Source organism: Xenopus laevis, chromosome 7L (assembly GCF_017654675.1).
Source record: "Xenopus laevis strain J_2021 chromosome 7L, Xenopus_laevis_v10.1, whole genome shotgun sequence".
NCBI lineage: Eukaryota > Metazoa > Chordata > Amphibia > Anura > Pipidae > Xenopus > Xenopus laevis.
Genome location: NC_054383.1, coordinates 85,851,157 through 85,995,335, shown reverse-complemented (window position 1 = coordinate 85,995,335; position 144,179 = coordinate 85,851,157). Strand labels below are relative to the sequence as shown.

At 38.5% G+C, this 144,179-nt stretch overlaps 1 protein-coding gene across 1 annotated transcript; it reads right to left on the bottom strand.

Annotated features, from left to right (window-relative positions):
* Nucleotides 1–35,073: 35,073 nt before the first annotated feature.
* sik2.L (salt inducible kinase 2 L homeolog) lies at nt 35,074–139,356 on the bottom strand. The gene is made up of 15 exons (XM_018225910.2): nt 138,618–139,356; nt 108,864–108,980; nt 106,215–106,278; nt 72,966–73,127; nt 62,624–62,748; nt 60,352–60,475; nt 54,364–54,584; nt 52,981–53,133; nt 47,279–47,443; nt 42,211–42,454; nt 41,350–41,625; nt 40,727–40,884; nt 40,266–40,379; nt 38,367–38,458; nt 35,074–37,782 (listed from the first exon to the last, which is right to left on the bottom strand). Exons 1-15 carry the CDS (start codon nt 138,750–138,752, stop codon nt 37,227–37,229), a joined length of 2,706 nt encoding a protein of 901 aa, XP_018081399.1. The 5' UTR covers nt 138,753–139,356; the 3' UTR covers nt 35,074–37,226.
* Between the last annotated feature and the right edge of the window lie 4,823 nt (nt 139,357–144,179).

Below are 144,179 nucleotides of genomic sequence, written 5' to 3'. Positions count from 1 at the left end.
TCTGACTCTGCCTATAGTAAAGGGATTGCAGTTGGATAGGGAATCAGATTTAGATTTATTTTCACTGATTGTTCCACTGTATGATATCAGGATCATGTCTGGGTTTTCCATCCTATCTCCTAATCTATCTCCTTATCTACCATAACTGCGTCCACATGATGTCACATTTTCTTTTCTTCAACTTTCCTGGGATTCTAACATCTTATCTGCCTCTGTGGATCTTTGAGTATTACCCTGTGGATCATTTGTCTTTGACAAATAAACTTGTTCTGTTTTGTTGCTGCAAGAACCTCCTGTTGTCCTTATTTTTACTTGTAAGTACAGTAGCCTATGTGAGTTGTAGTTCTACTACATCCATTCCTTCATATATTCCACATAACGAAGGCCCTGCCTGTTGTGTTAGAGTCCAATGTAACCCATGTTCTAGGGCTTTAGTTGGACTTTAATCCTATAGTTAGTTAGCCAAAAATGTAATGTATAAAGGCTGGAGTGACTGGATATCTAAAATAATAGCCAGAACACTACTTCCTGCTTTTCAGCTCTCTTGGTTTACACTGACTGGTTACTCTGGTTACCAGGCAGTAACCAATGAGAGACTTGAGTGGGGGCACATGGGTCATATCTGTTGCTTTTGAATCTGAGCTGAATGCTGAGGATCAATTACAAACTCACTGAACAGAAATGTACCATGTGGCCCCCCTTCAAGTCGCTGACTAACTTAGAGTTATAGAGCTGAAAAGCAGGAACTAGTGTCCTGGCTATTATGTTACACATCCAGTCACTCACTAACTAACTATATAATAAACATTTTTTATTTTGCACAGCCTATCTATTTACCCAGTTTTTATTTTCACACTGAACTGTTCCTTTAATGTTTGGAGATCCAAATTACGGAAATATCCCTTATCTGGAAAACCCAAAGTCCTGAGCATTCCGGATAACAGGTCCCATACCTATATTCCTTTAGGCCTATAACACCCAGGGTTTTTAAACTGGAAAACAGTCTGAAAGCATCCAAACATTGCTAACCTCCTTATCTCTGCTTGCCATAAATATGTATTGGAAATGTGCTGCATAAGACAGACAAACCACGACCCAGAAACATTAAATTCTTAAGCAGCACTTTCCCATCTCTACAGGATTACTCATATTAGTGATGAAATTTTGTGACCTCACAATAAGAACATTTTTCTTGTGTGTACCAATGTGCAGTATTTTTAAACTTCTTACTGGAATCTCTGCAATAACAAAAAATACCAAACAGTTCTTAATAAAAATATTCTGCACAATTTTTACGTAATACTGTGTAACTATGAATATTATATTGCAAGATTCAAATTTTATTTCCTGATTTGCAAATATGTATTCCACTTGCAAGTTATATACTTGTCATTCATATTTGGCAGCAGGTGGAGGGTTGTGACTTTTCTATATCTAGGAGGGGGAAGCTTACTACCCTTATTTGTATTTAAATCTAATTCCCCAGATATTGGCTACAATTCTTTTCAGATGTCAACTTTGACTTCTCTTGAGTTCATAATGAAGCTGTGTTAAAAATAAAATCATCTTGAGTCTAAATGGCTTACAGACAGTGTAAAAATGATTGATGAGTTACAGCAAGATCTGTGTGTGGGGGGGGTATGGGGGGAAGAGGCGATGCCAGAAGATTTCATTTGCACAGAACAGGCAGTCGAGGCCAAAAAAATGAATGAGGTCATTAAATTTAAATTTCGAAAATACAAAGAGTGTTTGGGGATTCATTTGCAGAGCTGTGAAAACATTTATGGGAGGTTAAGGCTAGATCTCTGTACAGCAGGGAACAATAATTGTTCTAGTGCAAGAACTTAGCAGACATTAAGATGGAAAAGAGAGGTTAACTCCTTTTAACTCTTTATGTTTTACATTATAGTCGATTGTTGGAGAAATGAAGGAGACAATCTTATTGGACATAAAAAGCATAAATCACTTTACGTTCTTTCAATTCATCATTTAGCCAATTCAAGGCTTGATACACAAAAGTACATAACTCTTCAATCTTGAGGTGGCCATAGACACACAGATAACATCATACAAAACAAATTTTCGTACGATATTCGGTGCGTGTATGGTGGGAAATGAGCCGACCGATATTGGCAGAAGACTTGGATAACGGTCGACTCGTCATTCGGGCTGGACGGAAGATTTTGATTAGGAGCCTTTGAAGGTACTCAAACATCAGCCATTGTTAGTGCTAAATCGTCAAATACAGGTAGAATTCTATTGTTTCTACTTGTATATCTACCTGTTTATCTGACAATTCAGCTCTAAACGTGTGTTTTGAAATGAACCATCTTTCCTGGAAACATCTTTTCCAAGAAACATTGTAATTGTTACGTCTATGGCCAGTGTCGGACTGGCCCACCGGGATACCAGGAAAACTCCCGATGGGCCCTGGTGTCAGTGGCAGTCATGCTGCTAAACTTTTGGTCTATTTCATGGCCATTCCCTATTTCTATTAGAACAAAGAGGCTAAATAGATGGAATAATTGATTATAGTATAAAGAGCACAGATTAGGAGAATAGAGGTTGATTGAGGAGATGAAGAATATTAGTACTGAGAGTGGGCCCCTGGTCTAAGGATTTATGGTGGGCCCCTGGTCTAAGGTTTTTGGGTGGGCCCCTGGTGTCCCAGTCCGACACAGTCTATGGCCACCTTTAGGCACACAACCAGAAAGGGCAACCACAGGGTATTCCATGGGCGGTTTGGTGCCAGGCCCCTGGTGTTTGCACTGTCCTCTTTATACACATTGACCACCGTTAGATCAAGGGGATTCCTACCCTGCTGAATATTATTTTATTTGTTTTCAGTTAATGGTTCACATACCTGTATCATCTCAAGTACTGAATGACATCAATAAGCACTAAATCATGTATCCATTTTAGTATTTTGCACTTGAGCATAGGATAGTAACTGAAAACCTAAATCTAAGCAGTAGTAATAACACATTTCTATTAAACATCCACGACAGCTTGCTGTATATAGAGATCTGTGCATTTGCCCTTTAGGAAATGCAAAACATTTATAAAACACAAACATTCTCCAGAGGAGGAAACTAACTGACTCACACATATGGAGAGAGAATCATTTCCCAATGATGTGACTTTGAAAGCAATTGCTAGATTACGAGTAATGAGTGTTTGCATGTCACAGGGTTTGTGTTTCCCAATTACTGTGGGAGCAATACAATGCGGATCCCCTGGTAGGGAACAGGGGAAAAGGTTACGGTAAGGGGCAGTTGCTATTGTCATTACTTAAATGTTATCTTCTAGGAGATTTGCTGACATACCAAGTGCTCCTTGGATACTCATTTTAAATGACTTATAATAAGCACCGTTCTTGTATAACAATAGAGACCCAACATTCCCCGTACCAGCCACTAGCTTTGTTGGCTCAGTAATTAGACTGAATCATTCATGGATCTCTCTGACAACAATGAATGCAGCATCAGTGACGCATGAGCTCTCCACCTTGGAGATAAAGGTGTCCTTTTAGGCTATGCATTAATGATGCCTTTCCGACAGAAGCATCCTTAGGGGATGCAGGATTTAAAGATGCTTTTTCATGCTGGATTTAAAGGCAAAGCATCAATTGTTCATATATTCAGCAACATTCAGCACAATTCAGCTCATCTGATCTTGAAGGCAGCTATCGGTTGCCTGTGTAATATAATAACAGACATACCGTTTCTCAAAGGTCTAGTAACCCATAGCAACCAATCAATTTATTTTTATTTCTTACAGTTTTCGTTTTAATACAGCAGATCGATGAATGCCATCTGCTAATTTATTAAAATTGCAGGAAACAGTTACTGCATTCAAATTCATTCCATCAAATTCTTATTAAAACATCTATAGTTTTTATTATTTTTGTATTGAATATGAGCTGTTGTGGGAAGGAGAGTAATTTATAATAAGGCATGTTACGAGCTGTAGTCTTAAAGCGATATCGCTTAATAAAACTCTTCCCCAGCTCTCCAGGGTGCTCCAAAGAGAATCCCACCTGATCTGTGTAATTCTGACTCCATGTTCTTTAACTGCAGTTGGAAGCATTAAGCCCAGTTTTCTAGCACTGAACAAGTGTGCCCTTTATCTCTATGATTAAATAACAGTGTAATCTAATTAATCCAAAATGACATAATAATCCCTGTATGTAAGATAACAGAGACATAGTGCTGATTATTCTTTGGTGAATTCTCTTGCATTGATAAAAAAGTTTTTGGTCAGTAGATTACTCATTGGTGACTTGATTTCCATGACTCGATTACGTTTTTTTTTTTTTTTTAGCAATTTCTATGGAAAACTAGGGGGCTCAGTGGGACATCTTCAGGAGTTGGGTTTAGTGTCCGTTTAAGAAAGATAGAAAAAGGTGCTGTGTTACCCTCAAGAAATTGCCTTACCTGTGGGTGACAAAGCACTTAAAATACCTTTTCCATTCAGGTGAACTGAAATCAGCCCATGTAAAACAATTTATTTGCAGTGAACCAGCATACTCACTTGAAATTGCAGAAGAAAGCCTTTTCCCATGATTACTTGATTGAAATGTTTTGGCAATGGAGATTTACAATCACTTATATACAAGGATATTTTTTGATGTGATGATGAAAAATCTGTCAATTTTTGCAAAGCAGCTCCAGGACACACAGCTCTGAATGATGCACAAAGTAAATGGCAGGAGGGGGGTCGCCTATTGTGTCCCCCACCCACCTCTGTTAACTGGAGAGCTGCATAAGGCAGGCAGCATTCAATTTAGGGTGCAATCTCTGTTCTCTGACATGGAGCACATGTTCAACTGGGGTGGTTTCTTTTGCACACTGTGTGGGGTATTGAAAATGACCCCTTATGTTTCTATGAGAGAAAGTGGAAACACATGTACAGTGAAACCTCGATTTTAAGTCCCCTGATTTTAAGTTTTCCCGCATTTTACATTTTTTATTTGTGGTCCCACCAATTTATAATGCATTTCAATGGGTGCATTTCCCTGATTTTAAGTAATGTTTTCCTGGATTTTACATCAAAATTTTATCCTGATGTTCCCAAAAACTGCTTTTTTTCCTCTATGAATGTTATTATTTATGAAATAGAGGTTTAAAATACTAACCAGATGTATATTTTGCCACGGTTCTGCCTGTAAATAGTCAATTCCAATGAGTCTGCCCCTTATAAAGTCCTGCACCAATCACTTTTGCTTTAGGTTGTGTATGTGCCAGAGAGGTTGTGTGGTGTAACATTAACGCTGCAATGCTTAACCCTTGTTATTAATACAGTAAATATTGTATCTCAAAGTAAAATGTCTCCTGTGCTTATATCCTTTCAGTACTTGAATAAAAAGTTACACATTTCCTTGATTTTACAAAGATGTTTTCTGGTCCCCTGAAAAACGTAAAATTCTACTGTAATTAAATTAAAATAATTTAAAAAAAAACATGTATATAAACCAGTGCAAGTGACTCCCACAAACAATGAAGTGTTTAAAACCGTGTTCCCTAAAAACTTTAAAAAAACGCTCCTCCCTGGGTGTGTGGACATTTAAGAAGAGCAACAGGTGTTAAAAATGGGTGTGTATCACATTTATGAAAGAATCCCTGGTACAAGTAAAAGGAAAAATAACATTGCAAACAGGGGGCAGATCAGTATCTAAAAAGTGTTGTAGGCCAGAGAATATATGAGAGTAGAAATCGGAAGAAAAAGGGGAAGAAGATAATTGGAAGGTGGAGGAGACAAACCAAGAGCAAGAAGATAAAGAGGAAGGGCAAACTATTACAAAGGAGACAGGGAACATGAGTGAAGAGGACATTGGACATTGGAAGGTTGACCAATGAATAAATAAAGGTTTTAATAAAAAAAAAACACTAAAATTCTGCTGTTAAATTTGGAGGAAGGTTCACATTGCCTCCTGACAAAAGCACCACAGGAAAAAGGGGTCTCAAGCTTAGAGCCAGCACGAGGTAGGTAAGGTGAAAAGTAATAGTAATATCAAGTCACTTCCCACTTATAGTGCAATTATCATCAGTGACGGGATGATATCAAAGCTCCTGGCTAGCCAGGCCTATTATAATGGTAGCTAAGGCAAGGCTAAAAATGCTAGCTGTGCCAGCAGAACTTCACAAGAACTAGAACTGAATTTCAATAGAAAAATAATATACATGAAGATGGAGAGCTCAACCCAGTGTATAGCTTACATATATCTTATAGCTTAAGATATCTGGAGGAGGGTCTGGAAAAGTTGCCCTTTGTGCATATGTATATGGACTAAATCAATCACCATTGCACTGCTCAATTTATTGATGTGCTACTGAATTTTTTTCATGGAAAATAATATACCTAATAACTGAATTTAAGAAATACAAATTGTATTACATTCAATTAAGAATGGAACTCATTATTTTCTCAAATATAGAGGTCTTAAATATATAGGTGGCTCCTATTTCCTTAGGAAATTAATCTGCAGTCTCTTTCAAGCAATTATTGCAAATGTTACTCCACTAAGTGGAAACTGAAGTGATAATACATATATCAATCAGCCATATGCTTTCTCAGATAATAGTCATCTGATACTATACTACTATAGTCGGGTTTCTAGAGCAAACACACCAGTTTTACCAGTGCAGGATAACACTACATCATACTGTTATTTTTAGGTTACTGTTCCATTAATTTTTTGGTGTCTTTTGCTGCTCCTTTAAAAAAATAATTATGAAGAACCCAAATAACTATCTGCGATCATTTCTTTAAAACAACTTCATTTTTAGGTGTTTCTGTTCCTTTAAAATGTAAAATAGCAAGAATGTGTGTTTATGTTAGATACACTACTATATAAATAAGCTGTTGTGTAGCCATGGGGACAGCCATTCAAACTGAATAGGGCAATATGACACGTTGCTACATAGCAAAAAACTAATAAGGGCTGTAGAATACATTGGATTTAGCTTGTACACAGGAAGAAACGTCTCTCTATGGGACAAGAATTTAACCTTGTTTATATAAAATAGGACATTTGTTGCCTAGAAATAGTTTATATATAGGTCTTCATCAAAACATTCCAACTCTAAATTTAAAAAAATTACTTTAAGATGCTAATGGCCCTTTGAAGAGGATGCAGATCCATAAAAACACTCCTACAACAGTTCTCTAAAATAGGACATCCAAACCTAATTACAAATGCAAAAGGAATTTTAATTCTTCTACCAGCACTGGATTAACCATCTTATTGTTATCTAAAATACTGGATTACTTTAGTTTGTCAATATTACTCTATAACCCAACATCATATGGGAAGATAAGCTGCAGTTTAGCTGCTCTGTGCTAGAAAAGCTGTGTAAAATGCTTCCAGCTCCAGCTGCACAGATTTCAGGAAGACAGATACACAGATCGGAAAATGTTTCATTTATTGGTTCTTTAAAATTCATTGGGCTGCTGGCCATGGAGAGCTGAAGAAAGGTTTTTCTGAACAAGTGATCTGTTACTTTGAGACGACTGAGCTAATGTTGATGGACTACCCCTTGATAATATGGTACTGATACTTCATATCCAACAAAATTTGTTTATGAAAAAAAATGTGGTTAGGTGTGGTTAAGTAACAGTATTTACATCCCTGGCAAAGGTATACTACAAGCCTCAGCACATTTAATATATTGGAACATGTTTTGTGTTGGTTTAGTAGTATATACAATATTAATATATATTCTTTTCTTGTAGGGCTTTTAGAATGCTCTTACAAAAGAATTAGGACTTTCCTCATCACAGGGTCCTATTTATGAGGTATAGATTCAAGTACAAAATATATTTTATATTCTGTACCAATTGTTAGATATTTCTGTATATATCAACAATGTCCAAGCTGCTGCCCAACAGCTTACTGACAGCGGCCGAGTAGACTCTACATCCCCCCATTTATATTTCCCTGACTTCTCAACCTTTGGCTTCCTGTGGGCACAAGAGTTGGGAGAGAGAGTTCATCACATAGCTGGTACCTACTCACCAAAGGAAATAATGTAATACACGGTGAGAAGCACAAAGTGTAAAAAAAGAATCATACATGACTAATGAAAAAATCCCTTTATAGAGCAGATATGCATCCAGTTCTAAATTAAGGGTTTTATTTCTCAGATTTGCTGCCAGGCAGTTAAATAATCGAATGTAATGTTTTTAATAAGCAAGAAAAAACATTATTTTTATTACCAAAGTGTAGATCCGTGTCTGTGGTCCTTGTGTTAAGTGAAAGCTTTAGATCCTCCCACACAAAATCCTGACACGTCAACACTTCTGGCAAGGTGCCAAGGTTATTGTGAAAGCACCCGCGTGAAATAAGCTATTTTCTCCACAGAGTGTAGGGGAATACGGAATGGCACTGACGTTCCTTACACATTGGTAGGAGAATTCCTATAAGACTGTTAGAAACTCAGATGAAGGTCATACTGGAACTGAGCACATAAGCTGAACAAAGTCTTGTCTGTGAGAACAAATGTATGAATATCTGTATTTCATTTTTACCAACAAGATAAAGTATATATATTTTATATATACGAATAACGAAGGAGTTAACCATCTCGCTCTGCGGGTATGATGTGTTCTCATTTATGAGAAATCAGTAGTTTATTAGGAAAGGGGATCCCATGGTTTAGCCACTTTAAATTCCACTCTATGTAGGGGTGTATGTGCTGGAGGCAGCATCAGAAGGGGGGCCAGGGCCCACCGGGGCTGCCTTTTCAAGAGCCCACACAACTCCATCTGCCCCAACCACAAACCCCCCCATTCGTACCTTATTCATTTTGTGGCCTCAATTCGGTGCCAGGGGGTAGGGTTGCCAACTGCCTGGTATTTTACCGGCCTGTTCGGTAAAAATGATGGTTGATCCCAATGTTATTAATAGGGAAAAAAGATAAATATATAGGAAGGCTGGTATTTTTTTCCAGAAATGGTGGCAACCCTACCAGGGGGAAAGGATGGGGGCAGTGCCCATAGTTTAAGCTGGGGAGTGGGCCAGGGTCAGTGGGGCCCTACTAGGTTTTTTCCCAGTGTCCTGTTGGCCCAGTCTGACTCTGGCTGGAGGGCATATGGTAAGTGTCTGTAAGCAGTAGCAAGGCAAGTAAAGATATGAAGTCAGCAAAATAGCAATCCATGAATAAGGGCCTCTAGACAGTTGTGTAGCACACTACTGGGTGTGTCATAGACAGTATGACTCTGAGCAAGTAAGAGCTGTTTTGGGCACAGTAGTAAGAGATTCCCTCCAGTTACACTGCCTGACTGTAGGAACTCAGCTAGGGCCTAGGGAAAGTGAATGAAATCCCTTGAGGCACACTGTGGGGATCCTGATACATTGGAGGCAGGCACAAATATACTTTATGAAAGCTTTATCTTCAAGGGCATAGCTGCAGAAAGGCAACACAACTAGCAGTGCTGGAACAGCTGGAAAGCACTAACTCTATGTGTTACGTAGTGCTACAATTCTGTGGTACCCATAAAGCTCAAACATTTGCAGGTGGCCAGTGATTTCAAGTACCTGGCAGGTCATCCGTGTGTCCCCCTTCAGAGGAAGAAGACCACTGTAATTTGTAATTTGTGGGTGCCAACAATGAAGCTAGAAGTCTGGTAATAATGCATTGTATGTAAAAAAAACATGGCAATTAGCACCAATATTTATATATTTGTACATAGTGCTTGTATAGTAAATAAGCCCTATGGGATGACACAAGTACTTTAACTCCCAGCTTAGGTCCCTGTTTTAAAATGACTAGATCTAGTCTGACATTAGGGTCACCTGTCAGTCAAAAGCTTCTTTTCTCTCTAATCCTGATTAGTCAGTACAGCAGGTCAGACAGTAAAAGCGCTGCTGACAGACAATGTCTAGCTAAAAATATGTTAACATATAACCCAGAGAGATCTGGAGACAAAATGAATACAAGCAGGAAGATGAACAAGAAAGGAAAGCTGATTTAATTCCATATTAAAAGATAAAATCCCTAAATCATGAGAAGAGGGCTTTAGTTTCATATATTTTATTTAGATTGTTAACTGCTTGATTTACTATTATGGACTTCCTTAAGGACTCATTGAGGCATAAGTAATACTGAAGATTTGCAAATAGGGGAAGCAGCTATGTCTTCATTGCACTGATCAACAACTCCCTGGGTCCCAAAGGTTTTTAAACATTAACTCTCTTCACTACTATAAGATTCCAACAAATTGCTGAGCAACTTTTCATTTAGTATTTATTTTACAAGTTTTTCTAATTATTAGCTTTCTTATTCTGCCTTTTTCTAGGCTGCAATTAAAAATGCTATCTAGTTGTCTGGGCCACTGACTCTGGCAACCAAAAAACAGATTGGGAAGGTTCATTCTTATTTTTAGCTGCTTCTCGTTCTTTTCTGTCCCTTTCCTGTTGGTCTTCAATTTCACTGCTGCTTTATCCTAGGGTAAATAAGCCCTAGCAACCAGATAGCAGTTAAAATTCCAGGCCTGAGGTTTGCAGAACAAAAATGGTAAATATGGCAAAAACCATAAAAAAGACTAATTGCATAGTGTCTTGTACCCTCAGCCTGGCTGCATTATTCTAAATATTACCTTTAACTTCTTATTGAACAGTAATGTATTGCTCTGCTGTTGCCATTTTGATACTCAATTTGCCTAGTTACAAATCATGGCAGGTACAGTTCTGTCTTGTTGTACTACATGGTCATTACGCCATGCTACAGACTGGAGCAACAATAAAGGTGCTAACTGTAAGATGTCATCAACAGACACCCATATCATCTAGTACAATAATATACTAATAAAATGGCACTTTCATATAAAAAGGTTTCTCTATTGAAAATAAATTAAATTAAAATGCCCAAAATTAGATGCCCAAAGTTCATCACCATGGCAATGTAAGGAAGTGGAGCTGACTATGAAAGTGAGGTGCTTTTCAATCACAGGAAGCAAATCATCTCCTGTATTCAGCATGTGTTGCCATGACACCATCTTTAGACAGATAAGCCATACATAAGCATATGAAATGATTTGCATAAGCAATGAAGGCTATTTGAAGATATAATGAAATGATGGCGATTTAATTTGCATAGCAATACTGAGGCCAATTTTAGTTAAACAACAAAACACATGCAATAAACTCACTACCCAAATGGATAAAAGCATGATGCCATATTAACTCTGAATGGGGAAGATGAGGTATGAAAATAGCAAAATATCAGTAACCAGCATGTGCTGTGTCTCACTAACTATAATAATATGAATTTAAATCTGGCACAAAATGAACCAGTTGCTTGAAAATGAGTTAAGAGCAACGTATTAAAGATACAAGAGGAAGGAGGGCCCATAGAGTTTATAATCTAAGTGGGAGAGTAATTTACAGGCACAGGTGAATATTAAGTGTTGCAGGTTACAGTGGGTGACACTACAATTAGGGTTGCCACCTTTTCCAGAAAAAAATACCGGCCTTCCTATATATTTATCTTTTTCCCCTATTAATTTACCTGGCCGGTATTTGGCAACCCTAGCTACAATAAGTGCCAGTGTCCAGTTCAGGTGTTAGGTGAGTGCACCCAGAGGCACCCATGAACTAATCAGATGACAAAGATCATAAAAAAAGATAACCCTGTAACACAACTTTGCGTTTAAGCCAGGAAAATCCAAGGGAAAGGGGGTATACTTACCAAATAACATTATTGCAACAAAAATGGGAGCAGCATGTACTAACACCAGTTAGGGCTAGAATCTAAAGGTAAACCTTATCTTCTATCCAAATATCACATACCTATACCACATCCTGCGTGTGAATCTGTTCAGTACCCAGGAGTCTCATATAATGAAACATCATGGTGATGTTCTTTACAATGGTAATCTAAAACAGCAGAATCTGTTCCAGTTTTAATGTCATTTTTATGCTTAGAGAAAAGAGAAGTAATTTACAAATGCCCAGGACGCAAGTACAAGAGTCCTAAACTGCACAAAATCTCAAGCCTTAGTGGTCTTTCACTTAGCGTGATTCTGGGGAAATACATTAAGAACTGACCACACTCTTCTTCTTAAGGTTTTGCACTCTAGTAGGTACAGGGTGGCAAAAAAAAATAGATTGGTAGAAAAACTAATGATAGTAAGCAGCCATACTCCTGTGTAAAGGCTGATAAAAGCTGCCGACAAATCGAGTTGGCAACTTATTGGTCCATGTGTGGGGCCATCCGACGGGCTTCCCCGATCGACATCTGGCCGAAAGTTGTTGATTGGGCAGGGTAAAAAATCCTCTCGGATTGTGGCAGCGTCTGTTCATTGATGTGGTCCCGCGATTCGACCGCCTGTATTGCCTCCATTCTGACGCCAGGGCCCATGATCGGATCATCCCAATATCGCCCACCTCAATGTGGGCATATCGGGGAGAGATCCGCTCGCTTGGCGACCCGTAAATCCTGTCTCTAGTAAGCATTGCTAGGGGTTGTGCCTCATTTCTCAATTCTCTTGCTGTTTAGTTGCTATCTGACTGCAGCCACAGTGACGCATTCACTCCTTTGTGCGAGGCTGGCTGGCAAGTCTCATTATCATTATACATTTCTGTGAGTCAGCCAGTGCATTCAGTTCACTCTGTCACAACAAAGGGGTTCATTTTGGTAATTACAGTGTACATAAGATTGTTCATTAAAGATATTATGCTGATCATATGAAAATCTAGAGTCTAGAGCACCCTGCATTCATTTTGGGAAAAAAATACCCCCCCAAACACATAAGATCCGTGTTGTTTTAAACCTATTTATCTCCAATGTTAGTAAACATGCCCATCTGCCTGTTAATTGGCTCATGTGACCTAAGACATATAGTTTGTTTGGTATGTTTGTGTGCACAGTGAATCTTACGATCCCAGGGTGCGGCCCTTATTTTATAAAATGGCAATTTTCTATTTATGATTACCCAATGGCACATACTGCTAGAAAAGTATATTATTATGAAAATGGTTTATTTACATGAAGCAGGGTTTTACATATGAGCTGTTTTATGCAATATCTTTTTATAGAGACCTACATTGTTTGGGGGGTTTTCCTTTAAAATCATGTGACTTTTTATCACAAAACAAAACAAGGAAGTAAAATCATTTTTTTTAATGATTCAGGTAGCTTTTCACAAAACGTGTCAGGAATAGGGATGCAACTAATTGGATTCGGCCAAACCCCCGAATCTTTTGCGAAAGATTCAGCCGAATATCGAACCAAAGCGAATCCTAATTTGCATATGCAAATTAGGGGTGGGAAGGGTAAAACATTTCTTACTTCCTTGTTTTGTGACACGTAATTTTCCTCCCCGCCCCTAATTTGCATATGCAAATTAGGCTTTGGTTTGGCCGGGCAGATGGATTTGGCCCAATCGGAATCCTGTTGAAAAAGGCCGAATCCTGAACCGAATCCTGGGTTCAGTGCATCCCTAGTTTGGTATGCAGATTGTTCACCTGTTGCAATAAATAACCTCTTATCTTATCTGGAGTGCTGCCTGATCTATGTGCTGAGTGGATAAAAACATTTTTAGCTGCACACTGCTCTTTTTTCCCTCCCCCACCCTGATTTGCATATGCAAATTAGGGTTCAGATTCGTTTTGGTATTCAGCCGAATCTTTCATGAAGGATTCAGGGGTTTGGCCAAATCCATAATAGTGGATTTGGTGCATCCCTAGTTCCTGCAAATGTTGGAAGCTTTAAAGGAATTGTTCAGTGTAAAAGTAAAAACTGGGTAAATAGACTACTTCCTGCTTTGCAGCTCTCTTATTGGTTACCAGTCAGTAACCAATCAGTGACTTGAGGGGGGCTACATGGGTCATAACTGTTTGCTTTTGAATCTGACCTGCATGCTAAGGACCTATTGCAAAATCCCTGAACACTGAACTGGGGAAACTACTCGGATGAGTGGTGACACGTTTTGAAGAAAAACTCTAAATGTCCAGTTGCCTTTGACTTAGTTCTAATAGATACTGTAGATCATAACCTGGATAAATGATGATAAATGAGAATCTTCATAGACCATGCGGCCTCCCTTAAAGTCGCTGACTAACTCAGAGTTAGAGAGCTGAAAAGCAGGAAGTAGTGTTCTGTTCTGTTTGGTCACTCCAGTTTTCATTTTGACACTGAACTGTTCTCTTCAGTTTTCCTAGCACTAAGTACAGTATGTTCTATATCCCCATGTTTCAGTACAGTCTAATAAAATGAAGCCAAAAATGGCACAATAATCTCTGTATGTAAGATTACAGCAAAATGACCAATATTGTAGTAATTATTGTCAACATCTATAGAGAACTAGGGGGCGATGTGGGTTTAGTGTGTATATGTAGTTGAATTCAAGACACCTCAGGATAATAAAAGCACAAAGAAAGTTTAGCAGTTATGGTCATTACAATGCAGAGGAAAAGTCACACAGTTTCTTGTGGTCTCACAAAATGGAGTTCAGCAATGAGGAGCCAATTGGGGGATGTAATAAAAGTCGATAAGGGAAAAAATACTCGCAATGCGAAAAGTTATGCCTCTGTGCAAACAAATTTTCCTTTGCGCAAATTTCATTTAGCTTTAACGACCACTTCCGACAGTGGAAGAAGGTTTGTGGATTTTATAGTTTGCGCCAATGCGCAGTTAATGTAATAAAACTTCTTCATGAAAAAGTTGTTATGTTTGCTCCAAAAGATTACGACACGTCTTAAAAGTAATGCTCAATGAAAATTCACAATGCGCAATGAAGATTCACAATGCAATAAAGGGTATTACATTGCGAAATGCAAAATGTTATTCTTATCTGTGCAAATTGTTAATGAGTCATAGCAGGGCTGTAATAGGGCTGAAGCAGGGATTGTGATTGGTTCGCTTGTATGCATGAGTTCTACTGAACTGTGACTCATCATAGCACAGAAACTAAAATGTATAAATGATGAAATTTCAAATAAGGTAAAGAATATCTCAGTGCCCCAATTTTCCTACACTTGCTTGGCAATCTTAATGGCTTCCACAGTATCAAATATATTCACACTCTCTTGTCCCTTTGACTTTGGCACCCAGAATGTCTCTTTCCATTATCGCTTCTGGGGCAAAAGATACAAATGACATTCCTGTAAGCAGAAAATGTACACCACATTTACAGATTTCCTGTCTTCCATGAGTGCCCAAATCAATGCAAATTGCATTCCGTTCTCAACTCTAACCCACTGCACAGCATCAATATCACCTAATGAAGAGTTTTCTCTGCAGGTATTGCTTTTCTAATCTGTTTGAAGTTCCCAATGGAGGAAGTAGGAGAATAACAAAAAAGCCCAATATGGAAAGGATAAGTAAAATCACATTACTTTAGTGAGACACGAACCTGCCAAAGTAGTGTTGCTGCTTTAAAGTAAGTGTTGCTTTACTATAACTTTCAGCATCCCAAAGCATATTATGAAGGGTTAAATGAGAACTAAAGCTTAACTAAAGAAGTAGCTTGAAATGTTGTACATTATGTTTTAGGCTTCTGCACCAGCCAAAGACAACCACAGCTCTTTAGCAGTAAAGATCTGTGTCTCCAAAGATGCCCAAGTAGCTCCCCCATCTTCTTTTCTGCTGATTCACTGCACATGCTCTGATTTTCTAGTAGTTACTAAGCTTAGGGACTGACTCAAAATATATAGTTCACATAGAATGCAAATATCGTAATATAAGGCTGATTAGTAATTAATATAAATAATTACTACATGGCAGCACAGAAACCAGTGCAACTGGCATCAGAATTAAATAATCAGCCCTGTAGCATCAGGTCATATTACAGACAAACTTAATTTTCTGCTTGATAATTTGCAACAGCCCCTAAGCTTAGCTTCTCAGCAGCTGCTCAGAGCCCACTGAGCATGGGAGTGTCATAGACACTTTCCAAGATGGTGACCCCCTGTGACAGGTTTGAAATCCTGGACCTTTGTTGCTTTCAAGAAGCAGACCTCATTCCAACCACTGTGAACTGATTGAAGTTTTTAGTAGGAGTAGGGTGCAATTAGCCAGCAAAGATTTTTAAATTATGACTGTGCCTTAGCATTAGGGTGTAAAAGGGACACCTGATTATTTTATGGGCTGTGATGCTGGAAGAAAGCAATAGCTTATAGCAGTGATCCCATGGCTCAGAGCAACATGTTGTTCTCCAACTATGGGGTGCCGTTTGTCCCAAATACATTCTGTATACAAAACTATCCCTAATACACAGAATGAATGTCTCTCATGTTATATAAGTATTTGTGACCATACACAGAGAAAAAAAATATACAAAAGACTTATTTCTATTAAAGAATGAAAACAAAATCTGGTTAGTGCACAAAAGGATGTCATTATATCACAAACTCCATTCTGTACAGTTTAACAAGCAATCTGTCTCACAAATGTATAACCTCCATGTAACGGACGCACTTATGTGCAAAGTTACTTACAGAATGAATTATGTAAAAACAAAGTTGGACATAATATATAATAGTGTAACTAACTAGTGCTTGTCAAGCTAGATTTGACTGACAAAATAGATATCTGTGACAGAAAGCAAGATTTTATAGTACAGGATCCATTCTTTCCACAAAATGAATGAAAAGTTTTGTTTCACAAAACAGATAAAATAACCATTCTGTGAAGCAACACTGTCAGTTACATTCCTGAACCAATAAGAACAAAGCTTATTGCCATATACAAACAAGATGAGAAGTGGCCAGCTCTGCTCCACAAGGCTAAGGCAAAGTATCTGGCCTACTATAGTTTTGTATATGATAGTTAGACTCCAATGTCTCCTCCTAGCTGTAATCTTGCACCAATTAGCTTGTAGTAGTCTCTTAATAATGTGCTTAGCTATAGTTCAACTACTACATAATAACTTTAGCCATAGACTTGGGACTGATCATGTGCACATGTGGGGCTCATTTATCAACACTGGGCAAATTTGCCCATGGGCAGTTACCTATAACAATGAATGCAGCAATCTGATTGGTTGCCATGGGTTACTGCCCATGGGCAAATGTGCCCAGTGTTGATAAATGACCCCCACTGTGTTTAGCATGATGTGTAGGTTATATGAGCAGCCACTCCTGAGTACTGTGTGTAAACAAAAGGCTTCAGGACTTCAACTTCACCTCCTTTCGTGAATTCGGGTCTTTTCGCCGCTTCAGGACTTCAGCTTCGTCTTTTTGGCACTTCCGCATTCTGTAATATGCGAAATGGCCGCATGGCTTGGGCGCTCGTAAAGTTATTATGTAGTAGTTGAACTATAGCTAAGCACATTATTAAGAGACTACTACAAGCTAATTGGTGCAAGATTACAGCTAGGAGGAGACATTGGAGTCTAACTATCATATACAAAACTTATAACTGACTCTGAGAGTCAGGCAAAGCAGCCAGACAAGCACAGTAACTTCTGGTACATTTAATACAACATTGCAGGTGGGTGTGGCCTGTCCCATAATTACTCTCATCTTAGACAGGAAGAGGAACAGGAGTGAGTCATAAGATAATGGCAAAACAGCATATTTTTTTCTCTGTGTATGGTCACAAATACTTATATACCATGAGAGACATTCATTCTGTTTATTAGGGATAGTTTTGTATACAGAATGTATTTGGGACAAACGGCACCCCATATCCAACCACTTGGATTTTGCTCCCAGTGATCTTAAAGGAGGTGCTTTATTTGATTTTCTGGCTTGAAGGAAAGCTTTAGTTGCATAAAAACCATGCTTACAGCCAAACATAGCCTCTGGTAGACTGCCAGTCCATATGGGAGCTAATAATAGCCAATCACAGCCCATATCTGGCACCCCCAGGACTTTTAGCATGCTTTTATGTTGCTTCCCAACCTTTGTTTACACTTTAATGCAGGGGTCCCCCAACCACCGGGCCGTGGCCCACTACCAGGCCACGGACATGCCTGAACTGGGCCACCAAGCCGAATCCAAATTTGATGCGGACGCATCGAATTTGACGAGCGCGCACTGAATTTGGGTTGAGGACTGCTGCTTTAATGTATCTCATGGCAGTGTTAGACTGGGGGGAGGGGTCTGGGCCCACCAGAGCTGTTATATCAAGGGCCCATACACACCCACCCTGGCCCCAGCACATAAATGTGCAAAATTAATTACATATAAAGTAAATAACATAACAGCAAAAGTTTATTTTAACATATGTGTTAGTGACAAAAAGAGATTGCAGGTGTACATACTGTACATGGTGCCAAATCACCCATTTTCTCTCAAGTGACGGCAAGTTTCTGAATGGAATCATGCGAACTCTTGTCAGGCAACTGTTGCTTGGAAATGTTCTACATCCTCAGCCAGTAAAAACTGGGAGTGCCCAAAAGCTCCCTGTGTGCCATTGACCTTAACAGATGACACTTTATAAAAGGACTATTGTATGTTTTGTAATGCAGATTTATAGATTTCTATCTCTTAACCATATTTAAGGTGATTACAAGAGTTTAGGGTATTAGTAACATGGCTGACGTCAATGAAGGAATCTTATCCACTGCCCAGGCTTGAAATAAAAATAAACCAGACTCTGAATTATTAATAAGAAACTCAGTAGGAGCTGGGTGTCCGGAACATTCAAGAGCATCAAATAATTGCACAAGTTTTGAAACAATCAAACAATCCTTCCAAAAACCACCTAACGGAACTACTTTACTGATAATTTTACAGCCTAATTAGAAACAACTAAAAGAATCAATGACATACAATAACTGGCTGCAAATAAGGGAGAGGTTAATATAAGTAGAGACAGTACTCCATGATGCTGATTCTACACACAGGGGGTTGTGTTTCAAATATGCAATAGCTGTGCTAGAATACAGCCCCACTTGAAATCTAATTGTCAAGAGAGTGGGTTTGCCAAGACTAAGGGGAATGGCACACAGTAAAGTTAAATCTGCACTGCCGAGGGCAACGTCTCCCCAAAATGACTTGCCATTAAATTACGATCACCACAAGTAAAACTTAATACTCAAGGTGAGAACTAGATTTTACTTTAGGCAATTGTCATTTTTTGGAGATTTGTCACCAGCGGTATTGTAGATTTAACTGTGGGTGACAATAATCTCACCATGTCCCATTGCCCTAAACCTCTTGCAAATTGTTACAGTAATACTAGTGTTGCACATGTATGTAACATTTTTATGTCAAAGTCATACGATAAGAGGCAAAAGCAGTTCAGAAATGAAATAGGCTATAAACTGACTCTTTTGCACCCCCAGCCCTCCAAAGTAGGCACTGCAAACTTAATTACAGATACAAGAGGATTTTCCAATAGGAATCATACTGTACCAGCTAGCACTATGTCTGTCATCTCTCTGTAATCTTACATGTTGATTACAACGCTTGCTTGTCAGCATTAGCTTGTATTATAATTTCAGAAGGGCGGTTATTGTGTTGTTACATTCAGAGCTATAAATTGTGTTTAATTCATTGACAATTGTATGAAATCACCCTACAATGCCAGGAATCCCTGCCCAGAAACTAGATCACACTAAGGGGGTTATTTATCAAAATATGAATTTATCTAATTTCTTAAAATAAAAAAGTCCAACCAACTTTTTTGACCTTATTTATTATTTTAACGTACAATATAATCATATTGAGGAAGAACTCATACCATTTTTCCCGATTTTTTTTCTTGAATCGCTCAACTTTTTTGGGCTTTTTCCCGATAAATTTGTTTTTTTTTGCCTGAAAAGTTTGAAATAGTAAGACTTTCAGGCTAATTCCAGAGCAGACCACAGAAACTTCCAAATTGGATAGGAACCTCTCCCATTGACTTATATACAACCTCGGCTGGTCTGAGATTGTGGATTTTCAGATTTGGACTTTTTGTAGCCTCGGAGTATAATACATTTTGAAAAATTCAAGTTTTAAGCATTTGGATGTTAACAAATAACCCCATTAGTGTGCTTTAGCGTACTCTTCTCTTAAGGGGTTGTTCACCTTTCAACACTTTTTTTCAGTTCAGTTTTTTTTCAGACTCTGCACCTGGATCACTGAGCTGCCAGAATGAAATCCCAGAGACAGGAACATTAAACTTTAATTCTGGAAAAACAAAAAATTAAAAAATAAATAAAAATGGAAAGAAGTTGAAAACTTATTTATTTCTGGTGAACAATCTGAAAAAAAATTGAACTGAGAAAAGTGTTTGGAAGGTGAACTCTAATGATGTCACAAAAAGCTCAACCCACACCTGACCCAAACCTGCAAAATGTTGCCATTGTAGAAACCACACCCGACCCATATCCACGTCCTTTCTCTGTGCGCTACTTCTGTGTGCACCTCTGGTTCCAAAACTGTGAACCTTCTGTAGCAGTGGAGGAGTGTACTTCCCCAGTCTGACCCGCTCCCAACCTTAACCTTAAAGGGATCCTGTCATCGGAAAACATGTTTTTTTCAAAACGCATCAGTTAATAGTGCTAATCCAGCAGAATTCTGCACTGAAATCCATTTCTCAAAAGAGCAAACAGATTTTTTTATATTCAATTTTGAAATCTGACATGGGGCTAGACATTTTGTCAATTTCCCAGCTGCCCCTTGTCATGTGACTTGTGCCTGCACTTTAGGAGAGAAATGCTTTCTGGCAGGCTGCTGTTTTTCCTTCTCAATGTAACTGAATGTGTCTCAGTGAGACATGGGTTTTTACTATTGAGTGTTGTTCTTAGATCTACCAGGGAGCTGTTATCTTGTGTTAGGGAGCTGTTATCTGGTTACCTTCCCATTGTTCTTTTGTTTGGCTGCTGGGGGGGGAAAGGGAGGGAGGTGATATCACTCCAACTTGCAGTACAGCAGTAAAGAGTGATTGAAGTTTATCAGAGCAAAAGTCACATGACTTGGGGCAGCTGGGAAATTGACAATATGTCTAGCCCCATGTCAGATTTCAAAATTGAATATATAAAATCTGTTTGCTCTTTTGAGAAATGGATTTCAGTGCAGAATTCTGCTGGAGCAGCACTATTAAGTGATTCATTTTGAAAATTTTTTTTTTCCCATGACAGTATCCCTTTAATGGCAAAATTTAAACCCAAACCATCTAACTGGTGCTCAAGCCATGAATCACCGCTGGTTTCTGGTCAACCCACATATTACTAGTGAACAACCTCTTTACAAACCCTTAGAGTTTAGGCTCTATTGATCACCATCTTGATAGTCCTTCAGATGGTTGTGCTAGGTCCACCCATCCCTTCCTTATTTCTGCTAGAGGTACTTAGTCTATCAGCTGCAGATTTTAATGTTTTTACTATCGAAAAACGATCTTAAAGATAAGAAGTGAGAAAAATGGTGGACCCAACAGCATTTGAAGGATCAATGGTAGATCCCACTGGGTACAGATTCTGGAAAATGAGTTTAGAGGGCATGATGAGTATCCAACTTTACTTTATAGCCAAAGGAACACTAAAGGCAACTACATGTTTTATTATTTAAATTTTACGCAAAATGGAAAATATTCCAATGCTTTGTAGTTATTCATTTTGTTTTAGTTTTTGTGATATGATGAGTCAAAGTTCATTAAATAAACCCAGTAGAATTTCTTACACCAGTATGGGCTCATGCAGCATAGTTACCATGAAATACAATGTACTGTTTATTAGTACAGAGAATTTATAATAAAAACGAGAATTATTTGCTTAAAATAGAGTCTATTGGCGAGTACTTGATCCTAACTAAGCTACATGAATCCATACTTACATTCAAATATTTTTAATGAGGTTTACAGTAATACATGTATGAGTTTTTAGCAATTATCATACAGCAGTTTAAAGAACAGAAATATCCGATAGGTCATTGGTAGCATTATAAGGAAACAAGTGGCAATATAAGTAAATAATGCAATAACCAAACAGAACAACGTTCGGTGAATGTTAAAAATAGATCATATAAATTGTACACATGAAATTAAAGAATTGGAAGAATGTTTAGTAAACATATGGGTACAACCATTTCAAGTTAAGTTATATATGTACTAAGCCAAAAATTCTAAAGCCAAAATGGTCCCAAAAAGGAGACAAAGTATCCAAAAACTCCAATTTTAGATGGGGATCTGCTGATCTGTCTCCTCTCGTTAACACACACACATGGTTTAAATGGGATACAGTACAGACAACCAATATAGGAGTAATGATTTTATTGTGACCACAGAAGAAAAGACTAGAGATTACTTTAATATGAGATGTAGAATGACCCACCAAATCAATCTTGGGTGAACAAAGATTAAGTAGTGTGAACATTGGGTATAATTCAGTCCAAATCTGCAATTTAAGATTAAGAAACCTCTGTAAATTTAATCAGACGTTTTGAATTTAGGACAGTTCCAAAAGTAGTGGATGCACCGAATCCACTATTTTGGATTCTGCCGAACCCCCGAATCCTTCACAAAAGATTCGGCCGAGTACTGAACCGAATCTGAATCCTCATTTGCATATGCAAATGATGATTCGGGAAGGGGAAAATATTTTTTTTACCTCCTTGTTTTGTGACAAAAAGTCACTGGATTTCCATCCCACCCCCTAATTTGCATATGCAAATTAGTATTTGGATTCATTTCGAATCCTGCTGAAAAAGGCCAAATCCCGGCTGAATCCCAAATGGATTTCAGGAGCATCCAAAAGTAAAGTATCCCTATCCAAAAGTAAAGTAAAAGGGAGAAAACTTAGGCCAATAATGTAATTGGCCAAATCCTTTAATGTTCTTATACATTTTCCCAAAAACTAAATGAACCAATTTAAAATGCTGAACTCTCTGATCTTCATTTATTAATGGAAAGTGAGATTTGTTCAGGGGTTATTACAGTTTTTAAATAATCTCACCATTTAACAGCTGAATCCTTAAGAGGATAGTTTTGAATACTAGCTGGACACCAACGTTTTTTAGATGAATTCAGCCATAGATTCTTCCAGCCAATGATTTTGAATGGCAAATACATTTTTGTTGGCGACCCCCAGTAAGCCACTTTTGACAATTAATCCATACACGTGGCAAAAACAATCCTATTGCGTTTATTTTTATTTAAAAATGTAATTAAAAAAAATCAACCGAAATTCAGTTTTTTTTTGGTTGAATAGGCCATTTTCGTTCGAATCATATGAATCAAAGTAACATCGTATTCGATTGAATTCGATTTGAACTTCGATTTTTCAAAGTCCACTTATTGGCTCCAAATAGATTCTAGGAGGTCCCCCATAGGCTACAACAGCAATTCGGCAGATTTTAGATGGTGAATGGTCGAAGTCGAATTTTTAAAGAGGCAGTAAATGATACATTTCGATATTCGAAATTTCAAATTTTTTTCAAATTCGAATCGAATTTGGACTATTCCCTAGTCAAAGAACACAAACATAGACTTCGAATTTTCACTTCGACCTTTGATAAATCTGCCCCTTAATGTTTTGAATGTTTAAATGGTTTGGGGGTATCGAATATCATAGGCTATGGAGAATAATCATTTCAATGTCTTGTTGTTTTGATTGTTTGAGAAATATCAATATAGACCAACAGTCGTCAAATTCATCATAGGTTGATTTTTGAAATATACATATGGAATGCTTTTAATTGTGAGCAATCTTACTGAATGAATAACAATGAATACATGTATTGTTAAAGCAATATCTCCTTTTAAAATCTGAAATGAAAAGTGAAACTGCAGTGGCGCCCAGCCCTAAAGAGATGGGTTTAACCCTTATTCTGGAAAAATGCACAATGCTGCCATTGCTGAGTGGGCACAAATTCTATTTTTCCTGGGAAAGTGATATAACCCCAGAGTGAGCTCTAATAAAAGGCATTTGCAGATCTATCTTGAAGGGTGTTTGATGTATTTATATAACTAAACTTTTATTTTCTCTCTGCCAAGTGACTGTACAACGTTAATGCTTTAGAAATAACTTAGTGAGGGTGCAATGGGAATATAGAGAAATAAAAACCTACTCACAAACAGTTGTTTCCTCCTACTCCTGCATCAGCGTGAGGGTGATTTTTGGCTCCATCTCTCTGGCTCCATAGTGGGCTGTGAGTAAGTTTTCTATGTTTTTTCAGCCAAGATACAGATCAAAAGTCGGTTTAAAATAACACGCTGAAATGATTTCTACAGGTCGCAAAGAGGCAATAATCTGAGAATGAACTTTTGTTTGGTGATCGCAAAAAAAAAAGTAATTTAAAGCTTCAATTCACTTAATGTACCGTAGATGTGAATCTTAGTGAATCTTAATAACTTTGCAGCTGGTCTTCTGCTGTGGGTTGACCCTGGCAACTACATATCGGCTCTGTACTTAAGGTATAATACATATAATACATACCAAGCATATAATCAGATGCAGCTCAGAAAACATTAGGTGGCATATTTACCAAAAAGCGAGACTAGAGCTTGCCACAGTCCACCACAGTGAAATACTGCCAAACCCTATTAATTTAAAGGAGAACTAAAGCTTAACTAAAGAAGTAGGTTAGAAATGTTGTACATTATGTTGGGCTTCTGTACCAGCCCAAGGCAACCACAGCCCTTTAGCAGTAAAGATCAGTGTCTCCAAAGATGCCCCAGTAGCTCCCCATCTTCTTTTATGCTGATTCACTGCACATGCTCTGTGCTGCTGTAACTTACTGAGCTTAGGGACTGACTCACAATATACAGTACACATAGAATATAAATGTCACAATATAAGGCTGCTAATTACTACATGGCAGCACAGAAATCAGTTCAATTAGCATCAGAATTTAATAATCAGTCCTGTAGCATCAGCTTATATTACAGACAAACCTCATTTTCTGCTTGATAATTAGTGACGACCCCTAAGCTTAGCTTCTCAACAGCTGCTCAGAGCCCACTGAGCATGTGAGTGTCACAGACACTTTCCAAGATGGTGACCCCCTGTGACAAGTTTGAAGTCCTGGATCATTGCTGCTATTGACAAGCTGAAACTTTAGGCTGATGCAATAAGTTCAGTATGTAACATATGACATTTTTAGCCATATTCATTTTTGGGGTTTAGTGCTCCTTTAAAAAATGCTTTTGTCAATGGGTGAACTCTGATTTTCATCAACTCAGAAATTTCCTCAAAAGTCTCATCTAGAGGAATTTCACTCTGGCAGACTGGCTAGCTTTAGTTTTGCTCTTAATGATAAATATGCTCCATTTTACGAACTCTCAAAGGGGACATAAACCTTATCAAAAGGTCAGCCCCCAACATTGCAACCTCAGGAAACCCCACATGAGTTTACTAATCATCTTAACGCTGCCAAAAAAATGTTTTGGTTTCCAAAGCCATTGAGGTAAAACGACGAAGATTGCTGAGGTAGTTCTGCACAAAAGCTACATAATTAGCAAACTCACACAGGGTTTCCTGAAAGGGGTTGTTCACCTTTAGATTAACTGTTAGTATGATGTAGAGAGTCTCAGATAATTTTCAATAGGCTTTTATTTTTTATTTATTTGTGGTTTCCCTAGCAACCATACATTGATTTGAATAAGAGACTGGGATATGAATAGGAGAGGGCCGGAAGAGAAACATGAGTAATAAAAAGAAGCAATAAAAATACATCTGTAGCCTTACAGAGCATTTGTTTTTAAGATGAGGTCAGTGACTCCAATTTGAAAGCTAGAAAGAGCCAGAAGAAGAAGGCAAATAATGAAGACCAATTGAAAAGTTGCTTAGAATTAACAATTCTATAACACACTAAAAGTTAACTTAAAGGTGAACCACTCCTTTAAAGACTGCTCATGCCAAAAGGCAGAGGCAATATTAACTTGGACCCTTAGTTTCATCCAGGGCCAGAAACTAGAGGTAGGTATAGTAGGCATCTGCCCAAGTTGGGGGAGTGCTAGGCAAGTACCTTCTTTGCGTCCCCTCTCTCCGATCTGGCCGGCTATTCGGTCATGTGTTTGCGCGTCTACTCACACATCCACGTGCCTATTGGGCGCTGTTATTGGCCAGGTTGCCTAGGGTAGCAAAATAAAAGCCTTTATTGGATTCCTGGCTCAAATCTCAAACAAAAACAAGTGTTTGTTCGATATATTCAGCCAGTTGGAGTGGAAAACTCTGCACGTGCACCTCTTTGTCTAAATACGGTTGGGTGAGTGCTGACCAACTGTTCTACTCAGGTTGCCTAGGGTGCCTGGCCAGCCTGGTCCGGTACTGGTGTCACCTGAAAGTAGGAGGCCCACCCAAAATCACAAAAGAAAGAAAATTCTTCATTGTAAATCATCCCTCCCTCTTGCTGCCTGATTCAACTTCTATGTTAGCCCATGTGTAAGAAGCAGACCCAATAATACTGTAATAAGCTACTCTTTTCTAAAACCTGTAAAGCAATTAAAGTGCACTGCCTTTAATTAAAACAGATTCTAATGAGAAGATACTGAAAGCAGGCATCCCTTCAATCTAGCAATCTAGGGTAGGAGGAATGACTGCATATTATTTCTTCTTTTCAACACAAAGTGAGAATTACCTTCTGACACATAACACACAGTAGGTGGTGACAGAAATCCCCCAGATGATTAATCTCAAGGAAAACAAAATGCATTTCTGAGGCGTTGTTATAAGGTTCTGATGCAGTAACATTATACACCCTTGGAACAGGTCCAGACCATATCAGAACATGAAAATTCCCAAATAACTACTTCTAATTTTAACATAACATATAGCACAGTCATACCACTAAATGAAAAAAAGTGGTAGAACGTCATGAAGCTTTATGAAGGATAGGTAATGTCAGACAAATTTGATTGCTTTTTATGATGTGGTAAGTAAGATGCTGGACAGTGGGGGGGGGGGCAGTAGATGTGATCTATTTGGATTTTGCCAAAGCGTTTGATACCGCAAATGGCTGCTTTCTAAACTAAGGTCTGTTGGGCTTAATGAAGTCGTTTGCACTTGGATAGGAATCTTTCTACAGGATCGGGTACAGAGGGTGGTTGTTAATGGTACATTCTCTATTTGGAGTAAGGTTCTTAGTGGGGGTTGGTATTGGGTCCACTTTTATTTAACTTGTTCATTAATGACTTAGGGGAGGGTGTTGTAAGTAATGTATCAGTGTTTGCAGATTACACAAAACTATCCAGTCCAATTAATTCCAATCTGGGCAGCTAAGTGGCAGGTGAGATTCAGAGGGTTATTTACTAAAATTCGAATTTAGCAAATTTTTTAAATAAAAAAAGACAACCAAACGCTAACCTTATTTATTATTAAAAAAGCTTGATTTAATCGGTTTGGGAAATAAATTGCTAAAATCGATGGGAAACCAGAATAGTGCATTTTTTCTGAGTTTTTTACTGAATCACTCCATTTTTTCGGGTGTTTTACTGAAGAACCCAAATTTTTGGATTTTTGCTGTGAAAAGTCCAAAATGGTCAGGTTTTTTGGCTTATTCCAGTGCAGACCACAGAAACGTCAAAATAGTATAGGGACCTCTGCCATTGATTTATACACAACCTTGGCAGGTCTGTGATGGCAGATTTACGGATTCTGGCTTTTTGTTGTATTGTGCTTTAATAAATCCCGAATAATTCGAGTTTTTAAAAAAAAAAAAAAAACACAAGAAATTCAGGTTTTGCCCCAAAATACACAACTGGAGTTTAGTAAATAATCCCCTAAAGTCATGTGAAGTCATGCACCTGCGATGTAAAAATATCCAAGCCACTTATACCCTTAATGGGACTGCACTAGGCAAATCCATTATGGAAAAGGACCTTGGAGTCCTTGTAGATGATAAACTTGGCTGTAGCAAGCAATGCCAGTCAGCAGCATCAAGGGCAAATAAGGTCTTGAGCTGTATTAAAAGGGGCATTGATTCACGGGAGGAGGGGGTCATTCTTCCATTGTATAGAGCACTGGTAAGGCCCCATCTAGAATATGCCGTACAGTTTTGGTCTCCATCACTCAAACAGGACATTATTGAATTAGAGAAGGTCCAGAGAAGGGCAACTAAGCTGGTAAAAGGTATGGAAAATCTTAGCTATGAGGAAAGACTGGCCAAATTGGGGATGTTCACGCTGGAGAAGAGGCGTTTAAGGGGAGATATGATGACTATGTATAAATATATAAGGGGATCATATAATAATCTCTCTAATGCTTTATTTACCAGTAGGTCTTTCCAGCTTCCAGCTTTCCAGACACGAGGTCACCCATTCCGATTAGAAGTAAAGAGTTTCAGCCTAAATATTACAGTGAGAGCTGTGAAGATGTGGAATTCTCTCCCTGAATCAGTTGTACAGGCTGATACATTAGATAGCTTTAAGAAGGGGTTGGATGGCTTTTTAGCAAGTGAGGGAATACAGAGTTATGGAAGATAGCTCATAGTACAAGTTGATCCATTCATCCTATTTTATTTCTCCATCTTATTGTCAATAGGTCTTTTCACATTTATTTTTTTAGCTAGTGTCATTCTTAAGGATATATCAGCAAAGAGCCGCAAGATATTTATAAACAGTTGTGTTGTACTTCGCATGAAGATAAATAGACTCACTTTATTTATTTATCTTTAAATAAACTTATAGGGATTCTGTCATGATTTTTATGGAGTAGTTTTTATTTCCAAATGACACGGTTTACAAATAATTCACTCTACAATATAAAATTTAATTTCTGAACCAACAAGTGTATTTTTTTTTTTAGCTATGATATTGGTGTGTAGGCAGCCATCTCATGTCATTGTGCCTGGTCATGTGTTTTCAGAAAGAGCCAGCACTTCACAACAGTACTGCTTTCTGACAGACTATTAATTCTCCTACTCAGTGTAACAGGAGGAGTTGCAGTGGGACTTCGATTTTTACTATTGAGTGCTGTTTATATATCTACCAGAGAGCTGTTATCTTGTTACCTTCCCATTGTTCTGCTGATGTGCTGCTGGGGGGAAAGGGAGTGCAGTGCAGCAATAAAAAGTAACTTATGTTTATCAGAGCACAAGTCACATGACTGAGTGAACCTGGGAAATTGGCATGTCTAGCCCCATTTTATATATTTAAAAAAAAATTCAGTTTGCTCATTTTCAATGCAGAATTCTGCTAAAGCATCACTATTGACAGATGCATTTTCACTGCACTGAGCCTCCCCCGAAACTACAGGCTCTAGATAATCACTTGGTTTGCCTTTATAGTAATCTGCCACAGGCTTCTTTATATAGGTTTATTGGTTATGAAATGCCATTTGTGCCAGAAGCTCTACATTTCACAAGTTTTCATCTCCACTCCAAAAAATGTCTGAAATGCTAATTTATTTTAGATGAATTTAAGAATCAGTTCCATGACAGATTTCTACCCATGTGTAACAATAGCATTTGACCTGGTGACCACTTTTTAGTGAATACGAATCCTCTGACAGATTAATGAAACATTTAAAATTTGAACAATTCTTTTGAACAGTTCCTGAAACTTTCTAGAATGTCAGGCAAAGGTTAATAAATGCGATACAATTTGAACTGCTAGGAAAATGGCAAGAACATGTTTAGAATCCCAATTTGGCTGCTGCTGCTACACCTTCTCCAACGTTTATTGTCCATAAACTGTGCAGGTATTTAGGTACATTACTGAGGTCTAAGTACTTGTTGCACTGTTTGCCTTTGCAAAGCCAAATTTGGCTGGGTAGAGCTTGCACCAGCCTCTAGCTTGCCAGAGCATTTGAATGCACAGAAATTAAGGGAAAACTATTAACCGGCTAAAAAAATTGTAAAGTAAAATTAATTCAAATTGCAAGAAATTAAAAGGAATCAAAAAAAAGCAATCAAAGCATGTTCAAAGATTTAATGGTATATTCCACTTATAACTTTCCCATAAGACCCACGACAGTCGTGTAACAAGAGCATGCCAGCCACCCCTCCCAAAAAAAATCTTCAGAGGGGCCCAGCACAAAAAGCTTATCCAGCCCGAAGCTATAGAGGAAGCCCCCCTGCAACCACTGGGTCCTCTATACAGCTTATGTGTTATGGCATGGGTTTTGCCTGCATTACTTGGAAATTGCTGTGAAAAACCAATTTATGTACAAACACACACACAGGTGAATCACCCATTTAGGGCTTTGCTCTATCTAAATGCCTAAATTTAATTGGGAAGTTTGGGAATTATGGACGTATGCTAGCTCAGGAAACGGAGTGGTGAATACATGGTGCATGAGTAGATAAGGGAGTGAAGAGGAGCCAAAGATTCAGCACTTTCAGTAGTTTGAGCTGTTGGTCCCAATAAATGTACCAAACATATTGATAATGGGTTGAGTGCAGAGGACTCTTGTATTTGTCTATATGTATTTTGTGGTCACAGCCTCTTTGCACCCCCACCTAATGGTTTTAAAAATTAGTGGTGAGCACAACTTTCCCTTGTTTGTTATACTGTATAATGCGGTTTAGAGCTAATAAACCACATGTTCAGTTATATGAAACCAAGTAGCGTGTAAATCAAGTGTGACAGAGCAGATATGATCCTTATTGAAGAATTCTCCTGTCCGTCAACCTGGAAAAAAATTTATGTGCAGTGTTAGACATCTCTATGCTTGCTGGACTTCAGAGCCAATCATGCTTTAATTCATGGCGGTCTACTCTAGCATATGGGCAGTTGTATTGCAGTCATGTTTGGCTGGGGTAACTTTCGGAATGTGCATAAATATGCTCACAGGGCACATAACTTCAGAAATTACAGTTTTTAATTACAATACAGCTGGGAATTAAAAATAAATCATCAGCAAATGAACCAGGACAGATTCTTACAGCATAGGAGACCTTGGATGATGGTATCAGATCATGTCAGGTCTACCTATAAAAACTTGGCTTTTTATATCTTTTTGCTGCCAATAAATTACATAATTATATTTTGGGTCTCTATAGCCCATTCCTCTAAATGGTTTGAAATAAGATCAACATATCATAAAGGTTTGTGACCGCACTGACCGTGCACGGTATTCTATACCCTTGCCCCATCATACCATAAACTTTCTCAGTTACAGGTATCGATTATCCAGAATGCTCGGGACTTGGGGCTTTGTAAATAATGAGCGTTTCCCTAAATTGGATGTCCATGCTTTAAGTGTACTTTAAAAAAACATTTAAATATTAAATAAACCCAATATGACTGTTTTGCCTCCTGTAATGATTAATTATATTTTAGTTTGGCTCAAGTACAAGGTACGGTTTTATTTTTTTAAAAAAATTTGAATTATTTGGATAAAATGGATTCCGAGAGATGTCCTTTCTGTAATTCGGAGGTTTTTGGATAAGGAGTTTATGGATAACAGATCACATACCAAATTTTGACCCTTGACTGTGGCTTCCTTCCATGCATGACATACTTTGCATCACCACCTTCCAACTACTTCCAAGTTACTAATAAAACCCCGCAGGTGCTTTACCCACTCTGGTATGTAACATGCAAAGAATAAAACACAAGACATACTGAAACACCTTTATTAAATGCAAACCACATTATCCACTTCTGCTTCAATTACATACACAAACTGTAATTGACAATGTCCCTTGTGCGTTGAGCGCAAAACAATCAGCTGACTAATAAGGATGTTTTTTTTTTTTAAATAAAATCCAGTACAACCTAAACATCAAATAAAAAGAACCTTTCCAAGTATTATTCTAAATGCTCTTATTAGCTCCATCTCGGCTGCAGGTAGTTACATGTCATTTATTGCATTAAACAACATAAATAGGCTTTCCTATACTGTGAACCTGTATGATGATTTCTTTTCAAAAATCCCCCATAAGAATGATTAGCTTTATTGCTAGACTTTTTTTTTCTTTAAAACATTCATATATAAATTTGAGAGAAAATTCAAGTTGGTTCCACATGTGAAGGTAACAGCACCTGTCTGATACAGCATAACATTGTGACGTCAATGTGCTGAGCAAGATAGGCTGTTTAACACATGGCTCCTTTGGGAATACTCTAATGGAAATATTGGGGAGGGCAGGCCCGGACTGGCAAACTGTGGGTTCTGGCAAATACCAGAGGGGCTGCTATAAGGTGCCATAGAAAGTCAGTATGTAGTGGGCTGGTGGGGGCTGTTTGGGCCTCTGTGTGGGCTGATTGGGCTTCTGTATACCTGAAATGCCAGGGCCTTTTTAATTCTCAGTCCAGCCCTGGGGAGGGGGGTTTATTAGTAATATTTTTTTGTTACATACATTTTCTCTTTTTTTGTGTATGCATTCATCTATGTGTGTGGGACTTGCCACATTGCTTGTCAAACCACAGGCACTCCATCAGTCTATTTCCGGCCACAGGGGTTTCGGTTTCATTGAAGTCTACCGATATCTCTGCTATAGTAAGCAGTATTGCAGCTCCTCCCACTCCTAAGTATACAACTCATATTAAAAGAATGTATGCTCTCCGCATACAAGGAGCAAAACCCTTCTCTATTTAAAGGGATACTGTCATTGGAAAACATGTTTTTTTCAAAACGCATCAGTTAATAGAGTTACTCCAGCAGAATTCTGCACTGAAATCCATTTCTCAAAAGAGCAAACAGATTTTTTTATATTCAATTTTGAAATCTGACATTAGACATTTTGTCAATTTCCCAGCTGGCAACAATCTGTTTGCTCTTTTGAGAAATGGATTTCAATGCAGAATTCTGCTGGAGCAGCACTATTGACTGATTCATTTTGAAAAAATGTCTTTTCCCATGACAGTATACCTTTAAGAGACAGTGACTAGGACTCTCCTTGACCATGCACAATGATAACTGCAAGTATGCACAGCTAATATCTAAGAGCAGGTTCAAGTTCTGCCAATAAAAAGACCTTACGTGCAGGTTTACAGTAATCCCCATACGTAATAAAAGGCATTAAGTTTGCCCAAGAGCAATAACGTATAGCAACCAATAAGATGTGACCAGTAAATGCTACCTGTCGATTGGTTGCTATATTGCCACTGCACCTGGGCAAACTTAGTGCCTTTTTTTACATAACCCCAAGGGCATTAAGTAATTCAGAAGGTTGAGATTAAGTCAACAGATAGTAGTACGCACTCCTGCATTTTCTTGGCCAAATAAAACATGTCTTTGTTTTACGAGGAGCGAGTTAGTGAATTAATTTGATTTATAAATAATGCTCCTTGATTGCATTACAGTGTTAAAGGGCCATTATACCTTGTCTCCTGATTTTCGCTTGGCATAGGATATGAGAAGTTATTTCTGCTACAGCCACAATTAACAGAAGTTTTTGGCTGCCCAATTCAAATGTATGGCCCTGGTCTGCTTGGTGACGTCCACATTTAGCTCCCTTTAAAGGGATTATAACAAAACAGGACAAAAACAGGCTATGAAACCAATGGCATCATAGATAAGTCAACTCATGTTGGTAACAACAAAAACAGGAAGTGAAAAGTAAAATAAATAAATACCTCCTAATTTCATCACAAAACCTAAAAAATATATGTATTCATCCCCCAAAATCCCCATGATTAATGTAGCACTGCATCAAGCATGAATCATTTTTAGGAACCCAATTTTTTTGACCTGATATATTGAGTAACAATTGAGTTGGACTTCGTTTTCTATAAAAATATATTTTGACTTGGGGTGCTTTTTCAGTATAGTGCTACAAAACTTGGTAACATTGCTCCAGGAAATCACTATTGCAATTCAAACGATTATCTCGATATCGCAGCTGGATCCTTTATTTATTTATTTTTAATTTGTATTACATTAAAAAAATATCCAGATAAAATGATGGTGCTTAATACTATACTAGGACTATATCTGTACTCGGCCCTGTGCTATCTATGCAGAGTTTCCATGGTATGCTTGCTATGGTGTGCTTGCATACTTTTGCGGTATTCAGGCCTGTATCTGCTCCTTGTAGCTGCACTCAGACTGTCACTGTGCTGATCAGTAGAGCTACACATAGGAGCAAATCAAAATAGACAGTTCTGTTTAATGGGAACAAAGTACTTCATATTCTGAAACTCTTATTCAAGAATGCAAAAAATTTTTTAAAAAAAGATTTCATAATAAATGTCCAGGAAACGTGACTTTTAAAGAGATGCTATCATTATTCATGAATTACTTGAAAGCCCTCTTAGCCACAAGTCAAGGAGGTCAGACTACCCATAGGTCAGTCATTAATGATTTAAGGCTAAAGAAATTGCCCCAAATCATTTCTGCAGCACAAAAACAAAAATAGCACCATCCCCACCTTACTGAAACTTCAGAAAGGGGCCACTCAATGAAGTCAGAAATGCTGAGGTCAGAAGTAATATTCAAATTTGTGAATTTTAGTGTTGTTTTTTTTTTCCAATTTGAATAAACTTGAAATTTTACCAAACTCAAATGTTTGCTTATTTATGAGAAAATTTAATCTGAAAAAGTCTAAAACCTTGAAAAAAAATTCATTGAACACTATACTAGGACTTTATACTCATCATTTTCAATGGGTCTACAAAAAAATCTGAACGGAAAACAAAAAGCTTACATTTTGCCTACGACAACTCCCATTGACTTCAACATGCCGAAGTTTTACATTTGAGCTTTTCTAATTTTTTTTCTGCTTAATATTCGGCGCACATTAGAATTTTGGAAACCCAAATTCACGAGTCTTTGCGCAAAAACATTTGAATTGCAATAAAGGTTTCAATTCAAAAGTTGATAAATCAACCCCTTATTCTAAGAAGGTAGGTATCATAATGGGAGTTGAATGAAAAGGGCAGCTTTTGTAGACAACTCTAAATTTCAAATCTTCAAACAAGAACAGTAAAATGCTGGAGCATTCTAGAGGAAGGATACAATTATATTTATCATTATGGGCTTACAATTAAGTTGCCTGGTTCAAAATATACTGCAAAAGGATGTTTGTAAGGTAAAAGCAAATGGTTAATTTTTATCACTTGTGGGTGTGAATTCTCAGTGTAGAGCAGGTCAAGTAATGAAAGAATTCACACCATAGGTAATGGACACTCACTTGAACAATGCTAATTTTGTATTTATAGATCCCTATATGACTGTAGCAGAATTGCTTCCTATTTCTTGCCAAAGCACAGGTCTAGGGATATCACGGAAGCCATCAAAGGAACGGACAGAACGACTGGAAGCAAATTATACATAGACACTAGTGAGGAGAAACGCAGAGATCAAGAGGCAAAATTCTAGTTGAGTAGGATGAGAGTTTATCAAGTACCATAGTGGAACAAATAAAATAAGCAAAGAGGGTTGGTAGGTTCTATGAGTGAAAATTAAAAAGGTCAGTAGACCCGGACAATTTTAAGGAGGCTTGTGCTTACTATGGGAAATGGTATCTCTCTATACAATCTATAAGAAAAACCTACCAAGCTGTCCCTGCTTTAAAAGTGCCAATTATGTCCCCCAGTATCAGACTTGGTAGGGACCCACCAATGCTGCCACATCAGGAGCCTGCACACAACCCCAGACCCTTTTTCTGCCACCCCTATGTGCCCACCACCCCAGCTGCGACCTTACTCTACCCCCCCTCACCAAGTGCCCCTTCTATTCATGTGATCAGGGCTGGAGGAAGTCATGGAGCACATACTCTGCCTGACAGTGAGACAATGGCTATATAAACAAGGCTAAAACTGCAAGCTGAGCCTTTATACTAATGAAACAGGGCAATTAAAATTCAACTCTTAATATTTCCATTGTACAAATCCATAGAAAAAGAAAAAATAAGGTTCAGACAGTGACCCTTTAACTTTGTCAAAATAGGGTTCACATGTAGGATTTGATTAATGATGTAGTGTACTGGGATTTCTTGGGTCAGAATTAAGAGATGCCTGCTTAGTCCTTCTCTGATAACGCAACAACAAAATTCATTAACACTACTAGCTTCTTTTCTGTTATAATGCATCTTACCTAATGGGAGGTTCTATTACAATATGGCTATTTTGAATCTTGAATTTACAGAAAGTGCAACGTCTATTTGTGAACGAGGACACACCGTTGTATCTAAGTTACAAACTCAGCTAAGGTAACCTCTTCTGATTAGAATACTATACACATGATTTGCATTGATGCACTATTATTTCCCTCACTGTAGCTTTGTGTGAACATCCATTTCCATGGTTAATATATCAACAGTTCATGACATTAAATAGAATTAAATATTGCTATAATACTTTTTGAAACATTTTCTCTACACATGAGCAATCAAGACATAGAATTCATTAAACAATTTAGCATTCCACACAGTGGAACAAACATACGTACACACAGACTCTGAACGGACTTTGGATGTAGCATTGATATAAATGGGGTTATGGTAATTTTTCCATCTGGAAAAAAAAAAAAAAAAGTAGAATCTAGTATGAAAAAGAACCCAAAAAAGGCACAGAACTACCACACTTCACACATTATTTTTGTAGCTCATTTTGTGATTTCCTGATTCTAAAATCTAGATAGTTACCAAATGTACAAAGCTTCTTCAACAAACAGCAACATACAGTATTACTGTGACTTCAAAACATAGTCTTAATTATTATTTCTTCATTGTGTTCTTAAAAAGTGACACGCCTTGTAACAATGGTCTCTTGTCTCCAAAGGCTGCCGTGTGTCTCCAAAAGTGAGCTTGAGGCACTACAATGAGGAACATTGTATGTCTTGCCTTGGTTCTCAAGTTCAAACGCTCCTGTTATTATCATAGGTTTTTCCCAAGAGCTCAAGCTCATTTCAAAAACAGTACTGTAATGTTATTTTGTGCATTCACATTCATGCCTCTCCTTTTCCCGAGGCTTCTAAAGTTCTGTTTCTCCAAGCAATGTTAGTCTAGAAATCAGGTAGCTGGTTTGGCTTCCCAGCTTCTCCATGTTTTACTGCAAAGTGCTTGTTGCCAAAGTCAGTAACTTAGAATGCAGTCATGTTCTAAGAAATGTTTGTGAGTTTTTTTTGTTTTTTTTTACAATAATGATTACTTTACAAAGAACAATCCCTTCCCACAAAATGAATATTGCTTAATAAAAGATGAACTCCGCCATTTCGATCTGGAGTCATTTATAAAGTCCAGTGTCTTATTGTGCTGTAGGAGGTCAGAATGATATATTCCTGTCACTTCTCCTCTACAGGACCTCAGGTTTCTGGGACACAGAACATTAAATCTGGAATCTCAGCAAATCAGCTTTTAAAGCTGGAATGAGGCCAAGGGTAGGAGAATAAGTAATGAATTTTTCCTTCTTATTTTGGGTGGGACAACAAGAATAAAAGCTTTTCAAAATTCACACTTTCTTCCTTCATTTTTTTTTCAGCCTTGCCCTAAAGCATGATCATAGACATAATGTTCCATGCAATGTCTAATTGACTAAGACATATCCACTGTGTGAATCAACAGTCTCCATCATCTCACAGTCACATGGCTCACCGAGGGCCAGTGTTTCATAGGACAACTGTGGGTCAGGTCCTGCTAGATTACTCTGGTTTTCAGGCAAAGTCATAACACCTTGTTGCGTTGAGTTCATAGAATACTGACACTGGTTTGTGTATTCTGGCTCGTGGGATGGCACTCCTGATAATTCACAGGTCTGATAAGCATAATGCAAAGAAGCTTGCTGCACAGGCATCTGCGCCGTGACCTGTGGCTGGCTAGGTTGCACCAGGTTCTGCATCTGCTGGGAATGTAACTTGTGATACTGACTTAAGAATGGGTCATATTGCATTTCATCAGAAGCTGGTTCCATAACAGGGCTAAGTGGCTGAGACAAGCCAAACTGTGTCTGTTGTACTGTGTCCTGGTGTGACAAGGGTAGTTGCGGAGTCTGCATGGGGTAAGAGGTTTCAGCTATCTGCATCTGTTTGAAATAAGCCTGCAGCTGTGGTTGCTTCTGAAGGAAAAGCCGTTTCTGGTGCAATCTGTTGGATTAATAATAAAGTGAATTTATCTCACATTTTTGAAAAAATTTGTGTTGATCAGGTAATAACAAATAGTATGTCAAGCAGAAATAAAATGCCACCTAATGGCACAGACACGGACTATAAATTATTTGCAAATGTAGAAATGAAAAACTGAGGGGCAGGTGCACCAAATTGCAATTTGAACTACGTCACATTGCAAAAATGGCACCAAAGGGTATAGGTGACCATAAAAGGGCTAATAAGGCAGTTGAATCAGCAACTTATTGGCACATGTATATGACCTGGCCTACGGGAAAATCCCATTGGATGAGGAACTCATTGGAATTTGGATGAAGTCCTCTCCCAAGGGGTCTCCATAGGTAGGAGACTCTATAGATGTATGGGTGGCTACTCGCTGTTTAATTCTATATGTTGCTAGACTTGGTTACAATCTTGTTCCTGTTGTTACATTATCCTGTGCTAGAACACGTCAAGCATATCTATAGGCATTTAACTATCAGAGCATGCTGGGATATCCCAGATATAGAAACATCATCATCATCATGATGATACAGATATGGGTTTCTGCTCCACACTCTCACCTGTGTTCCTGTAACTGCTGCTCCAGGCTCCTTGGTGATTCTTTACAATATAACTGGCAGCTGTTCTGGGCTTTGGCCAGTAAATTTGCTTTCTGTAACAAAACCAAGAGTGACCTTAGAACTGCAAAGCAACTATTATAATAGGGCATGCTCGTACATGTATGCAGGGCAAAACACATGCATATACAGATTGATTATTTTAGACACACAGGAAAATTATTATATGCTGACAAAGTACTGTGTTTAGGGGGGGAAAATAAAAAGCAAAATAACAAAGAGAAGGAAACAGTTTCTCAGTGTGCTTATCAGGAAACAAATCAACTATTCACTTTATTTTTGGGTGTTCACTCCCTGGCAGGCATCCTGGTGCGCTGCAAAGCCATTGGGAAATAGGGAAGTCTGAGATTCCTGTCACTCATTACTGGCTATGTATGTGACTGCAGGCAGTTCACAGTTCCCTTCCACAAGTTACTGGGTGTGTGGTTTAAAGGCCGTGGGGGCTAATGCACACGTGCTGCCTAATCAAACAGGCAGGACAAATAAAAATGTACTGTAACTCAAAAACCACAAATAATAATAAAAAAATAATAAATAAAACGAATGGCAAATTGTCTCAGAATATCAATCTCCTCATTATACTAAAAGATTTAAAGATGAATAACCCCTTTCTTCGTGGATGTAGAAATGATTTGTCACTTTTTCTAGTTACGTAAGGGAATATATTTCATTCTACTGTTCTAAGAATCTTGCTGTTTGCGTAGCAGCAAATTATGCAAACAAATAGTACTTAATTAAATTAACAATTAGTGGTTTAAATTCCAGGAAAAATATTATGTTTTGGTTTATTATCGGCTTTACTCTTTGGTGTAAAGGAAATTTAGGCTGAAGAAATGGAGCACTGGTAGAAGGCAGGCAAGTTCAGACAATGTAGCTGAAGGCAGCTCTTCTCCAGCAAAGAGTGCATTTTGCCCAAAGCCTTGCATGCTTTCTTAAAGGACTGTTAATAAATTGGATTTTGCTATATTGTGCAAGGGTCAGAACCAGCAGTGCAGAGAATAGAAAGGTAGAATTATTTCAATAGCAATTACATTTACAATTAAACCACTGAACATTTTTAATTAATGTATATTGCATGGTTGTTTAGAATTACACAGTTATTCATTAACTATTTTGAATTAGTTCAGTGGGGACTGTTGTGTATTGGTAACTATTTCTCAGAGTAATGTCCGGATTTGTTTTACAATAGCTATAAAGAAGCAAACCATTAACAAATCATATTATCTAAACAATGGGAAATGGACAGAGCATGAGGTTACTAGGCAGCATTCACTGAATAGGAGACTTGCTCTTCTAATGAAAAAGACCAGGGAAGGCAGCAACTCATTTGAAGTTTTTTTTCTCTTTGTTTTTTCCAACAAATATATACATAGTATCTTCATATAGTAAGGTCTAGCATTAATTATAAATCTAACAAAACAAAAGGGGGCAATATATCTCCCAGGGTAGTTACTACTAAAGGTAGTCCTTTCGATGATGTAGGCTTTATATTTTGGTCTCAGATAGCCAAAGTTGATATGCTTCCTGTATTATTCTTTTCTTTTTCAGACCTCTTGGCACTGCTTTTTCCTATTTTAAGTTATTAGTTACTTCTTTTTGTACTTGGTAGGTATTTGGTAAGTTTGACGGTTTTGATGGTTCTTTGGCAATGGAGGCCAGTGCCCAAAGACTCAGCCTCAGTGGGCACAGTTGTGATCGAATTGGTTCTACTCTACTACAGTGTTTTGACATACTGCATTGTATAATATTTTGTGGGCACCTATCCTTTCCAAAAAAAGATTTAATATAGGGATATTTTTAGGCACATTATCAATAATGAGCAACAACTACAGAATAACATACCTGCAACCTGTGCTGTAAATACTGTGTCTCCAAACTCTGGCGTCTAGAGAGAAAATGGGGGTGCATGCCATTGGGAAACGTGGATACACTTGGAAGATGCGCAGACATATCCAGCTGCAAAGAGTAAATGCGAGTTAGAAACAGGCCTGGCCTTCTGAAGTTCCATCATGAGGGAACCAGTTCAATATAGTAGACAACAGGTCTAGTAGTTCTAGTAGAAAGTGGCATGCTGCCCAACAACACCCACATTGGTTTTATAAACACTGGGGATGCGCTGGAGATACAATGATTTTTTAAATTTCCTGTGCGCCAATCCCCCATTGCTTTGGTCCGGATGATAAAAATTTGCACAAATAAAGGGGAGGGGACAGGGGTGAAGAACAGCATTGGGCTTAGGGGCACCCACTATGTAAATCCGGCCCTGGTTCTAGTCCCATCAGAATACGGAAGGATTTCCTTACCACGTGATGGTTGTAGTCCTGGAGGTGGTTTGGAACGCTAGTGACATTTTGCTCCTCATCAGGTCCCATCTGTTCATAAAACATCTGAATTTTGTTGAGCTCTAAGATACCCTTTGTCCTGGCCAGGTTTTGCAGATGTTGACGAAAGGCCACAATACCTATATATTTGAGAATACATTTAACTTAATTACATCAAAGCATTTTCTTTGTGATTATTAAACTTCACAAAGTTCAAGGTCTTAGGAATGCGAAAGTCTGAAAAATGCAGTCATACTTTCTTCCCTCAATGGCAAGCTTTAAATCACTTTGTTCCATAGCTACAAGGCACTGCCACAACTGTACTGTAGTTTAATTGGCTTGTGTAATGCAGATTCTGAAATGTGCACACATACAGAATGTAAACTGCAATTGACAGAAAGAAAAAGAAAGAAAGAAAGAAAGAAAGAAAGAGACAGAGAGAGAAAGACAGACTTTGATTGTGTCTGACAACATGTAGCTCATACAGGACCCTAGCTGGAGGATCTGGTATGGATGTCTCAATTTTCATATTTATTCATACACAAATAGAAACATTTGCAAATGGTTATTACAAATGAGGTGAAATCCAGAAAGAAATGAATTACCTTGTGTTAGAGAGGTATCTGATGCTCGTCTGCCTTCTCGGAAACTGACTGGAGACCTGTTATGAGCCTCCCGTTTTTGGCAGGGAATTGTGGGCATAGCTAAATTTGTTGGTCGCAGTCCTATGAATGGTGGTGTCAGCCTGGTGACTGGTTGATTTGCCATAACAGCTTCTTTCATTTCATCTTGGAAACTGAAATCACTCTGAATAGATCCCATGTCGAATTCTGAATCTACACTTCCCAGAGATGGGTTGTCCCCAATGGTGAAAAGTTTGCCTGCAAAAAAAAGATAAAATTAAGAGGTGAATAATTTTTTTCCTGGTCATATTTTTTCTACTTTTTCTGTGATTAAAAAAAAAAAAAAAAAGCTACACACACACACACACACACACACACACACAAACACAAATATTTAATGTATTCATAGACTTCCACTAACTTTTCAATTACATTTTGTTATAACATTATGGACACACGCATTACTGCATAGATTTCATTAATTGTACGTCTTTAGACTGACAAGATGTTCTGATAACACAGAAATACCACAAATCTGGATATACATTTCACACAAAAGGGGTTTGTACATTATTGTGGACTTGTCCTTTTGCCCCTGGAAAAATGTTTAATATGAATCCAATATGTAACTATTGTATTATTAAACAGTATGAACAATTTCCAAGTGAACAAATAGATTAATAAACAATTGAGGGCTAAGGTAGTCGGGTTCCCAATTATAACGATAAATAGGATTGGGTAATTCTTTTCCAATACATTACTTTGCCCTGGACACATTGCAGGGAAATGGGGGGCATAGGGTGTGGTGAATATATGGAAGTTTTTTTGGAATCTGCCATTTACCTTCCATGTCTGGACCCCCGCTAGGTAGCCTAACCAATTGATTGGTCACTTCGGCAAGAGTATGTCGCCTCTGTCCACTACGCCTGCCCTGACAAGCTGCAAATGCTTGAGCTGGGTCCTCCTCAGTGTCATCCTCCGTCTCAATGCCTTCATCTATAGATGTCTCCATCATGTTGCATGGCAACGACTGACATGCTTTCCTTATAGTAACTGGAGGCAGTGGGTCCAAAAGGCAGCCGTTAACCTGGAAGATAGCACATAAGAACCTTATTTAAGATGAAGTAGTATACAAGAACTTTATCAATGGGGATACTCTTGTCAGTGTACATTTCCCCCCATATGCATCCCCATTTTATATGTTATTTTTGGAAAAAACAAAAACAAAAAAAACAACACAAAGGCACAGGCTATGCTGTTCTGTTGTCTTTGCCTCAAAACCACTCTGGACCTTGAGAATGACAGAGCTGTGTACATTTATATATAAACATATTCTGGAGTTCTATACCAAACAAATTACACACATACTGGTCATGGATGCCAGAACTGTGTAAAATTGCTAGAATGTTCAAGATAAAATAATGTAAAAAAAAAAAAAGCTTGGGAATTTTCTTCTGTACATGGTGGTTTTGAGGTAACTGTGCATTCCAACTGACAAAGCGATAAGAGAGAGTACAACAACAGGTGTTAGGATATGTTTCATGTGGGCTGATGGAATAAAAAAAAAGCTATCATGTATCCCTGGAAAGGCTCATTACTTTTTATAAGAAGGATACAGTAAATGCCAATACAGTATTCTAATAAAGCGAGGCTGACCTTCAAATCCAAATATTTCTTAGCTAATTTACGTCTCTGTGCTGACATGTGAGATTGGAAAGTGATAACAGGGAAAGCCAGTAGCTGCAGCAGGAAAGTGTCACGTACACAAGGGGTACTCTAAAGGATTCATTAGTTCCATTTGCAGACGTCTGATGACATCATATAGCATGTGATGGTCAAGGTCAACAAGTTTCACCAAGCAAAGACTAGAACGTGTGTTAGGGACATGTCTGCTGACTGTGGCCGTGAAAAGGGTTAACTGAAAGCTGTGAAGGAAATGGTGCCAGAGTCTTGGGAATGTAATCATTTCTCCCCAGGATGTGAGTAAGAAATCATTCCACAGCAAAATTGCATCTGTGAACAGCTGATCCTATGAACTTCAAAACCATAGGAGGCCCCTTTACATAATAATTACTTTCCGGCCTGGGTAATGCCAGTGCACGTCGCACTTTCATTCATCTGTGAGTCCACGTTGTGGTGCAACACTGTCTCAGTTCTCAGAGGAGGAATGTGCATGCTATGTACACAGGAATGAGATTATAAGCTTGAAAGGGTCCCCAATGAAAACAGAATGTTGTGTGACATGCAGCGGTGCAAGCTACGCACGTCATTAGTCCCTTTTGTAATCAATGCCTAAGAGATTAGTCCTGTCTACTTCTGAGAGGGGCAAAGTAGGACTCTCAAGAACCAGCCTTATAACTTATCTGTACTGCACTTCTTTTAGGAAAATATTCTCTCTACAAGATTTGGAATAAATGCTCAACAGTAGTAAAAAAAAAAAAAAAAAAAAATTGTAGCCAATAGACTTCAATGCATTTTGTTGCAATTTAGGCGAAGCAAAACCAGTCAGATAAGCCGATCACTACTCAACTTGGTATATGTCTGTAGGGTATGAGCATTGGAGGGTATAAATAGGGCAGTTTGCGTGTGAGCAGTTCCTGAACAAAGCCCTACACTTGTATAAAACCACCAACCTACGGGAGGAATAGCTACACATATATAGATCAGCTAAGGATAAGATCATATATGAGGGTAACCATGGGAATGCCTCACCATTTAGTGGGCCCCAAAATATCTTTACTAATACTGGTATGGCATTGGATATTCAGAAGCCACATTTTTAAAATGATTTTCTTTTTTCTGTGTAATAATAAAACAGTACCTTGTATTTCATCCCAGCTATGAATTCTGAGTTGGGATCCTTAATGGAGGCAAAACAATCCTATTGGGTTCATTTAATGGTTAAACGATTTTTTTTAACACACTTAGGGTCTGGTGTTCCAAACTACAGAAAGACTTATCCATAAAATCACAGATCCCGAGCATTCTGGATAATAGATTCCATACATATACAATACATACTATTGTACAAACAATCAGCTGAGCTAGCGCTCAGCTCCTTAGTTTATACTTATCGACTACGTATTATTGTATGAATTAGGGACTACATAGGTAATGGGTAAACTGTCAAACTGCAATTGTGACATACTGGCTGGGTTTCTGTCTTTTAATGGTAGTTAATTTATAAGTAGGCTGGTCAGCCATTAATTTTAGAACTTCAAATAAGGATTCAGAACTTTAAGTAAAAAGTATTGGTAACAAATGTGAATGAACATGTATTAAGCAGTTTAGAGGGCATCGTTAGAGTTCTGAGCTATTGATTAATTCAGCAAACAAAAAACATCTGGTCTACAGGTGGATAACACACAGCTTCTGTGTAAATGAAAGGGAAATTAATATGGAGAAAACACTTTAGACAAATGACATGACAATGCCGCCTTGCCAATCTGTCATACCAGAACAGGTGTTAAGAATGTCGCACTTGTATAAAAAGCTATTTTGCTCATACAGGTGTGGGACCTGCTATCCAGAATTCTTTGGGGGTTTTTCCGGATTACAGAGAAAAAGGAAATTATTTTTAAAAATTAGAATTATTTGTTTGTAATGAAGTCTATGGTAGATGGCCTTCCCATCATTTGGAACTTTCTGGACAAGGGATAAATTGATAATGCATCCCATACCATGGTATGCATGTGAGATGGAGATTTGAAAAATGGCTGGGCCACGTGAGAAGCTTAGGAGGAATAGGGTGGCTGGACATGTAGGATCAAGGGGGAGGCTGCACTGGATCGGGTGCTCTTGGTCAGGAAAATGTACACTAATGCTACATACTGTATGCATAAAAATGGCAAACACTGGCTCTGTGGGCTGAGGTACTTGCTTGTCTTATTATATGCAGAGTATATTTTAAGAAATTGAACATTTAAAAGCTGTACAGTTATGGGCACAGATCAGAACTATACAGATGTAAAGGCCCTTTCTGCAGTGGAGGCTGAATTATATACATAAAAACACATCGTGAGCTCATTAGTACACGGTTAATTGCAAGAATGTTGAAAACACCCTTAGGATGGTTTAAAAGAATATCAGTGGTCAGTGCTACGGTGACTCTGTTGTGTCTAGGTATTTGGCTAGCACCAATGACTAGGAGAAGTGAACAGGGTTGTGCTCTTTATATCAGGCTATTGCACTTATTCACAACAGAATTAACCTGTAAAATGTCCTGCTTCTTCTAAATCCCTGTTGGCAATGGTTTAGCCAAGCCTTAAAATGAAAAGGTTTTGTTTTCCTTTCTTTTCTTCTGGAGTTTGTGTGATTTTCCCTGTGCCTGCAGAGGCCGCAGCATTTCAGAGAGGTTCCCCGCGGTTAAGCTAAAAATACAGGATATTACACATTGTTTTTATAGCTCTCACAGCAGCTCGGCTGAGATTTTCTGCAGCTGAACTATCACGACTCAGAAGTAATTGTTCTTCACTGAAATGTTAATGTACCTATTCTAACCTCCCCCTCACTGGAGCCACAGAGGGTGCCCTTAACAAAGGTGCTTTTACAAAGGGACCACACTTCACTAAGTTTAAAGTGTCCTGACCAGAAAAGCTGCTAGGATGAAGAGTAAGTGATAAGAGCTATGCCCGAATGTCCTGGTTGACCTTGAACAAACCATGGGTCATGTTTACAGAACTGCTTGAGAATAAATATGCAGAGGATGCATTCTAAAGACAAACGCTGCGATTCTAAGCACATTAAACCGAGTAGTGTGTGTGTTTTTATTAAACTAATGGCCAATTGGCTTTACAAAATTTGTGTATCGCTGTTCAGCGCTGGCCCGTCCACATCAAGACTCGCCACACTTCATCTTTGAAAAAGCGGCTTTATTCAGATTGCAAAAAGTGATAACAGGCAGTGGGTAAGTGGTGCGAACTAACGCGTTTCGTGCCCTCTCTATTGGCACTTCATCAGAGTTCTCTGATGAAGTGCCAATAGAGAGGGCACGAAACGCGTTAGTTCGCACCACTTACCCACTGCCTGTTATCACTTTTTGCAATCTGAATAAAGCCGCTTTTTCAAAGATGAAGTGTGGCGAGTCTTGATGTGGACGGGCCAGCGCTGAACAGCGATACACAAATTTTGTACTGCAGATGCCGGCTTGGAGTTGCCGGAGTATCGCGAGAGCTGCGGCCGAGACGCCACAAGGAAGGGTGAGCTCCGCTTTAATCTTTCATCACCCGTGTTTCTGTTCGGCCAATTGGCTTTATTGGGTTTTTATTGGCCTTTTTCTGAATCAAATTAAAAATTATGAATTTGATCTTGTGGTTACAAGTTTTACACAGCATTGTGTTAATAAAAAACAAAAACGAAATGCGGAAGCTCTATAAAAAAAAAAACAAGCAGATGATTTTAAATTTCTTCCGAGAGGAAGAACAGTCATACATGAAGTGACCAGGCTGGCCACTCACTAATATTTGCAAATTTTTGGCTAAAGATTGAGTCAATAAGAAGCCAGGTACTGGCAGATCAACCCACAAACTGATTGATCAGATCAGTGTAAACTGGCAAGTTGTGAGTTTCAAAGAGCAAGGACCTCTTAAACTTCTGTATTAACTACATAATCTGCACACATGATGTGTTTATGCTTCTGTTGTACAGTGCTGCTGAATATGTTACTGCTTTATAAATACATTAGGGCTTTTTTTGTGCTAATGAAGCATACTCTATTCTTTTATACTGTATTTAGCTACAGTTTTCCTTAAAAGCCATAAGATACTGTATATATACGCATACATAAATATATATATATATATATATATATATATATATATATATATATATATATATATATATATATATATATATATATATATATATATATATATATATATATACACACACATAAAAATAGAAAAATTCTTACCGGGGGTGTGTTTACACCTTCCTCCTCTAGGAATGTGGATTCAGTCTGGCTACTGATTGGAGGATAGGAGAATGTTTCTGCAGTGGAGGCTTCTGGGAGAATCGGAGCCCTCAGCAACCTCATATTTTGAGGCAGCAGATTCACTGGAGGGACGGCGGTGCTGGCCTATAGATAGATCAAGAGAGATTAGCAATAAAAAAAGTTGGGCTGAGGGCATAAATTTAAATTATATTTAAATATCCAGACCCATGGCTGATTCTCTCATGTTTTGAACAAATTTTCCACTGAAATATTTGCTCTAATATTTTTATTCTAAAGCACTGAAACTAAAATTTGGGATGCATGTTCTTATGAATTCTGTCCCCACGTGTATTTGCAGATTCACCTTTTGCAGCAATAACAGAGTATAATACTTATAAATAAATATAGATTTTGATAATAAAGATAAAGATTTTGGACTTGATTTCGAATTGTTTTGTGATTTTTTTCACTCATGGCTTAATTACCCTAGCAATCAGGGAGCGGTTGGGAAGTCAAGACTGAAAATGAATAGTAGACGGCCTGAATACAAAAAATTTAAGATCAGTTGAGTAGCTGTTTATAATAGCTCTATCTATAACATACATGTCACTGATCTCAGATTTAGTCAGCTTTGGCAATGGAAGAAAAAAATTAATCTTTACCTTTGCGAAAGATTCGGCCGAATACCGAACTAAATCTGAATCCTAATTTGCATATGCAAATTAGGGGTGGGAAAGGGAAAACATTTTTTACTTCCTTGTTTTGTAACAAAAAGTCACGCGGTTTCCCTCCCCGTAGATTATGATTCGGATTCGCTTCAGCCGGGCAGAAGTATTCGGCCGAATCCGAATCTTGCTGAAAAAGGCCGAATCCTAAACCGAATCCTGGATTTGGTGCATCCATACATACAACGGATTTCACCAATAAAAGTGTGCTGCTGCAAAAGGTGGCACCATGTATAAAGCTGTGAGAAAGCATTAATAAATCCTATTTGTGGAATCCATTATGAAACATCCATTGCAGTATGGGGAACAAAGAAAAATATGACTGCTCCCTTTTAAACTAATTAGCTTTATAAATGTGATGAAACTGTCCTTTGGAAACAGTCTGTTCAGTACAGAGTAATTTACATATATTTGGTGTTGAATGCTGTGTTAATGTGAGTAAGTTTAACTACAAGTATCAGAATTTCCTAGAGCAGTGGTCCCCAACCAGTAGCTCGTGAGCAACATGTTGCTCTCCAACCCCTTGGATGTTGCTCCTAAGTGGCCTCAAAGCAGGTGCTTATTTTTTAATTCCAGGCTTGGAGGAAAGTTTTGGTTGTATAAAAACAAGTGTACTGCCAAACAGAGCCTCAATGTACATTGACAATCTACATAGGGGCTGCCAAATGGCCAATCACAGCCCTCATTTGGCACCCCAAGAATATTTTTCATGCTAGTGTTGCTCCCCAACTCCTTTTGCTTATGAATGTTGCTCACGGGTTCAAAAGGTTGGGGATCCCTGTCCTAGAGTATATCAATGGTCTGAACTGTGGTGAGACTATATTCTAATATCCCCCTTGTCAGTGAATTGCTGGGAGTTGCCATTTCTTTACAGATTGAGAGCCAGGTTGAACATCCCTAAGATCTGTGTATATAGATGTATATTGGTTCTATGGTGCGGCACACGGATATTCACATTCACTAGGTGTTGCCATTGCAGAATTCCTCCTGTACAGTCCTGTGTCTGCCCTGTAAATTAGCAACTATAGCTTCAGAACATGCCCCAATACACAATCCTGTGCACTTTTGTGATTGCCCATCTATATAGCTCCTACACAGAGAGACACGTCCAACAATGTGTATGAATACCCATGATAGGGTTTTCCTAGGTTGTGATTTGCTGCCAGTGAGAACTGATGATAATAATATGGCAAACGTGTGCAGCTGTCTCCAGAAAACAAGCATTTCCATAGGCAAGACACATCAGAAAAGACTCGTGACATTCACAAGGTCATTTTCTCTTCCTGCACTAAAATATTAGAAGAATACTGCATGCCATGAACAGCTCAGAAGACTGACTGCACATAAATCCACTGATAATTTGCTGACAAAAATAAATATTTCATGCAAATCAAACTGTCTGCTATGTAAGAAGGAGATTAAGATTAATACTGCGCTCTGTCACCAAACTCCTACAGCAGCTACCAATCTCTATGGCTACATCTTTGCCTTTGACTTTCAGTGTGCTCTGTAGCAACCAGTTTATTAGTGATATTACAGTAATTATTGTTACTGACAGCACATTAACTCCTGTTGGCATAGTTAATAGACCATGGAGCTCAGCAGATTAGCAAGGAATGCAAAGGAAAAAGAATTAATTATTCACAAGTCGCTGCTTGCTTAGGGCCAAGGATAGTGAAAATAAGTTAATAAGAGTTAATAAGAGCTGCTAACCACAAAAGGACAGGACATTTTTACCTTTCCTCACTGTGTTCGGTCACAGACCCAACCCAACCTACTCTTTAAGTTGACTGCACATTGGTTCCCAAACTCACTGTTTCAGTTGCTAAGTATATTCACATTGACTGATCTTTTCCTTTGGCTACAAGTAATTTGCAGGCACTCGCAGATCCCACAAACAGGCTAGTAAAAGAACTGAGAACTTTAATTAAGGCCACAAAGTAAATTAATACATAGCCTTACACGTTTCCTGCCTTTAGGCACTTAATCATAGGCTCATGATCGCCTAAAGCCACGAAACGCATAAGGTTATGTATTAATTTACTTTGTGGCCTAAAATAAAGTTCTCAGTTATTTTACTAGCCTGTTTGTGTGATCTGTGAGTGCCTGCCATCTTCTGTTTTGGTTGAATACCTCCACCTTGAGCTGTAGGCACGGGGGCATGTGCACCCAGACCTCACGTACTACTGGTGAAACAAAAAAAAACTGTTGGATTTACATTGGGATTTTTCCTTTGTAAATACAAGTAATGTGCCCCTATGTTTAAATGGCCTTCAGATCTATATGTATGCACTCACTAAACATGAATTCACATTGTAGCAAGTAGTTACAACATAATACACCTTAAGCACATACACAGAACATTAGTGCACATTTCCTGATAATAGTGCAAGGACTGGCCCTGCATCTACAAGTCTTTTGTGCCTCGTATATAGAAGTACCCAGGGGAAGCCCATACAAGCATGAGGAAAACATCCATACCCTGGTTACATAAAATTATCTATAAGAAAGCCTTGGCTCCCCTTCACAACATATCATTGCTGGCATTTTAATTATCACAAATTTCCACAGAATTCACATACTAAGCTTCACCTCCATATACTGTATTAAATAATGCTAAAATGATTTAAATTAAGGAAAAATGTATTAAACATTTTGGGGATTTTAACAGAGGTGTGGATGTACATAGAAACATGCCTAGTATCTACATTCTTAGCTCGTGTACAAATTGAAGTGACTTTGCTTATACAATCATCGTTCCTGTGATCTCGGGTTTTCACGTGGCATTTACAATAAGGTGGCACCCAGCATTATTTTTATACAATATATATGGTCTATGTGAGACCCTTCAGATCTCGGCACACCCTGACTGCACACACCTGCACACCTCTAATAAAGTCTCTAGGAATTCAGCCTAAACATGTCTTACAGTGATTTATGGAGGATATCTTGCTAAGACACCTGGTTCAAAATGAAACCGATCTCCCAATTTTCTTGGAGCTGCATTACCCAGTCATGTGATTCCTCAAAATAGCTGCACAATGATGATTTTCCAGAGGAAACTGGGGCTGCCCTGAAACATGTGGCATATGTAGTAGTTTAGGGTGCAGGAGTTCATTGGAAGTGATTTCGCATGTTTTATGCAGCATTTTTTCTGGGAGAAAATAAGGTAGGCTAAGGTCACAAACCAATGCAAAAGCCATGGTCTTAAAGCAACAGTGCAGCTCTAATTGGAATTTCTTGGCCTGATCCATTTTAAACCAGCCCAAAGATTTAAAAAAAATTCAGTAGAACCCCCATTTTAGGTTTTTCAGGGGACCAGAAAAAAATGGTGCAAAATCCAGGAAAATGTAAAATCAGGGAAATGTATTATGCATGATATATGGGTGGAATCACAAAATGTAAAAATAAGGTAAAACTTAAAATCAGGGGATGTAAAATTGACGTTTTACTGAAGTTTCCAGTTATAGACAATATTTATTACATAGCTCTCATGTCTGTACCTGAAGAGCTTACAATTAACTTTAAAGTTTGATTGCTGATATCACATGACTAGCAGAAAGCCAGTCAGTCCAGTCCCTAAAGATCACATCTTGCCCAAAGCCAGTGTGTTTCACTTCACCACAAAAATAATTTGTAATCTTACCAGTTATACTATGCTCTTTGATTTTTCCCATGCGGATGTCTGTTTTTTGTGTAAGTATATAAACATGCACTCGGTTTTTACAGTAAATAGCAGTTCCAGTACATACACATATCAGCCCCATGGAAAACAAAATAAACAGTGGACAGTGCCTTTTTAGACGAGGCTGCTACAAATGACACGCAAACATTTACTTGGTGGTATATGGCATCAGCCTATATTTACAAACATTTACATACAAGCCACATGCATTAACGCATGGTTAAACACAAACAGTGCTGCTCTGACTGACACACAGCACGTAACCTGCCTAGAGGGAGATACATAGATACTAAGAATACCTACAGGAGATATATTAAACAAACAGTGAAGCACACAAGCCTGCACACGTTCAGCGATTTACGTAGGAACGTCTAATATTACATATTGTTGGTACCATAAGCCTGAAACAAGAGTCGTAAGCAAACCAATAATTATCTCACTCCGATTGAGTTTAAAGATACTCGGCCCTTCATCTGGCTCCATTGCTCAATCGCTGTTCCCGTAACTTAAAGGGATACTGTTTTGAAAACTCACAGATCTGCGTCAAAGGCTGGCCAGGCAGTTTGCCAGGGGCTGCAGTTGTAACCCCATGCCACTGCCCTCCCCTTAGGAGCAGCAATTAACCACATACAATAAAGATGACTTCCACCCCCAGCCTGTATTTCCAGTTTGCTGAATCTCTGCTGTCAACTCTTCTATAGGCCAGGCCTAGCAGCTGCACACAGGACCACACAATTGCGGTTAGAAAGCAATGAATGCTGTGGACAATAACTCTTCACATAGGTAGAAAGTACAGACCCTATGGGTAACTGCAACTATTTGGATGGACCCACAGGGCAAAGTAACAATTTCTGCTTGAATTAGACAAGCAGTTGTTTTTTGAAAGAATGGCAACCCATTTTGTTTCATTGATATTGCCTGTAGTAGACTGCAAAATTAAAATCTACTGCAAAATAAAATCTACGCAATACTATAAAAAGAAGTGCCTGGCGCTACAGTTAATTATTCGTGATTGAGTAAATTTTCCTATGAAACTTTGTAAAATATATACTGTCATCAGTCAGTATGTTCTAAACTGGATTAGATTTTTTGGTAGAAATAAAAAAAGATCAAGAAAAGAAAGGAGACAAAATGTTATATAGGATTATGCATGTACTGCCTGTCCAGCACACTGGTGTGTAATTGTTAAAAGGCCAGCTAGGAACGTCACTAGCCCTTGATGGCCAGTGGAGTGGTCTTTTGAAATCTGTCAGCCGGGAGAACGGTGTTACCTTGGTGACTGTCTGCTCAGCGACTGTGCTGGGTCGACGTTGCCGTGCGTCAATTCTGGGCTCCACAGGGAAGCTGCTGCGGTGAGATTTTAGCCTTTCCACTAACAGGTAATAGATAGCAGCAAAGTGGTTGTAGCTACGGTTCTGCAGTGACTGCAAACACACAAAAACCTTTGTTATAAATGAGAGAAACAGATAAGCCAGTGGCACGACACACATACAGGCATACACTGCAGATTTATATGGACAGAGCACCTATCTATGCTACTGTATTCCAAGTATAGACACATATATACATGACAAAACAGCAAGCAAACAACGATCTACATAGCAGATCCTTCCATACGGGTCAATATGAGAACATATCAGCAGCTTGCTATAAAGCTGGAAAATACTGAAGGGGAAAAATAATGCAAAGGAACAAGTCTTCCTTTAAAGGGAAAGTGTATTGAAGTAATTCCAATATGTACTGTTGTTCTGCACTGATAAAACTGGTGTGTTTGCTTCATTAAGACTACTATAGTTTATACAAACAAAAACTTCTATGTAGCCATGGGGGCAGCCAATCAAGCTGTAAAAAATGGAGAAAAGGCACAGGTTACAAAGCAGATAACAGATAATACACCATTACAATGAACGGGACTTATGTGTCATATAACCTGAGCCTTTTCTCCAGCAGCTTGAATGGCTGCCCCCATGGCTACGCATCAGCTGATTTATATAAACTATATTAGTCCTTTTGAAGCAAACACACAGCTTTTACCAGGGCATGCTAACAGTATATTATATTTTAATTACTTGAAAACACTTTTATTATTAGTTGTTACTGTTCCTTTAAAAAGTCAAAGGAATTGTATGGGAGTTTGTTCCCCAAAGATGCAAGTGAACCAAGCTAAGCTTTGTTAAAAATCCTCAATTGGAAAGCAGCACCTTGTATTTTAGCTTTCATTAAATGACTACTACTTGCTAAGGGTGTGGATTATACAAGACATGACACTTATGTGTACATAATCAACATCAGCCCCATATTACATTTTGATTGGCCTATTATGACTCCAGAGTCAGCATACACTATTCAGACTTCTGCACCAAAAAAAAGGGTACAGGCCTATCAGGGGTCAGGAGCAGAAATAACTGTTGGAATGTCCAGCAATTTTTTCCCCAGAACATTAAAGTGGAACAGATTTGTGTAAGAGAAAGGGATATATCCAAGGTGCCCAGTGTCTTTCAAAATGAAATTTTAAAGCCACAGCTCATGATGAGAGGACTTATCTTGATCATATAAAATATCAAATAAAAATGTGTGTGTTCTGCCAGTCTTTATCCATTCAGCCCTTCTTGTCTGTATGAAAATGCATTCTAAGCTGCAGCTTTTTATCTCACCTCGATAGTTTTCTGCTGGTCGATTCCAAGGCTGTGCATGAGTCGCAAAACCTGTTCGTTGTATTCACCAATTGAAGCTTCTTTATCATGCGTTTGTGAGTAGAGAACTGGCCTGTGCACAGGGACTTCAGCCATCATCCATTTATGCTCTTTTATTTGTGCAATAGAGAGACGTTTTGAAGGCTCCAGCACAAGCATCCTTCGTATTAAGTGTTCACATTCTGAAGGCAAGAGAAAGTAGATTTTAATGTTTTATAGAAAATATTATATTCCATACAATGTATTTTAGCGCCATATAAAACCATAATTTTCTCATCTTGTGGCATTAACATTTTTTTTTAATGTTCTGCTAAGAAACTTTGTGTGAAACCTTATTGACCAATCAGCAAAGCATAGACAGGGCTATCTTGGCTGAACGTTTGAAATCATGCACTAAATGGCCTAAGTATATACTGTAAATCTTATCAACATTAAGAGGAATTCACTTACTTGGGAAGCATGTTTAAGTAAGATAATGAAATCTCTAGGGACCTCTTACTTAACTGTTCTCTTTATGTCATAGGTTTTAGCCTGGGGCCTAGGTTTCCACTACAAAGACTCTGTAGAAAGTTCATGACTTTGCTTCCACCATTAATCCCCTGACTGTTGCTTTTTGTGAAAAGGCTGGTTTTTAATATCAGACAGCAAAGGAGAAAATATGGGCAGGTCAGTCATGCCTCAGACACCAGGGCTGCAACTCCTGGTCACGCTATAAAAGTCTCGGAACAAATGATTATACTTCAGATGTTGCTGCCTAAGGAGATTTCTAAATCATGCTTTATCCAACTGAAGCTGTAACCTATACTGGAAATGTTCTCAGTTTTTACAACACTGACTCTGTGCCCTTGGGTTTAAGAGCTTATCTGATAATAAGAATAAGCCTGGTCTATACCCCAAGCTGATTTACCTCAAAGAATCACAAAGGAATTAGTGACACTTAAAGGAGAACTAAACCCTAAAAATGAATATGGCTAAAAATGTCATTTTATATACTGAACTTGTTGCACCAGCTTTAAGTTTCTACTTCTCAATAGCAGCAATGATCCAGGACTTGTCACAGGGGGTCACCATCTTGGAAAGTGTCTGCAACACTCACATGCTCAGTGGGCTCTGAGCCGCTGTTGAGAAGCAAAGCTTAGGGGGTCGTCGCAAATTTACAACCAGAAAATTAGGCTGGCCTGTAATATAAGCTGGTGCTACACTGGTTTCTGTGCTGTCATGTAGTAATTATCTGTATTTATTACTAATCAGCCTTATTATTATCTGTATTAATTACTGTGACATTTATATTCTACGTGTACTGTCGGTCCCTAAACTCACTAAGGGACTGCAGCACAGAGCATGTGCAGTGAATCAGCAGAAAAGAAGGTGGGGAGTTACTGGGGCATCTTTGGAGACACAGATCTTCTGTGCTAAATGCCTGTGGTTGCCTTGGGCTGGCACAGAAGCCCAAAACATAATATACAATATCTTGCCTACTTCTTTAGTTAAGCTTTAGTTCTCCATTAAACACAGATTTTTACTAATTTGAAGGGCAAAAAAACACAGACACAAAATGTTAACTGATTTTATATAATGTTGTTATCTAACCATACAAAACCGATTGTATTCTCTCAAGCCCTACATTTTAACTAACGCCTCAATTTATATCATGCTTAAATATGCATTCATGAACAGGGCTCTAGTACCAGCCTAGTGGTACTGTAGCCCATTGGTAGTGAAGATTCAGGCCTCTAAAGAAATCTGCCCCGTATGTAGCTTGACAGGCAGATCACATCCATATGTGCACCATATGTACCCAACTTATGTTTCAGAAGTGCTCCACTGTTCACAATAATGAACTGAAGCAAGGCAGTCCTAAGATGTTTAGGGGGAGTTAAAAAGGAGACTCTGCAATAACCATGGGGCCAACTTTGTCCTTCTCAAGAGCAGGGCCCAGGGCTACCAGATCTGTTTTCCACCTGATAAGAATGGTTAAAGCACCACCTTGTGATAGGAGGAGCTCCAGAGCATAAAGAGATCAGGGAGGATCTGGCTGATGGCCAATTTCAATATTCGGTTTATAAAAAGAGTATTCTGTTTATAAAAAGAAAAATCTTTCTGAAATTTCTGGGGCCAAAGAATTATTTTGGTGTGGGGCCCTGCCATCCTCTAACTAAAGCCAGTGCTTAGTAACATAGTGAGAACTACGTTTATGCACATTTTTGGCACGGTGGCCATATTTTGTACAGCTATATTTTTTATTTAAAATTATAAAATAATATTGCTTTAACGCTGATATTAAAATACATTCACAGTGTATTCCCCAACACCTAAGATAATAGATTCTCTTGTCCCAACAACCACCCACGTCTATCTGCGGAGTGTGTTAAGACTTCATCTAGCTTCTAACTATACTGAGCCAGATAAGTATTACTAATGCACCATCTTCTTGGAAAACATGTTTTCTCAGGCTCAATGAGAACACTGCTTGCTATATTAATAGGTCTTGCAAAGTAATAGTCAGTGGTTGGTTACTTGTGTCATGAATCACTGGAACATTTGCATTATTAAAATAAATAAATAATGCAAACAGTATTTCATGCCTTTATATGTGACTTATACAGTACAAGAGGGGCTTAATATATTCTCTATACGATTTGCAGGAGGGGCATCATACAATGTATAGAACTATAGGAATGCTGTGAGAGCAGCAAGGACAGTAACTTTCAACCCTGTAATTGCCACTGATCTCCCAGCAAGTCTATAGCAATGTCTACAAGTGCTGCTATCATTGTTGTGCAACTTACAAACATATACCCAATACTAAAATGTAACAGGCTATTTGCAGTTCTTTAGGTACCTGTATATTTATATGGTCAGGAAACTCATGTGTGACATCTATTAGCCCTATTTATTACTTTAGGGTATACAAAATGTTTTCTATGTATAAATCAATGCACATATAAATCCTTAATTTAACAAAAACAGCGAAATACAAACAAAAAAGTGTTTAATGGTCCTTTACTGACTTACTATTGATACAAACCAACTGAAACAGGGTGGCTACACCTCAATACTCCATACAACGATGGCTCAACAAAAAATTGCCTTGTTGAGGTGTAATGCAAATATTTACTAGAACTAACTAAGCTGGGCTTTATGAAAAATAATGAGTGCAAAAAACAAGTACTGCATTAAATAGCTATTTGTAGTGAACCCATTGGAATGCACTGACTATATCAAAAATTCATTAACTCACAACATCACTGTGTGATTTTAGACAAACAGAGAAACAAACATAAATTTACGCAAAACAGTTGACTTAAGATTTAGGTTATGCCGACATATTGTTTCCCCACCTAGTCTATCATGGTGAAAGATGATCGGTTTTTACAGGTCAGACATCTATAAAGATGACATTGAGCGGTTTACTCATTAACCTGTTAGAGAATTACTTTTAAGTGCCTTTTTAAGTTGCTTAAGTTGCTAAGCTCACCTAAACATTTGCCCTGTACACAAACCATTCTTGTTAAATGTACAGCATACATCAGATGGACACTTGTATTCAACAAAATTGTAGTTTAGCAAAAAACGAACAAAGGAGCAATTAGCCATCAACCTAATGGTAGTGAGCACTGTTGACGATTGTGACAACTCACGTGGTTGTATTTCTACAAATCAATTTTCAAGCCTCTAGTAAGAGGCAAATCCATACAGTTCTGCAGAGTGAAGAAAAAATTAATTCTACCTTTGTAGAAACCTAATGTCACCCTGTACTATCTATATTTTCTGTGACCCAACCTGCTGCTTCCTTTAATGCCACAAGCTGTTAATTAAGTAGAACCAAGCTTTTAACTAAACGTTTTAGAATATTGTATTTGACGGTCTTATCTTAAATCCCAACTGTAATGTTTTATTTCTGTGGTAAAAAGGCAAAAGCAAACAGAGAAGAGGAATTCGGCCAAATGGGAACTGAGTTTAATATGCACAAAAGTCATTGCAAAGCAGTTGTTTGAAAGTCAAGGATGCAGATAAAGCTACGGGCAGGTGGTCAGGTGTAGCTTCAGGAAGTTTAGACAGGTATATTATTGCTAGGGGCTGAGCAGAGAAACACTGGGAGACTAACATGGCCATGGTGTAAAGTGCCTACATAGCTGGAGGATATTTTCTACATTCACACAATGCCATTTTTTGTAGCCAAATGATATTCCCACCGCTAATCTCAGTCCTCAATATTGGGATTGTTATAAATAAATGCTCATTAAAACATTTAGGCAGTTGGTAAATGAGCTAAAGAGTAGCTGAAGAAGAAGATGGCAAAAGAGTGAAAGTAAACACTTAAGAAAAGCCTAGAGCCATAGTCTGTGGTTCAGGGAACAAGGGTAACTTGAGCTGCAATTAATTACCATGGAGAAAAAGAATCACACTAAATAGGACAAAAAGTTGCTGTGGGGCAAGTTACTAATATACAAAAAAGAAACTTATTTATGAGCAATCAGGGAGAGATGCAATAAAACAAACTGTATGTCGGGGTACAGGACCCAGTTTCAGTCCATGTTTGTAAATGTATTGTGTTTGCTCTCTTAGAGAGAGAGATGGGCAGTTAGAAAATCTGGTTGCAGGGGAATGAAGAAAAAACTATCAGCATTGGACATGGGGGCCTGTGGCCCGCTGGTGCAGAGACTTTAGGGCCCCCTTCCCAGCTGTGAGGTCCACTCAGTGCCACAGCCCCCTCAGCATGTACGTTGACTTTGGTTTTATTGCTTTAATGGGAGGGAAGTCGGGTAGCATCTAGAGTATTAGCTGGAGCAGATTTGGGTTGGTATTGAGCACTGGGTTTTTTCCCAGTGTTCTGTCAGCCCAGTCCGACCCTGGACACAATATAAGTGAGAGCCGAGAGGGTAACACTTCCTCCCAGTAGTTCTTAGTATTAACAAAAACATAAAGTAACAGATTATTTGGAGATTTCCTTCCTAAATACAATAGTCTGCAGAACAAACTGGCCTCCCATGGACCAGGCCAACCTACTCAGATCTTATGTAAAGTCAATGCAATTAATTTTGTATTGGAAACAGCATAGTGGATCTTTTACAAGGTGCAACTGTAGTCATTGGTATGCAAAAATAGCTGCAGTCATTTTGCGATTGACACCAATTATTACTTGCATTCAAAGTCGTTTCCTGCACTTCAGCATAGTTGCACTCAGCATCTCTTTGCCCTTCCTATCCTCAGTGGAATTCTGTGCAAGTGCACTTATACATGCTGGTCAACCATGGAGCTATTTCCACCTCTTTTTTAGTTTTATTTTATTACATTTTAATTTTTATTCATTGAACAGCTGTAGGGTGCCTGTTAATCCTAGCAAACATAGATCAAGCTAATCCTCTAAGAATTGCAAACTGTACCCCAGAATATCTGAATTACTTGCCAAGACCAAAAAATATCATCCTACATTTAGGACCTCTAAGGTGGCAGTAGCTTCAGGGTTTCCATAGTGTTCTACATCTACAGACGCAGTGTAGTTGAACACATTTTGACATAGTATTAAGACTATGTATTAGTATTAAGTATTAAATTAAGACATCCCAAAAGCTATGAGCACAACAACATTTAATATGTGGTGACGGTCAATTGCAGCAAGCATTTTCTTTATCAGTCGAAGCAGTAAACAACTGGAACAAGAATAACTCAAGTATGTGCCCCTTATCTTGGATGACCCCAACACTTACAACCCCACAGAATATATTTTTTTCTACATAATAAATGGAAAATAAACTTGCTTTTAAAATAACAATAACTGGTAATAATATTAATAATAACAGGTCTGTGAAAATTAGAAATGATCACCAAAGAAAAAATAGTTAGATCAGCCATCAATTATTATACGTTGTGGCAGGTTCTACAACAGTTAAAAGGCTGAAAATTGCCTAGCTCAAATTCAGAGGATCTAAGTCAATCATACCCTACCTTCAGACATAAAATAAGGAATCCGGAATCTCCCTTCTAGAACTCTTTGTCTCAGGATAGGCAGAGTAGGTCCATCAAAAGGTAACGCACCACATACCAAGACATACAGTACGACCCCCATACTCTGAAAAGAAAGAGGTATCATGATGCTGTACATATGAGCGTTACATTGCTTGGCACGAAAATTCAAAAATATTACAAGTGCACAGGGAAGAATGAGAATTATGTTTTCGAAATTTCAGAGAAAGGGATGGAGGGCATAAAAAAAACACATTCATAGTGTTTAGCAGAAATGCTAAAAAAAAATAAAAATAAATAAACTTTCAAATGCCTGTATAGAGACCATAAAACTAAGTAAGCAGCTCTCCTCATACTAACTAATATAAAGATTAGATATTACAGTAAACCAAACTCCTTGGACAGTGGAAAATGAATCTCCTGCATTAGACACATCTACACTTTGATGTCAGTAGTTAATGTTAGTCAGTGCAACGCTAGCATCATTTCTCTTTGTGGTTTATGTAAATTGGACGGGAGCCTTGTAAACTGCTTTTAATCTGCAATGGGGGTTTTTTTTAACACTAGATGGGACTGCAGTGACAGAAAGTTAATCAAAAAGAGTCTGCAAACAAAGAAAAACAGCCCATTAGTGAGGCATATAAGGAATATTCCTTTGTTGAACTCCTTGAACTGCAGTTTGCATTCATCCAATATATAATTTTTATTTTACACCTAAGTATTAACCCTTTTCTGTGTGGATAGATGTTGCTACTTACAACAAAGTCAATAGCCTTCTTTAGAGTCAAAGAGACTGGTTAACTTTTAATGGGATGTAGCAAGTAATAATCCACTAGTGGTCTTTATATTCTGTGGTTTCTATTCTCTGTAGTTTAAAATACAAAATGCAAGATGGTTGCCCAGGCCAGGGAGCACATTAACCCTGAGGCTAGATTTTTTTATCGCATATCTTATTATTGTTTATGTTCTAGATTGCATGCAAACCCCTATCTGGTAGTTAGTTGCTATGGTCCTCCATTCCACAAGCAACCAGTTTACATTCTCAACTAAGAATAAACTATTTTAAATAAAAAAAAAAATCAACAAAGAAACACTGTGGTCTTAAAATGTGACTGTATTCAGCATACTAAAAATAAATAAATAAATAAATTCTGGGTGAACTGTGTCTTAACCACATATTAAATTATGAAAGTAAAGACGCTAAGGGGCCTATTTATCAGGCTGTGTAAAAATTGGAGGAAAACATCACCGGTGATCAGATCTTTGCTTTTGTTTTCTAACTTGACTGCTGAAATCCAATTGCTGATTGGTTGCTATGGGCAACATCACTGGTGATGTTTTCCTTCAATTTTCACACAGCATGATAAATAGGCCTCTAAGTATACCCCAGGTACAGTAAAGGTCACCTGTTTGAAAGCAAACATCTTATTGGTTGCTATGGCCTACTGCACTTGGACAAATTTAAAGGAGTTGTTCACCTTAAAGTGATGGTTAACTTTCAGTATATTTAAACAAGTTTAATTATTTGCTTCTTTTAAATGGGGGTCATTGATCCCATCTAAAAAAACAAATGCTCTGTAAGGCTACAAATGTACTGTTATTGCACATCTTTCTATTTGGGCCCTCCCCTATTCATATTCCAGGCTCTTATTCCAATCAGGGCATGGTTGCTAGGGTAATTTGGACCCTAGCAACCAGATTGTTGAAATTGCAAACTGGAGAGCTGCTGAGTAAAAAGCTAAATAATTCAGCAAATTGGTTCAGAATGTCTCTGTGGACATTGCACTAAAAGTTAATGTAAAGGTGAACAACTCCTTTAGAAATAACATAGTATGATGTAGAGATTGATATTTGAGACAATTTGCAATTGGTTTTCACTTTTATTTCTGTTTTTTTTTTAATCATATAACTTTTTTCAGCTGCTCTCCGGTTTGGAACTTCTCATTGATTAGAGTTCAAGTAACCCTAGTAACCATTGATATGAATGAGAAACTGAAATATGAACAGGAGAGAGCCTGAAAAGGAAGAAAATGAATACAAAGCAAGGAATTCAAAAACTATAAGAAAATGAAAAAAATGAAGATCAATTGAAGAAGTTGCTAAGAATTGTCCATTATGTAACTACTAAAGTTAACTTGAAGCTGCACTACCCCTTAAATGACTTATTAAAGCAGAAAGAGAGGTGGATAAGAATGAGAGAAAAGACTAAATAGAATTAGAATTTCCATACAAAAAATATTCTATAACAAAATACCCATATATCCAGCTGTGGTCCCTCATATTGCTGACCCTCAAAGACTTCAGGGGCTGCATAAGGTGGACTTCCGCACCACGTGGCCAGAGGTTCTCCAGTCTTGTAAAAGTTGCCAAACCCAAAATCTATTAGAAAAACAAAAGGTGTAGTTAGAATTGTACTGCAATATGTGCAATATGTGTGGACACAGATATTTATAAACAATTTCATGCCTGTTAGACTCAAAGTCCTCTTAACAATGCCATGGCAGGAGCAAAAAATGGGTTGAGGTTCATCCCCATGTTGTGCATCTTTCTCAGGTGAGAATAGAAGCAGAACAGGAACAACAGAATGCAGAGAGGAAATACATTCCTAGATGCCTACCCAGAAATGGGCTTTGGAAGATTCTGTTGCGGAAAAAAAACAGAGCTCCCACGTGGCTTTTTGAAAAGCTAAACATATTTTACAACTTATGCCGCAATTAACGCATGCAATTATAAAATTTACGCATACACAGTTATTTACACTGAGATCCTAAAGTTATTATCTATACACTGCAATAGTACAGTCATACTAAACGCAATATTAATTGTAATAAGATATACCACACACACTATAAAGTATCCTTCTATAATGCTAATAATTAAATGCAAAAAGATACTACTCTAACACATGCCAGGTAGCACACATCAGATATTAATACCATTGATACCTAAAGTTTACGGCTGCACCAAACCCTGCTTTTCAGGGTTCAGCAGAATCCCGGATCCTCTTCTCTGGAAGAAGCAGGTTAATTAAAACTCCACTGTAGTTTAGAGGATTTTTTTAAAAGCAGTTGTACAAGGGTTAAAAAGGAAGGAGTGTGTTGTCTGGGAGAGAAGATGAGCAAGGTTTGCTTGGCTTGCAAAGGGCTGCTTTATGCTAGTGTTTTATATGTGAAGAATATGAGCATGTAAATACCTATGTCAAAGTGCAGAGTAACAACTGAATCCACGGGGATGCTTTAAAAGATTTGTTCACCTTTACATTAACTATTAATATGATGTAGAGAGGGCTATTCTGAGAAAACTTGCAATGGTTTTTAATTGCTTTTAATTTTATATTATTTGTGGTTTTTGAGTTTATTATTATTACTTAGTTGTATATTCAGAAGCTCAGCCATTTCTTTGATCTGATTGCTAGGGTCCAAATTACCCTAGCAACCATGCACTGAAAGACTAGATTTGTAGTCTTACAGAGCATATGTTTTTAGATGGGTCAGTGACCCCCTTTTGAAAGCAGGAAAGAGTCAGAAGAAGTCAATTAATTCAAAAACCATCTAAAAGTTTGCACGAAGACCAATTGAAAATTTGTTTACAATTAGCCATTCTATAGCTATTCTATACTAAAAGTTAACTTGAAGGTGAACCACCCCGTTAAGTATTCTGTTGCTTTTTCATCTGCATTACAAAGTACTTTGGAAGGGCAAAATACATGCTGATCATTGTTCTGCTGATCTGATATGGTAGAAGTATGGTTAATAAGAGTGCCTTGAGACTGCGTGTGACTAAGCCAAGCCTACTGAAAGGCAGCTGTGTTGTTGTGGACTGATCTGGGCTGCTGACTGAAATGTGTCAGCCGGATTGCTCAGAGCCATGTGAATGCCATGTGGCCTAGAAGCAAGCATATGTCCTTTGTGGTTAATATCCACCCAGTTTAATACTGCTTCTTTATGCAAACTTCAATCTTATGAGCAACAGAAGATAAAAATACTGAATTAATAAAGGGAAATGGGTGCAGTCCATTTAAATCAGTCCATCCAAGATCTACAGGTGCAGTACAGGTATGGGACCGGTTATCCCGAAAGCTTGGGACCTGGGGTTTTCCCGGATAACAGATTTTACATAATTTGGATCTTCATACCATAAGTCTACTAGAAAATCATGTAGACATTAAATAAACCCAATAGGTTAGTTTTACCTCCAATATGGATTAATTATTCCTGAGTTTGGATCAAGTATGGTGTACTGTTTTATAATTACAGAGAAAAAAAGGAAATCATTTTCAAAAATTTTGATTATTTGGATCAAATGGAGTCTATTGGAGATGGCCTAATCTGGATCTTTCTTGTAGATAGTGAATTGCCTACCTGTACAATGACTTATCTACCTGGTGGTTTAGCTGGTGGCTAAAATGTGAAATCAGCTTCCCTTAGTCAATAGTATAGCCTCTGAGAGCAGGCTGGACACAGGACTAAAGCTGCTCAGCATTGATTCCAGGTTGATATTGATTTTTAATGGAAATGGTTTAACAGTCTGGTGTGCCAATGGCGTTTTTTTGGCCTGAAAGAAGAGCTCTCTAGCTTTACAGGAAGCCAATATACATGCATGAGAACACTTACTGCAAAAAAGATACATAAATGCACACTTATGTAAAATGGCTTCTGTTGGTGTATTTGTATGAATCATGTCTGGACTGGGAATCAAAATAGGCCCTGGCGTTTCAGGTATACAGAGGCCCAAAGAGCCCGACCAGCCCAGTAAATAGTGACTGTTTATGGCAACTTACAGCAGCCCCTCTGGCATTTGCCAGAACCCACAGATAGCCAGTCCGGGCCTGGTATGAATAAAGAGATTGAAGCCCATCGCCTAAAAATTCTGGGCACCATCATTGGTAGCAGTGCCCACTTGGGCAGGTAGTAATGAAAGTTTGAAAAGAAATTTGTTATTTTTAATATTTTGGCAGTACAGTAAATTTTGTGTTGTGGCTGTGCATGAGGAAAGGATCACTAGATCATCTAACAGGGGTGTCCAAACTTTTGGCTTGCAGGGCCACATTGGAAAAAGAAAAATTGTCTGGGGCCACACATGAAACCTACACTGTTTCCTGTATGTGGAATTATGGTATAAACTATCAGGAACTCTCCCCAAATCTTGGATCTCAAAGGGGAGCCTGAACTAAATATTTCTGTAAACCATTGTCATAAAGAGATACGGACATCAGAAAATAACCTTTTTTACTATCTATCATAACATTGTCTTTGAATGCTATTTATAATTTTGCCATTAAAGTATTTGCCTGATCAGTAACGTAACTAGAGTCTGATGCTTTTATATTACCTTTCTTACTACCCTGTTCCTCTATGAGGGGGCTGCCAAACTCGTGCAGCAGGAGTCCGTTAGCATTAGAAACTCTAACTGACAGGCTGAGAAAGGGCAGTCAGGTTGGCAAAAGTCAGGTTTAGGAACTTCAAGTGACAATTACTTAAAAACCAGAACTATCAGTGAAAAAAAAGATCAGCATGACCTATAGGTAAGTTTTAATGTAGATTAAAATTTGCATATATTTATATTCCACTGACAAAATCTATCATTTAATTTAACTAAAGAGAAAAAGTGATCAATTGTTACATATGATCCAACACACTACATCTATATAAGTTTACTCTACAGTGTGTGCCGTGCTGTGTGATTTCCAGGGGCTGAATTATCATCCAGCTGACTGCTCCCTCCATCACGTAGGTTACATAACAAGAATCAGTAATAGCTGGGGTTAGGGAGAGGCTATACAGAAAACAGTGTTCCAGTGATTCATATAGAAATCTGTTTACCAGTCTTAATTACTTGCTGCTAGCATGAAAAACAAGACAAAAGTACCCCAAATAATGGAACGCGCTACAAATTACTTTAGGGATGGATATTTGCAGCACTTTTTATTAAATGGGTAATCATACAGTCTGTTCATATCCGTTTTTTAATGTTTTTTTTACCACTAAAACAACCAGCCTGCTCAGACCATTAGCTAATTGAATTAAAGTGGACCGGTCACCTAGACATAAAAAGCTGTATAACAAAAGTCATTTGCAAATTAAACATGGAACCCAAATTGTTTTTTTCATTAAAGCATCCATATCTGTTATAAAGGTGTTTAAATATCTGAGCTGTCAATCAAATATTAAATGACCCGGCTCTATGCCTGAGGCATAGAGGTGTGGCAGTCAATAACTTTCACTTTCCATTCAGCACTTCCTAGATGTCTTTACTCTCCCCTGATTTACCTTCTTCCTTACACTCTATAATTGTGTGGGGCATACACAAGATTTTGGGGTGATACACAACTTGTCTTAATAACAGTGTACACAAAATGGCTCCTGCCTGCATGCTGTGATTCAGAATGCTCAGGACCTGGGGCGTTCCGGATAAAGAATCTTTCCGTAACTTAAATCTCCATGCTTTAAGTCTGATAAAAATCATTTAAACTTTAAATAAACCCAACAGGATTATTTCGCCTCAATAAGCATTAATTAGATCTAATTTGGGGTCAAGTACAATGTACGGTCTTCTTATTATAGTAAAAAAAGAAATATTATTTAAAAATCAAAATTTGATTAAAATGGAGTTTACAGGAGATGGCATTCTGGATAATGGGTTTCTGGATAACAGATCCAATACCTTAATCTATAAAAAAACAAAACAAAAAACAAAGTGCTAAATAATGGTCGAAGGCAGCTATAGTGAATTATTCATGGTATTCTTGCAGGGGTGGGACACAACCTGTAAGCATTCTGGATAATGGGTTTCTGGATAACAGATTCAATACCTTAATTTATAATAAAAATTGAAGTGCTAAATAATGGGCGAAGGCAGTGATAGTGAATTATTCATGGTATTCTTGCAGGGGTGGGGCACAACCTTTAAGGGAGGGCAGTCAATGGTGGGCCACGGACATCAATATAACCTGGCCCAGCATTAAACAGGGCACAAAATGTGAGAGCAAGTTTATAATTTATGAGTAAATGATTAACAATTTCTGGACAGGCAATTTGTTGGGTATACTTGATAATAACAATGATGTGTTCCAGTTACCATATTGTTATGTTCACCAATATGGACAAATTATATCTTAGTTGGGATCAAGTAGAAGGTACTGTTTTATTATTACAGAGAAAAATGAAATCATGTTTAAACATTTGCATTATTTGCTTAAAATGGAGTTTGTGGGAGAGGGCCTTCCCATAGTTTGGAGCTTTTTGGGATTTCAGGATAACAGATCCCATACCTCTAAATGATTTCAGTGGTTTTTGAGTATTTAAGGCAATTTACAATTCCCCACATTCGTTCATAACAAGGTTAGAGATATAAAAACCCATGCTTTATCGGCCCTTCAGTCATAGTTCCTATAATATATAAAATACATCAACTAAGGCTTCAAAAATCTTGCTCTACTTTACCTACAAATTGGGCTTTCAGGAGTATCTACCAGAGAAAAATAGCATTCTGCCAAAAATATATTCCAGTGAGGCAGCCTCAAACTGTTTGGGAACAACTGCTCTAGATACACCAATAAAATAGAAGATGCAGTAAGATTTTCAAAATAGTCTACTCTTAGGTATGTATGTGTAGGCATCACATTGACCTTCCTTCAGTCGAAGTATCACCAAGAGACTCACTGGGATCACTTATACCTTTGTACTGTAGACTTACACCTTTCTGTGTGGTGAGCTATGTGATCCCTAGTGCAATCAAAAATGCATGTACCTTTAAATCATAGGGGTATCATGTTTAGTAAAACAAAGTTAATCCTCTATTAGCAATAAAATCTTTCAGATTCAGAATGACATCATACAAAAGAGTACTGGAACAAAATGATTGCTTCTTCGTTATACTGTAGCCTCTTTTAATGTGATTTAAACACAAAACAGTTTATAAATTCTGCACTGAAGGCAAATAACTCTCAATCTACTGTTCAAATAATCCAATAACCCAGCAGAACGCTGCAATGCCACCTCCCTGAGATTGTCTGGCAGGGTTTACGGAGCGGTAGGTGAGTTGTTTACATTATGCAGCTGACCTGGCAGCAGTCACAAGATAAACCACAGGACGTGCTTAAGAGGCTCACATGAATGCAACTCATACAGTCATTACATCAGATGCAGGTCAAGCCAGGAACTGCGTCTACGGACTTATGGAAACTTTAAACTGCCAGCAGGGACTGATATGAACGATGAACAACCTATGCAAAAACAAGTTGGTTCTACATAAAGCATTATAGCAACATTTTATGGGAAACTTGTTAAAGGAAAACTATACTCCCCAAACAATGTAGGTCTCTATAAAAAGATATTGAATAAAACAGCACATGTGTAAAACCCTGCTTCATGTAAATAAAGCATTTTCATAATAATATACTTTTTAAGTAGAATGTGCCATTGGGTAATCCTAAATAGAAAATTGCCATTTTAAAAAATAAGGGCCGTCCCCTGGAATCACAGGATTCACGGTGCACACAAACAAACCATATATGTTAGGTCACATGAGCCAATTAACAGACTAGTAGGGGTCATTTATTAATACTGGGCAAATTTGCCCATGGGCAATAACCCATGACAACCAATCAGATTGTTGCATTCATTGTTTTACTTGCAGCTGGCTTTAAAATGCTAATCACTGATTGGTTGCTATGGGTAACTGCCCATGGGCAAATTTGCCCAGTGTTGATAAATGAGCCCCACTGTCTTTTGCTTCCACACTTCTTACTGTTAAAGTTAGAGTTGTAGTATTTCTGGTCATGTGATCTCTAAGGCCGCACACAGACCTTCACAAAATAGTGGTTCAAGGCAAGAGATGTAAAAGGGCAATATTCACTTAAATATATATGCCAGTTTGATAAGATTCTTTAATATGCAACTTAATATGATAATATTAATAATAATAATATAAATCTGTTGCTTAAATATTCATTTGGGGGGGTAGAGGTTTCCTTTAATGAGGTATAGCCTATTAAGAGAATAACCTACTGCACAAAGAAGAGACTTTCTAATTAATAAGTGCACATAGTTAACAGTCTCATAAAAAGCAGATCTGTGTAATGTCTAACAATGTGACTGCACAGATAGTGTTAATCATTAGAAGCTTAATTAGCGGCATTCTGCACACTCTGTGATTGGGATAATGTGGAGGTAAAGGATGATTGGGCAGAGAGGCGCTGCTGATAAAGGAAGGTAGGGGAGAGATTGGGACAACTAATTGTCAGAGCTGACCCATTTCGTGCCCTGAATGTTAATGAGCCGTGCTTGACGTCAATGCTGAGCTAGCTGTCCGTCAGCAAGAGGGAGCCGGCTATCGGGGGAGCTACAAAAAGAAAAAACTCACTTTCACCTTGATTCACTTACAGCTGGTTGGATGCACAGATGGAAAAAGCAACACAAAGCATTGTCTGTGATGTTGGATTTGCAATGCTCTGGAGGCATCTATGGCACCAAAGGGATTAGGTGTTCTAAAAAAAAAACTTCTAAGCCAGCGGTACTCATGTATTTTTTCCTAGAAAAAAACTTTACCTAAAAATTTAACTCTTTAAATGTCCTATATTTTATTCTTCAGTGGAAACTATTTGCCACGGGAGTGGTGGAATTTGGAGAGGAATGATAACCTGGTCTTAAAAATCCAAATGCATAAATGATCCACAAAATGGAAAAACTTACATTTTTACAGCATTAATGTTCAGGTTCAGACCAGCTTTCCGATATGAAGTAGACTTAATCTCACTGCTAATGACAATCTGTAATGAACCTTCCTGATTCAGAACTGGCTACTACAGTTAGATGTTAATTACATGGCATGTAGTGTCAAGCAAGAGAATTATGGAGGATTCTGAACCATCAAGGTACACTTTGATTTTAGGATATAATAAATCAAATCTGGTATCAGGGGGAAATCAGACAGATGTTGCGAGTCATTTACCTATAGAGTTATTCAGATATAGTCAACCCAAAAAAAGCTTTGAAATTAGTATCTCATAGTAAGGGTATGGGTATGGAATCAAATTATCTAGAAACCAGTTGTCTACAAAGCTCTGAATTATGGGAAGGCCAACTCCCATAGACTCCATTATAAGCAAATAATTCAAAATTTTAAAAAAGATGTTCCTTTTCTTTGTAATAATAAAACATTACCTTGAACTTGATCCTAACCAAGATACAATTAATCCTTACAAGGCTAAAATTCTATTGGGTTAAAGTCATGTTTAATTGATTTTTTTAGTAGACAAGGTATGGAGATCCAAATTATGGAAATAACCATTATATGGAAAAGTTAGGTCCTGAGTATTCCGTATAACAGGTCCCATACCTGTATATTTATTTAGCAACATAATACTCTAGATCAGTGCTGTCTAAATGGCAGCCTGCGAGCCCCCCTTGTGTGGCCCACACATGAAAGTCTACCTGCTGTGATTTACACCTTGTGTAAACTTGAAAAGCTATCAGTACTGAGATTAACTTGCCCATGCATTGTTTAAACCACCTTAATGTCACGAATCGCACCCAGAATCCAGAACCAATGCTCCCTGGTCTCAGCTCTTGCTTCCACCTTTAACAGCCACCTTTCACCTCGGGACGGGCCCTCGGCTAATCGGATGCCGCCAGGTCTTATAAAGAGAGGAGCCAAGCAAAGGTTCTGGACGAGCAGAGGGGCACGATTGTTTGAGCAAAGTCTTTGGGCAGAAGGTCACAGTACAAGGATTTAGACGAAATCTTAGTCAGGCAGGCCAGGTCAGTGCAGGCACAATTCAAGCGGAGTCAGACAGGCACGGGTCAAAGCCAGGAAATCAATCAAGAGATTGTCCAAACAGGCACGGGTCATGTAACAGAGTGTAGAATAGTTGGTTTACCAGGCAGGGGTCAGGATCACAGAAGTCAGAATAGTCAATCAGGCAAGGGTCAAAACAGGAATCAGATATCAGGAAATACAAGTAAAGCACACAGGAACACACTAGGTTGAACCAATAACGGGCAATGATCTCAGTTCCGAAGTCCCTTTAAATACCATTCAAATTTTGCGGCATTGCGCGCTGACGTAATGCGCAGGGAAAAGGCAGAAGTGCATGCCGCGCGCCCCAACGCATTGCACCGCGAACCATCAAGGAGGCAAAACCACACGGCGGGCGTCCTCGGCGGCCCACTGGACCACCAGGGTGAGATTTTGTTAGATTAAATTGTTCACACCTGTAATCCCCCCCCCTGCATTGTTCACACTTGTAACACTTCTATTGTTTACACCCCTAAAGCCCTGTACTGTTCACATCTCAGACTTGGACTGAAAGAGTCCACCTTGTTCACATATTCACACCATTAATGTGCATATGGTCTTAAAAGTTCTTGTGGTAACATGGTTATCTTTTAAAGTGGGTGTGGTTTAAAAACAGGGATTATTCTCCTGTAGATGAGAATAATTCCGGCCCTCAGGACCACAGAAATTGGACAGCACTGCTCTAGATCACTATACACTGCTGGAGATATAAATAATTTTACATGGTGGTTCTTAACTCACAATTTAATAATCACTGTATAAAAAAAATCATGGCTTCAGAATAATTGACAGACATTATTTTATTGCTTCCTTCAGGCATCCCAAGAAGTTAATTGTGCTTTTTCTAAGATAAAAAAAATACTTTAAACACTGGTTTCTAAATTCAGATTCAGATACAAGACCCCTCCATTGCTAATCAAAAATATATATATGAAATATATGTGTGCCTGTGTGTAAGCTTGATTCGTGCCATATTTATACCAAAGTTCATTTACACCATCTTGTGAGAAACAGCACAGACGTCTAAAGGCTGCATGCCTTTGCAATGATCTTGCAAACACATGATTAACAAAGTATCAAGAATTTGATTACAATTTATCACTTACTGGAAGACTCTTGATGACCTTACCAAATCAAATGACAGTTCTTATTTTCTATCTGCCCCAGTTACTGGCTTTTCATGTATTATATGTTCAGTTACAGGGATGGTATTGCTCATTTATTAATGGTGCAGAATATTCACAAGGTCACATACTACGTTAACGCCTGCATAATGCTCAAAAATGAACCAGCACACCTAGATCAACAATGCTCTGGACCATCAAAGATGTACCTGGCATAAAGTCTAGGCCTTTTTAATACTAAGCTGCAACTGGAACACTTCACAGTCTGCCTGCCTATGACACACTTAATTGGCTGACCATCAGCTGGATTTAAGGGAAAGCTGCCATATTAACTTTATGCACAGGCAAATATAAATGATGCTGTTTTCGTTGCTTCATACACCTTAATTATCACACCCTCATACAAACCCACACTGTAACTTTCTGTAATTCATTCACTCATTACAACTGCAAGAGTCCACAACCTTAGTTCCCCCACTTTGAACCTATGAGGGGCCGCACATTCCCTAACAAAGTAATTTGGCAACTCTCTTCTCCGAAACTTAATTGCATTACACAAATGAATCTCTAACAATCGCGTGTTAATGTTTTGTAAATTATATTTCCTTGTGTCGTAAAATGTTCCAAAACATTTCAATAAAACTATACAAGTCTGTGTGAGAGGTTGCAATTTACCTGCAATTTTGATGTTCATATGGTTGTCCAGCAGTAGATTTTCAGCTTTTAAATCTCTGTGCACTATGTTTCTGCCGTGGCAGTACTCAACCGCAGAGAGGATCTGCCAGAATTTCCGCCTAGCCTCAGGCTCGCTGAGACGTCCATGATTAGCCAAGTAATCTGTTGAGAAGAGACAACTATTATTCGTATTTGTACAGTGTGAAAACCATGCTGTGTCATACATGCAAGTCAGATGTAACCCTCAAAAAGAGAAAAATCTTAATGAAGTGTTTTTATGAAAACCCTATGGAAATATAGATTTAGTCATAACAGACATATACCATGTCTAAAGCTTAAAGGGATACTGTCATGGGAAAAAAACTTTTTTTCCAAAATGAATCAGTTAATAGTGCTGCTCCAGCAAAATTCTGCACTGAAATCCATTTCTCAAAAGAGCAAACAGATTTTTTTATATTCAATTTTGAAATCTGACATGGGGCTAGACATATTGTCAATTGTCAATCCCAGGTGCCCCAAGTCATGTGACTTGTGCTCTGATAAAAACTTCAATCACTCTTTAATGCTGTACTGCAAGTTGGAGTGATATAACCCCCCCCACCCTTCCCCCCCCTCCAGCAGCCAAACAAAAGAACAATTGGAAGGTAACCAGATAACAGCTCCCTAACAAAGATAACAGCTGCCTGATCGATCTAAGAACAGCACTCAATAGTAAAAACCCATGTCCCACTGAGACACATTCAGTTACATTGAGAAGGAAAAACAGCAGCCTGCCAGAAAGCATTTCTCTCCTAAAGTGCAGGCACAAGTCACATGACCAGGGGCAGCTGAGAAATTGACAAAATGTCTAGCCCCATGTCAGATTTCAAAATTGAATATAAAAAAATCGGTTTGCTCTTTTGAGAAATGGATATCAGTGCAGAATTTTGCTGGAGTAGCACTATTAACTGATGCGTTTTGAAAAAAACATGTTTTCCAATGACAGGATCCCTTTAAAATCAAAAAAAGTGCTGGACTGTTATTAGAATTTTCGAAATGTAAGGAAATTAACATTAAGGTATAGGATCCCTTATCAAGAACACCCCAGGTCCAAAGCATTCGGGATAATAGTTCCTATACCTGTACAGTACTAGGATTTGCTTGACTAAGCAAGCATGCTAATGAAAGAATAATTCTGAATAACAGATCCCATAATTCTAATTAAAAGGAATTTTAGGGGGTTATTACTAAACTTTTGGGACAAAACTGGAATTTTTTCGAGATTTATTAAATCCCGATGCAGCCAAAAGCTGAAAATTTGCTTTCTAAAGCTGGCCATAGACGCAAAGATCCGATCGTACGAATCGTGGATTCGTACGATTTTCGGACCATGTGTGGAGAGTCCCGACATTTTTCGTCCGTCGGAGATCGGTCGTTTGGTCGATCGGACAGGTTAGAAAATTTCTGTCGCCTGCCGATAATATCTCTGCGGGTATTGCTGATCGTACGATTTTCAGAGGGAGACTGTCACTAGTGTTGTCAGACATAAGTATCGTACGATTGCTGTCAGGGGCAGAACATTGGGTGATCTGTTCTTATTTGATCGGAATGGTAAAGACTTTGATCTGAATGGTTAGTGGAGGGTCGGGAGATGGGAAAGTCCGATCGTACGTTGATTCGTACGATCGGATCTTTGCGTCTATGGCCAGCTTAAGACCTGCAGAGGTTATATAAAAGTCAATGGCAGAGGTCCCTGTACTATTTTGAAGTTTCTGTGGTCTGTGCTGGAATAAGCTCGAAAATCCAACCATTTTTATGGCAAAAATACAAAAAGATTTGGGCTTCTCGGGGGAAAAAGCACGAAAAAAAAAACCGAGCAGTTCAGGGAAAAAACTCCGGAAAAATTGTACAATTTCGGGTTTCTCTCGATTTTATATAGAGTTTTTACCCGAACTGATTAAATCAAGCATTTTTAATAATAAATAAGGTAAAATCAGGTATGGGGGAGTTTGGCCATGGTTTCTAAGTGTAAGTGTCTGCCCTGCTAAACAACATAATAAAAAAAGTGTTAATGCATGTGGGAGTTGCATGTGAGCACACAAGCCTGGCTTAAAAGGGGTGCCTCTATATACATATACTCAGGCTAAAGCAGTATCTGAAAAAATGGAATAACCTGGAGAAAAAAAAAGTTGTTCTTTCTTCTAAATTGGAACGGTCATAATGTAATGTTGCTTCCCCAGCAAGAAAATTGCAGGCGGCTGTATAATCTAGAGCTTTTAGCAAATACAATAGAGATTTTTGAAGAAAGCCAGTTAGACTCAATGTTATAGGAAACCCTGCACTCTCAAACAGCTTGCCAAAGAGCTACTAAAAGATAAACCGCTGTATGTTTTTATATATGTATTTTTTTTTAAAGATAGCAATGAAATCAAGTACATACAATTAGAAAAAAAAAACTTGAGATCATAATATATGTAAGGTGGTCTTTTTATCAAATGATTGTTTCTAAATAAGACCTCTAATCAGCAAACCTTATGATACATGCCATAACATTATGACAGGAAAGAATTGCAATATCAAAAGGGTAAGAAAAATGCTGGAAGAAAAGAGACAATATGCACATTTAAAATAATGAAATGCATGTTTTAGTGGAACTGGGACAAAGTGCAGCTTTCAACAGCATATTTAATTACAATCATTTTCAAACAGAAGAAGCCCTATTGAAGAATAGTGCCCTTCAAACCTCCTCTGAGCTATTCCTAATGGCCTGGGTGAATGATACAGGCAACCACGTCAGTTTAGAAATAATTTGTGCTTAATGCACCTGTATGACTTGGTGTCATTGTCAGCCCCATAGCAGTACTGAGCAGAATTTTCCATGAAGAGGCCAATTATTTAACACGGCACATGTTGTGCAGCTAGGATTATATAAAAATCACTGTGCTATTTGAAGAAGGTGACTGAGCACGTGAGTAGGCTGGCCTTGCTAAAATGTCCTACAGAACTGTATGGAACCCCTATGGTTGTAGATGGTCAGCACTTCTCTATAGCATATACGCCTACTGTAGAATCTATGGCTGCTTACATGAATATATAGTGTCTTCATAACCATGGTGCTAAATGGTGTTTGTTTGTTTTTTAAGTGGACTTGTCACCAGACATTAAAAGTTGTATAATCAAAGTCCTTTTTAAATTAAACATGAAATCCAAATTCTTTTTTTTATTAAAGCATTCATAGCTGTTGTAAACTCATTTAAACATCTCAGCTGTCAATCAAATATTGCCTGCCCCTCCTCTATGCCTAGGCAGGCAATTACTTTCACTTTCCATTCAGCACTTCCTAGATGTCACCGCTCTCCCCACATTCCACCAGTTTTCTTAAACATTTAATTGTGTAACCAGTGCATGGGAATAGACATCAGGCCCCCCATTCTGGTGCACAAAAAAGATTCTGAGATGATGCAAGGCTTGCCTTAATAACAGTGTCCACAAAATGGCTCCTGCCTGCTTGCTATAATTAATATTCCCAGACTGATGGAAACACAATTCAAATTATTTATATAGTGTAATTAAAGTTCATTTTGATTGACTAACATGATAAAATAGGATTTGGAATATTTTTTTTTTTTTGGTGACAGGTCCCCTTTAAGTGCCAGTGTCCATGTCAAAATATCCATTTACTGTACCCATCTGTCAGATAAAAAATGTATGCAACTCGTGTGTTTAGAACATTTGTCCATACACTCCAGTTTGTGTGCGCACAACATTAAATATGTTTTTGGTTAAAGGTATCAAAGATGAGCCTGTGGACCATAACTTAATTTGGTAGGGGGGTCTAGTAAATTAATATATAAAACTAGTCCTTGTACTGTATTTTAAGGTGATGCAGATCAATTTTTCAAACACACTGAAAAGCTTATTTACTAGGCTAGCGTTTTAAAAGGCCATTGCATGTTTTTTTATAAATGAAATATCAAGAGTCAAATAAGTATTTAAGAATTATTCGAGAACAGCCTTCAGGCAAAAGTACCCACAGGGCCAATTTTTAAGTTGCAGAGTCAGATGGCCAGATCAGAAACCTACATTATGCATTCTTGTAGATTCTGTCCTCTACAACAATGCCATATTCCTAATAACTTCCTTTGCATCAGTAGAGGCAGACATGTAGGGCTTTTGGCCACGGACACATAGATGTGAGACAGGAGTCTTTTGATTCTGCAAGGGTTGCAAAAATAAATAGCCAAAAATACCAGGACAACCCTTAAAAATCATGTCCATTCCTAACTGATCTAGCTAGCAATGCCAGTGAATTTCTATTACATGGTAAAAATGTATTATTGCACAATTAGCAGACCTTTAAGTCTGTTGCTGTACATGTTGAGCAACTCAGTGTTTGTACTAATCAATATACCTGTCCTGAATACTGTCCAGAAATGTCCTTGAATACTCTGTTTTTATTTATTTTCCATAAACGCACCAAGTTGCAGTCTCCCATGATTCCTTCCCTAAATTAGGATATACTTATGAAAGATAACGTGGCATTTTTTTGTTGGCTGCCACAGAGGCAGTGTCTTGCACTAACAGTATAATGTTGTTGTGTCTACTGAACATTTTTTTTGCAAAAAAAATGTATTTTAAAAGCCACAAGTCAAACCAGAGGTCCCTAGACCATACATTATATTGAAGTATCCTAAACTGATCTGTTGCTAGAACTCTTTTGCATTGCAGAGCAACGTTCTCCTTGTCTCCCCTCCACTCAAAGGTTTAGAATGGTGACCTCTTTAGCTAGGATGGGTCTCATGTTACACTTCAACTGGGAGGTGATAAATGATTGCTTGTTAGCAGCCCTATGAACAGAATATTTACAAAGTGCTGTGGATGACGCAGGCAGGCTCTTGGCATCTGTCTGTGATACTTATTCTTCGTCCGGCAGGGGAATTTAGCAATAGGGGGAGGTGGGACTGTGAACCTTTTAAGTCATAGAAGAGATTACATTCTGAAGCTGAAAAAGAAAAACTAACACAAGCCTTATATAGTAAAACATGTTACTAATATATACCTTCTATAAATGAACACTTGTGTAAATATATGTACACATTATAAATATACATTATATATACATATAATCATTATATATATCTATATCTATATATAATACACAAAAGCCATGAATATCTTGTAAATTATACAAAATGTCATCAGTTATAAACGGTGAGTTCTGATGTCATTTCTGTCACATGACTCCCTAAAACTTATGTATTATAATAAATAAAGTACCCCCAGTTGCAAAATATGAGGATATTATAAGTTACCTCGGAGTTCCATGACCTGGTCATGAAACTCCTCGGTAACTTATAATATCCTTATATTTTACAAGAGGGGGTACTTTATTCACTATATATATATATATAGTATATATATAGCTGGCCTGGGAATGCTTTATTCCAAATTGAGAGTATATTAATATATATATATATATATTTTTGATTATATGTATATATTGATTATATGTGTGTGTGCGTGTGTGTGTGTATATATATATATATATATATATATATATATATATATATATATATATATATATATATATATATATATATATATTATAATATAATATAATCAGGAAGCCGGCACAGCACGTCAAAAAGTCATCGCTGCCTGGGTGCAATATGCCCAAAAATAAAGTAGAGAAGTGAAGAAGCTCGCACTCACAGGACTATAAGTAACTAACGTTTCGGCTTGCACTCAAGCCTTTCTCTTTGAGAAAGGCTTGAGTGCAAGCCGAAATGTTAGTTACTTATATTGAAATAAACACCATTTTTGATTTTGATAAGTCCTGTGAGTGCGAGCTTCTTCACTTCTCTACTTTATTTTTGGGCATATTGCACCCAGGCAGCGATGACTTTTTGACGTGCTGTGCCGGCTTCCTGATTATATTATATATATATATATATATATATATATATATATATATATATACACACACACACACATATAATCAATATATACATATAATCAAAAATATATATATATATTAATATACTCTCAATTTGGAATAAAGCATTCCCAGGCCAGCACTTCCCTTAGCAAATCAAGTGATTTTATTTTTCACACATCACAGTGCTCCAAAGAGACTGGAGCACTCATGCATTCAAAAACAGCTGCCTGGGTGCAGTATTCCAAAATGATGTATATATATCAATCACAGTCCAGTGAGTATCCGCACTCCAAGGCAAACTCTATTGCGGCCTATATAGCCGGTTAAAATATATATAAACTTCAATTCAAGAAAACCGGCACTCCCATGTAAAAATTCTCAATCATTTATTCCGTTGCACCATTATCTACACAGACATATAGTATGTGTTGGCATGAAGGGTCCCACCTAGAAAACTACACAGAAAATTGCCCTTGATTTCCTGGCAGTGCTTACTCTGCTTGGGAATCTGCATGACAAATTGGGTTAATAAACAAGTAGGAGAATGCCAAGCAAAATTAGCATATCCTATGTCATTTGGGACTTTTTCCAGAGGGTTGAAATTACATGTGAATTCTGTGATGCAAAGTTTTGAATGTATAATGTAGTAATGGAAATGCACGCTGAACTGCATTTACTACACACACATTTTCCTGCTGAATTACAGAAGAATATCACATTTTTAAAACATGTTTATGCTCATTCGTTATACAATCTCCAAGCAATCTGTTGGGGATGCTGTTCCAAATGCTATGGCTGAAGTATTCCATTACTGAACACTAGTGTCTGCCTACACCACAAGTATTGTTTGAGGTTGCTCACTAAACCATTAAAGCCATGCCTACTCCTGGCTTCTTGTGGGCAATTATAAACCATCAGAATGTAGTTTGTGATGGCTGAAGGTTATATGAGACAGAAACGGAACGATGTGTCGCTTTTTCTTCAAAGAATGAGCTGGTTTCTGCTACATTAAGGTATATTTACCACAGGTCTAAAGTTAAAATTTACGTTTTTGGGGGGAAAAATTTTTTAATTTTGCCATAATATCACCAATTGACTGAAAAGACTAATGGAGTATTTAGTTTGCATTGGCAAACACATAGGCAAACATTCACCTCCTTTCACCAGGTGAAGTTTCACCTTAATTGAAATTTCATAGAATTTCTGACAGCAAAAATGATGGCACATTAGGATTATAATAGCATACTTACAATTTTTAAGTAGATATGGAAAGCCATAGTGAAAATATGCCTGACAATTGGACTTAGTTACATTTACATGCAACCTTTAGTACATACTCCCCTTATGTGTCAATACCAAGGACTTTCATGCAGCTTGGAGGGGGGATTTAGTTGCCTGTTATAAATCTTTGCTACTGCTTGCATCTAATCTCCCCGAAATGCAAATTTCCTGCAGGATGGCATGGTATAAGTCGCTACCGTTTTCCCGAAGTTGCCGCACAAAGAAACTTGGGAAAAGTGAAGCAATGCTTATGCCATCCCGCCATCAATTCGCATTCTTGCCAGCGGGAAGAATGGTCACACGCAGTCACGAAAATTTATTGCATGCAACTGCATCTCCCGGTGTGCCACCACCCTAAAATAAATTGTACACAGATAGCTTGTCCATGTCTTCAAAACACTAATTTAGGATTGCCACCTTTTCCAGTGGCTAAATCCAAAGGGGGCGTGGCTGAAGACATTGGGGTGGGGTAGTGATGCTGGGTGTGGGCATGATGACATTGGGGCAGGCACAATGATGTTGGGTGGGGTTAGGATGCTGGGTTATTGCATCAATTGCTATTCCAGGTTTCTCAATCAGACAAAATTTTGAACCAGACTACTGGGATGTACGATTCAAAACCGAACAGGTGGCAACCCCACCTTTGTATGGTCTTTACAAAAGATTATTTGCACTATAGTACAGGAATTGAGATCTATTTTCTGGGGTGTTCCATAAAAGGCTTCTAAAATCATTTAGGTTGATGGCACACAGGGTGTACTCTCTGGCAGCATATTTCCACGTGACATCTTTATAAGAGGTGCTTTTCAGCCTGAGCATAGAACTCCCTGCGCTAATAGTCAGACTTGCTTCTCTGAAAATAAGGAAAACAACTAGCATGTACTATAGCCCTGACACATGAAAAAAAAAAAAAACATCATGTACAAGAAATATTCTTTTTATTACAGAGGCAAAACATGTCTAACAAAACAGAACTATTTGTTTACACGGGACACTAGGTGAAATGCTACTTTTCATATATTTTAAAACTTCTTATAAAACAGTTTCTGCATAATAGAGGTGATACTTGTACTACAAGTTTTAGTAACATTATACTAAATATTATCCTATCTATTGCATAATTAAAATATTAGACTGTCCCCATCCTTTCTGTGTGGGGGAATGCAGATAATACATGCTAGACCCACGTTTAGTCAGAAAGGAAAACAAAAGACTAAGGAATGTTACTAGAAATCCAGAGATATGAAGCAGCAATGAACCTAGCCTTTCTGAGACACAGAGAGAGAGAGACTAATTCATAAACATTCGTCACTCAGTCCCGTTTGCCACATCAATAAGGATTTCACAATGGCATTGCTATTTCATCTCTATACTTGTAGAGACTGCATACATCCCTTTGTGAACTCCTGTTGAAATATTTAAATGCTGAATATATTCATGCAGATTTATTTCAAGTTAAATACATGAAACTACTTTTCAGGGGATGTGACACAGTTCCATCTGAAACCATTCTCCCAAGGTTGTTTGCAGCAGATTTCTATCTTTCTGTTTGGTAACGTTCTTCGCAGACAACAAACGGTAAGAGATTGGGCCTATTACATTTTCTACAATCAAAAGGACAAGGACCTGGAAAGAATGTCCGGATGGGACAAAAACAGACACAGGCCTGAAAATAAATTACATGGGATAGCTAGGGTTGCCAACTTTTTTGGAAAAAAATACCGGCCTTCCTATATATTTATCTTTTTCCCTATTAATAACATTTGGATCAGCCATAATTTTTACCGGCCAGGCCAGTAAAATACCGGCCTGGTGGCAACCCTAGTTGCCACCCTTTCTAGAAAAAATACCAGCCTTTCTATATTTTTGAATAATTGATAACATTGGCATCAAGCATTCATTTTACTGGATGGGTGGAAACCCTAAGGTTAGCAGGTTTCATTTTGGACTCCAAATACTACACAAAAACTAAGAAGTTATCTAAATGTTCCCTTAGCTGATAGTTTAAATAGACTAAAATCACTGCCAAGGCAAGTGGGAATGTAAGCACATTAATGGAACATTATTCTTATTCAAATCAAATAGCATTTTTATTACTATAATTGGGTATGGGGCAAAACAGACTTTGTGTGGCTCCAAGATTTATATGAAATAGGATAGTTCCTTGGGACCTGGGGTTTGCTCTCCAATAAAGATTAATGATACAATAGTTTGGATCAAGTGCAAGGTACTGTACTATTATTACAGAGAAAAACAAAATAATTTTAAAAAATGTATATTATTTGGGTACAATTGAGTCTATGGGAGACAGCCTTCCTGTAATTCAGAGTTTTCTGGATAACAGGTTTCCAGATAACGAATCCCATACCTGTACAAGAGACAATCAGCAATCTCTCCCCAGTCTCTGCACAGAACATTGTAGATCAGATAGTAAGGTAAAATTAAAAATAAATAAATAAAAAAAAGTGCAGGTTGATATGCCATATGAAAGACTGGTAGAAGCCAAATCCTATGTACTACCCTAGAGAAGTTATGGGATGCAGTTTAAAAATATCTGGAGGGGGAAGAGTGTCTTTATAGACTGGCAGGTGCATGAATGGAAACAACCACTCCTCAGGAATGTGACAAGCGCAGCAATGCTCTCCAGTTTTATGGATCTCTGTAATATAATGACAGTACTGTATTTTGGCAAACTACAGAACTGTGGAAAAAGTAACTAACCAGGACAATCCAAGGACAAAGGTGTATACTAATGGTTAAATGGACCCCCGCATTGTAAGCTATCCCTGCAAGAGATTATAGTTGTCTATATTTCCCATGTCACATCATAAACCGGAGCCTGATATTTAGACTCTTTATTTGTGGCATAGGCTGCCGGCTACAGCGCTAGTTGAGTGCCAAAGGTTAAGGCATCCTCTTCTAATTGGTAGCCATCGGTAGCCATGGTAACAACATCACTGCATTTCGACTCATCTATTGTATGTCCAGTAGTTTGCAGCTTATTCCATTTTCCTGGAAAGTTTCCAAAGCCCAGAGCCGTTCCCAGTGTACTGGAAAACATCTTGTTGCATAATCACATCAGCCTCCATATTATATAAAAGACGCAGAGGGGGGGAAAAGGAGGATACTGATCAGTAGAGAAGAACAGCAGGATTAGGAGTGGCAAACAGGATTTAACCAGCACAGTATCTGCCATAGGAGAACCACAAATCTTGCAAAAGTGTTTGCTGTTATCAATGAAATGCAGCTCACCCCCTTGCTTACGTGGGCAGAAATATTTGATTGTATTAGATTGTTTGCCACTGGCCTTTATTTCTTATCCTGCAATTATCCAGTTTGGAATTTAAGTGGAGACATAGGGCCCAAATCTGCAAATTAAATATGAAAAAAAAATTGTATTTCTAAGCAATTTCTTGATATTTATTATAGGGATGCATCGAATCCAGGATTCGGCCTTTTTCAGCAGGATTCAGATTCGGCCGAATCCTTCTGCCCGGGCGAACCTAATCCGACTCCTAAAAATTAGGAAAGTTGCGTGACTTTTTGTCACAAAACAAGGAAATAAATAATGTTTTCCCCTTCCCATCCCTAATTTGCATATGCAAATCAGGATTTGGTATTCGGCCAAATCTTTCGTAAAGGATTTGGGGTACGGCCGAATCCAAAATAGTGGATTAGGTGCATCCCTAATTTATTAGCAGCATAGGTCTAATTTATAAATATAACATATTGAAAGTACCGTAGTACAGCTGTATCTGTCTTTCCTTTTTTTTTTTTTTTTTTTTTTTTTTTTTTTTTTTTATTACCAGCCTTGCTGGTTTTGACTTTTGAAATAAAGTACCTGCAAAGATGTCTAGGTGCAATAAACAAAAAGGTGAACTTTCAGCAGAAAATGTTTTTACTGGTTTGCTTTTTTAAGTTAGGGGCTCTATTCTGTTATCCCCTACCAAGTAATGAAGCATGCTTATGATTTAAAGTATACCCCCTTTGTAACATTAGTTCAATGAATAGGGCATGGGCTAAATAAACTCTGTGAACTTCTGATTTGTCATGTTTAGTGTATAGATTTCTTAATTAAGAGAACAGGCAAAAAGTATGTTCAGCAGAAGCCATATTTATTGAACTAATGTTGAAAACGAGGCATACTGCCTCTTTAAGTACTTATCCCTGTATGGGACACTATTAAGGAGCAAAGCTCCAGTAAGTCAGGAAACAGATTTAGATGAACATCTATATAAGACATTGGAAAGCATAGTCTGCTCATATTCTGCAGCAGAACACAAACATTTATGTTGCAACATAAACTGACCAGGGCTAGAATAAATATCTGTGTGTATGTTACTGAATGTATAAATAATTCAACCTCCTCACTCACAATAAAAAGATACAGGGGAATGTAATAAAAGTCGCAAAGAGCAAAACAATTCGCACCAATAAGACTAAAAATCCACATCTCGCAATGTAATATTGTTCCTTAAACTGTTATTGCATTGCGAATTTTAATTGCGCATTGCGAATTTTAATTGCGCACTCATAAGAAGTGCTTGAAGGTGTAATCTTTTGGAGCAAACATAACGACTTTTTCAGAAAGAAGTTTTATTACATTGACTGCGCATTGGCGCAAACTACAAAATTCGCAAACGGTCTTCCACTGTCGGAAGTGGTCGCTAAACAGTTTCCGGGCTCGCAAAAGCTATATTAAATTCGCACAAAGCAAAATTTGTTCGCGCAAAGGCATAACTTTTCGCATTGCGAATAGTTTTTCCGTTAGCGATTTTTATTACATTCCCCTGATATTGTCTTTGAATACCACTTTGTACATATTAACAGTAATGTCCACTTTAAAGTTTCATCAAAAATCAAACCAAGTAAAAAGCAAAAGGCAATACTTTTTTGGTGTCTTTACTGCTGATTATTGTAGCCTGTTGACCATCAAACCAAACAGATTGTTAAAAAAATCAGTCCAATACTGCCCATTAAAGGAAAACTATACTCCCAAAATGAACACTTAAGCAACAGATAGTTTATATCATATTAAGTGGCATATTAAAAAATCTTACCAAACTGGAATATATATTTAAGTAAATATTGCCCTTTTACATCTCTTGCCTTGAGCCACCATTTCGTGATGGTCTCTGTGCTGCCTCAGAGATCACCTGACCAGAAATACTGCAGCTCTAACTGTAACAGGAAGAAGTGAGGAAGCAAAAGACACAACTCTGTCTGTTAATTGGCTCATGTGACCTAACATACAGTACAGTGAATCCTACGATCCCAGGGGGCGGCCCTTATTTTTTAAAATGGCAATTTACTATTTATGATTACCCAATGGCACATACTACTAGAAAAGTATATTATTATGATAATGGTTTATTTACATGAAGCAGGGTTTTACATATGAGCTGTTTTATGCAATATGTTTTTATAGAGACCTACATTGTTTGGGGGGTATAGTTTTCCTTTAACCCAGTTTATGTAGAACAGGCAGTTACAGTGAAACCTTGATTTTAAGTACCTTTAAAGTTTTCCCGCATTTTACATTTTTTATTTGTGCTCCCACCAATTTATAATGCATTTCAATGGGTGCATTTCCCTGATTTTAAGTAATGTTTTCCCGGAATTGACATCAAAATGTTGTCCTGATGTACCCAAAATTTTTTTGGATTTGTTTCCTCAATGAATGTTATTATTTGTGAAATAGAGGTTTGAAATACTAACCAGATGTATATTTTGCCATGGTTCTTTCTATAAACGGTCAATTCCAATGAGTCTGCCCCTTATACAGTCCTGCACCTATCACGTATGTGCGTATGTGACTGACAGAGAGGCCTTGCACATGACCCCCAAACACTGCAATGTTTAACCTTTGTTATTAACACAGTAAATATTGTATCTCAAAGTAAAACAGACTCCTGTGCTTATATCCTTTCAGTACTTGAAGAAAAATGTACTTTTAACGCATTGCCCTGATTTTACATTTTCCCTGGTCCCTAGGGTTGCCTTTTTTAAAAAGAATTTACTGACCAGTGATGGGGCGGTAACGCTGTGATGTAAAAAGGGGCGGAGCCACATGTATATAGGTGGGCTGTGGTGTAAAAAAGGGGGCGTGGCCATGTACGGCATGATGCAAAAGGGGCGGGCCCATTGCGAGAGGGGCAGAAGACTAAGGAGAGGTAAGTTTCTGCTGGAGGGCCAAGGGCTTTTGTTAAAGGTATTACAAATTACCGACAGCTACATTGCCAGTAAATTTGTAATACTGGCTGGTATTTTACCGACTAGTCCGGTAAAATACCGACCGGGTGGCAAACCTACTGGTCCCCTTAAAAAACGTAAAATGGGAGTTCTACTGTATATGGACAATGCTTTAAAGCAATTAGGCAAACCCTGATTTTGATTAATGGGGCTGCATTACAGTGCTATTTTTCTAACAGCTCTCAGACAAGGAAAAAATTCCCACGCCTTTTAATAGAAAATTCCTTCCAGAAACTCCTTTCCAGCTTGTCTCTTTTTCTATCAACACTAAGAGCTGAACTCTGCTGAGAATTCCATTGAAAATAAAAATCCTTCCCTGTAACTCCTCTCTTCCTCCAAGTACATGAGAAAGCAGTGAGGGACTAAAAGGAGGCTTTTAATTTGTTACATGAAGTGTTGAGTAAAACCTAGCCCTAAGAATGATCAGTGAAGTAACCTCTAGCCACTGAGGTGATAAAACCAAACTAATATTAGATATGGAGATAAATTGGACCCAAGTCCTTTGAGTATATTACAATATCTGCATGCCCAATCTCCACCTGTTTTTACATAAGATTATACCATGCTGCATTTTGTTTTGGGTTTTTTTTTTTTCACACATTACAAAAGCAATTTGACCAAGCACTTGTAATTTCCTGCAGTTTTTCTAGGACAGGTCACTTGCCTAAGCAGGAAATGGAGAAAGCAATATCTTGGTCGGTTTATATGGTTTACTACCCAGTTGCAAATTTGCCCAGAGTTGATAAATTATCCCTTGATTTCCTGGCTTTAGGTACACAAATATTACGTAAATCTTGTTTCCAAGTATTGGCATAGAATTATGCCCATGCAGAACTCCAATATTTTGGCACAGAATTATGTTTTAAAGAATGTAAAATTAGGGGTGCCCAGACTTAAGTGATGTGGAGTAGCACATTCATGCTCATGCCATAGATATTGTTACTTCATTGTGTTAAGGGTCAGCAGCTTATTGGCCCATGTGTAAGGCCATCTGATGGGCGTCCCCGATCGATAACTGTCCGAAAGTCGGACAGATGTCGATCGGGCAGGGTAAAAAAACCCCCATCAGATCTGTTCGTTGATGGGCATCTGCGATCTGACATCCCGTATAAGATCAGCACAATATCGCCTAGCTCAATAGGGGCATATTGGCGAGAGATCAGCTTGTTTGGCTACATCACTAAACAAGTGGATCTCCCTGTGTATGGCCACCTTTAGACTGAAAGAAATCAGATTGTGATGTACTATAATAGACAACCTTAATTTCTCAAGCCCCCCCCCCCATGTGTTCTGGCAGGCTGAAGCTATACTTGCCAGCGCATCTGTAGAAATGGGGTGGAAGATAACAAGTTGTGATTTCTTTAATGGTGTACACCAATGGAGAAAGCTCACAGTGTGCCCCTGGCCTAAAAATCTAAATGGGAAGTAAACAGAAGAGTGATTGAATGAAGTAGTTTGTGAGCAATAATCAGTTTTGAGTCAACAGCTCAAATTGTACTTTAGAACTTGATCTAACTTTGCAACACTACTAGCAAAAATTGTTTACAACTGCCAATTATTTAATCAAGAATTTAGCATTTGCCCTTTTGCTCATGAAAAAAGACAATTTACAAAATAATGATTCTGCGGAATCAAGCTTACAACTTATTTAACTGTCATATAGGCCTATATCCAGATCCCAAAGTGGGCCCTTCTGTCTAATAGATTCAAGTTAAAACCACAATGTAGACCATTAGTATTAAAGGTAGACATGTACGCCTTACAGACCCATGCTCCAAGCCAAAATTAGGCTCATCTGTATTATATATCTATGCTTCTTCTAAGATAGTCCTATCATTGACTCATGATCTAAAGCCAAGTTAAGGAGATCAGTCTAATAAGGTAGAAAAAGCTAAGTGGATACTACCACTGTGAAGATAGACAAAGATCAACGGAGGGAATCGTGTACAGACAAAGGTCATTTGTCACATTTTGAGTTACATTTAATCGACTTGAATATGTTCAAGAGAAAATGAGCCTCTATCTGCTCATGACTGTCCTGAAAACTCCACCACCAAAAGCGTCAACATCATTAGCCGTTTCATTATTAAGTAAATTTATATTAGCCTTATGCACTTGTAAAATGTCTATTTGAAGCACATTGAAAAGGAAAGCATTTGCTATCAATTAGACTTGCAAATCAGTGAGTCATGACTTCTAAGAGCATTGCCCAGATATATATTCTCCATACACAATACTAGATTACAAGTGACAGAAGACCATATAATGTCTCCATACTGTAGAGTTTATTCAGTCACTGGCTTTTGTTGTTTGGTATCTTTTCTATTTATGCACATTGGGAGAGGCGCAGACCCCTTCCAACCAAACACAGGACATTCTTACATTGGAGAGGACTGGGGAAAGAGAATAAATTGTACATTACTCCATACTGTAGAGACCAGTAAGTTGAACTGAACAGCAGAAGGCTAATTCACATTTATTTTTATTATGCTAAAGTTGAGAGGGACCAAATTAGAAATAAATCATTAAGACATCCCATTGAATAATAAAGACACTTATACTTGAGAGCTCCTTTAATAATGACTGTCTTGGGAAAGCAAAAAAACAAAACTATTATTCTTTAATTAAATAGCGCTAAAAGATCCAGTAACATATACGTAATGGACAACTTTATCAGAAGCCAATTAATCTACCTGCATATATTTGAAGTGTGGGAGAAAACCAGAGGAAACCCACACATACACAGGGAGAACATCCAAACATCCAAGTTCAAACAACTAGTTATTTGGTCTGCCAGTTTGGTTTGGAAGCTGATGCTTGCAAGTCAGACAGAGTTGGGCTGGATCAAGCAGACAGCCCATGGCTGTGGAACAGAAGATCTAGCTACTGGCATTTTCAAGAGAGTTTCTAGACCTATAATTACTTGAGTGGTATGCTCTACAAAAAGGACTTCAATATATTGGGCAGCAGTTTATGGTTTCAGGTGCCAATTACAATAAACAAGCTTTTAGGATATATTCACACCTTTATGCCATTCTTGTTACGATTCAATTTCACCATGATAGGAGTAATATGAACTAATCATTGGTGTTCAGTCACTGTAATCTGGCTTTATATGCATGTCACCAGTTCACATTGGAAATGTTGTCCCTGCAATTCATGGTTGTACTTATGGGAAACAGCAAGAACTTTCAATTGAGATCATTATCATTATCTCAGGGATGTGTCAGGTAATCCATGTGCACGTTCAGATAAATAAAACTACACATTCACGCAGACACAAGTCAGTAAAGTATACAGTAGTTCTACTTCTGTCTAGCACTGGCCTTTTCATAATTTCTTCTTGGCTCTAATGTGATTACATTTCTCTGCATTAGTACATTCATTCTTCACTCAACTTGTACTGGTTAAGGGCTTTCATCAAGAATGACCTCAGCCCGGCTGTATTTCCAGATGCCAAGAACACAGAGTTACTGGACTTACTCTCTAGTCTGTTAAATGTGGTTTGGATATGGGGCTAGCTTAAGCGTGATTCCCTTTTTTCCTCTGAACAAAGATGTTTAAGTTCCACCTCAAATACTGCTGTGAAATAACATATCATCTGATTGTTGCATAACCACACAGATACTGCATTCTATCCAATAATGTGGCATTCTGGAGGCAGTAAAACCTCCTATAATTTTATTACACAAGCCTAAAAATAAAGTTTGTGAGGAGGTTAGATGCAGATAAAAAATTGGTCTGCTGTCACTTCACTATTAAAGGCCCAATAATCAGTTTAAATAGATGCTTTTTATGCAAATCTAAAATGAATGAGTATCTGTGCATCTACATAAATGAACATTGTTTACACATATGCAGCGGGTTTTCTGTACAGCTTCATCTCATCAAAGGAAAATTAAGTTCTTGTGTAGTCATGCAGCCAGTAGCCAGTGCTAAATGCAACAGTTTGCTAGTACTTAAAAGCCTTTCTATCTTATTTATATGCAACCAGCAGTGTCTGGTTTCTGGTAAAATGTGGTCCCATTTCACAAGTATATGATTGATATTGATATTCTGTAAAATCGTTTCCAGAAAGGTGTTTATTTAGATACTAATTGGACTGACAGACAAAGGGGAATGGGGCGAGGACACAGCACCGGCCATCCATGTAATTTAATTAGATCAAGCTATATATACTTCAAGCATGGCCTAACAAGTGTGTTGACAAAAGTAAATAAATAAAATAATAAGAGCATCTCTGACCATTCAGAGTGCTCTCTGGCACAAAGGATTCTGGATAGTGATATGTTAGCAGGGGTCACTGCATCTGATCTTTCATCACATGTGCTCTGAGAAATGCAGTTTGTTTAAAAATACAGGGAAAAAGGCAAGGTGTAAAGCTGTCAGAGTATAAAAAATTCCTTACAGGCAGCGACAGCATAATACAGAGGAGCAGCTCAGCACTCCCATTCTGTTTCTCACTGTGAAAATAACACTCTGCTCCTAGGAGAGATTATCCTAAGCAAAGCAGGCTGCCTCCTAGCACATCAGGTTATTTTTTAACACTCTAGGGTATTAGTCCTGCCAATGTATATGCGTCACTTCAAATAGGAACACTGAAAATTTCCAAGAACAATTCGTGTTGATTGGGTACGGAGTTTCTGGTGAATCGCTGCTCAGCAAAAGGCCTGCCAGCTTAAATTCCCACCGCATGCAGAGTGCAATGTAATGCTCCACCTGTTACACAGTCATCAAATTCAATTCATATTTTTACTCAATGTAAAGCTTCTCTTATAAAGCAAAACACAGCTAAGCAGCTCTGGTCTTGCTGCAAGATGCTACAGCAAAGCTTCACTAAAGTTGAGATTGAAAAATTGTGACTTTTTACTATTTACGTGTGATATTTTCTACAGTATGAGATAGTAACTTATGTCTCCCAGTTATTTACAAAAACAGGACATACACCTTATGTCTAGTGTTGTATGTTTGCCAACATGCTTGTTGTGCCTACTTGGCTTCCATTTTTAATGTTTTCTATATTACAAATCTTTAAGCAATGAGCCCTCTCACTTTGCCTGAAAATACATTTTCCCTATACTGGTCCTTGTTTGGAGTGGCAGAGCTACTATCGAAACATGCAAGCTTATGTAATAACATAGTGCAAACTTGTCCATGGCAACCAAACTATTATGGCAATTGGGCTAGTGTATGCAACAATTGCTATACTAGGGTAAAATGCCACCTTGCTGGTGTTTGATGACTACTGTAGAATTACTGGGTTGTGCGAATTAATGGCACATAGTTACCAGTATTCGTGAGAATAATTAGGAATTTCACATGGTAATCACATGGCGTGACAAAGTTTGGGAAAATAGTCAACAGACTGCAGTAAGGATTCTCCACAACGTGCTTGTTCTTAAACATTAACACATAGCAAAGGAAAAATGCTTTTTAAAATTGTGCTAAAACCGGACAAGTTACTGTTTGGCTTCATACTTTTTCTGTACCTGCAAATGGACTTCATGGTTTATATATTGTAAGGAAATCTGTTTTACCTGGGATTGGGGGTGCTGTAAATCGGCCGCGGGGACGCCCGCCACGCCGGCCGCGGGGACGCCCGCCTCGTGGTTCCACCATCTTGCCTCCTTAGGACGCGCGCGCCCGCGTCACGTTTCCTTTATTGACGCGGACGCGCGCGCGCGTCGATCCTGACGCGTGTGTGCGCCGATTTTGGCGCGAAAATCTTGGCGTCCAAACAGGGTATAAATAGGCCACTTCCACTCCCAGCAAACTGCCCGTGATAGAACTTGTTTCTGGTGCTCTGTTCTGAAGCCTTGTGCTATTTTGTCTGTTTTGAATCTGATTATCCGTGTTTGACCCAGCCTGTACCTTGACCATCCCGAATTCTGTATCCTGACCAGTGCCTGATATCCGACTACTCTTCTGCTTGTACCCTTCCTGCTTGATACCCGGTTTTGACCTTTGCTGCCTGACGACCCTTGCTTTCTGCCTGCCACGACCCAGCCTGTCTGACGATCCTTCTGCCTTATCCTTGTCTGTTACCGTGATCCTCGGTCCCAAAGACTCTAGCTACCAGCCGTGCCCCATTGCCTGCCAGAACACTTGCTTGAACCTCTCGTAAGACCAGGTGGCACCCGATTAGGCTGAGGGCTCCTCCCGAAGCTCAAAGGTGGTCACACCACTGGTGAAGCTTAGCTCAGACCCAGGATTCGAGCACTTGTTCTGGTGTTGGGTGCCGGCCGTGACATTATCACGGGCCATGGAGGACGACGATCACACCGAAGCTGCTGCCGCTGCTCCACTTCCATCTTCTTCCGAGCTGTTGCTAACTACTCTGCTGCAACGCATGGAGGAGCAGGAGCAAAAGCAGAACTATTTGCTCCAGGGGTTTCATAACCTAACACGCCAGCTGGAACCCTCGCAGCAGCCAGCCAGTTCTGTTCCTACTCCTTCTGTGGGTTCCCTGTCCGATAGGGGTGCTGTATTCAGATCTCAGGAACCCAAGATTGCATTTCCTGCCAAGTTTGGTGGGGACAGAACCCAGTTTTTTGTTTTTCAAGAGGCCTGTAAGCTGTACCTCAGCTTTTTCCCCCACTCATTTCCCTCTGACGAGGAAAAGGTCAGGTTCGTAATGACCCTATTAGTGGGTGACCCCCAAGTCTGGGCACTTAGATTGCCAGCCACTGACCCTGCCCGTTTCTCTTTAGATATTTTCTTCCGCTCTATGGCCATTATTTACGATGACCCGGATCGCGCCTCTTCGGCCGATTCCGCTATTCGCAAACTACGCCAGGGTAAACGGGAGGTGGAGATTTACTGCACAGAGTTTCGTAGGTGGGCGGTGGAGACTGGCTGGAACGATGCAGCTCTAAGGAGCCAGTTCCGCATCGGTCTAGCCAAATCTGTCAAAGACAGCCTGGTCAATTACCCCCTATCTACCAGTCTGGATGACCTAATGTCTCTGGTTATCCAGGTAGATAGGAGACAGAGGGAAAATCGGGAGGAACAGGGTACTTCTTCTTTGTATAAGCATAATTTTAGTGCTAAGTTGTCAAACCCCTCTGTGTCTCAACCTCAGGAGGAGCCTATGCAGCTGGGCATTTTTCACCTTACTCCTGAGGAAAAGGCACGGAGGCGGTCTCTTGGGTTGTGTTTGTATTGTGCGGAGAAGGGTCACTTCCTCAATCAGTGTTCCAAGAGGCCGGGAAACGCCCTAGCCTAAATGGAGAAGGGGAGCTCCATTTGGGTGCAGGCGTTTCCTCTCCCCAATCTGCCTCCAAGGTCCTATTATCTGTTAAATTAACCTGGCCTACGGGCACTGTTAAATTGTCAGCCTTCATTGATTCTGGGGCGGAGGGTAATTTCTTGGACGCAGCATTCGCTGCTAAAAATAAAATTCCTTTGGTTGCCCTCAATCCTCCTTTGAGAATTTTGGCTGTCGATAAAAGACCCTTGGGATCAGGGGTGGTTTCCCAAAAGACCACAAATCTTTCTATGTGTGCTAATGATCTACACTGTGAGGCGATAGCTCTATACCTCATTGAGGGAGCTTCCTCTCCTCTTATTCTTGGTTTACCATGGCTCCAGAGGCATAACCCTCTGATAGACTGGGTTTCTAAGGGGGTGACTCAATGGGGTACAGGATGTAGTGGGGTTTGTTTTCCCTCTGTAGTAGCCACTACTTCTCTTGAGGGGTTACCCACAGCATATTCTGTTTTTTCTGATGTTTTCTCTAAAAAAGCAGCTGAGACCTTACCTCCGCATCGGCAGTATGACTGCCCTATTGATTTAGTTCCTGGGTCAATTCCTCCACGTGGTAGAACCTACCCTCTTTCATTGCCCGAAGCCCAGGCAATGAAAGAGTATATACAAGAAAATCTTGACAGGGGCTTCATTAGGCCCTCTTGTTCCCCTGCGGGGGCAGGGTTCTTTTTTGTGGGTAAGAAAGACGGAGGTTTACGCCCCTGTATTGATTATAGGGGGCTTAATAAAATCACTGTAAAAAATCGCTACCCCTTACCATTAATCTCCGAACTATTTGACCAGGTCAAGGATGCTAAGATCTACTCCAAGCTTGATTTGAGGGGTGCCTATAACCTCATTCGGATCAGGGAGGGGGATGAGTGGAAAACGGCTTTTAATACTAGGGATGGCCACTACGAGTACCTTGTTATGCCGTTTGGTCTATGTAACGCCCCAGCAGTGTTTCAGGAGTTTGTCAATGACATCTTTCGGGACCTGCTGGGGATATACGTAGTGGTCTACCTAGATGACATCCTCATCTTCTCTGCCAATCTGTCTGATCATCGTCTTCATGTTTGTGAGGTATTGCGTAGGCTTAGAGCTAATAACCTGTATGCCAAATTGGAGAAGTGTACTTTTGAGGTTGCTTCCGTACAGTTCTTGGGATTTAATATTTCTTCCAAGGGTCTCGAAATGGATCCAGACAAGGTAAGGGCTGTCCTGGAGTGGACCCAACCTTATTCTTTACGTGCAACCCAAAGGTTCCTAGGTTTTGCCAACTATTATAGGCAATTCATTAAAGATTTTTCACTTATTGTGGCTCCTATCACAAATCTTACTAAGAAAGGTGCTGACCCCAGTATGTGGCCTCCGGAAGCTATCCAAGCTTTCGAGTTCCTCAAAAGGGAGTTTAGTTCTGCCCCAATCCTCCGCCATCCTGATACAACACTACCTTTTATAGTCGAGGTAGATGCTTCTGAGGTGGGAGCAGGGGCAATTCTCTCTCAAAGGCACCCGATAACTAATAAGTTACACCCCTGTGCATTTTTCTCTAGAAAATTTCTTCCTGCAGAGGCAAATTATGACATAGGGAATAGAGAACTGTTAGCTGTCAAGTGGGCCTTTGAAGAATGGCGGCATCTACTAGAAGGGGCTAAACACCAGGTTACGGTCTACACTGACCATAAAAATCTGTTGTATATTGAGTCAGCAAAGCGTCTAAATCCCAGACAGGCAAGGTGGGCTTTATTCTTTTCTAGATTTAACTTTACCTTGACGTTTAGGCCTGGTACAAAGAACGTCAAGGCAGATGCTCTTTCCAGAAGCTTTGACTCAATATATTCTGAAACTGATGACTGTTATACAATTATTCCGGGTGAAGTCATTGTGGCTACTTTGGAATCTGACCTCTCTTCTTTGTTATCCCCTGTTCAGACAGACGCTCCCTCTAACACTCCTGTTGGGAGATTTTTTGTTCCTGAAGACCTTAGAGAACAGGTTCTAAGAGAGGTTCATGATTTCAATCCCAATTAAGGTATAGTCAGCTGGGCCAGACACAAAGCCTTAAAAGCCCTGTCGACTAAAAGCTAACCAGTTCAGATAATGTTAATGATAGTCACCGGCTAAAACATAGCTTTTAATAAATATATTAAAACCATAATACACACCACCAAAAAACTAAGTCAAAACAACAAGACTCCCTTGTAACAGTGAGGAAGTCCGGGAAAAGTGTCCCTAAAACCATATTAAAAACCAGGCTATAGGTAGAACGGTGTATAGCACAATTACAACTGTCTTAATTGACAGCGTGCTACTTGCAAGCAGTTGCAAGCCCAAGGGCTTGTGGCATAGGTGGACGGTGGGCGATTAGCTCCCACTTGCTCCCCACGTAGCTAGGTAGGAAAAATTGGCCTGGGGAACTTTTGGAAGGGAGGGTTCTGGGATTGCGACTGGCATCCATTACTTTAACTGCTTGCAAGTAGCACGCTGTCAATTAAGACAGTTGTAATTGTGCTATACACCGTTCTACCTATAGCCTGGTTTTTAATATGGTTTTAGGGACACTTTTCCCGGACTTCCTCACTGTTACAAGGGAGTCTTGTTGTTTTGACTTAGTTTTTTGGTGGTGTGTATTATGGTTTTAATATATTTATTAAAAGCTATGTTTTAGCCGGTGACTATCATTAACATTATCTGAACTGGTTAGCTTTTAGTCGACAGGGCTTTTAAGGCTTTGTGTCTGGCCCAGCTGACTATACCTTAATTGGGATTGATATTATACGTTCTTCAATGAACTCTAACCTGCAGATAAACCTTACTTTGAACTAATTGACTCTCGCAGCAGGGTAGTATAGAGGTTCATGATTCCAAGATGGCAGGACATCCTGGTGTAAGTAAAACTATTTCATTACTTACTCGAAGTGCTTGGTGGCCGACCTGTAAACAAGATGTTAAATCTTTTGTGGATTCTTGTCCTGTCTGCCAACGCTCCAAGACTTCTAGAAATTTGTCCCAAGGGTTACTGATTCCCCTCCCTATTCCTGAAAGACCATGGACCCATCTTTCTATGGATTTTATTGTGGAGTTGCCTGTGTCCCAGGGGAAGACAGTAATTTGGGTGGTGGTGGATAGATTCAGTAAGATGGGTCATTTTATTGCTCTTCCTCACCTCCCATCTGCCAAAACTTTGTCCGAACTTTTTATTCAACATATATTTAAGTTGCATGGTTTTCCCAGTAATATTGTTTCAGACAGAGGTGTTCAATTTATCTCTAAGTTCTGGCGCGCATTTTGCTCGTTAGTGGGGATCGATCTTTCTTTTTCAACCGCCTATCACCCACAAACCAATGGGCAAACCGAAAGAGTGAACCAGTCTTTAGAGCAATTTTTAAGATGTTTTGTGTCCGAAAATCAATCTTCCTGGGCAGAACTGTTACCCTGGGCAGAATTTGCCTACAATAACGCTACCCACTCCTCCACTGGGGAGTCTCCGTTTTTTATTGTTAATGGGTTACACCCAAAAGCCTTTTCCTTCTCTAATTCTGTTTCTTCTGTCCCTTCCGCTAATTCCTCTGTCGAACAATTTTCCATGATTTGGTCCCAGGTACATGATTCTTTGTCTTCTGCTACTTCTGCTCAGAAAAGGGCTGCTGATAAAAGTCGTAGAGAAGCACCCCAGTATAAAGTGGGAGACTTGGTGTGGCTCTCTACCAAAAACATCAAGTTAAAGGTTCCTTCCCTTAAACTGGGTCCCCGTTTCATTGGTCCTTACCCCATCACTACTGTTATCAACCCTTCGTCTGTTCGCCTTAAATTGCCTGTTAATTTCAAGATTTCTGATTCTTTTCATGTTTCTTTGCTTAAACCTGCCGCTAATACTCGCCTTACTTCTGTTCCCCCTCCAGTGCAAGTTGACGGTCAGCCTGAATTTGAGATCCAGGAGTTCCTTGATTCCCGAATGGTACGTAACAAACTCCAGTACCTCACTAGGTGGAAGGGATTCGGTCCTGAGGAGAACTCCTGGGTCTCAGTTGATGACATCAAGGCTGATCGTCTTAGGAAGCAGTTCCATTTAAAGTTTCCTGGGAAGCCTGGGGGTCCGGTGTCCCCCCCTAGAGAGGGGGGTAATGTAAGGAAATCTGTTTTACCTGGGATTGGGGGTGCTGTAAATCGGCCGCGGGGACGCCCGCCTCGTGGTTCCACCATCTTGCCTCCTTAGGACGCGCGCGCCCGCGTCTCGTTTCCTTTATTGACGCGGACGCGTCGATCCTGACGCGTGTGTGCGCCGATTTTGGCGCGAAAATCTTGGCGTCCAAACAGGGTATAAATAGGCCACTTCCACTCCCAGCAAACTGCCCGTGATAGAACTTGTTTCTGGTGCTCTGTTCTGAAGCCTTGTGCTATTTTGTCTGTTTTGAATCTGATTATCCGTGTTTGACCCAGCCTGTACCTTGACCATCCCGAATTCTGTATCCTGACCAGTGCCTGATATCCGACTACTCTTCTGCTTGTACCCTTCCTGCTTGATACCCGGTTTTGACCTTTGCCTGCCTGACGACCCTTGCTTTCTGCCTGCCACGACCCAGCCTGTCTGACGATCCTTCTGCCTTATCCTTGTCTGTTACCGTGATCCTCGGTCCCAAAGACTCTAGCTACCAGCCGTGCCCCATTGCCTGCCAGAACACTTGCTTGAACCTCTCGTAAGACCAGGTGGCACCCGATTAGGCTGAGGGCTCCTCCCGAAGCTCAAAGGTGGTCACACCACTGGTGAAGCTTAGCTCAGACCCAGGATTCGAGCACTTGTTCTGGTGTTGGGTGCCGGCCGTGACATATATCTTCTTACGGCAAATGAGGTTACAAACAGAGAAATGCAGTCATGACATGGTTAAAGAGATAATTTCATGGGAACTCATCAGTTAATAGCGCTGCTGAAGCAGAATTCTGCACTGAATTTCATTTCTCAAAAGAGCAAACAGATCTTTTTATATTTAATTTTGAAATTTGACATGGAGCTAGACAGATTGTCAGTTTTCCAGCTGCTCCCAGTCATGTGACTTGTGCTCTGATAAACTTCAGTCACTCTTTACTGCAAGTTGGAGTGATAGAATCCCCATGCATCCCCCCCCCCATCAGTCTAACAACAGAACAATGGGAAGGTAACCAGATAACAGCTCCCAAACAAAAGATAACAGCTGCCTGGTAGATCTAAGAACAGCACTTAATAGTAAAATCCAGGTCCCACTGCAACACATTCATTGAGTAGGAGAAACAACAGCCTGCCAGGAAGCAGTTCCATCCTAAAGTGCTCCCTCTTTCTGAAAACACATGACCAGGCAAAATGACCTGAGATGGCTGACTACAACTCAATATTACAACTAAAAAAATACACTTGCTGGTTCAGGAATGAAATTTTATAGAGAGAATTATTTGAAGTGTAAACAGTGTAATTTTAGAAATAAAAACTACATCATAAAAATAATGACAGAATCTCTTTAATTACAGGCTGGTGGGCTGTATCTCCTCTTCCTGCAAATGGACAATCTATGGCCAAGTTTGTTATTTACACTAGAACTAGGGAGTCATCCAAAATGGAGCGCTCTTCTCAACTGGAAATCTGTCATTTCCAGAAAGCAATCATCAGCACACACTCCAGTGTTAAAATGTTCCTTCAAGGAAACAAATCATTGTGCCAAAACTCCCTCATTCGTCCGTCCAAAAGGAAGTTGGAGAAAGACTGTTTATAGCTTATGACTGGCTTTAAACACCAAGTAAAACAATATTTTTAAACCTTGGAAAATACCACTGCAGTAAGAGGGGAATGGATCATGTCAAATTGTACTTTTCCCAGAAAGTGAATATGAAACGGGAAAACAAATTTTGTGCACTTACCCAGCATTTATATCTGTACTTTATACACCCCCAAAGGTATACTTTGCATCACTTATGTTCACCTTAACTTGTCTGTGTATTTTGTATCATTAAATCCAAGCACAACAGTGCAATGCCTACAATACCAATGAATGGCAACAACATTAGATTAATTTATACAATGTTCACTGGTATAACCCCCGGGCCAGCGCAGTTTTCTGCTGATAGGAGCACCGGCCCGGGGTTTCGGGTAAGTCAATACAATCACTTGGGGTGTCTAACATTTGGCAACCCCAAGTGCACCAAGCCTTTCCTTCTCCTTTAAAATCTAGTAAAAACACAACAGCTATTATCATCATACTAAAACTTCACCATTAGGATTACATGCATACTGAAATTAAACTATTCTATAGCTGCTTAACTATGTGGATGGCAAGCTATACTGGATTTGTTTGGCCACAGATCAATGGGTTGGATACTGTGAAGGGCAGACTACACTACTGGAATATGAATAGAGGACCTGAATAGAAAGAGGAGTAATAAACAGTAGCAACAACAATAAATGTGTAGCCTTACAGAGCATTTGTTTTTTAAGATGGGATCAGTGACCCACATTTGAAAGCTGGAGTCAGAAGAAGGAGGCAAATAATTCAAAAACTAAAAAAAATAAAAAAAATAATGGAGACCAATTGAAAGATTTCTTAGAATTAGCCTCTCTGTAACCTACTAAAAGTGTAGGTGTGACTCAAAGGTGAAACAAAGCCCTCAATGAATTATGGCTTTTTTTTTTTAAATGGCGATAAACATTACTTATACATGTCACTTTTGAAGTCAGGAGCAAAAAAGGTTAATGTAGAAGGTAATTGTTAAAATATAAAGTTTTTAACTTAAAGGTGAATAGGCTAGACTGCATTCGAATCAAAGTTTTGCCGCAAATTAGAATCAAAGGATTTGCCCCAAAAAACGTAGGTTTTTTAAAGTCCACCAAATGACTCCAAATAGGTTCTATGAGGTCCTCCATAGGCTAAAACAGCAATTCCGCAGGTTTTAGATGGCGAATGGTCGAAGTTTTAAAGAGACCGCACACGATAAATTTGATATTCAAATTTTTTTCAAATTCGAATAGAATTTTGGACTATTCAATACTCAAAGTAAACTAAAAATAGCTTGAAAATCTAATTTTAAAATCAGATTTTTCAATTCAACCCTTGAAAAATTTGCCCCTAAGTATTGCAGTAACATCTCTGTTGGGGTGCCCAAATGTATGCACCTATCTAATTTTGTTATGATGCATATTTTCTGTTAATCAAATAAACGTTATGTCACTGCTGAAATACTATGGTTTCCATAAGGCATATTATATATTAAAAGGAAGTTGCTACTTTGAAAGCTCAGCCAATGATAAACAAAACTCTAAAGAATTAAGAGGGGTTCTCAAACTTTTTCATATTACTATAGTAAAGCCTTCAGCTGGAATATTTTAGGTAATGTGCTTAATTAATATCTCCACAGATATGTAAGCCTGGCCACAGGCCTTTAATCGTCGCCTGGCGACTTATCTCCCCGAATCTGACCATGTGTCTCTGCCCTTAGAGAGAAAGAATACATCCTTCTCTGTTTGCAGAGTTCTCTAGTGACACTCACTTTTGTGGCAGCAGTAATAGGTAGCCCTAGCAAGCATTTAAACACAAAAAATGGCAATATATGAAAGTGCTACATCAGGGCCAGAACTAGGAGAAGCCAGAGTAGGCACGTGCCTAGGGCGCAAAGCTGGAGGGTGCCAGGCACGTCTTCTCTGCCGCCTGTCTACCCCTCGTCCGGTCGCCCCTCTTCCGCAGATTGTCGGCTTGCGGAACCATTGACTCATGTGCACCAGCGTCCGTTAGGGCATACACGCTAGTGTCCATTCGCGCATGCACGCCAGTGTCCATTCGTGCGGGCACATGTCTGTTCGCGCATGCAAATGTCTGTTCGCGCATGCAAATGTCTGTTCGCGCATGCACACCAGTGTACATTCGTGCAGGCACATGTCTGTTCGCGCATGAAGTCGGCGCTTCAGCCGGCCAGTTTGCTGGCCGGGCCCAGTTCTGTGCTACATACTAGTGCAAAGTGGCATTCTCATAGTTTCCCTGTGCACTTATTCAAGAGATAATTGCTACCTTGCAGCCAACCCAAAGGGAAGCAGTCTGCTTCAAATCTCTGTATTTTGTCACTGTTACTTTGGCCCAAAACAGTAGCAGGGATTCATTGCATTCAAAATACACCATATGCCATAGCCAAAGGCCCGTTTCCAAGGGTCGCTGAAATATTCATGTCTGCATGTAAATTATCCAACAATATGTTTGTATTAAAAAAAAAAAAAAACTGTTTCATTGTGATAGTTTCTCTTTCACCCACCCTTGGCTTATCAGAGAACAAATTCAGATAAGGGAAGGAAAGACGGGTTGGTTTCATAACTAAGCTTTAGAAACCAACTAAGCAATATTTAAAATGCAACAGATTCTGGTAAGACTGAATTATATATATATATATATATATATATATATATATATATATATATATATATATATATATATATATATATATATATATATATATATATATATATATATATATATATATATATATAAAAATGACCAGGAGGTAAATTATTAATCAATATACTGTTATTAGTGAGAACTTTAGGTAAATCATACATGGCCAGTCCCTCCTAGAACTTCCTCCTGATTTCTATAGAAAAATAACTTGTGCACTCTGGGAGGTATAGGGTTGCCACCTTTTAGCCCGGTGGAGACTGGGCAGAGGGCGGACTGTGATGTGGTGGGGGTGAAGCCATGACATGGACAGATATGATGGGTGCGGGGCTACGACACGCCGATTGGCCGATCGCAGTGTCAATCATAGTAATCCTGCCCAGTTTTCCTAATTTGTCAAACCAGACAGGCAGTTTTAACACGCGCAGCCCTTCAAAAAACCCATCTAATAGTCAACTGTTTGAAAACAATAACCTGATTAAATCAGTTTTTTAATTGTACTTATTTATTTTACAAGCTTTGAAGCATCAGGATTTTTAAAACCTCTTATTGAGATCTCCGTGTCTTATTTCCATTTAAAAAAAGTATACAATAATCCAAGGTCTCATCCCCATTATTTATGCAACAAACCAGCAAAACAAACTGGTAAAAAAAATAACCAGAAGCAATACGAAGCAGTGATCACTTAAGGTCAAACACAGAGATTCCCTTCTTTCTGAGCGGGGGACTACAGGAAACAAATGTTAAAACAATTAACAGGAATGAATTAGTCAGGTAGAAAGCAACGTCACTAGAGCTTCCTGGATATCTTTAATCATGCGCAATCGGGCTGGAAACAAACAGAAAGGTTTTTCTGAAGGATCCTGAACATGGAAAAGGTCAGGGTCCCTTTCCTTTGGCTCACATAATAAAAGGATTGCTTGGGAATCACGCAAAATGAACAAACGTTTCCAGATGTTCTTTTGTATAAGTTGCTAATTAATTATCCAATCAGAAGTCACATTAGCCTGGTAGGACAGCATGAAATGCATTGATGATTAATGGTTTACCCTTTGCCATGTGCTACCAGGCCTGAAGACAGTCAAAGAGTGTCCAGGAATGATGTGCTTTTGTTTTTGGGCCTCTGCTCCTGAAAATCACACAATTCACCCATCAGCAATTAGATCAGATTCAATTTTTACAGGGAAGTATCATTCTACTATAAATCACTTGCGGGTGGTCTTATGTAAATTGATTTGTGATCATCCCATGCAACACCATAGAAATGTACTGTAGTATGAGGCTGACTGCTCATGTCTGAATTAAATGTGCCTTTTAAGTGCTAAAGGGTGATGACTGACCTTAGTATCCAATGCTCTCCTTTGGGTTCCGCTACATTAGGACAGTTGTGACATGCACTGCAGTAAAAGTGATGTAAGATTTAAGTCTAAAATAAATAAGCACAGATATGCGTCTGATCATTGGTCAAGTGGACTCATTTAAAACCCCAAACTTATTTGTTTGATTTTACACTGGTGTCATCCCAAAAGCAACACAGCTGCTGCTTTGATAATGGCTCCTGACATTACTGATATCATGGCTAATATAGGTGTGGCTTGTGGTTCTTTTTTATATTCATTTTTGATTTCCCTGACTGTTTATGCTTTGTTCAGGTATAATACCAAATTGCATTACTAATATAGTTCCATGGACAATCTTCAGCTAACTCCTGAATGTAAAAGTACTGTTTATTTTTTTATTGTAGATGGTAAATGAAACTGTGCAAATGTTGCAGGGTTTTTTCAGTGAGTCCAGTTTTCATTATGCAAAGGTTATATGCAAATGTTTCTTGCTCCCCTTGCAATTAGTCACAATTTGTTTGTGTTTGTGCAATTTGAGGAAGGCTACTGTTGTAGTCAAACTTAAGTCTCCACTAATAAAATAAAATAAAAACCTAATTGTTTCTACATAAGACCTGTGAGTGTGGGCCTTTTTGGTTTGGCTTCTATCGATCTATCTATCTATCCTACTATGTATATATTTATATCTCTATCTATATAGTCATATGAAAAAGTTTGGGAACTCCTCTTAATTCTTTGGAGTTTTGTTTATCACTGGCTGAGCTTTCTTTTAATATATAACATGCCTTATGGAACAATAGTATTTCAGCAGTGACAAAGTTTATTGGATTAACGGAAAATATGCAATATGCATCATAACAAAATTAGACAGGTGCATAAATTTGGGCACCCCAACAGAGATATTACATCAATACTTAGTTGATGCCTTTGATGAGTGTCTGGATTCTGGATGGCGTTATTTTTGACGTTATTTCGTCCATACAAAATCTCTCCAGTTCGGTTAAATTTAATGGCTGCCTAACATGGACAGCCTGCTTCAAATCATTCCATAGATTTTTTATGATATTCAAGTCGGGGGACTGTGATGGCCATTCCAGAATATTGTACTTCTCCCTCTGCATAAATGCCTTTGTAGATTTCCAACCAATTTGGTGCTGCCAGTAATCAGTATTGAGCAGTTACATGCATTCAAATTAGCAGAATTACAAGGGTACCCACATTTTTGCACAGCCAGTTTTTTACATTTGATTTAAGAGAGAGAGAGATAGAAATTACCGTGCTAATAATTGTTCATGTGATTCCGACATTACAGATCAACCTGTCAAGGAACTACTGAATTGTTCGTTACCATGGTTACTTGCAATAGAATTCTAATCTATAGCACCCTGCAAATCCCATCAGCACGATCGGTGCCTTGAAATACAACCAATAACCCTGCAGTATGTTCAGTTGTATTCTAGTGAAAGAAGCCACACATGTATGCTCATGATGCACTGACCTGACCAATCAGGTTACTAGCTTTCCAGGTTGGCTGATGACCGGACACCTGAATTGGTTCATGCTGGATTTTAGTTTTGGCTTATCAAGTTTGGTGTGATCTAACCAGAGTAACCGACCAAACTTATCCTATTTTTGGGGGCATGCAAACATGCAGTTGAGTTAGAAATGTAATAAAGAATATGTACATGTCACCCACTTTTTCCAGACATTGGGGTATAAAACAGGATGCTTGCTATAGCACGGCAAAGCTGCAGAAAGCAAATTATAAGAGAAGGGGATAGCGATAGAATAAGTGGAATAAAATAAAGAAGTCATGGAAAGCGCAAACTAGTTTTCTCACACGCTTTTTAAAGACACAAATATATGACTTCCTCACATCTGGTCCTGTGGAGGACTGCACCATGATGCCTGCACGATAACAGGGATTTCAAACATCCTACATTCCAAGTAGAAAACTGCGATCAGCCAAACGAAGGAGTAATGAAGCACAGAGATTGAAGGCAGATCTAGCACTGGGATCAGAGCCATACAGAGGAAATAGATTGCTTCTGCTGGGATGAGAAGCTATTAATCTGTTAAACAATTTCACATCATCACAAGGTGTGTGCTTTGTTCATTTCTTGGAAACTGGAAAACCTTTAATGGTCTTGAGTGGGTTTGTTTCTGCAGTGTGCCTATGTTTCAAAAGCAGCGCAAGTTCAATACAAGATCCCTTACTCATAACCATTAATGGGCATGCAAGTTTTTCTCTTTGGGCACATTTATTAGTTTTCCTCTAAGGGTCATGTCATAACAGGTGTTTTCTCGGACAGCTGCTCCCCTGACCAGTTACCTGAGCTTAGGGACGGACAATACGTAATTAATGTATATTCAGTAATGAATTCATATTCACATTAGATGGCAGCATAGAAACCAGGGCTGTATACTTCTACAGATCTATTCTCTATTCTGACTATAAACAGATGTATCACGTGGCCTACTCTAGGACTAGGCCACTTGATACATGTAGACGTCACAGTCCAGGAAAAATGTCTCACAAATCTTACCTGCTAGCTGTTTTAAATGAAAGCTTGGAAATAAAGGTTCTCTGATTTTTTTTAAATTGTTGCTTTAGTGACACTTCTTCAACCATTTTCTTTTCTATGACTGGAAGAAGGTACCACTAGACAAGCTTGTATTCATGGTTATAGCTACAATGTATTAATAATACATACTAAAGATGGATTTCTTGATAAGCAATGTTCCCATATTATACTTTGTAAACACTTTTTTGGGCATGCAGAGGACAGGCTCAGGTTAGAAATTTGCTTACCAAAAATCTCTCCATTTTTGGCATATTCTGTCACAAGATACAGCATGTTTTTGGTTTCCATAACCTGCAAAGTAAAATTAGAATTACAATTCAAATAGAAATTCTAAATATCATTCAAAATATCCTCTGTCTTTTTAAACTAATGCTGCCTTTAAGGACTTGTGATTCTGTTGAATACAAGGCTTATTTAGTCATTTTGATACTGAGTTAATCAGCAATAGAATCATAGCGTTATTTGATGGGTTTGCCCACAAAATACTTTGCTAATTAGAAGGCCAAAGCTATGCGAGGGAACAATACAGCAGTTGCTGATGTCTCCTTTACAAACTTTTGCTCTTGTTAAAACATGCAATGCTTGCTTAAACGTTATGGCTGATCTTATTCATATGATTTTACTTGCTAACTAAATTCTTTCACTCAGTATTAATCATCTTGTCCTGAGTTAACCTCTGTATACAGTGCATATAAAGTTTACTCTATTTGCCAAAGATGAGTATTGTATAAATTATGTAAAATACGCTTTTAACCACAAGCAGATAGTCTTTAACCCTATTTTATTACACAGTCACAAATCTATTCTAAAAACAGTTGAACTGCAGACTTTCAGTTTTAATTCAGTGGGTTGAACAAAAAGATTGCATAAAAATGTGAGGAACTAAAGCCTTTTTTAACATAATCACTTCATTTCAGGGGCTCAAAAGTAATTGGACAAATTAAAAAAACTAAAAATAAAATGTTCATTTCTAATACTTGGTTGAAAACTCTTTGCTGGCAATGACAGCCTGAAGTCTTGAACATCACCAGATTCTGGGTTTCCTCCTTTTTAATGCTCTGCCAGGCCTTTACTGCAGAGGCTTTCAGCTGCTGTTTGTTTGTGGGCCTTTCTGTCTGAAGTTTAGTCTTCAACAGGTGAAATGCATGCTCAATTGGGTTCAGATCAGGTGACTGACTTGGCTATGCCTTGCAGTGCATCCTCTGTATTTACTTTTATGCAGTCTTCTCTTTATGGTAGATATTGATATGCCTACCTCCTGGAGAGTGTTGTTCACTTGTTTGGCTGTTGTGAAGGGGATTTTCTTTACCATGGAAATGATTCTGCGATCATCCACCACTAGGGTTGCCACCTGGATGGTATTTTACCGGCCTGCCCGGTAAAAATGATGGTTGATCTCAATGTTATTAATAGGGAGAAAAGATAAATATATAGTAAGGTCTGTATTTTTTTCAGGAAAAGGTGGCAACCCTATCCATCACTGTTGTCTTCCAAGGACGTCCAGGTCTATTTGCATTGCTGAGTTTACCATTGTTTTCTTTCTTTCTCAGGATGTACCAAACTGTAGAGTTTGCCACTCCTAATATTGTAGCAATTTCTCAGATGGGTTTTTTCTGTTTTTGCAGCTTAAGGATGGCTTGTTTCACCTGCATGGAGAGCTCCCGCATGTTGTCTGTTCACAGAAAAATCTTCCACATACAAGCACCCCCCTCAAATCAACTCCAGGGCTTTCATCTGCTTCATTGATAACGACATAACAAATGAATTGCCCATGAAATAGCCTTTGAGTCAACTGTCCGATTACTTTTAAGCCCGGTGTTAAAAAAGACTTTAGTTCCTCACATTTTTATGCAATCTTTTTGTTCAACCCACTGAATTAAAGCTGAAAGTCTGCAGTTCAACTGCGTTTGAGTTGTTTCATTTAAAATTCATTGTGGTAATGTACGGAACCAAATTTGAGAAAAAGTTGTCTCTGTCCAAATATTTATGGACCTATCTGTAACAGATGATGAACTGTATTTACAAATCAATTCAATTAGGCAATAATCAATAACCCTTTAAATTCAACATCTTCCCATGTAGTGATAAAAAATAATTCACTAAAGTAACATAATCCAAGAAGAGTGGTTTGTAACTGGGATCTGAGCAGCTCGTCATCTAAATATACATTCAAATACAGCAAGTGAGCATTAGTTTAGAGGTTATTATTAGAAATGGACAACACTAAAGCAAAGTTATATTTTTTCCATAATGATGGCTTATTTTCTTTAGCACAAAGTAGATATTTCAAAAACCTGTAGTTTCGCTGCATGGCCAAAAGTATGTGGACACCTGGCTCTTATTCCAAAACCAAGGGTATCAATATGAAGTTGTCCCTCTCTTTACTGCCAGAGCCTTTAAGCTTTACACTCCCGGGAAAACTTTTAGCGTGTTTTGCTTCTATCCATACATATAGGTTCAGAAAATTATTTTGGGAAGCAGGCCTGGATATTCCAGTTCATCCCACAGTCATCAGTTGGTTAAGTTTAGGGTTATGTGCAGGACAGTCAAGTCATTCTGCTCCCCCTCTGCTATCAAATTCTGTAAGGATTTGTGCCCAGGGATATTATTCTACTGAAACAGGAAAGAGCTTTCCCCAAACTTTTCTTATAAAGTAGGAAACAATGAATGTTCAAGTATGTCATTGTATAATGTAATGGCTCCAATAATGACTGGGACTTGTTTTAATAATTAGAAGGAGTGTCTACATACCTTTGGCCATACAGTTAATTATAATTAAATGGAACCCAATATTGTGTATTTTCTTTTCCAAAAAGGGTGCCAATTTTTAGGGGCACCTCTTCATGTTCATACTTTTCACTGGATTATGGCAATACCTGGTAAAGCTTGATAATGTGGGGATGATCCAGCATCTTCATTATCTGCACCTCTCTATAGATCTTCTCCAAATTCACAGAGTCCAGCTGAGACTTGTCAATGATCTTTATTGCAACCTATTTAAACCATAAAACATGTATTAGTGATCAAAAGCTTTGTTTGATGGGCATGCACATTTACACTCTTAAATCCACTTCATGTGTTTGACAGGCTAATGCTATGCCTGGCAGTACATTCAGATGAGGGAGTGGATTGCCCTTTTCTCTGTGTTTCTACTCAGCCGAGAAAATACTTTGTGTGCCCATGGCCTTAGAATGGCAGGTGGACAAGATCTCAAGGGTGCCATAATCCCAAATCTTTTAAAACATGGAAGCTTGATGTGTGATATTACTGCCACAGAACCTTCAATGCAGATAAACAAAAGGTCTATCAAGATAAGTGCTGTTAACATTTTCTTTAGGAGATAGTAGTGCCACCCTTGTTAATTGCATTTATTCGATTTGTAACGTATTCTTCAGCTGATCCAGTAACACTAACATAACAGGCTTTTTCATAACAAGTTATTATATTTTAGTGCTCTAAACACAGTAACTGCCAGCATTTGTATACAGCCGCCTCTCATTATACAAGATTTCCAGAACCTCTCTGTGAGCCTGTGCCCTGTGTCACATCGTGAATAACTGAGATTTCTCCAAATTGCATTAATCTCCTCTGAGGCCTTGTACCAGCTGGATAGGGAGCTCAGGGATTTGTCCGAGTGCCAGCCTGATTACTTTCGCACTCCTCATAGGACAACTAGAGAGCATGAATGATATCTCTGATGATTTGCATGCTTTTACTCTTTCCAGCAGGAACAAAACGGAGACATTAATATCAAACCACATTGCATGTGTTTAATATTTTATTTTGTGCAGATCATTATCAAGTACAGTTACCCTTATTAGAGACACACATTCTTTATTTTCAACTGTAACTGTTAATTGTATCACCATAAGAAAAATATTGTTGAGGAAAGAGAAAACATGACATAAACATGCATAAATACAAACATACATAAATAGAGATATATTATATGCACACATACACTTACATTCACAAGGGATGATTTAATTATTCGGAAAGTATTTATTTGTAGGTAGCTCCAGTCGCAGCCTAGTGACCTCTTATGGAGCATTCAGTGACAGATGATACAAGGTGATTGCCACCCACACAACCACTAAATCAAATGCCACTTCAGCTATGCATAGTGTACAGATATAGGTTTCTTGTGAAGTGTAAATTTGAGTACATCGCTAAACTAATGTTTGCAGCCCTTAAGCTCCCCATAGACGCGACGATTCTTCTTGCCGGACGACCGATTTTAGGGAAGGCCAACCAATCCTTCTAAATTATCGTGCGGTTAGTGGTATTCGAACGATCGTACATCTTACAATTTTTCGGCCGAAATCTGTCGGGAAAATGATTGGCCAGGTCAAAAAATCTTTGTCAGTCCCAGTGCAATCTATCTATGTTTGCAGGGCCAAGCAGGCAGCTCCCCTTTGTTTTCCTGGTAAATTGGTCTTTTTAGTTGATGGTAAATTCGTACGATCGTTCTGAGAAGATCGTGGTCTCACGATCAGGATCTGATCTTTTAAAAATCTCAACATCTATGGCCATCTTTACAGGTTTGCAATCCCCTTTTATATTAGCTTAAGCCAGTAAACATTACCAGTATATATATATATATATATATATATATATATATATATATATATATATATATATATATATATATATATATATATATATATATTTTTAAAAAAAAAACTTATTTAGAACTGTATATAATAATGCAAATGTACCAAAAAAAGAAAAAAGGAGCTCAAATGCTCACCTTGCAATGCCTATTGCAACCAATCAAACCTATGCTTTAATCTTTTAGCTTTCAGTAGACGGATAAAAAAGAAAAAGCTAATTGGTTGCTATAACTGCACTGGGCAATTTAGCAAGTATATCAGTAATAATGCGTACGAAAAAGAACATGCAAATAGCAGCCCTCCAGATGTTTACCTACAACCTTTGTCTGGGAATTCTGGGAGCAGTATTTCAAAAACATCTGAAACAGACACAGTATGAGCTTCCCTTTGCTACCACTACCATTGGGTTGGTTCACCACTGGGACCTAGGGCATCAGTCTTAAAAAAAAACGGTTGGCAAATACAGAGATGCAATAATGGCGGATGTAATGCAAGACATGCCTCTCCTCGTCAGCCCCAGCTCTTGCGGGATTTCGGCAACTTCCAACGAAGACTCCAATCTCACAAAAAACTTTACCTGCTACCAGCACTGACTGACATATCCACAGGAGGCGCAGGTATTAATATCAGTGTGGCTTTATTAGGACATACTATGTGACATAAATTCAATAGTGGGTGGATAAAAACAAACGCGTTTCGTGCCTATACACTCAGCACTTCCTCTGAGTTCAGTCCCAACCTCTGGTTGAGAAACAATTTTCCTATGACAGGTGCCCTAATGAGCAGTGAGGAATCATTTTTTTCTTTCAGTCTGTTTGTTCTGCTAGTGTGTACAACATTAAATGCACATATCGTAATGTGGGTGCAATCATGCTGAAAATCATGCACTCGCTTTGCACTCACTGAATTACATAACTAACAAGCCAGGATATGATTATATCCTTTTTTATCTTCTGCTTGTTTCAAGGTTCTGTACTTATCTTTAATTCATAAGCAGGAAATCCAGGCAAATGTATGGCTAGGAACAATGTAGCAAAATCAGCTCATACAGTCAGAAATCCCTTTCTCAAAATGCTTTACATGCTCCTTACTGGGTCAGTTAAATCAGCTGGCTTTCCTACAATTTAAACAGTCAGAACCAGCAGTGCAAAGAATAGTGGGAGGTCAGAGAGATACAGCTTTTCATAGCAATTACATTTATTAATAACCCTAAAACCAAAGTAAAACTATAAATATTTTTATACTGGAAAGCTGATCAAAATAATAATGTCTTCCATTACATAGTAAATTAAACCCATTTTAAAGGGGAAGTAAATTAAAAAGTTTTTGGGGTCTAAATTGAGTAAGCCCAATAATAAGCCATTCATATTGCAAAAAAATAACAGTACTGCATTTACTGCAGTACAGTACATGAATAACACATGTTATAAGCCTTAGTTTCCTAAAAGCAGAGAACATGTGCCAATTAGCAGCATGCAGTTGCCTAAATATGCCTTGCAGAAATCAAGCCTGCTTCCTCTGGTACATAAAACTCCTGGCAGAGTGCTCAGAGCTAGGACACAACCCAACAGCTTGGATCCCAGTCTGGAGCCGTGCCGGCCTTGTGATCATCACATTCCAGCTCTCTCTGTGATTCTGCTTCCAAAAAGATATAAAACATGCAGCCAAAAACAGGAGGAAAGGCCTTGTGGTTAAATAATGAGGGTTAATAAATAATCATAAAACAAACAACTGGGCTTTGTTTGGACTTGTTTTGGGTTCTATTTGTGTTTTGTTTCAGGCTCACATGATAACTTGTCTACTGGCTCAGCACTGAATTCATGGTGAAGTGCTAGCAAATGAAACATATAATGTAATTTCTTAAATGAGCCATATAGGATTACTGACCACTTAATCTTGTATGTAATAATGTATAATACAGGTAGAGGGGGATAGCCAATCAGTGCAGTGTGTGGAGTGCTGCCAGCTCCCCTGCACAGCCAGAGAATTCAGGGAGCAGGAAGTGGAACAGATGGGTTGGACCAACAGGGTTTTTGCAAAAAATTTTCAAAAAAACCAATATAATGTACTGGCAAAATCTTGTAGTTCACACAATATATCTCCTTTAATGAGACCCTAAAGCTGGCCATAGGCGTGCAAATAAAGCCTTTTGTCAGATAAAAGATCGGATGGTGCCATCTCCTGACCTACCACTAAGCATTCAGATTAAATAATGTAGTAAAAAGAACAAATCAGAAAACGTCATGGTCATTATTTCACAGCAACAGCAATTGTACAAAAGATGTCTGACAAATAGTAGTGAGAGTCACCCATTGATATAGATAGGCAATACATGAAGAGATATTAGCGTTAGCCAACACAAATCTTCAAACCTGTCTGATTGCCATGGCAATGGCATGAAAAATGTCAGGACGATTCACACACAGTCCAAAAATCCTACGTACCGAAGATTCGTATGACTTTATAGGGCAGATTTATCAAGGGTCGAATTCAAAATTAGAATTTTTTTATTTTTTTTATGGTCAAAAAATGATGCACCAAATCCACTATTTTGGATTCGGCCGAACCCCCGAATCCTTCACGAAAGATTTGGCCGAATTCAACTGAATACCGAACCGAATCTGAATTTGCATATGCAAATTATGGGTGGGAAGGGGAAAACATTTTTACTTCCTAGTTTTGTGACTAAAAGTCATGTGATTTCCCTCCCCACCCCTAATTTGCATATGCTTAAATTTGACTATTCTACACTTAAAAGCAGCCTTTTTGCTGTTTAAAGGGGACCCGTTGCTCCATAAAATTATTCAAAATCCTATTTTATCACATTAGTCAAGCAAAATGAACTTAATTACACTATTTAAATTATTTGAATCTTGTTTGATTCAGTCTGGGAATTCATAATTATAGCAAGCAGGCAAGAGCCATTTTGTGGACACTGTTATTAAGGAAAGCCTTGCATCATCTCAGAATCTTGTTTGTGCACCAGAATGGGGACCTGATGTCCATCCCCATGCACATTTAAACGGTGATGAGAGAGGGGGAATGTGTGGAGAGCAGTGAAATCTTGGAAGTGCTGAATGGAAAGTGAAAGTAATTGTCTGCCAGGCCTCTATTCGGCATAGAGGCGGATATTGATTGACAGCTGAGATTTTTTAATGAGTTTACAACTGCTATTAATGCTTTAATAAAAAATAGAAATTGGATTTCATGTTTAATTTGAAAAGGACTTTTATTGTGCAGATTTTTGTGCCTGGGTGACAAGTCCACTTTAAGTCAATGGGAGAGATCCAAGGATCAATTTTGAGTTGTTTGCAGCCTTCCTGACATTCAAGTTGTTTTCAGAGAAAAACCTCAAATCAAGTTTTTAAAATTTGAATCGAATTGGATTCGAGTTTAGGTTTTGGGTGGATTCCATACATCTAAGTTTAAAAAATTAAATCTTTTAAATACATTTTGATTTTTGAATTTATGGGAGTTCAGGGAGTTTTTAAAAACTCACATATGTATATGGCAAGCATAAGGGGCATTTATTAGTACTGGAGACAAATCTTAATGTTGATGTTGCCTATAGCCACCAATCAGATTTCAACAACATATACAAGCTAGAAAGCAAGAAAAATCTGGTTGCTATGGGCAATATCACCAGTTAGATTTGTGTCCAATGTTAATAAATATGCCTCTAAGTTTATATATAGAATAGTCAAGCGTTATACTACCGTATCTTGTACACAGAGGGTCTCCACTAAAATCTCAAATTTACAAGACGCTTCAATATGGCTTATTTACAGTGGGATTTGCGAGCCTACATTCAACCGAACAGGAGAAATTAAATTATAAACTGCTTTACTGAACACAGTAGTGAAAAATACAATTACAGCCTACCTCAAGTACTAATTAAGGATTGTATTGTGGGTTTTAAGCAGCCTTATTGGGATGTTAATTAACTTTACTAATGACAAAACAATGAGCTGTGTTAGCAATATGATAATACAGTATATATTATGAGAAACACTAATGCAGCAGCAAAGAGACAATGGACGACATACATGAGCAAAATAATGGTGCATGTTTAAGTTAATTTGGGTTGAAATAAGGCAGTGCTCCATAATATCTTCTTACAATAAATGTTTAACTGTAACATAGTAATACATGAGGATTAAACCATTAAAAAACAGATCTCATTTTTTTTTATGTATTTGCCCTGTAAGCATAAAAGGGTTTCTAATTGGACAGATAGACAACCCATGCTTGGTCATATTTTTGATCTGATTTTGACATACACATACATGCTGGCTGAATTAAAAGATGTGATTAGAAGTAGTGCAGCTTGTTATTTTTGAACCTGCCATTCACAGCAAGGGACAATGCACAATCTTGAAGGAGAAGTAACCCCTAAACAAAAAATTAACAGAATTAAAATATTTGCATTAATCGGTGTTATATTGCTTATAGATCAGTTCAAAACCAGTGGATTGCCAACACAGCTTTAAAATCTGATTGAAGTTGAATTGACAGGGCAAAATAACTTTTCCAATAAGTAGCTTTGTTTCATACAGCAGTGCAAATCATAAAACTTCTAGTCTGAGGGTTTTCCTGGATAAGGGATCTTTCCGTAATTTGGATTACCATACCTTAAACTTTAAAGTATGGTAATCCAAATTACGGAACAGTTCAGTGAGAAAATAAAAACTGTGTAGGTAGATAGGCTGTGCAAAATAAAAAATGTTTCTAATATAGTTAGTTAGCCAAAAATGTAATCTATAATCTATAAAGGCTGGAGTGAACAGATGTCTAATAAAACAGCCAGAATCCAACTTCCTGCTTTTCAGCTCTATAACTCTGAGTTAGTCAGCGACTTGAAGGGGGGCCACATGGTACATTTCTGTTCAGTGAGTTTGCAATTGATCCTCAGCATTCAGCTTAGATTCAAAAGCAACAGATATGAACCATGTGGCCCCCTTCAAGTCTCTGATTGGTTACTGCCTGGCAACCAGGGTAAACAGTAAGTGTAAACCAAGAGAGCTGAAAAGCAGAAAGTAGTTCTGACGGATATGTTCGACATCAAATCACTCCAACCTTTATACATTACATTTTTGGCTAATTAACTATATTAGAAACATTTTATATTTTGCACAGCCTATCTATTTACCCAGTTTTTATTTTTACACTGAACAATTCCTTTATGTCTGCTATAAAAAATTAAACAATTAAAAAAAAAAAAATTTAAATTAAATAAACTGAATATGATTGTTTTGCCAAATATAGATTAATGCAGCTTAGTTACAATCAAATACAAAGTACGGTTTTATTATTTCAGAGAAAAGGGAATTTTTTTCCAAATTTTTTATTATTTGCTTATAGTCTATGGGAGATTGCTATTATTCCGGATAATGGATCCCATACCTGTACATTTATAGACATAAACGTAGGTAATTGAAATAGCCCACTAACATACTGACCCACAAAATGAATGCTGCAAAAGGCCAGGCAACAAAGGCTCAGTCAACAAGCTATGTCATGTTTTTATCCACTATTACCCTTGTCAGAGATTTGTATGTGTTGTTGGTCACAGGAGACGGAAAATCTTAGCGGATTAATATACTTCTTAGCCTCATTAATGTTCCAAACATATCACTGAGCAACAAGGTTAATCCATTGTCCCTTCAAAAGGCTTAGCAGGCAAGTACCAGGTCTCTATGCAAAAAGGGAGTAGCTTAAGGACAGTGTAAGTTACTTCCAACTGTGAATACCCAACGTCTTTCTTTCTAAAATCCCTAAACATCTGACAGGTGCTACCTGTGGCTTAAAGCTAGAAAAGTGAATAGAAGAGAATCATGAAGTGGTAAAAAACAGAAGAAATATATTGAAAAAATGCTAATGAGTGGAAATCTAGTTTAGCTATGCCAAAATTAGGTTTGTTAGTAACGTCATTCAACCATTAATGACCTTTTGGTTTACAATAACATTTCTGTACTCTTTTAAAAAATGAATCCTTTTATTGCAGACTTTAAAGGCACAATGAAACTGCTAGTCCTACAATCACTTACACTCTACAAGCTGGTATAATAAAAGTTACAAACTTTGCACCAGGTCTTAGCAGTCACGGCAATTAATCAGCAGGTAGAATGAATGGTCAAAGCATACATCTGCCAGTTGCTAGACCACCACATGTTTACAAGGTCATTTTAGAACTGCACAAGATGCTACATTGCACTTTAGATTGAAAAAGTAAATGGCATTGCCTCTTAAAAATGAATCCTTTTATTACAGACTTTAAAGGCACAATGAAACTGCTAGTCCTACAATCACTTACACTCTACAAGCTGGTATAATAAAAGTTACAAACTTTGCACCAGGTCTTAGCAGTCACGGCAATTAATCAGCAGGTAGAATGAATGGTCAAAGCATACATCTGCCAGTTGCTAGACCACCACATGTTTACAAGGTCATTTTAGAACTGCACAAGATGCTACATTGCACTTTAGATTGAAAAAGTAAATGGCATTGCCTCTTAAAAATGTAAAATAAATATAAGCAGTATAAAACTAAGCACACATGGGGCCGTTCCCAAATGGGATTGCTGTCTTACAGCCTGGAGCATGCCCCAGACACTGAAAGCCTTCTGATACTGCTCTGACAAGGAGTTCTTGACCCAGACAAATCCCTTCCGCTTGTCTACATCCTGAACACTCGTCAATGTCCTTTTGCCTTGACTCTTAAATAGATCTGCTCTGTGGGACACCCAGAGCGTCACACACCAGTATCCTGTTTATCCTATGGGCAGACAAGTTTGGTTTCTAACATTCAGGCCTCTTGCTCTATAATTAACCTTACACTGTAAAAGCACAACTTACGCGTGAATGTGCTTGGTGTCTGCACAGGCTAAATTAGTACAGATATGGGACCTGTAATCCAGAATGCTAGGGCCCTGGTGTTTTCTGGATAACGGATCTTTCCATAATTTGGATCTTCATACATTAAATCTACTAGAAAATCATTTAAATAAACCCAATAGGCTGGCCTTGCTTCCAATAAGGATTAATTACATCTTAGTTTGGATCAAGTACAAGGTACGGTTTATTATTACAGAGAAAAGGGAAATCATTTTTAAAAATTTAGATTATTTGGATAAAATGTAGCCTATGGGTGATGGATAGCAGGTTGTCGGATAATGGATCTGTATATAGGTCCAGAGATTCCTTCTGTCCTATCGGGGGTATATTATTTCTTAGGCCGATGGTCCACAATAAATTACAAAAAAGCATCTGTTATTGCCAAAAATGGGAGGAAGCCTGCACCAGTGCTGCTATTGCTACTATAACAAACATTATAACATAAAGAGATGGTATTAATGCACAGAATAAGGCTCTTATTGAGAGGCACAAAATCTATAAAAAAATCTAAATCTATCCTACACTTCAGCAACGTTCAGTGAATATGACCGTATTCATTTTCTTTGACAGAGGGGAAAAAAAAAAAAAAAAAAAAAAAAAAAAAGATCTGGCCATAGATGCATTTATAGACCAGAGAAGAATCTGCCCATTACTGAACACAGGATGAATGTTGTTCTGAAAATGTACACTAAAGTGTTTCCAGGCCAAGATCAGCCCCAGGTATGCAGTGACAGATAGATTCCCCATCTGTACACATACAGGGTACTTTTGGCCCATATCTGCAGAGAAAATGCAGTGTGTGTCATAGGCCTTATAATATACATGTTTTGATTTTGAGGGAAACGCCCCTTATGAATCCTACCCTGTGTGACTTTGTGAGTGGAGATTCTATGTAACATACAAGTACAGCTCCAGGCAGGTCCGGACTGAGAATTAAAATAGGAACTGGCATTTCAGGTACACAGAGGCCCAATCAGCCTACATAGAGGCCCAAGCAGCTCCCACCAGCCCACTAAATACTGACTTTCTATGGGACCTTATAGCGGCCCCTCTGGCATTTGCCAGAAACCACAGATTGCTAGTCCGGGCCTGGCTCCAGGACTTAAATTTAATGCAAAGGTTTTTCATTTTCAGGGACTTTCTGAATTGGCCATCAGTGACACTGAGCACTAACACACACATAGCAACGGAATTCAACTGATCAAAAGCACTTGCTTCAATTGCTACACATTTGAGCATCAAAAGGTTTTGAACAGTTTCCTCACTGTCAGGAAAGAGTTAATAAATGCAATGACATTTCAAACTGCTGGGAATCCTGGAAATTTTCTTAAACTGGCTCCATAGTTTGTATTTAGAAAATAAACAACCAATCTGAAGCCTTAAAATATTCCTCATCAGCCGTTTGTGTCAGTTTGAAGTAAAAAAAAAAAAAAAAAGCGCTTTAAAATATTCTGTCATTTGTCATTTTCTGATGATCGGAAGAAGAAAGCTCCTTGCCTGTGTGCAGGCTCTATATACAGATAGACATCTGGGTTCCTATATGCTTTTTTCATATACACATTTGAAAACAAAAAAAATAAGCTACTTTAGCAGAAATTAGCATGACCACATAAGTCTTTTCAGAGCAGTTGCCACAGCAACACAAAGCAGGCCTCAGGTAACCATGGAGTTAATGTTTCAGCCAGGGATCTGGCTACATAACAACATAGGCTTTATGTAATTGCTGATGAATGGAGATAAAACGAGGGTGAGTAAATAAACGTGGAGTTTGGAATACATATAAAAAATGAGAAGTATTTGCACTAAGTAAACATGGCTTTTATTCTACCACAGGCCTTCCTGCCAAGATTAACAAGACTCAACCATCTGACTGCGGTATGGCTGTGTTTCTAGTGTCAAAATCCACTCCCGATTGGTTGGAGACTAATGGATATGTTACGTGTTGCACATATCTATGGGTGAACCGTCTTTTTAATGTGCTTATGCCAACATTTAGGGGCAGATTTATTAAGGGTCGAATTTATTTTTTTTTGGTCAAAACTCAAATTGTAAATTATCCAAACATGATTCGAGTTTTAATTCGAATTTAAAAATGTATCATACTCTGGCCCTTTAAGAACTCAAATTCGACTATTCGCCATCTTAAACCTGCCGAATTACTGTACAAGTCAATGGGAGAGGTCCAGGGATCAATTTGGTGATGTTTGCAGCCTTCCTGGGAGAAAAACTCGAATACAGTATTTAAATTTGAATCTATTTTTTTATAATTCAAATCGAATTTGATTCGAGTTCAATTCAATTCATCTGATTATTTTAATTATAAATTTAAATTTGAATTACAGGAGTTTAGGAATTCGAAATTCAACCCTTAACAAATGTGCCTCATAATTTTATTTAATAGGAATTGTCATTGCGCTCTTTTAGTTTCCATAATTCCACTGTTCCTATTCCAAGAGGGAAAAAAATACATTTTAAAAAATCACTATGGTTGGCTGGATACAAAGGGGCTATAATTAGCCAAGTAATCAATTTGTCATTTTATCCAAATACCGTAATCCAATAACGAAACGCGTTAGGGAAAATGTCTGGTTAGGGAAAATGTCTGGTCAATAAATCTGTTTTACTTCACTGCTGTCTACTGATCTGTCGAGTGCACGCCGTAAGGATATTGTATCGGTTGTGAAAGCCTCCCAAAGCTGCGGGTTCTGGGCATTGCACCCAGGCCAGAGACCAGGAGCAGTGAGTGACCTGTATACTTTGAATGTACATTGAATGTCTTGTATTAAGCGTTCGGTTCGGTGAATTTGCACCCAGACCCACCTAGCGTTGAGCACTGCAGGAATTAAGCCTGCATAATATCACTAATAACACTATAAGGTTGTAAGATTTGAGTGCACGTGTGAAGTGGATTTTTAGTTTCTAATGGCAAATGGGTCATATACACACCAGCAGAGAAAAGAGACATATCTCAAAAATTATAAGGAAAATGTAATACGTGCCCATAGGTTTGTGATAACTACCAAAAGCCGCCTTTAAACGAGAAGGATCTGAAAGACTGAAGTGGATCACACCGTGGTGCTCACTGGTATAACCCCGGGCAGGTGCAGTTTTCTGCTGATAGGAGCGCCGGCCCCGAGTTTCAGGTAAGTCAATACAATAACTTGAGGGTGCCTAACGTTTGGTTACAGACAACCCAAAACACCTCCAAAGACCTTCAAGAACATCTTGCTGCAGATGGTGTATTTGTACATTGTTCTATAATTCAGTGCAATTTGCACAGAGAACATCTGTACGGCAGGGTGATGAGAAAGAAGCCCTTTCTGCACTCACACCACAAACAGAGTCGCTTGTTGTATGCAAAAGTCCATTTAGACAAGCCACAGTCATTTTGGAACAAAGTGCTTTTGATTGATGAGACAAAATATTAATTATTTGGTGATAACAAAAATCACTTTGCATGGTGGAAGAAGAACACCACATTCCAAGAAAAACGCCTGCTACCTACTGTCAAATTTGGTGGAGGTTCCATCATGCTGTGAGGCTGTGTGGCTAGTTCAGGGACTGGGACCCTTGGTAAAGTTGAGGGTCAGATAAATTCAACCCAATATCAACAAATTCTTCAGGATAATGTTCAAGCATCAGTCACAAAGTCAAAGTTACACAGGGGTTGGTTATTCCAACAAGACAATGACCCTAAACAAACTTCGAAATCTACAAAGGCATTTATGCAGAGGGAGAAGTACAATATTCTGGAATGGCCGTCACAGTCCCCCAACTTGAATAGCATCGAAAATCTATGGGATGATTGGAAGCAGGCTGTCCATGCTCGGCAGCCATCAACTTTAACTGAACTAGAGAGATTTTGTTAAGACGAATGGTCACAAATACCGCCATCCAGAATCCAGACACTCATCAAAGGCTATAGGGGGTGTCTAGAGGATGTTACATTTGCAAAAGGAGGCTCAACTAAGTATTGAATATCTCTGTTGGGGAGCCCAAATTTATGCACCTGTCTAATTTCGTTATGATGCATATTGCATATTTTCTGTTAATCCAATAAACTTTGTCACTGCTGAAATACTACTGTTTCCACATGTATATTAAAAGGAATTTGCTATTTTGAAAGCTCAGCCAATGATAAACAAAACTCCAAAGAATTAATAGGGGTTCCTAAACTTTTTCATATGACTGTATATTTGCAAATGTATATACTACGGTAGATCCCCAAATCAGCTAAATATACAAAGAATAAACCGCTGTGGCTTGTCAACATGTGCCATTATTAGCGAGGGGTCTGTATGGGAGAGGGGTCTGTATGGGAGAGCACAGCCAGACAGTATCACAAGACTGCTCTCTTTTTATCACAAGAAAAAAAAAATACTGTACAACAATGAAAAATGTAAGTAAACAAGTGGAAAGACTACTTTTTCTATAGTTCATTGTGTCTTTCTGTATGGAACAGTTACACTTCTATTGCATATTCTAATGCCAATCAAGAAAAGCTGTTAGCTGAAAGAATTTGTTATTTACGTAATCTGACATTTTCTGCACACATTTCTGCACCTCCCTATTTTTTTTTTATTCAAACGCTTGTTGATTTGTTTTAAAAATGAAACTGCTTACTGAATGCATTATGTCACCAGGAAACCACAGTTCACGTAGGGTAAAGGCTTTTGATAAGATCAGATAACTACATGATTAGGTCACTGGCTGTGGCAAAAGGAATCTCTTCTGTGGCTCGCTTAACCCCACAATGTAAACTATTTCCATTGGTTTAGCCAGAATAGCTGAAAAAGCCACTTCTTCTTGGTGTGGTTAATAAATGTTTTGCAGGGTTAATGTCTGTATTATAGAAAACTTAAGGGGCAATGGTGCAAACTTTGCTACTTGTCTAGTAACCCATAGCAACCAGGCAGCATTTACTGATCAGCTGACTCAAACAAAACATGATTGGTTACTATGGGTTCCCAGATTAGGGCAAACTTTTGAGTCTTAAGCTCCCCATAGACGCAACAATTCTTCTTGCCGAACGACCAATTTAAGGGAAGGCCGACCAATCCTTCGAAATTATCGTGCGGTTAGTGGGATTTGATTGTACATCTTACGATTTTTCGGCCGACATCTGTCAGGAAATTTATCGGTCAAAAAATCTTTGTCGGTCCCAGTGCAATCTATCTATGTTAGCAAGGCCAAGCAGGCAGCTCCCCTTTGTTTTCCTGGCAAATTGGTCTTTTTAGTTGATGGTAAATTCGTACCATCGTACGATCGTTCTGAGAAGATCGTGGTCTCACGATCAGGATCTGACCTTTTAAAAATCTCAACATCTATGGCCAGCTTTATATTGATGCACCAAATCCAGGATTGGCTTTGGTACTAGCATGGCTAATATGTACCAGTTATATGAAGAAGGGGTTCATTTTATAACCCTTAAGCAAAGAACTACTTTTTGGAAGTGGAACATAATCCAGGGCTGCCTAAAAATGGCAGATGGCTAACAAAGGCAGAGTGATAAGCAAACCATTAATAAGCAACATTTACCACAGTCTGTTTTCTGTCACTGCAGTGCAAGGAATTCTATTTTCCAGCAATAATTTTGTAATATAACACCCAAGTTAATAAATCTATAATCACTTTTTACAAAGCAAGTCCCCTTAGCACATTTCTCATCTAAACTGAAGTATATGCATGCCTCCTAATAGGACCCTATTGAGACTCTTGCTTATAAGATGTATAAAGACACTAGCACAGGTTATTCCGCCTGTTGAGTCGATTTGTAGTATATTCATGCAAATGGAATTTACCATACAAGTCAATGAATCATTGTCCTACATAAAACAAATGCTTAAATAAAGGGCAGACCAAAGTATACTACTGAAAGTTAATAGGAAAAGTGTATCAAAAACACATTTAATTACACCCTTTCCCCAACTCTTGGCAATGATTTCAACATTATTTAGCAGCCACAATACCTCACTTATAGCTGCTAAGTTATTATACCAATGTAATGAACACGTGTTGTCTGGATATAGAAAAATACCTTGCATTCTTAGCTCGTTGAGGCTAAGGAAAAAAAACGATCGTACTTAATAGAGAGAGCACGGCTCCTCTCTGGGAGTAGCCAACCGCCTTCTTGTTATCTTTGGTCTCATTTCAACATGCATATAGCAAATTACTAGGGACAGATTCCACTGCTGAGCTCATACATTCCCAGGGGGGAAGCGGAGCGTGTTGTGCTTTTAACAGTAAGTCCTCAGACACCTGGATTATTACACACCGGGTTCACACAGGGAGTATTGGGAGGTTCTATAATTGTTTAACCCTTGAAGCAATGTAACATCTAACACCTTGCCTGCAGGAGATCACCTCTCCCACGGGTGATTAAGTGTCCAAAAATACCCATTTGTTCAGAGAAATTGGAATTGCTGAAATGTAAAGCAATAATAATGGGTTATTTCTCAACTTTCAGATTTGTTTGCTCTAAAAATCATGGATTTGAAAAACAGTTTAAAAACAAATTTTCAGTATTTATTCAGAGGGAAAAAAAACAATACAGGTATGGGACATGTTATCGAGAATGCTCGGGACCTGGGGTTTTCCGGATATATTTCTGTAATTTGAATCTTCACACCTTAAGTCTACTATAAAATCATGTAAACATGAAATAAACCCAACAGGCTGGTTTTTCTTCCAATAAGGATTAATTATATCTTTGTTTGGATCAAGTGCAAGGTTTTATTATTACAGAGAAAAAGGAAATCATTTTTTTAAATATTTGGATTATTTGTTTATAATGGAGCCTTTCCATAATTCTGAGTTTTCTGGATAAAGGATTTCCGGATAACGGATCCCACACCTGTATCGTGTAAAACCTCGGCATCTGAAAGCTTGCAAGGTCATGCAACGAGTCAATGGGAGCTGTCCTAGATAAGATGTAAACTATACATGCAATTTGAGTTATTCTGTTTTTTGTTGAGCTTTTAACCATTTAAAATAATAAATAAAGTACAAATTTGAGGTATTCATATTTTTTTCCATGGTTTTATCAGATAACTTTTTATTTAGATTTTTTAAAGGGGTGGTTCATCTTTAAGTTAACTTTCAATAAGGTTATAGAATGGTCAAATCTGAGCAACTTTTTAACTGGTCTTTAGTATTGTATAAAACTATAGCTAAGAAGATGGACAGCATCCCTATCACATAGTTCCCTATACACCAAAGGGATTAAGGGAATTATTTTTAGCTAGCAACTGTTCCTTAACCCCTTTGTTCTCCACAATTACTAAAACCCATGTGTTACGTTCAATGTAGGTTTTCCTGCTTCTCAGTCCCCTTCTCTGTAAACATTATTAAGTATCCCAAAGAATTTCTGGAATGTGCAGATCAGTAATAGCCTAGAAATCAATGTGATAAAGTCAGGCAGCACCACAGAATTCGTCAGACAAGAAATGGTATTTACTAACAAGAGGGAACTGACGTCAGTCGAGATTGTTATTCTAAGCATCAATGACAAAGGCTCAAAAAGAGAAGGAATCTAGTGATCTTATTACTCTGCAACAGACACAGATAGACCGATTTTAGGGAAGCCCGACCATTGAAATTATCGTGCGGTTAGTGGTATTCGAACGATCGTACATCATGTCGGCAAATTGATCGGCCAGGTCAAAAAATCTTTGTCGGTCCCAGTGCAATCTATATATGTTTGCAGGGCCAAGCAGGCAGCTCCCCTTTGTTTTCCTGGCAAATTGGTCTTTTTAGTTGATGGTAAATTCGTACGATCGTTAAAAACCTCAACATCTATGGCCAGTTTAAGAGTCTGAGAGCTGCAGATTACAAAAAAACAGCTTATATTTCAAATTAAAAAAAAAAATGAACACTAATTGCCTTAAAATATTACTTTCTAAAACAATTTTATCATAATTTTAAGATAATTTGTTACTGGCCCACAAACTCTGAGTTGCATGGATGCTGCAAAACTTTGTTCATTCCACAGACTGAGAAGCAGAGACCCGAATGACATCTCGGGTTTCCAAACTCTCCTGCAGCAGCAACAGGGGGCTAATTGGAATGGTTTAGTTGCACACTCTTATTTAGGCTTATTTCCTTTCAGTGAGGTGTAAGCTGTATGTCAGATATGACTGCACTACAAAGACAGGAGAATGCTTCGTGACTCTGGCATGGAAAAACAGGCTAAGTGAATGTCAATGCTGCATTCACAAAAAAAAAAAAAAAAGCAACTGTGTTAGTTGGCTAAAAATAACAGCCTTTTACCTTATATTATGTTTGATCCAACTGGCTGATTGGTTTGCTGTTTAGCTGCAGGACAACATCTGATTAGAACAGCATTTTGAAACAAATGCAGGTGCCCAATGTGCAATGCAAAAACCTACATCCAATAAACACTATATACATTTAATTTGACTGTAAAGAAAAAGAAAATCTGTGTTACAACAAATATTGCTGCAGTAAAGGAAGAACAACAAAAATACCCTTTCCCATAATATATTAGTTAATTCTACAAGAGCTTCAATGACTCGAGAATAAATATCAACTGTTAACTACAAAATCCCCCTTGTCCAGTGGTTCAGCCCTTCCAAAGCTTACTATCCTATGTTTGTAGGGGGGGGGGGGATTTTGGCAACCACAAGGCAGTGATTAAAGGGGTGGTTTACCTTTCAGTTAAAGGAAAACTATACCCCCAAAATGAATACTTAAGCAACAGATAGTTTATATCAAATTGAATGACATATTAAAGAATCTTACCAAACTGGAATATATATTTACATAAATATTGCCCTTTTACATCTCTTGCCTTGAATCACCATTCCGTGACTATCTGTGCTGCCTCAGAGATCACCTGACCAGAAATACTACAACTCTAACTGTAACAGGAAGAAGTGAGGAAGCAAAAGGCACAACTCTGTCTGTTAATTGGCTCATGTGACCTTACATGTGGTTTGTATGAGTGCACAGTGAATCTTACGATCTCAGGGGGCGGCCCTTATTTTTTAAAATGGCAATTTTCTATTTATGATTACCCAATGGCACATACTACTAGAAAAGTATATTATTATGATAATGGTTAATTTACATGAAGCAGGGTTTTACACATGAGCTGTTTTACTCAGTATCTTTTAATAGAGACCTACATTTTTTGGGGGGTATAGTTTTCCTTTCATTTTTAGATAGGAGAATTCTACGCAACTTTTCTATCGGTCTTCATTATTATTTTTTTTTAAAGTTGTTGAATTATTTGCCTTCTTCTGACTTCCAACTATAAAATGGGGGTCACGGACCCCATCTAAAAACCAAAAGCTCTGTAAGGGCTGGGGCACACTGGCAGATTTCGTTGCCTGGCGACAATCTCCCCGAATCTGCCCGTGTGCCCCTGCCCTAAGGCTACAAAAGTATTGTTATTGCAACTTTTTATTACTCATCTTTCTATCCAGGCCTCTTCTATTCATATTTGAGTTTCTTATTCAAATCAACACATGGTTACTAGGGTAATTTGGACCCTAGCAACCAGATTGCAGACATTGCAAACTGGAAAGTTGCTGAATATAACGCTAAATAACCCAAAAAACACAAATAATAATAAATAAAAAATAAATGAAAGCCAATTGCAAATTTTCTCAGTATATCACGCTCTTCTACATCATACTGAAAGTTAATTTAAAGGTGAACAACCCCTTTAAATGAAAGACTGCACTAGAACCAATGTTGAAGGGGGGGGGGCAGCCACACGGTCTGTGGGAATCAGCAGAGCAACCTTACTCCTTGACACAAAAGAAACAAGTTAATTTAAAGGTGAACAACCCCTTTAAATGAAAGACTGCACTAGAACCAATGTTGAAAGGGGGGGGGGGCAGCCACACGGTCTGTGGGAATCAGCAGAGCAACCTTACTCCTTGACACAAAAGAAACAAGCCTGTTTAAACGGGCCTTTATTTGGTATGCCATTTCATACATGTACTGCAAATATAAATTTCCTATAGAAAAAATATACTAGGCAGTACTGCTTGGTTCCCATTTTCCCTTCAACCTTATTATTCACAAAAGATCATTGTTCCCTTATCGCGAAGATTAGAATGTAACATAAGTCAATAAGAGGTTTCCGTACTTCCAAGAGCTACCAGTCTTCAATTTGGATGGGGCAGCCTGAGCAATCAACAAAGCTCATATCTATTTTCTGATAACGATAATGATTTAATGCTCTGGCTCTTTGTTAGCTGGTGGTACATTCTTGTGCTGAACTCATACGTCTGACGCAGATCAAGGTTACAGTGTAAGCTGAACAAGCACACAGTAGCAAAGCAAAGCCAATTTTTTGCACAGAAACTCAATTTCAGTCCAAAAAAGTGAATGAATTAGGGGGTATATTATACAGTTATATGATCTGTTATCCGGAAATCTGTTATCCAGAAAACTCCATAATACCAGAAGGCCAATTCCATTTAATCAAATATTTCCAGTTTTTAAAAACTATTTAAAAAAAAAAAAAAAAAAATTTACTTGACGCCAACCAAGGTATAATTAATCTTACCAGATGCAAAACAATCCTATTGGGTTTATTTATTGTTCAAATGTTTTTTTGTTTTTTTATTTAAATACACTTAGGGGCCTATTTATCAAAGGTTGGATTGTAGTGGTTTTAGAGGATTTTGAAACCACGACTAACCCCTCAAACTCTGAAACTACAAATGTCATGACATTTATTAAAAGATAAGAAAAAGTACAAATGGAAATTTGCTCTGAACGATGCTTTTAAAAATCCAAATACCTTGAAATACTCTAAACAAACCTCAGCAACTTTTACTTGGTGAAGTATTGTATTAGCGGTTTTCATGATATTTAGACTTCATAAATCAACTTTTTTCCCTCCCAAAAAAAGTAGAACCGCAAATTTTTTGAGATTCGTGAAAAAAATTGAAGACCCCCTGATCCAAAAATACATTCCATACCTGTGGTGAACTACTTGCCATGTAAATGTTTTATGGAGCGTAGCAAACTAAGATGAGCAGTGCCCTACAGTTTGCCAATTGGTATTTTTAAAACAAGAAGATGACTAATGCACTTGTAATTACAAGTTATTAGAAGTTGCACAATAATGTATGAATAAATTGTGTAATTGTTATGTGTGGGGAAGCTATAATCTAATAATAATTTGGTGTATTTGGTCCATTTCATGCAGTTCACTCAGCAGCACTTTTGTAGTGGAGGAAGAAACAAGCAGAACAAATGTTGACTTTGAACTAGTCACTAAAACCCAGTACTACAAGTTGGCTCCAGTACTTTTATTTATCTCAGAGAGCCTACTCAGTACATATATTAGCGACAATTAATAGGACCCCTTGCCCTGAAGCAATGTTCCGTCGAAGGGATGCGATCATGTGAACACAGCAAATAGTAGTGCACACAAAGAATTTTCTTTGAATTTAAAAACTGCACACATAAGTTTAAAATGTGCACACAAAGGAAATTCATGTGCACATAGCCAAGAAGGAATTAAAGTGTGTTGTCTGAGTACAGAAGATTAAAATGAAGTAATTGGGTCATCAGACACTGAACTTAATGAAGATGACAGAGGTTAAAGTCTGGGTCTGAACTTGAATAGAAAGAATAAAGCTCCTGGAATATGAAATGCATTCATTAATTGGTGTAGCGTGAAGCATAAAGTAAGATGGCCCAGTGATCAAAATTTGCCTTGGTTGAAAGGATAATTTAGTTACCCCTGTAGGTAAGAGTTTGAAAAGTACCGTATATATTAGAGTATAAGCCGTCCCGAGTATAAGCCGAGGTACTTAATTTTACCTCCAAAAACTAGGAAAGCTTATTGACTCGAGTATAAGCCTAGGGTGAGAAATGCAGCAGCTTGTGGTAAGTTTCAATCAAAAAATGTAGGGTTTCTGCTCCCATTGGAGGTGCCGGCTTCTCGTTTTTGGATGCCGGCGAATATTCTTGGAGACTATTTTTGGACACTGGCAACTTTTCTTGGACGCCGGCGACTATTTTTAGCCGCCGGCGACTATTCTTAGACGCCGGCGACTATTCTTAGACGCCGGCGACTATTCTTAGACGCCGGCGACTATTCTTAGACGTCGGTGACCGTTTTTGCGCTTGACCCGAGTATAAGCCGAGGTAGAGTTTTTCAGCATAATTTGGGGACTGAAAAACTCGGCTTATACTCTAGTATATACGGTAGTAAAAAGTACTTAAGTACAGCAAGTACAAATACAGTGTACTTACAGGTATGGGACTTGTTATCCAGAATGCTCAGGACCTGGATAACGGATCTTTTTGTAATTTGGATCTTCATACATTAAGGGGTTGATTTACGACGAATCGCTAAAAATTTGTGGTTTTCCTATTCTCTTTTAAAAGCTCCAAAAAATTGAGATTTATTAAGTGTAAAAACCACAAAAACCTCTGATACAAAACTTTGGCAGGTAAAAGTTGTTAATGTCCTATAGAAGTCATTGGGAGCTGCGCTGATCCTATTGGACGGTTTTTAATTAATTCAGACTTTTTAGAGGTCTTTTTTGCTGCTAATTGTACGAAAAAAGTTTTTTTGGCAGTTTTCGTATTTTTTAGCACATCAATTGGCATTTTTTTTCATTCCTACTTTTTATATTGGGATCTTTTGATAACATTCATGGCATTCGTGATTTTAGAGAAATAGACTTTAACTGTGGTTTCAAACCACTAAAATTCTACTTTCAATAAACAGGCCTCCACGGATACTAGAAAATCATGTAAACACTGAATTAACCCAATAGGCTGGGTTTTGTTTCCAATAAGGATACATTATATTTTAGGTTGGATCAGTACAAGGTACTGTTTTATTATTGCAGAGAAAAAGGAAATCATTTCATCCAGATAATCCACATTTTTAAAAATGGAGAGATGGCCTTTCTGTAATTGGGAGCTTTCTGGATAAGGGGTTTTCCGGATAATAGATCCCGTACTTGTATTAAAAAGGGGTGAAATGGGGAACAGGGTTGGTGAAGCTATGTGGAAACAGGGAGAGGGGCAAATATGTGAACAGCAAGATAAAAGAAGGGGAGAAATGCATGGAAGAATAATCAGAGCGCTGTCCTAGCTCAGAGCTTTTCCAGATTTTCCAATGACTGGCAAATAAAACACACAGTCCAGAAGCAGATGCATTTAAATTTGCACGGTCCCAAGCTCTAGCCATTCCCTGAAAGGTTAAAACTACTGCACAAACACACACCAGTGCTTTCTAAATCCTGGCCGTTAAGGAAGCCGGCAGAGAAAAAAGGCAGCAGTCACAACAGGTTCCTGTTATAGGTACATGTAACTCACACAACAGCTCACTGTAGCCCGGTGGCTTTTCTCTTGGGTATTTATTCAATACAGAAAAAGAAGAAGAAAAAAAAGGGCAGCCACGTTCTAAGTACTATGATGACGCAAGTGCTCAGATACTGTAATGTGCAAGCACCAAGTAGCCTTTGACTCTCTTCTCTTTACTTTACCAGCAAAACAAATAAAGAACAGTGCATATAGTTAGCAGTGATTTACTGACATTTTCAGCATACCTATCCCTTAAAACTGCTGTATGGCCGATCCGCAATCTTTGTAGGTGCAATTTACATGCAGCTTACAACCCAATGCAATCAAAAGCATATAGTGTATCTGTATTAAAGCGATGAGGGCCAAACTTTCCTACACAACTTATATTACACTATATACAAAAACAACAGCAAAAATTCAGCTGCAAAAAAAAAAAAATAAAGTTTTTAAAAAATGCATACATTGCAGAAAATGTTAACACAGCTTTCTAATATACATTACAAATGGTCAATGGTTTTGTAAATGTTGCTGTATATGACTATTGAATACCTGTCCGGTTGTTCTCTCTCTGCACTTCTGGTTCTGACTCCTGAAACAAGAAAAGCATGCGGACTTGCTGACCAGGAGGTGAAATTGAATTGGATCAGAGAAGAAAAAGGGATATACAAATGCTTCTTTCAGTTGCAAATACATTTGAAAATATTTTGGAAATCATTGACAATTTTAGTTAAGTTATACTGGAAAAAATACATTTTTGTATTATTTTCATTATGCTAAAAAAGCACAACAGTTATATGGTGGAGATTCTCCTATACAAACTGTATAGGGTACAAATGAATAGTGGGGGTTCATGGTGCAGCCATTAGCACAAGCATAGGTGCAACATCAGTGTAGAAACCTACAGCATCCAATCACACAATTAAAGGAGCTGCAGAGAGGTGATCTAACAAATGATTTCAATAATAATGGAACCACAACTCTCACATGTGAAAACTGAACTGCAGCCTCCAACCTTGCTGCATTGCTATTTCTGGAGGATTATAGGTTGCCCTTCCCTGATTTATAGCATTACATTTACCGGCTAGGAGACTGATGCCGTGGATTAGCATCTAACTAGAAGCCAGCAGCCTGCTTTTATCACCAAAGAGTTCATTTAAAATCATAAAAGTAATTTACACAAAAGGTTCACTTTGGTTTTGGATCTATTACCTGGAAACCCGTTATCCAAAAAGCCCCTATTTACTGGAAGGCCATCTACCATAGAATCTATTTTAAAAGGGTTGTTCACCTTTAAATTAACTTTCAGTATGATGTAGAGATCGACATTCTGGGTCAATTTGCAATTGGTTTTCATTATTAATTATTTGCGATTTTATTGTTATTTAGCTTTTTATTCAGCAGCTCTCCAGTTTGCAGTTTCAGCAATCTGGTTGTTAGGGCCCAAATTACCCTAGCAACCATGCCATTGTTTTGAATAAGAGACTGCACTATGAATAGGAGAGGGCCTAAATAGAAAGACAAGTACTAAAAAGTGGCAACAACAATATATATGAAACCTTACAGAGCATTTGTTTTTTAGATGGGGTCAGAAGGCAAATAATTAAAAACTATAAAATATAAATATTGAAAACCAATTGAAAAATTGCTTAGAATTAGCCAACATACTAAAAGGTAATTAAAGGTGAACCATAATTCAAATAATTTTAATTGATTTTCTTTTTCTCTGTAGCAATAAAACGGTCCCTTGAATGTGATCCTAATGAAACTAATTACAAATTATATATATTTTTTTGGAGGCAAAACAATCCTGCTGGGTTTAATTAACTTCTAAATGATTTTTTTTAAAGTTATGGGGATCCAAATTACAGAAAGACCCCTTACCTGGATAACCCCAGGGCCTGAGCACTTTGGATAAGAGGATCCATACCTGTATATACAGGTCTCATGCAGGAATTAGTTGATATTAGCCATTTTCTGCTAAAAAATAATAAAAAATATATTTTTATGAAGGTTCTGTTGGATTTAGCTTTCTTTCAGATTTCTCCTTCTCTAGTTTTTACTCTAATGAGGCTTTTACAGGTTGCAAGGGTGCCAAGAGTAGAAACTTTCACATGCGGATTCCTTTGAGCATCAAATATGAGTGAGTTATTTAAAAACTAGTTATAAAATGGGCACAGCCACAACAGAGGGAAGGGGCGACACTAAAGCCGGCTGCTGCTCTGAGCAGTAGAATAGGCATTGGGATGGTTCATTATTTGAAGGGGCGCTGAGGGGTAAGCCTTTTATAAACGTATTTCAGTGGAAATTTTAAGAAATGTGTAAATATAAAAAAAGAGAAAAACAATATACATACATACAGCAAGAGAAAATCCTTTATTATGAAGTGCACCCCCCTTGCCACATCTGTGGACGCCCATATTTGCCAGTATGATAGTTTTAGATGACTAGTCAAATCCAAGGGGGGGGGGGGGTTGAACTCAATTCTACTAAAGTTTTCTATAAGGAAAGGAAAAAAAAAAAAATAGGATACTAGATCATCTCAGTACAATAGCTTTTAATAAATACATTTCCATACATTTCTAATCGTTCTTTATCTGTTCTTGTCTGTGAGGCCAGTATTGCTGAAGTGGCTTTAGCCTGCTCACAAAGTACATAAGACTTTACCACAGACCAAAGAAAAAGCACCTGCATAGAAAGGTTTACATTTACAAGGGATTTAAGGGGAACTCACAGTGACAGTAGGAAGGAAGCTAAATGGACTGTCATTATAATTTTTTCAACTTTAACCATTTTATAAACTTCATTAAGTAATATATTAGTATCTCCTGAACATACTACATCAGTATTTTTTCTGAGATACAGGACCATATTTGATAAACAGTGGTAAAATTATACGCTGGTTTACTACTTAAAATTGTGAGTTATCACTGGGAGTATCAATATGATTTGGGGAGACATTACCTCCAACACTGAACTATTCACTATGCTTAAAAACCTTGTTGTTGGGTATTAACGTGCCTATGATTACATATTGTGTGATACGAAACACATCAGGCAGAATGTTTTTAAAAAAATAAAGACCTGCTTTTAATTTTCAGCTGAGGTGGTTTGATGGTGTGCTCGTGCTATTTTTGAATAGAGGCTCTCACTCACTCCAAGCGACTGGTTCGGGGTGATTCACCGGACGACCAACATACTCCAGTGAGTATTTCTTTTCCCTGCACATTGTGTCCAAATATTTGAACTGGTGACTTGACTGAAGCGACAGCTCAGGGTTTATACACTCAGAATCACCGAAATCGGGGTTAGCTTACCTTAATTTTTAAGACTGAGTGGCACTCCTTTCTCATTTTCAAATGCCAAAAACCTGACATACTTGCAAAAAAGTTGTTTTATTAAAATGGTACCAACCATTCACTGCCATATGTGTAGGTCAGCCTTGCAGGCTTCTTCCCATGCCTATTAATCATCTAGCTTCAGCTACATTGCGTCAAGTCAGAAGCTGCCCATACACGTACCAATAATATCACATGAAATTACTTTTTGCTCAATTTTTGGTATGTGCATTGTGACCTGCCGATCCTACAGATATCCATGTATTATGGATATACCTTTTCATTTTAGAGCAATTTTTTGTGTCAAATGTGAATACTTAATTATAAATCTGTTGTGTTAGTGTATCCAAGCCTTTGCACTGGAATCTATGACAAAAGGGGAAGTCTGGATTTCATATTATTAATAAACGTACGTATGTCAGAGATATGCTGGAATCTACTCCAAAATCATGTACGTTCATTAACCTGGCAAAGGACACTGGCTTAGTTAACAAATTGTATCATCAGTGTCTAGAAGTAGCTACGTAGTTATTAATATGGCGACGTGCTGTGTAAACCACCAAAATGTAAATTTCTCCTGCACCTTCCATACAGCTTTATAAATATGCAGAGAAAGGTTTTAAAAGGGCACCCTACCACTGTCCAAGAGAAAAATCTTTTTAAAATAAACCTGTAGCTTTAATTACATGTCATTACTTCTGAGAGACATTACACAGAATATTTACAATTATAATTTACATTAAACAAAGGAATGTTGCATTTATCATGGTATTAAACCTCCTCCCCAAGCAGATGTATGCATAAAGCAGTAATATACCCTGGTCTAGGATTTCTTAATTTTAGAAATTAAGTTACATAGCCCCCACTTCCTAGGTGGATTACCGAAGTGTTAACAGTTATGCAACTGTTAAATATTAAACGCAACATATGTAAACAAGCAAATGTATGTTTAAGAATGTATGAATGTATTCAGTGCCAACAGTTTCCATAGGTCACAATTCTGCCTTTTGAAATCAACAAATTTCAACTGGATAGGGAATCAGACTTGAGCCACTGAGTGTTGTGCCAAGTGTTGTGCGTTTTGTGCGGCAAGATAGTGTATGTCAGAGAGCACAAGCTTCAATAGTGTAATAATATTGAATAAAATTAAACAGAGTTCTGTGACCTGAATTCAGGGTCAAACAAACTTGCACAATATGCAAAATTTAGCAACAAAATGTTCTTGTCTCAGGACCCGAAGTGCTCCATCATACATCAACAGGAAGCAAAGGGTAGCTTTCCATACCACTCGCTATCACAAACAAAAAGGCGAGAAGAGGATCAATGATATTTAAGCTTAACTATCTAAGCTATTGGCAGCAGCACTGGCTCTTGAGGTAGTCACACATATGAGGCAGAAATATGCATTGCATTGATGAACTGTATCTATTGAAAAAAAAAAGAAAAAAAGAAAAGATTCCCCCCCCAGCTCCATAATGCAATGAGTCATGCATAAAACTGCTGCATAAATAAAAACAATTTCTTCTACTTTATCAAAGGCACGGATAACGTGAATCATATCACTATTTTCAGGAAACATTTATCTTGATCCGTTAAAACTACAATATCCATTCATGAGACAGATGCACAGACAGAAGGACAGACAAAATGATTCCTAATGAAAGAATCTAACTCCAAGGAACTTTCCAATACATATTTCTGCAAAGTTTATAGTGGTTATAAAGTTATTTGCAACTATAAATATTTGTCTTTCCCTTTCTGCACTGCTGGTTTTGCCTTTTGAAACAAGTTAACAGAATCTGGCCTTCCATGGCTTGCTGGTTTCCGCTACCTTGTTTCAAAAATCCTAATTGAGCAGAGAAGAAAGAAAGGGCCCGACAGATACCGGTGACTGTAGCAAGTATATTCACAAATAATTTTCTAATCATTATAATTGGAAATGTTTTATATATTTAAATATTAAATAAACCCAATAGGCCCGGTTTTGCTTCCACTAAGGATTAATTATATCTTAGTTTCGATCAAGTACAAGGTACTGTTTTATAATCAAGTACCTTGTTGAGTCTATGGGAGACGACCTTCAGTAATTTGGAGCTTTCTGGATAACGGGTTTCCAGATAACTGATCCCATACCTGTATTGGAAAATTGCTTAGAATTACGTTGCATTGCATGCAAACTTTAATTAATTGTTTTAGATCCCCTATAAAAACAGAAAATAAGCGCACTTGTTCCCGACACAGGGTCACAGCTTTAAAAGTTTAATAAAATGATTGTATATAGAATACACCTGTGTACTACAGACAAAAAAAAAAAGACAATAATGTTACAGCGAATACTCATTCAGCTCTTGACTGCTCTGTTTCACTGACTGTAAGAGCATATCATTGCCACAGGATACAGAGGTCCGATGACAAGACGCAAGGGGTGACATTTAATCTGCCTTGGTGTTAATGATACTGAGAGACTTCAGGACTCTCACAAAAATATAAATGGCCATCAGATGACATGGATTCTTTAGTTGCATCACTTTGGTCAGCTGAACTACATAACCCAGAGACAGGTGACAAAAACCCAAAATTCACAGTGTATAGCTCTTAGAGTAGCAATACATTTGAGAGAGTGACCACAGGGCATTTTATGGCGCCAGTTTTACAATGCCAACAGAATGCATGTTGTGTTCCGATCCCTTACAATGCTAAAACAGCATACTGCCCATATTAACAAACCATGAACTCAATAGCAGCCACACAGATATACCTTTAATCAGTGTAGCAGTTGGAAAAAACAGGGGAAATTGATTGGTGCTATGGATTAGTTCGCAGCTGTACCTGTGGTAATGGCTGTCTATAAATGAAGGAGTGGGAGTTAGAAAAATGGGTTTTCTTTTCTTTTTTAATTCTATTCATATATTCTTGTCTTGAAAGTGTATACTGAAATATGGTTTGGATTTTTAACACAGTACAGTGTATGTTTGTTTCAGAGTATGTGGTCTGGGGCGGGATAGGGACATTGCAATTTCGTCTCATTATGTATGCATTTATCTTTTATATGAAGAAGCGATGACAATAAATATGACTATGAAATGTGCTAGGTGATCCATAAATCAGCAGATAAACTTAAACCGGTGTCCTTGGGATTCCTGGGAACAATTTGGTCACTAGAGCAGTTGATGAACTACTACTAGGGTAAGTAGGTTTTTCCCAGTCACATGCAACTCTAGGTATAATTGAGAAAAGCCACAGAGTGTTTGGCAGTCCTTTGTGTGGCGAAGAGTATTCAGTCCTCAATGCACTCGAGCAATTGATGAACCCAAACTTCGAGCATTTCCTGGCAGAAGATGCTGGTACTTTTAGGTCTGACATTGCTGTCTTTGGCCCAAGAAACAGTGCGTGATTTAATTACCGAGATTTAGAAAAAAAAAAACTGTAGCAACAATTTGCCAACAGATCCTATAATTTACATAAAAACCAGATTAAGAATTTGTACCCACCGCTATGCATGGCAGCAGCTAAAAGCAGGGTTTACTTAAAGAGCCTAAAAACTTGCTTGTGATTAAGTATTTCTATGCCAGTTAAGGTTTTATTGCCTCCATGGTGACAGATAAAAGCAAGTTCCGTATACGGATTATGAAGGCAGTGGCTAAATATGAAATTATATAGTTAATTATGTCTATCTTTTGACAACTAAGAAAAAAAAATAAAAAGGTTATATTTCTTAGAAGAGTTGCCAGGATGTTTTTATTTTTACTATTTAGTATCTTTGCCTCTACGCAATTCTAAAATGTCATCATTTACACCACGTATTAATGATAAAAACAATGCCCTAGTTAGGTGACCACCAGAAGAACTTACCAGGCAAAAGCAATAGCACATTTGTATCCCCAATACTTATGAAGTTAGAGCAATGCCCTTACCCTGTAAAACATTATGCCATGCTTAGGTAGCAGGGACTAGCTCTCGCTGGGTAAGGCAGTGACAGATTTGGGTAACCAATAATGGAAACAACAAACGGAGCACCCAGCAGTAGGTTTTACCTGGCTAAATCAATGCCATATTTGGAATTGCAGCAATGCCACTTAGAAAGGTGCCTGGATGTCTAACATAAGCATTCACTAGGGTAAAGCAACATCACAGCTGGGTGCACATTGTAAAGAAATGTCATAAATAGGTACATGCTGCCCAGTATGAAAGCAATGGCATAAATGGATGCCCAGCATTAGGATTTGCTATGGAAAGGCAATATCATAGGTGAGTGGCCAGCTAGTCATCAGTGAGTTCTCTGCTATACTCCTTCCCAGGGCGGGTAAAGCAATGGACACAAAATGACTTGGTTGGCATAATGAAATGAGAAAAGCTGAATTGTGGAAGCTGCAGCTCCCCAGCTGATATTGCGCTAAAAGAGGAGTTGTAGTGCAAGAAGAGCTGGGGGTGCAGGGCACACAGTCACACAAGTGGCAGACACACATGTGTGCGGTACTTGCCTCGGTTTTGGTGATCCGGTGCCTGGCCAGCTTCACTACGGCGAAATTGCCTTTCCCTAAAGTGCGTTCTATGTCATAAAATCCGACCCGGACAGGACCCCTCTGTACAGGCTTCTGACAGTCCGCCATGACCATGCTGGGAGCCGGGCCGGGAAGCTCCAAAGGGAAACAGACATCAACCGGCACGATCACTGCTCACACCCCCAACAAGTCGCCGTGAAAGGAGGAATCTCAGGCAGATGCGATACAGTCGCTCAGCTCCTCAGCCATTCGGGCAACAGTGCAAGGCAACGATTTGGAGGTCGCATACGATGGCACGACTTCTTTGCAAAGTTGACGATGACAGAGAATTCCCAAATGGAAGGCGTTACAGTTTGCATTGTCCAGCTCCTTCCTCCACAATGTGTTCCCGCACGGTTATACCCAAAGCCATCGCCAACATCCATGCAACGCAAGCAAGCGGGATGACTTTCTACAGGTCCAGAAAAGTCAACTCACTGCAGCTTTATGGCTAAAGTCACACAGAGAGCAGCAGCAGCACAGAGGTATTGTTACACCGGCTGAAGCACGCGAGACACAGGGAGTGGAGGCAGCTGTGCAGCAGGAAACCAATGTACCGCTCTATGCACAAGGCATCATGTTCTCACAGTTAACGTCCATTGACGTCAGAGCAGTAGGAGGCCTCCTGGGCGGGCCCTTTCTTCCCTCTCTCTCTCTCTTTTCTTCACAGCTCGCTTGCCAAATGGGTTGCCCTTGACAACCGGAGCCAGCTCTGACGTCAGCAGCCCTGTGCACAAGCTGTCAGTCAAGGCTAGCACAAGCAGGAGAGTACATGTGTGTGTGAGTGTGTGAGACTGCGGCTCTGCCTGTTCGCACAGTGCAAGGTTGGGCTTTTAAGGAAGACAATCCCGGCCTGCTGCTGCATGGGGGCTCGGGGAAGGGAAATATTATCACCCCCTGTTGAACACACCTATTGCCCAAAAGGACACACCAAATGCCATGTATTTGTCTGTATATACACCAGCATGGAGGGAGACGTCCTGTATACGTTGCTCAGTGTATTTATTCTGCAATGCTCCAGCAGGGTATTATGTATGAATCGGTCAGAATATTTTTCTGTCTTGTGCCCTGGAGGCAGGACCGCCATCAGAAATCGTATGGCCCCGTACGTCAAAATTTCCTGTGCCCCCTGGGCTGCGCCCACCACAAGCTTCACCTACAGGTCCGTCCTCCCCACCACACAGTATAAAAACAAAAAAAAATATTGGTGGCTAGGGTTCCCACATGTTAATAAAAAATAAAAAGATATTGGTGGTCAGGGCCCCCCATAAAAAAACATTTGTGGCCAGGCCCCCCCCATTAAAAAATATTGGTGGCTAGGACCCCACATGAGAAAAAAAATTGGTGGCCAAAATTGTTGGCCATGGCCCCCCACCCTCAGATTATAAGAAAATTGGTGGCCAGGGCCCCTTAAACGTCCATGCCTTCCCGAAGTCAGCAGCTCTCAGAAAGATGGGGGGCCAGGCTAATCAAGTAAGTGTGGCGTGGTCGGGCCCCCCTTACCCTCGGGGCCCCCTACAACACTCCCCCTTGTCCCCCCCTGATGGCTGCCCTGCTTGGAGGTATGTGTGAGTTGATCATTGCCTGGTTGCTGGGGTAAATTAGACCTTAGTAACCACATTCCTGCTGAAATACCAAACTGGACAGCTGTTGAACAAAATGCTAAATTGTAAATTGTCATTAAATACCAGTGCCTACATCATATTGTACTAAAAATGAAATTAAAGGTTATTTCAAAATAAAAGACAATGTAATTACAAGCAACAGGGCTAGTTTATGGCCTACAATATACATACAATCTAAACTTTCAGAACTTTAGAGTTTTGAGATCAGAACTATAATCCCCTCCTCTCACAGGACACATATATGTAGAACAGTATATCCGGTTTCATTTGGCCTTATTGGATGTCAATTGAATCTTAATTTTTGGAAAATACAGGGAAAACTTTCTGTTCTATACTTTGAAGATATTGGGACTTGTAGATTAGTGTTTGTTTGTTTGTTGTTAGTTATTCATAAGTTATGGGTTTTTATTGGATATTTATCACCAGATCACCAGATATTACCAAATATAACTTAGAGGTTGAAATAGGAGTATAAAAAGGTGGATACTACACAATTATACAGATATAAATACCATCAGTTCAACCTATATGCACGTGTGAAATATGCATGTTGATTTAAGTGAATATTGTTAGCTATCATAACGTAGACTATAGTTTAATCATTATTGTTGTTTTACTGCTAACTACTACTGTTGCTGTGATTACTATCATTAAATGTATATGTTTGATGTAATGACATTACTAGATTCACTACATTTATTATTGAAATGTTTGTAAAATTTCTTTCTTGAAAAAAATATTGAAACCGTAATTACAAGCAACTTCCCATTGTATTTATTTTACATTGCCAGTAGTTATAAATGTATATGAAAATTGTGAATTTTCTTCACTGTCTAGTTTTTTTTCTCCAGAATAGGGATAAAGCCTATTGAGATTTTTCTTAAATATGAAAATTGTGTAAAACAAATTGTAATAATTGTAATTTATAACTCACTGGGCCTGTTCTGCACTTCCATAGTGATATAGGATACTGATGCACATGTAAGTGCATAGGGACAACAAATACATACAGTGTGTGCCCCAACCTTCCCTATTATCTCCCACAGCACTCCTGTAGTCGCCATGCAAGAGGCCAGCAGAGCATATGGCCTAGCAAACAATAGAGTGTGTCATTTTGGGGGTGTGAGAAAGAACAGAATACTTCACCATGGCATTAGCAGGAACACCCCCTCTCCCAAAAAAACTCTCTTAATAATGAAATATTGTTGTTTCTTCCAACCATTGTTGCTTAATAAGTATAATAATATAGTAAGAAGGGTGTCCTCATCAATTGCTTCTTTTATGTTTTAGCCCCTTGATGTACATATAAACTATCCCTCTCTAACAAACCCCTGTAGAGATATTACCCCTTCCAGTTCAACTAATTACCAACACACCAACTATTTTTACCACACCCTGCACTGCACTTGCCCATTTGAGCACTCCCAAGAAGTATTACTCCATTACACAATTGGCCAGTCACCTTTAGAAGAATGAGACATAGGAGCCCCTTCCCTCCCCTCAGTATTCACCACACGGATTCAAAGAAAAACACAGCGCCATTTATATGGAAAAACCTGTTGGTGGTCACAGAATTTATTCATATAAAAAGCCAAATGGGGTTGGGCATCCCTAACGGCTGATGATCTAGAGGAAGGCAAAAAACCCTATAGTGCTTGGCCAATTGGATCATGGCTTTATATGTTCTCCTAGTGTACAAATGCATACACAACCACCCACACACCTTCTACACATGCAATCACCCACTTATCCCTTACAAATGCATCTATACATCCCTACAATGGACCCACCCCTTACATATGCGCCCTCCCACACATGTGCACCACTCCCAACACACTCACCCATGCCCCACCCCTCTAGGCACCCGTCTTAAACCCCTTTAGGCACCCATCTCCTCACCCCTCTACAAACCCATCCATCACACTTCTACATACTCACCTCCACACTCTTCTACATAATAGGGAAAGGAATTAGGGAGCAGGGGAGGTTGGTGACAGCACACCCCCTGAGGAATCTGGTAGAATTCTGGGGTAATAAAATAAATAGTTTACAAATGGTTTACATTAGAATAAATTACAAAGAAATAGTTGTTTTTTGACGTTAAAGGTTTAACCTGACTTTACAGCATATCAGCTACCTGGAATGGCATCTGTTATTCTTATATTGATCACCGTACACCACTCGCATTACCAGTGGGAAACCCCATTTCAAAAGGTGGCTATCTAAGTCCAAGGTACAGCAGCCCAATAGGAGTTACCATACCTCCTCCCTCATTGGCCTACTAGAGAATCTGTAGTGATATCTGCAGACTTGGCCAGCTCATCAACCTAGTACAACCTAAAGGCGGCAATACACTGGCCTATCGGTATGCTCTCTAACTAACTAATCAGCCTACAGGCTGAAGGGACAGATTGTGCACTAGGGGGCCATACCTAGTATACCAATGGGAATGGCAGGAAGTGAAGCAGAGCTACACTGGCCAACATGTAGCATTGGCAGAGATTGAGACTGTTAGAGATTTTAAGTAAATAAATAAATATATTACCCAGATTCTCAGAAACTGCCTTGTGATGGATCTCCCAACCCTTCTTTTAAGGGTCAGTCTTTCCATCACTACAGCAGCAGGCTCATCTGCTGCTTCCTCCTCTACAGCAGGAGTTTCCTCTGCTTCCTCCACCTCTACAGCAGGAGCCACTTCTGCTTTCTCCACCACTACAGCATTAATCCCCTCTGCCTCCTTCTCTGCTGCTGCCTCCTCTATAGCAGCAGGCTCCTCTGCCTCATCCTCTGCTGTTTCCTCCTTATAGCAGCAGGCTTCTCTGCCTCCCCCTCTGCTGCTCCCTCCTCTATAGCAGCAGGCTCCTCTGCCTCCTCCACTGTTGCTTCCTCCTCTATAGCAGCAGGCTCTTCTGCCTTCTCCTCTGCTGCTTCTTACGCTATAGCAGGAGTCTCCTCTGCATTCTCCACCTCTACAGCAGGAGTCTCCTCTGCCTCCTCCACTGTAGAAGTCTCCTCTGCTTCCTGTGCAGCTGATGTTGATCACTCTTCTTCCTCTGCTGCAGGGGGCTGTTCTTGTTGTCCACTGATCCTAAGGGGAAATATTATTATTTGTCCAAAGTATTGGGACTACAATAATGAACAATGGAGGAATAATATACCATGATAGACATGTACCCAAGTATCATTTGTGTTATCTTTGTCTACTTTAACAATTGTGAGCAGTTGCATGCTCTGCTATAGGGATAGGAGCTTCAACATTTGGAATACACCTACTGCCACTTTAAGGTGGGGGGCATTTGGTATATTGAATGACTGGATGCGACTAAACCGATAAAGTGCTGCGAGTATAAGTTAAAGAAGACACTTCTTATTTATTGGTCCATCTCCTATATATTAACTTTTTGTGTTATTTATAAAATACATACCTAGGAAGATCCTGCAGCACCTCTTCCTTCTCAACAATCCTTGTTTTTATCTTCTCCAAGTATGATTTCATCTTCTTGAGCAGAACAAGAATAATAGTAAATGGGAAAGGGATTATGCCTCTAAGGGGCAAATTCACTAACCGGCGAAAATTTGCCAGTGCTGGCTTCATGCACATCGCAACACTTACGCGTAAATTCGCCTGAACAACACTAATTCACGAAGATCCAAAGTTGCTCACAGGGTACCGAATGCTGGCAAAGTTTCGCTAGCTAAAATACGCTCAGCAGTTCGAAGTTACGCTAGCATACGGCGTGCAGTTAAAGTACAATGGCCGTATATGCTGCAGCAAATACATTACACTACACAAGGCCAGGGAACCTTAATAAAATTATATAAAGGTGTTATATTGCCCTACACATGTGCCCACAGTTTAGTTTAGGTGCCATATGTT

What these genes read in the sequence shown, in the direction of transcription:
- sik2.L (XM_018225910.2), bottom strand. Translation starts at nt 138,752, where the DNA reads ATGGTCATGGCGGACTGTCAGAAGCCTGTACAGAGGGGTCCTGTCCGG. An exon ending in ACATTATCAAGCTTTACCAG is followed by an intron (nt 106,279 to 108,863) that starts GTATTGCCATAA and finishes TTTACTTTGCAG; the next exon opens with GTTATGGAAACCAAAAACAT. An exon ending in ACCAGCAGAAAACTATCGAG is followed by an intron (nt 53,134 to 54,363) that starts GTGAGATAAAAA and finishes GTGTGTTTGCAG; the next exon opens with TCACTGCAGAACCGTAGCTA.